Here is a 141,649-nt window from a genome sequence, read left to right as displayed (position 1 = left end):
AAGTGCTGAAACCACGGGGAAATCCACGTCATGTGTGTTAAATCCTGGTTCCAGTTAGCCCAGTTTGCTCAGCCCGGTTTAGGACATCCCACTGTCAAGACATGTGGAGCTCGGAGGATCTGCTGGGGGGATGCACATGCCTGTAGCCCACGACACCCGCCTTGCACTGCTTGCAAATGGTTGTTTTATTATTTTGGGGAGAAATGTCTCTGCTTCCTTTGCTGATAAGTAAGGGGAAAGGTAAGGGGGGGGAGAAAATGGGAGCAAAGGAACAGTGTGGGAAAGTTACACTTGCTCAGCATGCCGCTTCGTTCCCTTCAGGATGTCCTCGAGGAAGGTCCGTGTGGATGCAGCACAGACACTTTTCTCACCAGTGTTGTATCACTTTGGTTCAGTTTTCTTCATCAACACTCACGCCACTGAGAGGTTTGGCTTGGATCCCCTCCTGCCAGATAGGCTCTCAGAAATGCCACAGGGGCAATAAGTGTCTAACGCCGCTTTGCTCTTAACCCGTTTCTATTGCGTGTTTGCCCCACGTGCTTCCCCTTTGCCATTAAACCGCACCAAGGAGCCGCCTCAGCGTCACGCAGCTTCCCTCCGCGTACGACCCCGCCTGGCCAGGCAGCCCCTTGCCCGAGACCTGCTGTTCCCTGCGGCCTGGCAGAGCGGCGTTCTCGCCAGCTGCCTCTCACTCTGGCACGCAGCGTTTTGGGAGCTCGGAATTGCTGCCTGGCCCCGAAGCAGCCCCCAGCCGCGGCGCAGGCGTGCCAAGGCCGCTCTGGGACGGGGGGCGTTTGCTGTTCCCGAAGAGCGAGGGCAGCTCTCGCACCCCCTCGTCCCGCAGCCGCAGGACCCCTCTGGCTCTCGGGGAGCCCCGGGGAGGGGTGTGAGCGAGGGCACAGGTACCGCTCCCCGTGCTCCCTGGAGCAGCTCTGGGATCGTTCCCCCTGTCCCTGCTTTTCTCCCCCCCCCCCCGCAGCCTAGGGGTGACCCCCCGGTACCAGTCTCTTCCCGGGTCCGTGTGTGCCTCCACCCTTTTGGAGTCGCCGGCTCCTGTGCTAGATATAAAACAGGGCCCGTTTCCCCAGGCGATTTCGAATTTTGAGCAATTCTGGAAAGTCTTTGGATTTTCCATACACAATCTGCAGCATTCGCTAGGGGTTTTTCATGCTTTTGTTTTTTTGTTTTATTTCGAGAGAAACCTTTGCAGAAATATTAGTAGCCTCGGGGCTGCCCCAATTTTTTCCATTTGTGCAGGCAAAAGAATATTGATGGGGAGGGGCAGAGACACCCACAGCACCCTCAGGGCTAAAGATCTTTCATAGGAAATTGTTGTTTTCAGACAGATGAAAGCAGATCCCTTTTGGTTTTTGTGAGTGCACACAAGCGGAAAAAAAAAAAAAAAAGTGCTGTTCAGGTGTGCTAATATCATCCCCTTGGATTCAGGCTCTGTCTTGGTGGAGCTTGCTCTCAACTCGTCTAAAAATGAGATGTTCAAGAATAGCAGAAGCGTTTTGTTTTTAAAAAAGTACCCCCCAAAAATGGGTCTGAGCAGGTTGATGGCACGACGGGGCCTTCAGCTGCCCCAGCAGGGAGAGGCGAGGCCGCGGCGGGCCCCGACACCTCGGAGGGATCGTGGCCACGTGGCTCCGGGGCCACCGGGCCGAGCTCAGCCCAGCCAGGGCCGCGGCCCCTCGCCCACCCCCCCGCAGCCTGGGCCTGGGCTGCTTTGCCCCGGCACCGGGGGAACCTCACCTAATCCCCTGCCCACATCTGTGCATCTACTGTATGGTCTTTTTTCTCCCTCCTGCCAACAAGGAAGGCAGTGTGTTTTCTTAACATTTGAGGGCATGATTTATAAACAACCATTAATGCGCCTTTTAACCTCTTTTTTCATTGTTTAAATTTCAAATTTTTTGGATGCAAACTCCTTAAATCAGTTCAATATGCTCTGAAGGGCTTTGCTAGAATTTGAGTTGAATTGCTTCCAAATGGAAACACTTACAACACACACAAAAAAAAGCACGTCAGTGATTTTAATTGACTCTCCACTGTGCATGTACTCTTAAATAATTTAAGTGTTTCCAATACTTATAGATGCCTCGATTTGGCAGCGATTTGGGTATAGACATAAAAAAGGCGGAATATAGAAGTGTTATACCTAAGGCTTCACAAGGGATTCGCTCTGGATTTAATTGGGATTCCTGTAAAGCTATGCAGAACTTTGGCAATGGAACTGGAAACCAGGTGAGCTCATGGTGAACCTGTGTGAGTTTTGGTACGACCTGAGTGGCTTTGAGGGTTTGGCTGGAAACCAGGCAAAATGCACTGATTTCACCTGATCCTTCTTTTCAATTTGGGAGTTTATTTTTAGCTTGATGCACAAAACCAAATCTGAGGGCTCTGGATTTCCCTGTTTTGGGGCCTTTTTGAACGAGGCAGATTGGAAACCGGTCATTTGAGGTCTGGGCTGTTCCTCCCTGGAGGACCTGTGATGTTCTCTGCTGGCTCGAGCCGCCCTGGGGTGGCTTCTGCACGAAGTCACAACAGGCTGGGGACGTATTTCTTCACTGTCCTGCGCCAGCTTGGTTGTAAACAAGAAAAGTCATTAAGAGAACAGAAAATTCACACCTAAACACTGTAAAATGGCAAGATTTGTTCTCGTGAAGTTTTACTGAAGTGAATTATTCTTAATCCATCCAATACGAAATTCCACAGGCGTGATTTTTACGGTTTCAATACTACTGGAATGAGAGAGAGACGAGGCATCTCGTGCAAGAGCTGCTTTTCTCCCTGGGCTCGGCAATGCTGCCCCGCGCGGGTGCGAGCGCTGGACAAAGGGCGAGTTCCAGCTGCGGGCTCGTGCCCGGCGGAGCGGGCGGGGGCAGGGGGTGTCCGGCCTCACGTGGGGCAGCTGTGCAGCTACTGGAGCAGCTTAAGCATTTCAGTTGCATACCAGCAGGATGTGAAATGTGTCTCGCTTTTTTTTTTTTTTCTGCTTGTGTTTATTAGATATTCCTCTGACCTTTCTTATTTTCCCCAAAGAAGGAAGCTGTGGTTTAGTAGTACAAACACTGCGAGCACGCTAAAGAAATGCCAAAAACATTCAAAACACATGTATGATCCCGTGTTAGTTTAGGCTCAGTTTGAAACCTGTCAGGATGCTGCTCAGGGCAGTATCTGGGCCTAAGTGTAATCTTCTTGAGTTTTACTCCTGAGCGCTAAGTTTAATGAAAACCTCCTGACCCTCCGTGCCCGGCGCTCCGAGGGCGGGGGGATGCACCCCGTGGGTTTCTCCTCTCGAAGCCTGGCTCCTGGCGGGTGTTGGGCATGGGGCAGGTGTTGGTGTCGGGGCCTGCGGGTGAGGCCTGGCGGCACGTCCCAGCGCCGGGTCTGTCCGTGGGGACCGTCCTCTTCCCCCTCTGGCATCGGGCTGTCGTTTTCACTCCGGTTTTGCTCATTTGTCAGTGCTGGAGACAGGCACTGGCCGACCTCAGCTGCAGGTGCTGGAGTTTGCCCAAAGGATGTTGCCAGTTTTGTGATAATTGGCCACATCCATGATGGCTCGTTTACTGCTTTCATGAGAGCAGCTAGAGCTCCTCGGTCAGAGCGCGGGCATCTGGTGTGACTGGGTAAAACTGAGGCAAAAAAGGGGTTGAGGCTCCCGCACCCCAGGTCAGGCAGCAAAGAGGGAGCTTCCGAGGGCGCAGCTCTGGCTTTGGGGTTGGCAAGGCAGCGGCTGAGCTGCTGCTTCGGGAGTCCCTGGCTTCTGGGGGCTCCCAGCCCAGGGCAAGGTGCTCCCTGAGGGCGTGGGGCGGGCAGGACCAGCGCTGGTGGGTCACAGCCTGCCCTGCCCGCAGAGCATCCCTGGAGTGAATCTCTCCCTGTGCCGAGATCAGGTGTGCGAGACCTGGTGGGAAGGAATTAGCCCTTCTGGTTACACCTGACACTGTGAAACAGCCTCAAAACTACATGGGCGTGACTAAAAGTTTTCAGTACGCCCAGAGGCACTGAATTGCTGACGGTCTCTGAGGATCTAACATGTGCTTGTATATCTAGATGAGGAAGCAAAATCAGTCAGAAGTTATTCGCAGGATTTTTAAAATTTTAAGGTGGGAAAGTTATCCACAGAGTTAAGTCGTTAGGAAGGAAATGTTACTTTCAAGCTTCGTTGTGAGCAAATGGAGCTCTGGGCTAGGCTGCAGTTTGTTACTGACAACACTGACCATGTCAGGTTTTCCTGCAATAAGAGTGGAATCCAAATCGGTATTACGAGGAACCCAGTAGAAAACTTTTTTGTGTGTTACTCCTTCATTTAAAAAGTCCGGTTTTATTTTACTGTATCTGTTCCTTTGATTTTATAAACCTCAGATGTGAAATCCAGATTCCAGACCAAATTCTGCCTGTCTTGACTATTTAATATCACATTTTTTCAATAGGTTTCTAGTACAGATAAAATAAGCAAAGTTTGGCTTCTGAAGCGTGTTTACTACACAAAACCATACAATCCTCAACAGCACAGTAATTTCCCTCTCATCAGATCACAACGCATCTCACAGTCAGGGCTTAGCATCCCACAGCCAGACTGTATGTTCAGATTTCAAACAGATTCACCAGCGCCATCAGAACCCAAAGGACCAGGCAGCAGAGGGCTTTGGCCCACCACAGTGGACCAAAATGTTTGTTTCTTGGATACAAAATGTGTCTGTGATTTTGACAGCATGTAAGAGCTGTTTCTGAAGTATGTGTTGTCTGTGTAACGGGGTGCGAGCTGCACTGCGGGAACCTAAGGCTTCCTGTAGCTTCTTCCATCAGTTCTCACTAGGAGGGAGATGGCACTAGGCATGCTGTGCCGTGGCCAAACACACACGCACGGGTATTTTCCAGACCGAACTTCAAAACATCACCTTCTCCTGCAGCGACCGGCTCATTGGATTTCACGGCGCGTTGGCCCAAGTTGTTCAATCTTTTCATGTCCGCAAGGAGTCGGCAAACCAAACAATCAGAAAAGCATGTGGGCAGAGCAGCTCATCCCCTGGCATGCAAACTATGCACACGGGGGGAAGATGCAGAGGAAAGAGAGAAAAGCTGGAATTTCCAGTGCCTGGGATGGTGCCTCCCGGAGCGCGGCTCGCGGGATGAGCGCTCTAATGAAGCGCAGAGCACGCGGCCCCGCGCGCTGGGGCGCGGGCAGCAGCCCCGTCCTCTGGCCCCGGCGCTGGCTGCACAGATCATCGGAGCGACTTTGTCAGGGCATCCAAGGCAGAAAGGATTGGGGGCTTTGCTCCTTTTATTTCCTGTTGCTCCCTGTGACTTTGTGGGTTTCCTCTTGCCCCAGCCTCAAGGTCAGAGCCTAACGAGGCCGAGGGTGGCTAAAGGGCACGGTTCAGTCAGGTTGGGGCAGCACCAGCCAAACTCGTTAAAGATGCGAATCCCTGCAGTCTGCCGAGGGAAGCGGGACACAAGCAAAGACAAACTGTCTTTCGAGCCTCAGAAGGGGATCGCAGTTGAAGCCTGTGAGCGTCCCGCAAGCGCGTGGCGTGGCAGGACGCTGTTTTTTTGCAATCCCCCCCCCCTCCAGCGGGACCCCCGTGGGCCCAAGCAGTCCCGGGCAGGGTGGGAAGCGGCGGAGGGGCAGCTCCCCTGGACGCCAGGCGCGCCCTCGGTGATTTGCCTGTTCCCTGTTTGTTAGTGCCCGCTGTACTGAGCGGCTTTCCCCTACAGTTTAATTGCTTTCATCCTTCCTCCCGTGCCCTGAGCTCCAAGAGCAGAGGAACAGTCTGAATTTGGCCAGGAATTAATAGATACTCAAGTATCTCTGCTCTAGCTGTTGACATGTTTCCAACCTGGAATAATTAGGAGATATCAAGCATCTTGGAAAGCAGTTGACTCCCATTAGATTTCCAGTCTGATCTCTGAGCCAAAGGAATCAGATAAGACGTGGTGATGTTGGGGAATGCTTATACAAACCAGACTCGCCCTTCTTGCACGCTGTATACATGAATGCATTACAAGCACCGATCTTTCAGTAGACATCTCAATAAGTAGCCTCCAATGTACAAAATAATTAAATCCTCTTCAACTCCCTGTTAAATCCTTCCAATGTTTTTTCTCCTTTGTGCTAGTACCTCTTCCTGAGCTGTGGATTTCTGAGCGGTCACAGTCCCTTGTGCACACGTGGTCGGACGGGCTGTACGTGTGTGACCGTCTCCTCCATGTCCCCGTGTCATGGCCCTGCTCTGCCTTTGCCTCGGTGCTGGCTGACTCTGGGCGAGGGGCCAAGAGGCAGCGGTATGAGCCGTGACCCCCAGGGTCCCTGGGTGCTGGAAGACCCCAGCACCGTGCCCGGGGTGCCGTATCCGTGCCCTCCGTCAGCCCGTGAGGCGGTGGCGGGAGGCTGCTGAGCTGTCGCGGAAGTCATTTGCCAGGTTCTGGATGACGCGGGTGGCCAGCGCACACCTCGGATGCTCAGCTGCAAGAAGCCCCTTGCTTGGTTCTTGTTAGACAGTGGGACCCGTTACACGCTCTCGGTACGAGGCTGGGCGCTCCGAGCAGGGCGGAGGCGGGTGATGGGTTACGGCTGAAGCACCCCAAGCCCGGGCCAGTCTCCTCGTCCTTCCTCGTGTCTGCGCAGCCCAAGGCGCAGAAGCGCGGAGGCGGGTTCGCTCCCGCCCCTGCTCGGCTGCCGCGTACCTGCAGGCAGCCCGTCATGGCTCTCACACCTTTCGGGTTGTGACAAGAAATACAAGTGCTTTGAGGTTTCTCTCTGTGTCACACATACAGGACATTTGCGTCATGTAATTAATTGTCCCCACGGTGCAAATATCCAAGAGGAAATAAATAGTTGTAAAGGTGCATAACGTCTGGGAAGCGTGGGCTGCGCTCCGTTCTCGGGGGAGCAGCTTGATTTCCTGAATGCATTTTGAACCTACCACTTCTGACAGATCTCAGTGTTTCTCCAAGCTGTTTGCCCATCAGTTACAGAACCCACTTCAAGCCCGAAATAAGGTTACCAATGTTTTCTAGTATTTTTTTATTAACCACCTCCACCATCTTGTAATTTAAAGCACCTGTCCATTTAAATTTTCTTTCTGACCTACTAAATAACCCTGCATGATACATACAATGAAACTAATGGCTTTTGGATGATGTTGTTGAAAACTAGCTTATGAAAAGTGAGTTGAACGAACCGCACTGCAGGAAATCCTTTTCATACCCCCTGGAAAACTGAGCTGGAACACCTTTCTGGTTCAGCGTATGGGGCTGAATTCTTAAACAGTTATCACTCACTTTGCACTTGAAAAATGAGGACTGTCTTGTGATTTCTCAGCGTTGTTGGTGTCACTGCGCAGCCCTTCCTGTGGCACTTTGTGAGAAATGCCAGAGGCTTTGCACACCCAGGTGCGTGGCGAAACCGAGAGCACGCGCCTGCTACAGAGAGAGCGCTGCAAAGAGACTCTCCGCTGCTTTCTGCCTCACTTACTCTTGTTCCTACAAAAATAGAAGGGTTTGGGTTTTTCCAAGGAATAAGGAGTAGATTTTCTTCCAGCTAGAGCAAAAGCAGCTCCGGCCTTTTACTCCAATTACTGCTTCGGTACCTGTGAATCCTAAAGCACAAGTCTGGCAGGCTGACGAGAGAAGGGTGCAGGCGCGGGGCGCCGCGTGAAGCGGCACGTGGTCGTGGTGCTCTGGGTGTGTTCAGAGGAGGGTTCTGGGGGCTCCTGAAGCTGGGAATGGCAGCACGGGCCGTGGGGGAGGCGTAATTACAGACCCGTCCAGGATCCTCCGCGCGGGGCGCGCACTGAGCACGGGCAGGCCGTGGGGCAGGGGCGGCTCGGGCCCGGCTGCCTGCAGCAGGCGGGGGTGCCCGTGCTGGCAGGGGGGAGCCCTGCGGCTTCTCACGACACTCTGCCGCATGGGGCGGCCGCGTCGGCCCTGGCCGAGGGCTTGGCAGGCTCGTCCTTCTGCGGGCGTCGCAGCGCAGGGGACGGAAGCCCCGGGATCGTCCCTTCCCGGGAGCCGCGGGGTGTTGCCGGCAGTGACACGTGGCGATGGCTCCCCCGGGTGCAGCGTGGCCCAGAGCTGGCGACCGCCCCGCTGGTGACCGCCTGGCAGGGCCGCGGGGAGCCGCCGTGCTTTCGGAGGGCAACATGCAGATGGAACAGCCCGGAGCCAGGCGGGATTTTCGTGGCTCTCGGGCAGCCGCTCTCCTGCGGCTCCCCCGCAGCAGCAGATCCGGAGGGTGTGAACCCGCAGCCTGTCCCTCCCCGCGGGAGCTGCCGCGGGCGCGACGTGGATCCACGGGCGCGAGGACGAGCACGAGAAGGGGCTTGTTCACAGAACGCTTTCTCCTCCTTTTCTGTCATTGGACATCGTTTGTAACAGAACTGTTAGAAATAAGCAATGACAGAAGTGGGGATTTTGCAAAATATTTTAAAAACTAATTTCATTATGGAAAGTGTCAGTTCTGATTGGATTTTTACGATTTCATTTAGAAAAAAGTTCTAAAACTTGTGATGTTGTGGCATTTGGACTTAAATTGATATCTTAATTCGTAATTTTATGTGAGGAAAAAACAATGAGTTTATGCTGAAATTACCCTAGTGAGGATTTTCTTCTTTTTGAATTGAAAAAAAATATTTTGACTGAATTCTAGCTGATTCTAAGTGCTATCCAGGGTCTTTGCTATAAAACAGTCTAGAATAGATTAAGACTTCACAGGCAAGTCATATAGATCAGATGTAAACAGACTCTCTTAATTTATACATCTTTACAGAAACTTTCACGGGGGATTTTTCATTTATTCATGTTTTTCATAGAGAAAATTGGACACAGGGAGAAGCAGAGATTTGATTTCTTCCGATCCTGAGGAGTTTTGCTTGGACAAGGAACCACGCTGTGTGCATTTCAGTGAATCGGCCGCGCCACATTTCATTTAATTTTCTCATTTGGCTGCTTGACTTTGCCTCCAGCCCCCGGCAGCGCCGCCTGGAGACGGAGCACGGGACCCCCGGCACCGGGGCAATGCCTCCCTGCGCCTCAGCGCGGGAAGCGGGAATCCCGCGGGCACAGCGTGGGGCAAACCCAGCGCCTGGCTGGGCGCGGGCCACGGGAACCGCCGCTCGCGCCACGGGAGCCGCCGCTCTGTTCATGCCCAGTCGTGGTTTTGAGCCTTCGGCCGTGCTGAAAGGCGCAGGGTTTGTGCGTGCGGCCTCTCGCCCGTCCCGCCGCTGCCAGCTGCCCGCCGGCCAGCCTCAGGTCGCTCTGGGGTCAGGGGATGCCAGTCCCTGATCTTTCTGGTGAGTCGCATCCTGCGGACTTGCAGAGGCAGCGGCTGGGCAACACGTGTCCGCTGCGTGCAGCGGAGCCCCGTGATGACTTTGTCCGTGCATCCGTTCCCCCTGGGCCAGCCCTCCGCCAGCTCCGGGACGGTCCCTGGCAGAGCGCCGGAGCCTGATGCCACCAGAAGGGCTGTGGCAGCTGGGATGGGAAGGTTACCAGTCATTCGAGATGAGGGAGGCCCTGGAGTCTGGGGTTTGGTTATATATTTAGAAGCTATTCTTAGTAACGGTGTAGGATAACACTACCCGTAGTTAGTTACAGATTGAGGTTATGTGGTGCTCTGTGGTGTTGTCTGTGGATCATTAGTGACATCCACTTTTGAATTAAATGCAGCATGAAATACAAATAAATAAGCCCAGACGTTAAGGTGACCATACGCAGTGCACCGTGCAGGAAAACAGAAAGAGGAATGCCTGGAGGAAAAACAATAATCATGAAAGCACAGACTGGCCCAAATAGACACCTCACACGAGCTGTCACGAGCAAATTCACACCCTCAGTGAGAGCCCAAGGGCCGTGAGGAGCACCCTGATCGATGCTGGGTGACGTTTGATGGGTTTTTTCCCCGTTTAAGCAAGGTCTGTGAAGGCTCCAGCACCAGCATTCAGGCCCGTCGCAGCCCCCCATCGCGCCGTGCACGCTGCCTCGCGGGGCCACAACGCGGCCCCCGGCCCCCCCCTTCGGGAGCCGAGGACAGGGACGGGCGCAGCGTCCCCCAGGGCCGTGCCCCGGCCGGAGGAGCGCGGGTTTCCCTGCTGTGCTCCCCGGAGAAGTCTGCCGGGGTTTGGCAGAGCGACCTGTGCTCGGGCGGTGCCCAGTGCCGGGGGTGCCTGGCAGACGCCCGCACCCACGAGCGAGGTGAAAGCAGGAGGCCTCTGGTCTGTCAGGGAAAGGCACTTTGTGAGGGCCGGTCAGGCGTCGTTAGCTACATCCTGGCAAGGGCTTGCCACAGGCCTCTGAGATTTGTCATAGCGAGTAAGAAAAAGATAGTTCAAGAGTTAGGTAATGATGTGCGCTGAGAATTGGAGACTGCAGAGATAAAAGGCAACTAGTAGCAAAGCAAAAAGACTGACACCACTTAAAAGGGCAGGAGAAGTAAAATGGCTAGACACATCATAGCCTTAATAGGAAACACATGAGAGATGTTGATCAGAGAATGCTGGCAAACAGATGAGGTCTCTGAAAAAAGAAAAAAAAAAAGGAGGAAACAGAAAACAAGATGGAAAGATAAAATTTCAAAGCAAGCCCTAAATGGGTAGCAGTTCCAGCTAATAGGAAGACCTGTAGTGATTTTGCCAAGTAGGACACAGAGAAGCTGATGATCATTAACATCTTGATAAATTTATTATCAGACAATTCGGTCCTGTCAATGTCAATTCCTTCCAAGAGACTAGAGGTGGGTTTGTAACGTGAGTAAAAGTAAGCGAATCCCTAAAACAACCAATCCTCATTGTTTACATCTTCATATACTAAACATTTGGGAATTAACAGTAGGACAGGCACGAGAGCAGCCACCGCCAGAGCCGGGGCCCGCAGCCGTTCCACCTTCCTGCGTCTTCTCCAGCATCTCCTGTGTTCCTCCACGGGATCGGCCCCCGGCTCCCGGGGAGCAACAGAGCAAGTCCCCGCGCCGGGCCACAGCTTCCCACCTGCTGCAGTTTCTGGGAAAAGCTCTTTCTGCCATCCACCCTGGGCAAGGGGCGGAAGGCAGAGAGGCTCAGCGAGCGGGAGGCGCCGCTGCGGGGGGATGCTGCAGGGCCTGGGGGGCAGGTTCCGGCTGGGGGGATGCGGGGGGGTGCTCGCCACTGCTGGCAGCGCTAAACTTCGTCTCCGCAGGCGGGGAGCCTCTCTCCACGCACAGAGCCACCGAGCCCTACGGAGGGAAGAAACGCTGAATTTCAGCAGTCCTGTCTGCTCCTGCCACCACCTGGAGAGCGGCTCTTGCATTTCCCCCGTCGCCTTCCGAAGGATTCGCAGGCTCCAAAGCCATGCTGAAGTTGTTCACGGGGAGTCGCTAGCTTGCAACTCGCTGCCAGTAAGGCACAAAAAAAGCACAGAAATTCCAGCAAGAGCTGAAGAGTTGGCTGCTGCACAGGAGGCACGCCCGCTACGCTGAGCTCTGCACACAGGCTACGTCACAGCAAAGGCAGCGCTCCGGGGAGGATGCACGCGCTTGCTTTATGGAGCATGATATACCTTGATTTTTTTTTAAAGTTAATTATTCATGCCTCACACCATGTTTTGCAGTGAGGCTCTGCCACATTCTAAAACTAAAAATAATCTTCTTACATTTTTAATCAGGCTTCGTTATGAATGGCAGATGCTTGAAACCGAAGCGAAAATCATCATCAGTTGTATTTATTGGCTAAATTCCTGCTGCACTCAAAGCTTGAGAAAAATCAAACACACTTGACAGCTGGTAGAATGAAAGGAGAGGATAAATCTTACCCTGACAACATGCACCATATTTACCATGAGCTGTTAAACTCAAAGAAGCATCAGCCTTTGCCCAGAATACCCATACGGCTGTAGCGGGGCCCTTAAGTCGCCGTGCCGTTATCGGGGGGAGGAGGGGTTCGCTCCGGGGGTGCTGGGGTGCACCCACAGCGGGTGCTGGCGTGGTGCTGCCCTGTCCGGCCGCTGCAGTGCAGGAGCGCGGCTGCACCCGCCGGGACGGGCAAGGGCCCGAGTCTCGGCCTCTGGCCCCCCGGCAGAGCCGTGGCTGCCGCTGCCGGGCTCTCCCGCTGCTCCCCAGCCAGGCCGGCGCCCCGCGCTCTTGGCGTTGGAGCCCTGGAGAGCTCCTCAGCTTCTCGGCTCCTCATTTTGCAGCAAGCTGCTCTCTTCGTCTAGAGAAATGCCTGACAAACGTGAGCGCTTTGGTGGCTTCGAGGCCAGAGGCGTGTTGCCGTGCTGGCTCCAGCAGCTTCCCGGCCCGGGGCGGGAGGGGAGGGCAGCGGGGCCGTGCCCGGGACGGCTGCAGCCCAGCGGTGCCGCGGGGCCGGGGACGCTGCAGCCCTTCTGTAAACACGGGGTGATCGATATCTCTTCAATCAGGGCAGCAAGATGATTTCCCAGTAATTTAAGTACAGAAAGATAAAGTTTCAGCTAACTTGTTAACCTGATTGGTGAGCACTAACTCCAGTGTCACATTTCACCCCCAAATAATTGGGGAATTATGATTCGCATTCATTCCCTCTTCACCTGCGGGTCAGAGGTCCGCTGCATGTCCTACAGCATTTGAACAGCTGGTTTGAGGTAACGGTAACGCGTCGCGTCCGTGGGAGTCGCTGGGGGAGGTTACATCACAGCGAGGGAACCCCGCGGGCGACCCCTCCCATCCCGCCCAGAGCGCACCCCCTGGCCTCTGTGGTTGTTTCTTATCGCAACTGGTTGGGCGACTCTATAAAACATTTGCTAACTTTCTGTTGATGCATATTTTATGGGTTTGTGTTGCCTGAAGACTGTGAAAGACATTCCTAAAAAGAACACTGAATAAAAAAAATATGTCTGAAATAGAAATGCATGAGTTACAGAAAAATCCCGTTTTACTACCAGAGGTTTGCAGATTATTATTTGGGTCTGTTTTCACTTGATTTCACACGATGAAGATTTATTAAGTTACAATTAAATATTGGGGTAAAACAATTCTGCAAATCAGTGATGTACTGTGTTTATAACATGATGCTCTGTGTCTATAGCAATTAGCGTGTTACAAGTATTATATTTAGCTTTCTTCTGAACATAATCAAACCCAAATTCCAGCACCTTTCACAAAATAAAATTTGTCTACAAAGGGCAGCAGAAGTGGCTGACCTTACCTAATTCAAAAAGGAGCTACACGCTAAGACGAAACAACCCCAGCTTTTCAACGTAGAAAACATTTTATTTACCCAAGCATTAGCGCTTCTGAGCTTCAGGTGGGGTGAGAAGAGGCTTTACGGGGAAAGCACGTAACCAAAGGGCGTTATTTAGGGGGAGCTGGGTGTGCCCCGGGAGCCGCGGGGGCTGTGGGTGAGCCACGGACGGCGGGTGCTGGGCAGGGTCGGAGGACGCTGTGGCCCGTCCAGTGGCTCGGGCATTGACGTTCATGGGTTAGCAAAGGAAACTGGTCTTTGGGTCCCTATGGCGACCAGCAGCACCCTTCTGCCCAGGCTCGCTTTCCTCTGGCTCAGGTCCTTTGCGTCTTTGTCTTATGAATTGCCCCACCACGTTAATTTTGACCCCCCATTTCTTTCCCTCCGCGCTTGCACAGTGCAGAGGGAGCGACCCCCGTCCTGCGCCGACGTGCCGCCTGCTCTGTCGGTCCCAGGGCCGCGGGGAGGGCCAGAGCCGGGTGGGCTGTGGAGCCGTGGCAGGACGCGTTATCGGCTGCTCCCGGAAAACGACTGGCAGAAGTTATCCAAAAACTCTGGCAGCTTTCTGAAGCCAGCGGTTTTCCGACATCTTTGTCTTCCATAGTATTTCCCGTGTTAGTGACTTTCCTTCTCAATCATATCTGAGCCTCTGCAATGACCAATGTGCTTTGCCGGGGTTTTCTGCTCAGGTGACTCGCTTTCCTTTGTGAGGGGCAGCACAAGGGTTTGAAACCCTTCCAGAGCTACGTTTTAACCGAGCTTTTGCTTTTACTCCCTTCAGGATACAGGTGAAGAGTCCTATGAGTTAGATTGGCCTTAATTAAACACCAATATGGGCTAAGGTGGGCTTCCTCCTGATCCCGCAGCTTCTGCTCGGGGCAGTAACGTCGTGTCTGACCCACCCCTGTCCCTGCTCTTCCCTCCAGACCCTCCAGCTCGAGGCTGTGGCTGGAAGGGGCAGAGGAAGATCTCTCTGGCAGCGGGCAAAAGAGTCGCTGCCCTGGTTGCTACTAAACGCTCTGACTGGGGACTCCATCAGCACTTGGGGTGCAGAAATAAACACCCTGTGCTGGGAACGGGCTTTTCTTAGTGAAGAGAGATTAGATCAGCAGAGAGAAAAACTGTATTTTCAAACTTCAAGTGCATCTTGCCAGTTAGGAAGCCTTAAAAGCACCGGAGAGGGTTTGCAGCGTGTGCTCTGCCCGCGGGGCTGCCAGCCGTGCGCCACGCCGGGTCCACGTGGGCTGGGTGAGCCTGGAGGAGCCGCATCTCCCTGCCAGTCTCCTTTTGTTTGCAGAGTGGTGCTTTACACAGAGCCATAGTGTAGACAATGTGTAAACTGTTGGGAAAGAAGAAAATGATTTTGGGTTGAGCGCTTTGTCTGAACTTTGTCCTTTTCTCAAGCAAAAGAAAATATTATTTCACCCTTTAAAGAGCCACACATAATAAGAGGCAAAATGTCAAGACCAATGTTGATATAAACCCCCAAGGAAAACAAACATCTATGTGGCTTCTCCAAAAGGTCTCACTTCCTCACCCCTCTCCCCTAGTTTAAACAGATTTAGTAACTGAGGGGGAAGGGGGGAGGGAGGGCGTCTCCTCCCCGCGCTGCTCAGTGTCCCCTGCACGGGCCGGCTCTGCGGGTCGCTGGTGTCAGGGCTCAGCCCTGCCTGCAGCACCCGCCACGGTGCGTGTCTGGGGTGGCAAAGCCCCATCTCTCCTGAGAAGAGCTGGGTGCCGAGGCAGAGGGGCGCAGGGAGCGGGACAAAGCCACGGCCCCAGAGCAACGTGGGCTGCGCACCGATAGCGCCCGGTGCCGCGGGGCGTGCGGCTCGTGGGGCGCTGCCGGCCGTCCCGGGGGGGACGGGAGCCCTCGCCCGAGCAGGTGGGCACGCTGAAATCACCAGTCTGTCACCTCTTGGGATCTGTTGGCTCTCTCAGAGGGTTCCGTGGGGTTCGAGCTGCTGGCGATTGGCACCGAGGACTAAGAATCGCCTTGCATGTGGAGTCGTCCCGTTCTCGTAGGCTCTCTCGTACGAGGTGCAGTGAAGTCGGGGGCAGCTCGGAAGGTGCGCAGCGCTCTGACAGAGCAAACTGCCCTTCTGCTCCCACCACGTGTCTCCACGGGCCCCGCTGGTCTCGTCTCTCCCCTCGAGCTCTGCACTCCTCAGCATCACGGTGCTGCAAAGGGCCTAATTCTAAGTGACGTTTGTTCCATTCCTGAGGACAGGTTCAAGCTGTTCCAAAGCCACTCAGCACTTAGCCTGAACTATGAAATTCCCAGTGACAATGCTGTTACCAGAAAGCACAGACACAGTAATTCCCACCCACAGCAGCAATAACTGTCACACGGTGCCACACAAAGTACAGAAATTAATAATTAAAAGCCTTGAACGGGCTTTGGAAGAGCTGTGTTATGTGCATCAGAAACAGGATAAATCACAAGCAATTCAGAAGTATATTCCCAGGTTCACTCATAACCATCATGGTATTTGGAGTCCCTTTGGGAGCAATAAACGACAGAGAGTCCATATTATAAAAATAAACATGAACTTAAGTGGCAAGGATTCATTTAAACCAAAAGGGAAAAGACTTTACCACTTCCACTATCAGTTTAACATAAGTAGATCAAGTTTTACCTTGCCCAGTGCTAGGAGGAGGGGACCACCATGGAGGGAAGTGGTTGACAATGACGGCTTCTCCTTGAAGCTGTTTGCCCCAGTAGCAACTATGGCTTTTCTAACTAAATTATGCAAAATATGAGCCCTCGAAGTGCTGTTCTGAAGTGAAAATAAAAAGCAAAATATAGCTGTTTGTGATCCCACTGCATTTTATTCAGCCTTATCTTTAATGAGGGTCTATGACCCCCCTATATACAATGTTGGGGTTTTGATGTAGGTGCCAGGGGGTTCCATACTCCCTTTAGAGCCCCAGCTCCAGGAGCCCTCGGGCTGTACAGGGCTCCTCGTACTTGCTTTAAAACGTGAGATTCTGGTCCTTGTGCTCACAGCTAAGAGCTGACAGCGTGACTGGTGCTACTCTGAGAGCAGGACGCAAACTCAACCATTTTTTATTGATCTTAATGGCTTTAAGCCATCTGCGGGGATTTTAAGAGCCTGATTTTGAAGCTTTTTTCTGAATAAGGATTTCAGCATTTTGCCCCAAAATGCTTGTTCAGGTTTAAATGATGACAGGCTTTTCCAATCTGACTTTTTTTTTTTTTTTTTTTTCCTTTGGTAAAAACAAGCCTAGAACATCCCTCAGCACAGACCAACAAAATACCGAGAAGGGGACAGTCCCCCAAGACCCAGTGTGGAATGTTGTCACCCCTCTGAAGGCTCCGCGCTGAGAGGGACACGGCTGGGCTCGGTGCTTGGTTCTTAGTGTAACGGAGAGGGGACGGGGAAGGGCCACGAGGCAGAGCGAGCGCCAGCACTCCCGACAGCGGAGCCCGGGAAAGTTTCCCGGAGGCTTGAGCTAAGGAGCCTTTCCCTGGCAGAGCACCCCGTGACTTCACCCATCCCCGCCTTGGGTGGGAACTCTGCCTGGGTGAGGGCTACCAGGTTTGGCCTCGTACACGCTCGGCGCTATTTCTGCCCGCAAACTCCGCCTTTTCTCAGATCTTAACTGCATCTCGCCTCTGATGTCGGCTCCTCCTTACAGGCTCCGTTTCAATTAACTCCCTAAATAAATACAATTCTGATGTGTGGTCTCATGGTGGGTTGTTGAACTGGCTCCAAAATGCTTTTCACCAAGAAGCAGCTAACTTTCCACTGGGTTATCGTACCCTGTAATTCACTTCACACTTCTGATGTAAAAGCCCCGCGGGGTAAACATACGCAAGCACTTGTCTTTTGCTTGATAGCAGTTTTTTCCCTAATCTCTTGAAGAATTAACCTTAAAATTATTATTGATGGAAGACAGAGCATGTCTGGTATGTGCAGCACAGCTCTGCAACTATGTGCAATCTGCTGTAATATCAGTAGATGGAGCTAAGTGAGAAAAGAAAAATTTGAGTGTGTGAGAGTTTCTCCCACGGTGCAGGTTTAGCTCTTGATTAGACCTGATTAGGAAAAAATCTCTCGTTTAGTGCCTGATGCTTTGGAAGCGATATGGGACATAGTTATGTGTAGCTCTGCCAGCAAAATGCCCAGTGGAAAACAGTGACTTTTGGAAAAGTAAAGACTTGGAGGGATGAAGTCCAGCGGGGAAGGAAGAGGGGATAGTTGCATGATGGTGGGAAGGGAGAGGTGAGGAGAGTCACCTGGGAGGGTGGCAGTAGGGTTTGAGCACTGGAGCACCCCTTCCTCTTCAGTGAGCCCTGGAAGAAGTTACTCAGCTGGGCATTATTAGCCTCAGTGTCTCGGAGGACGCGCTCGGACGTGACGAGCCTGGGGAGCGGGTTCGGAGAGCAGGTGCAGCCCCGGCGCCGGCACCGGCACCTTCCCCGGAGCAGCTCTGTCGTCCCGCCGGCGAGAGCCAGAGGGGGTGGCAGGTGAAATCCATCCTCTGCAGCGGCCTCTCACGAGCTCCCTACGGGGACCTCCAGTCTGACCCACCCGGGGCTGGTGGACAGTGACACGCCATTGTCTGCCCTCACGGGGCTCAGCAAGCCCCGGGGCAACCAAAAGGCCACATCCGCACTGACAGTCAGCCCCCTTGGTTAAGAAAGATGTTGGACAGTAACATTTTGCCCAAGGCATATTCTAGAATATGTGCTATTTGGCTTACACCAAACCATCTCCGTGTTTGTGGAAGAAAAACTTCACTTACCAGGAGAAATGGAAAACTGGTAGAAAAAACCTCAAGCGCTCATAAAAGTCTCTGGTTTTGGCGCAGGGCAGTTACCAGAGGAACCGCTGGTTTCACAGAGCTCTGCCGCTCAGGCCCAGCTGCCCCTGGCTGGGGAGGCAGCGCTGGTCCCCCCCAGCCCAGGGCTGCGCTGCCTGCCCTGCCTGCAGCTCTGCCTGCCCTGCCTGCAGCTCTGCCTGCAGCTCTGCCTGCAGCTCTGCCTGCCCTGCCTGCGGCTCTGCCTGCAGCTCTGCCTGCCCTGCCTGCGGCTCTGCCTGCAGCTCTGCCTGCCCTGCCTGCGGCTCTGCCTGCGGCTCTGCCTGCGGCTCTGCTTGCCCTGCCTGCGGCTCTGCCTGCCCTGCCTGCAGCTCTGCCTGCAGCTCTGCCTGCCCGGTGCTGCCGGCTGAGCCGACCCCAGGCAGGTCACACAGGTCACGGTACCGTTGCTGGAGCTGAAATAGTAAAGGAAGAGGAGAGAGTAGTGAACCCTCCCTGCAGTTCAGAGAAACTGGGAGTGTTTCTTCGTGTGATCTCTTTAATTATTTTTAGCCCTTGCTGCGCGTTGCTCCATGCAGATGCTGTTTATTTTGGAAGCTGCTGCATTCTAGCGGTCAGCAAACACATCTCTGCGTGTCCCTGCGTTCTGACGCCCTGAGAGGCGACAGAGCAAGGCGCGGTGTGATTCTGTGCCCTTCTGTTGCCTTTGTTTCATTGTCGGCATCTGAAGTGTAAAACCTGACAGGGATACTTTGCATGGAAAGAATAGAGAAAGAAAACCAGCTGCACGTTATTCCAAGGCTCCTCTGGTGTGGGCCGTGTTCCTCCCTCCCCGAGAGGGCAGGGGCCGGCGGGCAGCGGGCGCGTCGTCGCCCTCCCACACCTTCAGTGCCCGGGCAGCGGCACCCACAGACCGGAGAGATGGACCCGAGGGTGTGAGGAGGCACAGAGCGCCGGAGCAGCCCTGGGGGGGTCGGGGGGCCCTTGGGTGCGGGGGGTGCCGGCACGCGCTCACCTCGCGGGGTCCCTGCCAAGGGCCGGGCTGGGCCTCGGCGCCTCCGCGACCCTGCTGGGAGCGTCCGGGGATGGAAGCGAACAACGAAGATCTTTCCATGCGAACAGGTGAAAATTCTGAAGGTGTTCTGTTTCTCTAAAAGTATTGAGCAGGCGAATAAAAAGAGTAGAGGGGTGGTTTTAAAAAGCCCTCAAAAACTCCAGCCTTTTTTACAGTCTGTTACTGCAAACAAATGATGCCTGTAGTGCTCAAATATACATCAGTCAGTGCAGCGGGCAAACAAACCGATGCTTTACAGTTGTAATTATCCAAATGTTCCACACTTAGCATATAAATATTAAATCCTCATAAATAATGTTGTCAGGTCTATTTGATTTCCAGTGTATTGTATTGTTGTTAAATGAAACAAACACTATATTTAAATTTATTCCACTTGCAGTTCCATTGTTCAGCTTTATTCTGATTTCTTTTAAAAGACAAAGAGAAAAGCACATCCATCCTATACAGCAGGCTACAGCCAAAACAAATGCACATCAAATAAGTTTATTTAAACAGACATGCTCATAAAATGTTAACAAGACACCAAATAATTACAGGAAAAGGCTAAAGTCCAACTCTGTATGGAGTCCAAAGGACTGACTCGTGTTTAAGACAGAGATCAAATAAAATATGCATTGACAGTGTAACACCAAGGCTTCTATCATCAGTGATGCATCCATTTTTTCAAGGCCAATAAACTTTAATGTGCTAGCGGAGCTGTATCCAAATCACATAAAATGCCCTGCCACAGAACACGCAGAATAGACGGAAATGGGGTTTACAGTTCAAAATATTATTCTATTATGGTTTTTCCTCTTCTCGCCTCCATTTTGACATGGGGGGAAGTTGCTCACTATGTTATGGTGCTTCAAACGTGAGTGTGTCTACTACAGTGAAAACCTCATCCTTATTATTTGCAAACTAATTACCTTCATTTAGCTCAGTCAGCCCCCGGGTTGTGCCGATGGCTCCAGGTCCCCCGCGGGTTTCTCAGCCATTTGTCCCTCGGTGCCGCGGTGAGGGTCCCCAGCACAGGCAGGAGAGGGCTGGGGGCTGAGGAGCGGGTTGCTGCGGGGTTTAGGCTGGTTGTGACGCCCCTCGCCCCTGAGCACTGGTGCTGCCGGGCGGTGCCGGATCCTTCCGCTGGTTTCTGGGGCGGGGGGTGCCTTGAGCTTGGCCTGGGGGAAGCATAAGGGCTGCAGAGCTTCTGTGCACTTACGGTCTCTGGGCTCTAAATAAATGGCTTCCTCTCTCTTTTATTTCCATCTCCTATTTGTGGAAGGGGTTAAACCTCTCTTCCCTTGGCAGAGTCTCCTCAGCTCTGCCCAAGGTGGGTGCGTCCGGAGCCCGGCAGAGCAGCCTGGGCCCTGAGCCGGCACGGGAGGGAGAGGGGAGAGGGCCCGGGGGCTCCTGGCCTGAGGGACACGGGGTGCCCGCGGCTGGACGGGGACAGGACACGGGGTGCCCGAGGCTGGACGGGGACAGGACACGGGTGCCCGAGGCTGGACGGGGACGGGGTCCCTGCTGAAGCCGGGAGTGCTCTGCCCCGCGCGGGCCCAGGCTGCCTGGGCAGCGCAGGTTGGCGCTGGCTCGGCACTCGCGGTGTCCGGCTCCTCTCTTGGTCCGTCCCGAAGCCGCAGGGGACGCTCAGGGGTAACAGTCTGGCTTCCCCCTGGGCAGGAGCACGTCCCAAGCAATGCTTTACCGCTCAGGATAAGAGAGGTCTTTCTTCTGGCTGCAAAGAAAAACTTAGAGTTGAGAGCAGAAGGTACCCTCTATTTTTATTCCTAGTGGCTAAAGAAAAGGACAGTTCAAGATCCTCTGCTTTTAAACTGCTCTGATTATATTTTTAAAGCTAAATGATGGATCTTGGACATCTTGGCTTAGTGATACTGAAATCACCTGCCCCTCATTGACTGTTTTATTATTATTATTTAAATAAAGGACGCCAGCGTTCTTGTCTCCACCTGCTGGAGACCCACAGGTCCCGGCTGCCTCATGCTAGGGAAATTCGATTACCATTTTAATTTTCATTCCAAATTACGGATCTGATAGATATTATTTGCATGTGGTAGTGTCTGTAAATTTTCTAGGTGTATTGGGGTTGTAGGATGGTGACCAGAATGTCTGTGTTGGCAGATGCTCCTTTTTAAGTATTTCACTGTAATGAAACCAAGGCTGAAATTTAGCCTTTTTTTTTTTTTTTTTTTTTTTTAAGATGCCTTTATGATTCTATATCATTTTAGAATATATAAATAAGCTTTAAATTGTTTTCCCTGGGCACTGACAGGATTAGAACAGCAGTTTCAGAGGTGAAAGGCCTGTAATTAATACAGCATGCCAATCAAATCCCATCAGAGAAACACATTTCATTAATATTTGTTTTTTTACTGTTAAGCCATGTTATAAACATTTTAGCAGTTCACATCTGTCTCTCATAGAATAATCGTAATTGAAATTAAAATGCTATTTTTTCCAAGGTAATTATAGAAGCATACATTCTTGCTGGTGGACATAGGGTGTTTTCAGCTGTGTCTCTCAGAGCGCTGAAAACTCTGTTTAGCCACTGATAACAACTGCTGTGTGCGTCCTTCACCTGCTGAAAAGAAACAAAACGCTACCCTGAAAATCCCTCTTGGTCTGTACCATGTTTTGCCCTTCGTACACCCTGTTACCCACCTCTTCCCAGGGTTTAAATTGAGGCAGTTTCAGCCCATCTTTGTCCTGCCCTCCCCTGCCTCTTCGCACAGCGCCCAGCCCTCGGCAGAGGAGCCGTGGGGTCCCGGGGCCACCACCTCTGTCCTGGGCCACCACGAGGGATCCGGGGATACCTGAACTAAGAGCAGCAGCCTGGGCGAGCAGTGGCCGCTCTGGCAACCGAGACGCTGTGGGATTTCACAGCAAAATGTTAACGTTGTGCAACGTTTCTGCATCTTCGGCAAACTGAGCTTGAATACTCATAATCTCGCAGGCTTCACAACTGTCTTTTCCCGTTTTAATATCAGTAACTTCATATATCTTATTAATATCTCGTTTTAATATATTTTACTAGTTAGCCACACTTTTGTTAGCATCTTTGATTGCGACTCCTCCTTCCCCCACAAAGGAAGGGAAGAGAATCTCTGGCATAAAAGGTATCAGAAACAAAATTTTAAAACCGCTGCCGGGTGCAGGGTGGGGGCTTGGATCAGCCAGGGAGGCTGCGCGCTGCTGCGGAATTCCTCCGCGGGGCAGAGGGAGCCCGGGTGGGCACGACCCCCGGTCCTGTCACTGCACCGACTTTCACAGCTCCGGAAAACAGGACGTGGGAGCCCTTTAACGTGCTGTATTGGCCTCCTGAGGAATCTATAACCTGTCATATAAAAACCGGTGTAACGACACATCAACATACTCGCTCTTCCCCCGCTTTTATGAGCGATGGGTTTATTCCTCGACACTAGTAAAAATTAAGACCCGGGCGCTCGTGCGCTGTTGGTGTTTGAGCATCTGAGCCGGGGTGTCCGGCCCGGCAGCTCCGGGGTCCCCATCGGGGGGGTCCCTCCCGCCTGGGTCTCCGCGCAGCGCTGAGCGGTGCGGGGGGGTCCGGCCCGTTCCCAGGGCGCTCTCGGGTGTGACCCCCTCGCGCTCCTGCACCCACCTCCAGACGCGCGATCATCGGCTCCTTTAGACGCGGGGCTTTCCGAGGCTGGGGGGGGGGGTGTGTGTGTGTTGTTTTTTAAATCGGGCTTAAGCAGTGCCGCGGCTCGGCAGGAGTTTGACTCGGGCTCAGTGCGGGCGCGAGTGAACAAATCGGAATTTCCCCCGTGGAACTCGCTGCCTCGGAAGTGGATCATCATCTGGGGTGCGGGGGGCGATGCTGCCCCCAAGCTTTCAGGTGACCGGGGCTGCAACCGAATGCGTCCACGTGTGCCGGGACCCCGCTGAAGATCCGACCCCGTTGTTCCGCGCCCGTTACCGGCCCGCCGGGAGCCGCGGGGACGGGGGGGACACCGCGCCCGCGCTCGGGAGCGCCTGTCCCCCTGCTCTGCGCAAATGCTGAGCTTCAGAAACACCCCGGGAATCTACGGGAAGAGCAAAGCCGAGGCTCGGGCTGGAAGCTCCAGCCCCGGCTCTTCTCCCCCGGTTTCCACACGCGGAGCTACGAGGCACCGAAACGTGCAACGGAGCAAAACCGGGCACCGCAACCCCCGTGGCAGCGGTGCGGGGCCGGGCCCGGGCCCAAACCAAACCCGCCAAAATAATTAGAGGAGCAAATCTGTCGTGCGGGGTGTGTGTGTGTGTGAGCTCGGCCCCTCCGTCACTGTCGCGCCGAGGCTGAGGGTGAAAGTGTTCGTTGTTCGTGACAACCTCTGAGCCCGGAATCGGGGGTTGTTCTGGGGAGACGCCTTCGGGGGGGCCCCTCAGTCCCGGCCCGCCGCTGCGCCTCCACAGACGCCGTAACCAGAGACAGCGGGACCCGCTGCCAGGCCTGGGCTTGAGCTGGCGAGCCGTGGCCAGGCGGCTCCGAGGCGGGGGGAGGCAGGAGGGCCCGGGGGGGCTCTCGGCGGGGCCGTTTTTCCGCTTTCGGGGCCGCAATGCGCGCTGCGGGGTTTCGCTTCGCTCTTGTCGCTCCGCGTGTGCTCAGCGTCCCGCAGCAAACGCTTAACGACGGCGCGATAATCACCGCTGCGAGCCAGAAAGGCTCCGCTCCGCTCTTCCTTCTCCTTTCCGCTGTTTCTTTCCGCGGGTTCCGCTATTTCCCCGCTCCGCGGGACCCTTTTCCACGCCAGAGGCGGTTGGGCGGCACAGCCCGACCAGACCGCGCGTCGCCGTTACCCGCCGGCCGCATTTCCCGCGACCCGTTGAAATCTTTGCGGAAAAACCGACGCCGCCTCGCAGCGAGCCCGCTCGCCTCCCTCTCCGAACTGTTTATAATTTCTCCCTTCGCGAAGCACCGGGCGGAGCAGCCGCGCCGGGGGCAGCGGGCCCGGTCCATCCCCGCACCCCCCCGGGGACGGGCCCCGGGGCTCGGGGGAGCCCTGCCCGAGGAGGGGGCCCCTCGCCGGCGGACCCCGCCCGCCGGGCCCCTCGGGGTGGGTGCTCGGCCCCGCCGCGGGAGGGGGTGCCCCGGGGGGGCGGCGGGGCAGGACGGGGGAGCCGGGGGTAGCGTCGAGCCGGAGGAGGCCGCTGCCCCGGTGGCGGCTCTCACGGGTGGCGCGGCGCTGCGCGGGCGCGCAAAGGGCTCCCGCACCCGCACCGGCTCCACGCGGGGCTGCGGGAGATCGGGGACGGCTGGGGGGGTCGGCGGAGAGCGGGGCGGGCTCAGCAGCGAGAGGCGCGGAAGGGCCGCGGGCACAGGCAGGGCTCCCTCCGCGCCGCGAACCCTGCGCCGCCGGGAGCGCGGGATGCGCGGGCTGCGCAGGCGGCCGGTGGACTCGGCTTCGATGGGGCCCGGTGCCGCGGGGGGGCGGAGCGGCTCGGGGCGGCCGCGGGCCGCGCTCCCGTCGGGGCGGCGGCGGGAGGCGTCCGTCGCAAGTGAAAGGCTGCGCAGCCCCGGGAGGAAACGATTTCTCGTTGTTGGAATTTTGTTTCTTTTTGTTGTTCCTGAAAATCGAGTTTTATTTAGATTCCCCGATTAAACGCATCGAAACGACCCCGCGGAGCGTCGGAAAAGCAGAGGAGCGGCAGCTCCCTCCCCTCCGAGGAGCGGACCCCCTCCGACCGGAGCCCGCCGGCCGCGGCAGCCCCACAGGCTCCCGCGGCCACCCCGTCGCCGCTCGGCACGGGCCGCTCGCCCGCACCGGAGGCCGGGGCTGCTGCTCTCGGGGGGCGGCGGGACCCGCGGTCCCCGGGATCCTGCCGCGCAGCCCGGCGCGGCCGCCCGCACCCGCGGAGCAGGCTGCCGGCGCGCTTCCCGCCGCTCCCCCTCCCACCCGACGGCGCTGCCGGCGCCGAGCGCTCGCCGTGCCCGTGGCTACCCCCTCGTGCCCGTGGCTAGCACCGCCTGCCCGGGCTGCGAGGGCCCGCTGCCCCCGCCCGGGCCGCCCCACGCACCTGCCAGTTCGCGGGAGAAAAAGCGGAAGGTTCGGGGTCGCCCCGTCCCGTCCCGACCCTCCGACGCGCCGCCCCGAGGTGGCTCTGGCGAGCGGGGCTCGGCGGGACGCGTCCCCTCGGCAGGGACAGCCCTCGGGGCCGGCGGCTCCCGGCCCGGCTGCGGCTGCCGGTGCCCCCGTCCCCCCGTCCCCCGCGCCCCCGGGGCACCTGCCGTGCGGGGGGAGGCCACCGACGGCTCCGCCAGCACCCCCGGGGGCGCCTCGGGGGCTGCGGAACCTCGGGGGCCCCGCGGGGCAGCACGGGGGGGGATCACCGCCCCCCCCCCCCCCCCGCTCCCCCCCTCCCCGGTGCGGCGGCCCCGCAGATGAAAGGCTGCGCTCGCAGGCGCGGCCGCGCCGGCAGGTCCCGGCCCCCCCCGCCCCCCTCGCCCCCCCCGCGGGTGCACATGTCAGAGTTCACAGACCTGGCTGCTGCCTTTACAACACTGAGCTGTAAAAGAGCGGATATTAAACCCGTATAATGGATCCAACTCCAAGGAGAGGTTAAATTTCCCAGTGAAACGAAGGTATTTGCCCTGAACTGGGAAAAGACCCCCTCCCCCCCCGCCCCCACCCCCCCAAGCCCCCCGGGCTGGGAAACCCGCGGAGCCGTCAGAGCCTGGCGGTAAACTCTGCCCCGAGCCCCGCACCTGGCACCGGCCGCCGCGGGGACACATCTGTGCCCCACGCCGCTGCCACCCGCCCCGTCGGGGCCCTGCCCGGCCCTGGCGCGCTGGGAGCCCCGGGGGGGGGGGACGGACGCGGCGCCCGGTGCGCGCCGGCAGCGCGGCCCGCTCCGCGGGCGCGGTCCATCCGCGTCGAGCCCGGCGCCGGGCGAGCCGCGGGCCCGCGGCGGAAGGGAGGGGGGCGCGGAGCCGCGCCGGTGGCCGCAGGAGGAGGGACCGGGCGGCGGAGCGGCCCCGACGGGGCCCCGGTGCCGAGGCCCGTCCCGCGGTCGGGGGAGCCCCTCGGGGAGGGGGCCCGGGGCCGCCGGTCCCCGAGGCCGCACGGTGAGCGCTCCCCCGGCGGAGGGGGCCGCGGAGCCCCAGCCTGTCTGCCGCGCTGCCCTCAAAAATCCACTTAAGAAAGATGAAGGCGCATGCAAATGCGCGGCGCCTCCTTGCTGGTGCCTTTAATCATGGAAAATTGTCTCTAGTTCCTCCAGGCCCCCCGAAAATGCACCCAGCGCGCCCCGCACCGCAGCGGAGCTGGAACTCCCAGCGCGCCGCGCACTCGCACGCACCCGCGGCCCCCCCGGGCCCGGCAGATGCAGCTTTCTCAGCAATTTTCCTACCCCAAACCTGCCGTGAAGGAACAGCGCGCGGAGATAGCATCAGGCTCCCGATATCAAAGAGATCCTGCTTAATTAAAACACCGGCTCCGTGTTCGCCGCCTTACACCGGCGCGGCCTCCGACCGCCGTCTCCCGGCCCGCTCCCCCCCCCAGCCCCCGGGGACGGCGCGGGGGTTCCCCGGCTCCCGGGGCGGGGGTCGGGCCCTTTGTAGGGCCACGGCGGCACCGGGCGCGGAGCGCAGACCCCGCCGGCTCCAGGCCACCCACCCCGGCCCGGTCACCGGCCGCAGGAGGCCGCCGGGCGAGCAGGGACCCCCCCCGGCCCCATCCCCGGGGCGCGGCCGGTCCCGGGGGGGCGGCTGCGAGGCGCGGGGAGGCTCCGCGTGGTTCCCGCCAGGCGTTTGTTTGCGCTACTGAGCGGCAGCGCGATAATTTATTGTTATTGTTATTAGTAACTACACTTCGCGGCTTCGCTTACATTTATCCTTCCGAGGGGGGGGCGCGGGCTGGGGCCGGCAGCGCCGAGCGCACCCCACGGCGGCTCTTCCCGGGCCGCTCCTCCGAGGCGCCCGGGCCGGCGGCGGGGAAGCGCGGCTGCGGACCCGTCCTGGGGAGCGCCCGGTACGCGGACGGGCGCGGAGCTCCGCGGGGCGCCCGCCGGTGTCTGTCCCGGGCGCTGCCCGCCGTGCAGCCGGGCCGGTGCCCCCCCGCCGCTCCCGGGCCGCGGGGCTTCGGCGTCGGCCGCCGTCGGGCGGGGAAGGCCGGGGCGAGGCGGGGCGGCGAGGCGCAGCGTCCAGCTGTGGGGGGGAGAAAAACGGGACAAAGTGAGCCGGTGCCCCCGCGGGGCCCCCCCGCCGCCGCAGACGGGGCCGGGGGCCGCGCACGGCCGGGCGGGGAGGCCGGGCCGCCCCGTCTAGGGACGGGGAGCGCCGCCGGCGCCCCGCGGGGCAGCGCCCGGCACGGACGGACGGGCCGCGCCCCCCCCGGCTCCGCGGCCGCTGCTCGGCCCGGCGGACCCCGGCCCCGCGCCCGCGGAGCCCCGGCGGTGCCGCCGCGCGCCGGCAGGGGGCAGGCTGCGCCCGAGGCCCCGCCGCACTGGGCCGGGCCGGGCCGGGCCTAGCTGAGCCGGGCCCAGCTGAGCCGGGCCGAGCCGCGCGCGCTGCGCCGTCACCGCCTCCCCGGGCCGGGGTTCACCCTCCCCCCCCCCCCCCCCCCCGGCACCCGCGGATCCGCCAGCGCACCCCGCGGCGGGACCGCACGCCCCGCACCAGCGCAGCAGCGGCGAACGCCGCATCGTGCGGGGCACCCACGGCTGCCCCCGCGGGGTGCGGGACCGGCCCCCCCGGGGCTGCACCCCCGGCCCCTCGCGGGGGCGCGGGCGGGGCCGGTCGGTACCGGGGGGATCCCGCGCCGCGGCCGGGCGGGGACACGCGTGAGCAGGCCGCGGGGTCACGCCTGGGCAGGGAGAGCGGGAACCCCCCCGCTGTCGCCGTTCCGGGCGGGGACACGCGCGGACGCCGAGCGAGGCGGCTCCGTCACGCACACGTCTGCAGGCCCGCGGGGCGGGGGGGTCGCCGCGCACCCTCCGCTGAGCCCCCCCGGCGCCGGGCACACGCGGGCCCGGCGGACGGAGGAGGAGGAGGAGGAGGAGGAGGAGGGACCGGCGCGCCCCGTCCCGAGCCCGCAGCGGGAGTTGGGGCGAGCGCGGCCCACGGCCCGCGGCCGCGGAGGCTCCTCGGGCGCGCTCCCCCCGCCGTTATTTATTGCGGCGCTTCGTTCTTCCCCGCCGCTCCCGGGAAGGGCCGGACGGCGACGGGCTGCGCCTCTCGCTCGGCTCTCGAAATTAAAACAAAACACCTCAAAACAAAACGATTTGCCTCGCAAATAAACAGAGAATTCGAACCAAGCCACGGGGAGGTGGGGCTGCCTTCGTCTTGGATGGGTTTTATTTCTGTGATGGTTTTGCGCGTGGGTGTTTTAATTGTATTTTGTTTTTCGTTAAAAGCGCTATATAAACCGAATCTAACACCTCATCGGATTGTTGTGGGGGTGAGGGCAGGGATCGCAGTCACCGCTCCCGCGCTCGCACACGCGCGGGGCGAGAAGCAACAAATCTTTGGTGCGATATTTGTGAGAAAAAGCCCACGAACAAAGGCTGAATTATTGCTGCGGGTGCGAGTTTGGGAGGGTTCCCGCTCCGCTCTCAACTGTCCCGCCGCACGGTGTTGCTTTTTGGTTTGGTTTTTTTCGATTTCCTCCCCCCCCCTCCCATTTTCTTTTCTTCTTTTTTTTTTAATGAGAAGTTACGAAAACTACCGCGGAAAGAGGGGCTCTAATTTTCCTCGCAATTGTTGAAGATAATTTGACGGCAGCCCCGTGTGATGGAGAACAGCGAATCCTTACGCAAAAATAGGAAGGGAACATAAAAAATTAATGTAAACGAGAAGCTTTTTCTCCGCTGATTGAACTCTGAAATCTAAGCAGCTTTTATCTTGATCTCAGAATTAAATAATCATATATTATTTTTTCAGCATTAGCTACAAAGGTTTTCAGATTTGTACTGTCCAGAACAAAACCCAAATAAGCTCCATTACTGAAAACCCTTTCCAAAATATTTAACTAAAACATAATCGCGAATTTCTCTCAGAGATGTTTCTGTACGAAAACGGCATAAAAAGAAGGCTTTATCTTAAGACCCAGAAAAAGAAGCATTAGGTAATTCAAGTTAACACTTGTCCTGCTTATTAAATATCAATATTTTGGGAGCATTACAAAATAAACTCCCTCCCTTCAGCAGGGTCACAGCATATCATGGGTCACGTTAAGAAACTCCGCGCGGAATCCTTTCCGGATTTTTATTTCCTCGGATTTAGATTTTTAACGGTATCGGCAAAAAAACAAAAACGAAAGGAAAGCGCGAGCCGCGGGATTTCGGGCGCTCTCCCCCGACCACCGGCAGCCCGGCGGGTATCGCTTTTCTCATTTGTTTTGTTTCATAAGACGGAGCAGAAGAGCGCAGCGCGCTCAAACGCGGCGGCTTCGGCCCGGGCACGTCGTGTGCGAACCCCCGCTCCGCGCACCCTGCGCGCCCCGACGCCCTGGCGATTCCGCCCGCGCTCCGGCGCCGCCCGCCCCGCGGCACTGCCGGTAAGCGCCGCTTTAGCAAGCGGGACCGGCCGCGGGGCCGCCGCCGATCGCTCCGGGGCCGCCGCGGGGGCGGCGGCGGTGTTGGGGGGGCGGGGGGTGTCCCCACCGAGCGGGGGAGGCGCTCGGGGCCGCCGGGCGCTCCCCCGGGGCCGGGCCCTCCCGCCGCGGTGCGGGCCCCGCGCCCCGTCCCGCGTCCCCCCGCCGGGGCCGGTCGCGCCGCCACCGCCCGCGGGGCCGGGACCCGCGTCCCCCGACGGCGTCGGCTGCCCCCGGGGGAGGGTCCCGCCGCCGCCGCCTGCCCGTGGCCCCGGGGGACACACACACACGCGCGCGCTGCTACCTACCCCGGGCAGGGCAGGGGCCGGGAGCCGCCGTCGGGCCGGGAGCGGAGCGGCCGCGGCCCCGCTCCGCCGCGATCCTCGGCGGCCGCGCTCGCTCCCCGCCCCCCCCCCCCCCGCCGCCGCCGCCGCCGCCCCCCCTCCCCCGGCCCGCGGGGGCGCGCCCCGGGCCCGCTTGAGCCGCTCGTCCGCCCCGGGGTGCGCCGAGCCCGCCCGCCCCGGGCGCCGCCGCGCTTCGGGGGCCGCGGGGGCCCGGCGGGGCCAGGGGCACTATTTGACGTCGAGGAGACGGATCACCGCGGCGCAGCGATACAGCGCGCACCAATGGAGTTCAAATGTCAGCAAGTTTGAGGAGGGGTGAGGCGCCGGGGGGTGTGTTCCTCCGCCGCGGCCCCTGCTCTAAACGGCGCGGCTCCTCGGGACGCCGCATGGCACATGGGCTGCGGAGCGCCGGGGAAGCCCCGCCGCCCCGCCCGGCCCCGCTCCGCCCGGCCCGGCCCCGGGAGGGCCCTCCGCGGAGGGCGTGGGGCTCCGGCGCTGCCGGCGAGCAGGTGACACCGCGGGCTGCCCCGCGCCGTCTGCGCGGCATGTGCGCGCCCGTGTAGCGGGGGCTTGCCCCCATGGGCGGCGGCGCCGGCGCTTTCCTCTGCCCCCCGTCTCTGGAAGTCCAGGCAGGAAACGCTCCTCATGTCTCCCAGATAAAAATAAACGCGACTCCCTCCTCCCGGCCGCGGGCTGCCCCCGAGCGCGGCCAGACGCGGGGCTGAGCCGGCCCCGCCGCGCCTCTCCCCCGCCGCCCGCCCCATGGATATCGCGACAGGTCCCGAGTCCTTGGAAAGGTGCTTTACGCGGGGCCAGTCGGACTGCTCCAAGATGCTGGACGGTATTAAAATGGAAGACCACCCTCTGCGCTCGGGTCCGGCCACGTTAGGAGTGCTGCTGGGTGAGTTTGCCGCTCGCTTCTCGGCTGCGCCAAGAGCCGCTCGGGGCCGGGGGGACGCGCTCGGCGTCCCGGGGCCGCGCTCCGGGCTGCGGCCGCCCGGCCCGGGGCTGCCGGCGGGCGCGGAACTTTTCTCCCCGACGGTGCCGGGGCGCGGGCTCGGCGGCGGCCGCTCAGGCTCGATGCCGCCGAGCTGCGGGGCCGGGACCGGGGCCGGGATTGGGGGGGGGGGGTGTTGGCGGGGGGGGAGCGGGGCCGGGGCAGGCGGCTCACGGCGCTGTGTGTGCCGCCCGCAGGGTCGGAGTGCCAGCACCAGGCCGTGTGCGAGGGCTGCCAGCGGCCCATCTCGGACCGGTTCCTGATGCGGGTGAACGAGTCCTCCTGGCACGAGGAGTGCCTGCAGTGCGCGGCGTGTCAGCAAGCCCTCACCACCAGCTGCTACTTCCGGGACCGAAAGCTCTACTGCAAGCAGGACTACCAACAGTAAGAGCGCGGCGGGGCCCGGCCCGGCCCGGCCCGGCGGCGCGAACCGGCCTCGGAGCGTTTCGCCGAGCGGGGCCGCCGCCCGGGGCTCAGCCGAGCGCGGAAACGGCGGCCCCGGCGAGCGGAGACCCCGGCGGGGCGGGACGGGACGGGACGGGGGAAACTTTGAGCTGCCCCCCCCCCCCCGCGCCACCCCCCCCCCCCCCCGGCCGCCGCGGCCCGGGACCCCGCGGCGCCGTCGGGGGAGGGGGCGGCGGGGCGGCCCGTTCCGGCCCCGCTCGGCCCGGGCAGCGCCGCGGCCGCCCCGTCCCGCAGCCCCCGCGGAGCGCGGCGCAGCGCGGGGCCCGGCGCGGCCGTCGGTGCGCGGCCGCGGGGCCGCCGCCGTCTCGCCCGGCCGCCGTCGGGCGCGGAGGGTGCGCGGGCGGCCGCGGCCGTGCCCGCGGGGCGCAGCCGCAGGGACTGGCGCCGGCCGTGCCTCCGCGGCCGGCCGCGGCGGGAGGAGCGCGGCGCTGGCCCCGGCCCGGGCGCTGCCCGCGCTTTATTTTATTTCGGCTTTATCCCCAAATGTCAGGCTTTGTCGGGAGGCCGCCCCCCGCCGCGCCGCGTCCCTGCGCGGAGACAGAGCCCCTGCCCCGCGCCGGGTTTGTCCTCCCCTGCAGAAGCCCACTTCATGCTTGTCACCGAAATTGAGGATCCTTTTTGTGCCGGGAGGGGGGCGAACATGGGCACTTCAATCACTAGGACATAATATGGCTCTGCTAGAAGTCTGGCAACAAACAAAGAACAACAACTATTGGTTTGCATCAACTTTTGTCAGGCATTCAGCAGGCTTCCAGAAAGGCCTGAAGTGGCTTAGTGGCAACAATGTGCATTTCATAGCTACAGCATGAAAATCCATCTCCATGGAAACTGGTAGTAAATGCTAACATGACATGCTGAGTATAAATATTGTTAGGGTTATAACTCTTGTATAAATGGCCCAGATAAATGTCCCCCTGTTTAGGAATTACAACAAAACGCGTGATTTCGTACTGCAGCCCTCACCACCACGCTACCAGAGTCTTCCGCGGGCCCCGGCGCTTCCCAGGAAAATAACGCGGAGCCGGCGGCCGCTGGGCCGCCGCGATCCTGCCGGGCAGGGCCGGCGCGGTCCCCTGCCCCCGCCGAGGCAGCACCTCCGCGGACTTTGTCTCCTGCACCGCGTAAAACCCCCCCTGCAGCTGTAGTTGCAGGTCAGGGAAACTTGTGCCGCTGCAGGTACTGCTACCTTAGATATTTTTGCTAATTAGGGAAAAATTTAGAACGCTCTTTAGGCTACCTAAAAGGGCACTATTTGGCAATGTAAATATTTACAGTAATTCCAGGCGAACGTACCCTCCGAGTCCCACCTTCAGTTTCTGTAAAATCAAGGATCACGCTTCGTGACTTAGAAAGCGGGAGCGCAGGGTATTGCTCTGTAAAAACAAAACTGCTTTTCTGACTGAAAATAGAAACGTCACCGCTTCAGAACTTTCCAAATTATCAAAGGTGTCCGATTGTACAGGGGGAAGTGGGGTAACCAGGCTGACGAGCAATAAAAAGATATCAACATGTTAGCCTTTGTTGGCTCCCAGCACCTAGTGTGACATTACATGGTGACCCGCTGTGCGTGCCCCCAAGGACTGACAGCGGCAGCAGCTCGTGGAAAGGGGAGGGGAGACACGCTAAATCAAAATTTGTTTTCTCTGAAATTTTATTAGCCCCGAAGAGCAAACATGTGAAACTGCGCTGACATCGTTCGTGTGCTTCCCCTGGCCGCTGCCCGAGACCCGCAGAAATTTCCGCGGCGGTGGCGGAGGGGGAGGGCGGCTTTGCCTCCGCGGGCAGGGCTGCGGCGCAGAGGGTCGGTGTTCGGGTGGGAGTGCGGAGGGGGGGCCCTGGCCGAGCTGGGGTGGTGGTCGCCAGCGTGCTGGTGTCCCCCCGTGCTGCAGCGTGCCGCGGTGGGGACGCCCCGGTGCTGGGCGAGCCGGACGGGACCGTGCCGGTGCAGAGCGGGACCCGCGTCGGCAGGGTCGGATGCTTTTGTTATCCTCGGCCCTATTTACACATCCCTGGGAAAAAAAAAAAAAAAACAAAAAAAACCCACACAAAAAAAACCAACCAGCAAGAGGGAGAACAAAGATTACTTAAATATCTTAGTTACTGAAATTTGCTTTAAATAGATTTTTCTGTACGTAGTAATGTAATTTAAAGGTCAGATTTCTCCAGAACTCCCAGGACTATAATCAAGTGCTGTGTGTATATCTTTGAAAAACTGGTGTCTCGTCTTTCTAATGAAAGCAAGCTCCTGATGGGTCAGATATCAGACCTTAAACCTTTCACTGGGTCAGGGATGATTACTGCCCATCCTTGGAGCAGGGCATTTCACATTAGGGGGAAGGGTGAAAACATTTTTCTATTCTTTTTTTTTTTTTTTTTTTTAATAAAAACGTTGGCTGTTTGAAGCCACCCCTATGCTTGGAATGTTAGAATAAATCCTGGGAGAGATGGATTAGTGGCCCAAGCACAGTTTGAAGTAGTCAGAGGTGCCTGATAAGTGTAATTTATCACAAAAATATCATCGCTACATCAGTGGGACCAGTGGGACAAGCTGTGAGTGTATTTTAGACCCTTTTTTGTACAAGAGATTCAACAAATTTTTGCACAAGTACATCCTCATCTTTTGATTTAATGCAAAGTACTTATTTTGCTAAAATTTAGGATTCTGAAGGTCGCAGGTACATTTGGCTGCAAGGTTTCTAAGGGGAGAAAAAAATAGAGTAGTACAATGGCACCAGAGAGGCTGAGTCTGGCAAGCCCAAGTCAGACAGAACCTCCTTGATTTTAGTGAGAGCTTTGCCAAATTGCAGGATTGTTGCACATTTGGAACCTTACGCTTTTTTTTTTTTTTTTTTAATTTAAAACAAGTTTTCTTTCTGACAAACTGAAACCTTAAGAATGGATGTTTATCAAAAATAGGGGGGTTGCGGTAGTTATATTCCGGTTCTCTGCTTAAGTGAATTTATTTGTTGTACCACTCATAACAGTGCTTCCTGCCATAAAACATTAATAATTATAAATATTACATTTCTCTCCCATTTGTATATTTTTAGTTTTTTGTGATTGTGCTTTTCTGGTTTGTTTTTATCTCGCTACTCAGTGTTACGTAACGATTTGCCCTGGTTATTGCTGATATTAAAAAAAGATATGGTCTGAAAAATAACTGTTTCAGGTTACGTATTTCATATGTGAGAAATGCACAGAATTTCTAGAAAGATCCACGTTCCTATTCTAGCTTTGGAAATAAAGGCTGTAAAAGGGGTCATTTATTCGAGGGGTAGGATAGCAAACAATCGCAGTTGCTATTTCATAATTTTGCACTAATGCATTCTAAGTTTTGCTTAGGGTGGGAAAGAGAAATATTTAGATTTTTTGCTAGATTCCTCAAGATATGCCAGGCATTGTTTTAGCATCGTTACTGGATGCTATTAAAAAAGACTTACCGTGTGTTTCTGGCATGTCTCTATACTGTTCTTCATCTTCGAGTCCTTTCTTGTCAGTGGCTGGGCTTATTTTTTTACGTACACTCGGCACGGAGCAGCGTGTACCTCGCAGGAAGGAAAGGAAATGCTGCGAAGCCTCGTTGCTGCAGGGAAACGTTACCCTCTCCAGATTTTGGAAATTCTTTCACATGAGTGTAATACTGAGGCTGATGTTTCCCAGCTCAGTTGCTTTTTATATTCGAAATAAGGCGAAAGCTTCCTATTAGTAAACGCCTCTTATTTTTGTGAATGTTATTTTTCTTCCAGAGAGAGCGAGCGTGTGTCTGTCGTGAGCGCAGGCTGAGGAATGCAGGCAGGGTCCCTGGTGCAAGAGGTGCCGTGAGCTCCCAGGTTCTGCCGCGTGCAGGACGGGGAATAACTGTTCGCTAACAGGAAGATTTTATTTGTTTTCAGTTTTACTGTTTTGTTTTTTTTTTTTTTTCTTTTTAAACCGGGGAGTGCCAGCCGTGTCGTTGTGCGCCGTGTGAACTCGGCAGGGCTGTGTGGAGCGGTGGTGTCCCCCTCCCCTTCGCCTGCCTCTCGTGTCACACTGGCACTAGTCCTCGTCCGTGTGTCTTTAGGAAACAGCGTAAAACTTAGAGATGAGGAGTAGCCGAAGCACATGCCCAGGATATGGAGTAATGATTAAAGTTATGTCATCCACTAAAAATGCTTTTAAAAGTCGCTGAAATACTCTGGCATTTTTGCTGAAAATCCAACCAGCCCTGTGCTATCAGACGCACCAGCCCCATTAAAAATTCTCGCTACGACCGGGCTTTCGTAGCACCTCGAAACGCTTCCAAAAGCGGGAGCGTTGGGGAGATGTAGCTGTTATTTCTGCCGGTGACGTCAGCGGAGTGGCCGCGGCCGGGCAGAGCCCCCGCGGGTCCCCCCGGTGCCAGCAGGAATTCATCCCCCATCTCTGCGGCGCGCACCCCGGCCCGGGCGAGGGGCCGGCGGCCCGGGGCCGGCCTCGAGCCGAGGCCCGGCTGGGGCTTGGGCTGAGCGGATGCTCACGGGGATCTGGGATGGAACACGGTGTAAGAATTTGGGGAGACATTTTGGTTTTCTGCTACAATCGTGGTAACCGTATCGGACAAAATAATTGCAACGGTAATACGTAATTTGCACTAATCCGTGGTAGAAAATGATAGGGAGGATCTTTCTGCGATGTAGGCAACATGCAATTAGATTAATAAGAGGATAATTCATAATGCTTAGCTGCTAACCTGAGAAAAAATAACCAATAAATATGAAACATGCTGCAAATGTTTCTTCACTGAAACGTGTAACAAACGGGAACGTTTTGCATCCTGCTTAGAAATAGGTCTGTTGTTTTGTGGCCTAAACTTTTTGAGCTAGTTCAAAGGCATACATCACACCTTTTCAGCTATCAATAATATATCATGATAAAATAGCTGCATTACCACGTCTCTTCGCAGACTGATTATGTTCTTGGCGTATTTCAGCCGCACACACATACCCCTCTTGCTCGCCTCCGCCGCGGAGCGACCTGTAAAGCCTGGTACGTCTTAAAAAGCTCCTCTGGTGAACCTGAAAGGTGGGCACGTAGGGAGTAACAAGCAGAGGCTGCTTAATTCAGTCTGATAGCTGGGGAGAAGCATTCAGGAGAAAAAGGCTTTTCATCGTGCAGCTGTGATTTTTATTTTTCATTCCAGACAAAATTCAGATTTATACAAAATCTGCTACCTCTGCTCGTAACAGGAATTGATTTAATTTTGCCTAGTGTCTCCTTCTGCCGGACCGAGGAGTGCAGCAGATCTGGTGAATCATTAGAGGGGAGCCCGAGCTCCCCGCAGACTCGGTGTGCAAGTCAGCGGGAGGTTTCAGTGCACAAGAAAGCGGCCGGGGCCCTCCCCGGGGGGAACGAAACGCCGAAAGCCACCGCGCGGCCCCTGCGGGGGGGACGCAGGGCTGCAGGCACACGCACACGGACACGGGGGGCCCACGGGCCTCTGCTGACGTGCTCAGGGGGGTGATTTGGGGGGAAAGAGAGGGATTAGGAGCATGCTTCATTTTTCTTATCATTGCTGGGCTGAGAGCAGGCAGGCACGTTTCTGTCTGGTTTGCACAATCCTCCTCGCGCCGTTCGGTTCCTGTGGCAGTTTTGGAAGAATGTGGTGTGTAAATACAACAGCAATATTTCCTGATAATATCAGAAAGGGATTTTCTACTGCTTGGGCTGGCTTGGACCATGTCACGAGTTGCATAAAATGCAGATTCACAGAAATGTTGTGAATTTTAAACCCCGGCGAGATGGAGAAAGACCGTCACAGTATCCTCTATAAAGGGTGTGCTAGGTCAAGCGACATACTTGCAGAAAAAACAGGGGTAAATGCTTCTTTCTGCCTGCATTTTTTTGCCCACATGATATGTGATGTTATTGCTCCGGTGAGGTAAGAAAGCAAGCAAGTAAATAAATAAAACTGTGAAGTGAATTGTACAGTAATCTCCAGTAAAGGTAAACAAACCGGGTATTGCTCTTGGATGGTTTAGTGTGGTAGAAAGGTTTTTTTGGCATGATTTGGGGATGATTGCATTACTCACGAGGCAAAGGTTGACTCATAATGAAATGACAGTTTCTTGTTCATTACAAAATATAAAAACTCCACATTGGTTCTGAAACAAGAATGAGGTTAGCTATAAGTAACAATGTGACGTGAACCTTGACAGCTGAGTCTCTAACAGCTAAATAATGAAATTAGAGGAGTTACTTTGGGTTTAGATGGGCGCAATTAAGAACAGAAACTGCCTTTTTTAAAGTGAATTGGAATAAATATATCAAGCGGGCAGGGAATGATTATCGAATATACACCTTGCAACTGTGTAATTGCGGTGTGCTGTGTCTAAAGCTATGAATTAAAACTGATTTTTGTTTGATAAAAAAGCATTAGGTTTTTTTTTTTAGAAAGCAGAGGCGTTTTCTGAATTAAGATACTTAAAAAAATGTAACGGGGGGATCAGGTTATTTTGCAGCAGTGGGAGCTTTAACAGCGCTGGTAACGTTTTAGGGAAGGAGACACCACTTTCCTCCGTTAGTAACTAAGTAAAAAAAACACATGAACAACTTCATATCTAATTTCAAGTAAATGTTGAGAGTAAAGCTAGACTTCTGAGTTCAAGAGTAGAGACCATAAGAAAGAAAAAAAAATGACAATACTTGTAAGGTAAAATGAGCTGACTTTTGGTTTTAAGTGTAACGCTCTTTGGTGTTTATAACATGCATGCTAATATAGATCTAAATCTTCCATACTTTGTTCAGGCAAATTATTTACTGTTTCTAGACGCCTCTTTAAATTCAACATAAAATTGAGGCAGATCTTTGACCTTTTTTTTTTTTTTTGGTTACATACTAACCTTGAAATTACTTGAAGTTCCTGGACTTGCTTTGGCTAGACTGACATTCCTCAAATGAAGCATTGTCTTACTTTTGTGTTAGTTTTTGGTGTGCCTGCAGTTGCTTTGAACACGTCCTGACAAACTGGTCCCGTGGCTGTGGCTGAGCAGCCCCCAGAGCAGAGGCAGCCCCGGCGCCAGCGGGCGCTCTGAGGACGGGGGGAGTTTCGGCGCTGGGAGGGGTGGGAGGAGCGGACGGGGACTTCTGTGCCCTGGGCCTGAACAGGCTCTTCTCCCAACAGGCGATTTGCACAGTAGGCTCCGGTTGTTCCCAAACAAATTGCTGATGACAAATATTTTCTCCCTTTATCTGACCAGCACACACACAGAATCTGTGCGTTGCCGTTGCCCTTTACTGGATGCTGAAGCTAAATACACCTTGTAGGTAGAAAGCACCGTGTGGGGCAATGTTATGCAATTTTAATGCAAGTTATGTGGAAGCAAAACCCTTAAAATGAAGTATCTTGTAGGCAACATTAAGTATCCACTCTCTTGAGGAGATAAAACGCTCAGATCAGTATTACCAGAGGAACCGGGGATCTGCTACACCAACTTTTCGGGACCGGGGCGGAAATCCTGCGGCCCAGCGGAACCCCCCGCGTGCTCCTCGGCGCGATGCTCGGGCAGAGCCGGGGGATTTTACTCACCTTTGAAAAACTATTTGCCCCGGGGCAACTGAGCAAGTAGACATTTGCGAGATTGTATTACAGTAAAGGAATCATTAATATGATTAATACCAGTTTGTTATTTTGTTTTTGAAATTTGCAGTGATCGTTATAGCTACAGCAGAGCTGCTACGGCACAAGCTGGTTAAACGCCCTTAACGTCAGTGTCAACAAGGAATAACGTATTTCTTGGGAACTTGGTGAGGATTTATACTCTGATGCTCCCGTAACCAGCCAATACATTTACAGAGAACACTTGTCCTGGAGGTCATTTGCTTTGCTTCCAAAACAATATTTTTTTTAATATGCACAAAATTTCCCTTTGCAAATGCTGACATGAACTTGGGAACATGCAATTCCTATTGACTTCAGTGAGAGCCATCCTCGCTCATCAAAGGATAGAATTTGGCTCTTGATTTTACTGCAATCAGTGTATTATTTATAATGTACAAGAGTGCACGTGCACTCTCCCAGTAAGAGCTAATGGAATTTATGTGCACATGCTGAGGACCAAATCCTCCTGGTAGCTGTTAGGAAGTTTACTTTCATGTGTTTGTTCCTTCGTGTAACCTGAATCACTGTTCAGTGATTACAAAAAAACCCCAAAACCTGAAGAAGAATAATAGTCAGCATCAATAATATTTTTTTTCAGTTGTTACTTTTGTTATAGGTCATGATAGGAAGCAAGCAAATCTGAATTTGCAGAGAGGTTATTAATGTTGTTTTAAAGCATTTCTAATCACAGCCAGTGCTTACTCGTCGTTCTCTCGGACTGATAGAACACCATTGCTTCTTCGAGTAGTTTCTCCCCCGAGCGGCGCGCGGGCGCGTTCCTCGCGTGGCGGTGGGAAGCCTCGTCTCTGCGGAACGCGCTCGGTGTGGCCGGGGACGGCGTTTGCTCTCCGGAGGTGGGGCTGGGCACCGCTGCCCGCTGGAGCTGGGGTCACTGGGAGCTCCGCGGGCCCGGGCCCTCGGGCTGCAGCGTGATACCTGCCAAAGCTCGTTAGTGAGAGAGGTTACAGCTCTCATTAACATCCACTCCACAGAGCAGTTGTTTTCAACCTGTGGGATCCTCTCCTTTGACATAATCAGCTCGCCTACAGCTCCCATTTTTCTGTTACCTGATAGAGCTGTTCCTGCAGCTTCCCAGTGGAATCAGCTTCTCTGGTTTCGGATTTTTTCTCTTATGTCACAACTTTAATCCACTTTCATGGGGGGGTGATGGGGGTGTGCTTGCTGAAGTTTCTTTCGATAACGTGTGTGAAATGAGACGAGTATTTGATTTTGTATCACACAAGAAGGTTTATTAGCAAGTCACAATAAAGCACTGTAGGAAAGTGTGAAACTAAGACAAAAAATGCAAAACCAAACACTGAAATGGTGAGCTGCCTTCGGCTGGGGGGCATCTTCGGTACAGTGAGGTCCAGCTGTAGTGACAGCCTGGTAGCCCCAGCTCTGCTCACAAATGCTCAGTATCTCCCGCAGCCGTTGCTCTGTAGTTGATGATCTGGGCTAAGCCGTCTCCAGCGCAGCAGAGCCGCAGCTGTTTGCTGTAGCGGAGCTGTGGTAGATCCTGCCCAGGAGCCCACCAGCTCGTCGGCCTCGTGGTGAGCGTTTCAGGTGGGCGGGAGCCACAGGAGAGGTACCAGGTGCTGCGGGGAGCTGTGGGAGGGCGGCGGGCAGGGGGGAGCGAGAGTTGACCCCTCCCAGGGTCCCGGGGCGGCCACGCAGGCTGGAGCCGGCCGGGCACGCAGCCCCGCTTCTTCCCGCGGCCGGGGACCGGGGTGACCTGGCGCGTCCTCCCTGCCCGCAGAGTGACGTGTCCAGGATCTCGGGGCGCGCTGGCACCGCTCCTGAGCTCACACGCCTCAGAAGCCACGGCCTGGCTCTTCCTGGGTGGGGGGTGAGCAGGAGCTGGGGTCGGGAGCATGAGCTGGGGCTCCCTGCATGTGTGGGACGGGGGCCAAGGGGTCACCCCGTCCGGCGGCTCTGCCTGGGCATCGGGGGTTGGCGGCTCTGACTTCGGAGGAGAGAAGGAGCTGATCCTCCCTCCTCCCCCCCGGCCCCGCTGTTAATAACTGCGGTTTGCAGACTCAGTACCTGCTCCGTGAAGGTCTGTAGGTACACGCAGGCTTGAGTCAGTACCGACCTGTTACAATTTTAGACCATCTTCAGGCTCCCGGCGCGGGCCGCGAGGGCTCAGGGAGGTCGGCAGCACATTCCCCCGGCAGCCGTCACAGCGCCGGGAACACGCCCTGCGTAGAGGGGCCGGCGCTGCCAGTTCACCGGCAAATCCCGGCTCCCAGGAGTAACGCCGTGGAGGCCAGCTGCCCTGGCGTGCGGTGGCTTGCGGCGTCATGCAAGGTCAGTCCACGTACCTGACAGCGAGCGTCTAGAGAGAGCCCGGTGGAGCCGCTCGCTGGAGTGTTGGGGACGGGGCTCTCCACAGGTGCAACCCGCCCTAAGTAGAAGTCGCCGTCCAACGTTGTGGCTTGTCTCCACGGCCGGGTCTTGGCATGGGCTTCGTCTGATGGCAAGGAAAGTTCCACATGTGGAGCGTGACCCTGTGGGTCAGCTCCTGCTCCCACTGGAGTTGATGAGGAAAGTGTGGTGGGGCCTATGCGAACGTTAGCACCAGCAGCGAGGCTTTAGAGATCCTTTCCTTGGTTAAGCGCTCGGACAAAGCCAAGCCTGCGCTCCTCCCTGCGCCGGTGGCTCCGGGGCCCTCTGCAAGCCACTTGGCTTCTCCGTGCTTGTGACTGCGCCGGGGAAATGCGAACATCATATTTCCAGTGCTTCCCAGTCACCTTCTGGTCGTTAATAATTAGAGTCCAGAGGGAGAAGGAAAGGAACAGCGAGCAAGAGCTCCCTCTCTGCAGTGGTCAACACAAGCCAGTCTGCCCTAAGTCCCAGTCGAGTTTTGCCTGTTGTGTGCCACTCTCTTGAAATCAATCTTAAGAGAAAACGTTTTTCTGAAGTGACTCTGTTGATACTAACTTTATTATATGTCAGTCTGGTTTTTATTACATGGAAACAATCACACAGACTCAGCATCTCGACTCTGTAGCAGTGGCAGAGATGGCTGAGGAAGGCTCAGTGAAATTTAGGGGTCTGAAGCTGTGCAGAGAAAGCCCCCGAACTGTCCTGCCAGTGGAGTTTGCATTTGCAGCTGGGAAGGAAGAAGCGCGGAGGCTCCGGGAGGGCTGTCAGCCCGCGGGCGAGGGGCAGCCCCGGTGGGCAGCAGCGGGCCCAGCGCCATCCTGCACCGCTGGGGCTCGACGGCGGCTGTTGGCCGCTCCCCCCCAGCACACGCTGCCACGGGAGCACCGGCGTGACCCTGCATGCGCCTGCGGGGCTCGGGCTCGACGTCCTGCGCCCGATGCTGCCGTCGGGGCCCTCCCCAGCTCTGCCCGCGCGGGAAGGGGGGCGCGGGGGCCGCTCGGCCGGGCCAGGGCCTGCGGGCAGCGCGTGGCCGACGGGCGCGGGCTCGCTGCTGGCACCCACCGGTGCCGAGAGCTGCCCGGGCCTCGCTGCCGCCCGCGGCTGAGGGCTGGGGGAGGCCGCACCCGCAGCCACAGCCGCCCAGATTTCCACAGCCTGTTTCTCCCTGGGGTCTGGGGACAAAGAGCTCCGGCGTTCTGGGCATCGCTCTGCCCAGGGGACGATGCAGCTCTTTGGAGGGTTCCCTGTCTTGTCAGCCAAGCGCGCTGAAGCTTTGCAGTATCTGGACACTTTCTCGCTTTTGTTTATTTACGCACACATATGAGAAATTTTTTACTTCTTTGACCGATGTTCTCCCAAGCTGCAGGAAAGCTGCAGGAAAGCTGCAGGAAAGCTGCAGGAAAGCTGCAGGAAAGCTGCAGGAAAGCTGCAGGAAAGCTGCAGGAAAGCTGCCGCACATCCACACATCTTCCCGTGAGAGCCCTGAGCGGGGGACAGTGACAGTGTTGTACCCGCTCGCTGTTTGCGCTTCTTGCAGCATTTGCGTGAGCGCTGATGGCCACAGTCCCCTGTGTGCCTGTTGGTTTGTGTCTGTGTAAAAAGAAAAGCCACAAAGAAAAGCCACACTTTTTTTTTTTAATTTTTTATTTTACAGATGAGACACACTGATGGGAGTACAAGACAGGTTATTGTTAAGAGCAATTTATGAAATGTTGCAAAAGTACAAATGGAGTAAAACTATCTGAGGGAAGAAATGGCATGTGAAATGCTGCAGCGATACTATCTCTGCTTGGTATGGGTGGTTGGAACCTGCCAGGCTTGGTGGTTAGACCTGCAACAAACAAGTGATTCAGCTGAGGGGGGCAGAGAGCGTTACAACCGGCAGCGACTGTGTTAGTGGAGGAAGAGGCGGAATCCCACTGCTGGGGGGATCCCCCGCTGCGGCCACTGCACCCAGGTTGCTCCTGGCAGTCGCTGCCCTGGCAGGAGCTTCCGCGCAGGAGGCAGAGTTTGTATTTCAGCGGCAGCTTTCCTGCACCGGGGGCTGCGGGGGCACGCGTGGCCTCTGCGGGGTCCCTAAACCCCGGGGTGGGTGTCCCGAGCCGGGGGGAGCTGGCGGTGCTCTGGGGACACGCGGCTCCTTGCTCATCCTTGGAGCCGTGCTGCCTTGGCCTCGCTACCCTTGCCCGGGCCAGTTCCCCAGCATGGTTTTGTGGGTGTGGAATAAATTAGCCTTGATGGCGCCTGCATTAATTTTATGTGGGAGAATCCCCAGAGATTCCAGGGCAATTACAGGCAGAGCAGCCTTGCCCGGCGCGGCGTCTTCCCCGTCCGGCCGCTGCTGCCCGCAGAGGGGACGGGAGGACTCGGGGCAGCAGCCACTCACTCTGTGGGTGCCCACTCCCCGCTCCCCACCTGCGGCCCAGGGCGTCGGGACCGAGCACGGGGCGACAGCGGAGCTCGCTGTGCCAATGAGCATCGTACGGGAAGGTTGGAAAAGACGCCCACGGCAAGCGAGCTGTCTTCATGTCATACATGTCCTGTGAATATTGGTTGTCTAGCATAATTGAAGCCTGTTCCATTTGTGGCTTTTTTCTTACTTAAAAATTCAGTTCATATTTTGGCAGGGGTTTGTCTGAGCGCGTAGCGGATACATTCAATGACAAGAGCTATAACATTCAATTTGTTGGATGCCACAATTAAACCTCAGATTTTTCACCCAGCCATCTGAAAGCCAATTGCGAGTTGTCACTCAAGCAAGAATACATACAAACAAGGGCAGTACATAGCCCCGGATCCTAACAATGTGATTTTCATCGCCTTACCAGTCTTTGGGGAGTCTTCAGCTTCCATCTGGAAGTACCTTCAACCCTTTCCAGCTACGGATCTTGAAATAGCTAGAACAGAGAGAAAACCAAAATTACATGGAGTTTATTGCCATTTCAGAAGGAAAAAAGTGTTTGAAAAAGTTTATTCAGGAAGCCAGGGGAAGTTAAGTGGGAGACATTTGCCATTTCATCAGTCTGTTGGTGATAGCCATTCATGTCATAAATGGCTTGTGTCATTTGATGCCAAAAATAACACAATTTTCCTCCCCAAAGGCCTATAGGGTTTTTTTGCAATAAATGTTTATTTGTTAATAATATACTTTAAACAACCCAGTCTTGACCTCAAGTCTCCAAAAGAATCCATCTTCTCTCTGAAAAATCCTACAAAGTTTGTGTAATTTTTTCTGGGAAGGTGTAATTGATGGCGCAGTGAAGGGTAGTGTGTTTGCTTTAACTACTGCAGCTGCGTGGATTAACTGTTTATAAGGGCCTACTGTGCTTTGAATGGCTACTTTCTTAGATTTCAAGCTTTAGTTGACAGCACTTCCTAATGGTTCCTCGGATTTGCTTAAGTTCGATCAGTAAAAATAAATTTCTGCGCTTAACTCACCCATTGTTCTTTCCCCGTTGCTGCTTTGAAAGCTTTTAAGCATTCATTTGGCGGAGTTCGGTTTCGCTGGTTAGCCGGCGCGGCGCAAAGATGGGGACGACCAGGACAAACTACCTTACAGAGCTGAGCCGGGGCTGATCTTGTTCCACATCTCCTGTTGATTTCAGAAAAAATGTCAGAGGAATTTGGGTGCATAGCAAATAACCTGTATGCAAATGTCTTTGACAGGCTTTCTCAATTTAGTAATTGGAGTCTCTAGAGCCCGACACAGAACTGGCAGGTATGAAACATGTGTGATTAAATATTTGAAAACGTAATAAAGGATTTTGTAAATATGCACGATGTAGAAACTGTTGTTTTGAGAGAAAATAGTAGGCCAGGTAATTAATTTATAATATGTCGCGCTGTTTTGAAATTGCCTTCCCAAAAGCTGGAGTTAAATTTCCACTGGCAAAGCGTTTGTGGAATGCCAGTGACATGTGATCAGCAGCCCAGTAATGTAACAATTGTCTTTTCACTAAATCACCAACTACCACTGATTTAACCGATGTTAAATCACATTTTTCCGCTGCTTTTGTTCGACCATCAACCTCTCCGATCCTTCTCTCATGATTTTTCATGCATACATTTACTCCAAAATCAAAGTATTAAGACATTTGTCAGATTTTATTTGTTAGTCCTTAAATGAAAACGTGGTTTTCTTGAAGAACTCTGGAGAACTTATTTTCCTCAAGATCACCTGAGTTGTGGGAGAGAATTACACGTTTAATTTCTCAAAGCATTTCAGCTTAAAGTGCTAGTTTGTGCTCAGTCAGACAGGCACTTGGATAAAATAAGGAGCAGTATGTGTAAAATGAATGGAATTCATTTTTTCTTTAAACATTTCACACTTGTGGAGCTAAATTATTTGGATAATATGCACACTCAGGTGTTTTGGTGGGACTCTGGCACTAAATGGCACCAGCTGTGTACTGAGAATACGTTTGTAGTTTATTAATTGTGACAATTATATGATGCTTTGGAAATACATGTTTGGAGAAGCATAGCTTCTAGCTTGGGCTGTGATCCTGCGTTAATAAGGTGGTTAATCTTACTCAGTGTCTTCAGTAGCTGTTTACAAGGTAAAGTTACATGCAGAACTAGTTGAAGAACTGGGGGCCTTACGGTGACTAAACGGTGTGGCAAATGCTCCTTCACTTCCCAGAGGCATTTTCTGGGGCAGCCTGGGACTCAGTAACCCGAGCAACTCTCCTCGTCCGTACCGCCGAGGGCTCGGATAATCTTCGTGTCCATTTTGATTTTTGCAGGACAGACTTCTTGACCTTCAATTTAGCCTTTGTTGGATTAGTCCCATTAAAGCAAAATCACATCCAAGCTCTCTTTCCCAAGCTGAAAATATTTGGAAAATAGCTTTAAGCCTTTGCGTGGCTTCCTGCTATTCTGCTGCTTCTGGCACTGCTGGGTAGCTCGAGCCAGACCAGATAGTCCCGGTGCCCTCGGCGGCGGCTGATCCTCCCGGGCCCCCGGCTGCGGGCAGAGCTGCCTGCGGGTGCTGCCCGTGGTAACGGCAGCGGGGGCAGCTCATCCTCCCGCCGCGGCCTCGGCTTTCCTGAGTGCCAGACCGCAGGCGCGCGCAGCGAGGGAGCGCCCGCGCCGTGCGGCGAGCACGCGGGAGGCGGCAGCGGGCGATGCGGTGCCGCCTGCCCGGGTGACGGCTGGACCTTCCTACTCTGTCCCAGCTGGCAGCTCGACGGCCTCCGCGGGCTCGGCGGGCAGCGGGGGTGTCTGAGGAAGGCTGGCGACCAGGGATGAGGATGCGAGTCTTGTGTTGGCCCGGGGCCGTGCTCGGTGTGTCGGGGCGGGTGTGTGCGTGTGGCTGCTCACACCACAGCCACGCAGGTGGCCAGTGGCAAGGTGGCCAGGGACAGCGGTGTCGGAGCCTCCTCAGTACCAGTGTTCGGGGCTTTCTGATCAGGCAGAGCATTCCATCCTCCGCCTCTCTGCCCAGAAGAGAGCCCTGTGCTGACCTCGCACGTGCCCTCTCAAGCCTTCCCCTCGGGCACGGAGAGCCTTCGCGCTCCAGGGCTCCTCTGGTCACCCTGGGGCAGGGCTGGCGTGACCCTGGCCTGTGTGGCACAGGCTGGACCCTGACCTGCTCCTGGCCGAGCCCGCGGTGTCACGCGGCGGGTCCCGGGGACGCGGGCACGCAGGGGATGAGACGCTGCCGCTGCCCGACTTGCCCCTCAGGGCTCTGGGGGTTTCTCCCGATGCGGCACCAGTGCTGTGCAGTGGTTCACGCCGGCGGCGTCGGCTGCCGGTTTGTGAAACCGGAAAGAAACAACCTGAAACGGACTGCAACTGAAAGAGCCACGTTACTGAGGCTAATGCTCCTGTAAGAGGATATGAAAAGTCTCCCTTTGTGGCACAGAGGCTGCGCTTTACTGTTTTTTAGTCTTTTTGTCAGCTCACTTTGGTATCAGAGCAACTGACATAACATTTAACTTTGTCCTTGTGCATGAGCACTCCTGCTAATCAATTCCGTAACTCTTTTGACCTTCTGTTTAAAAGATTCCAACGGGTGCTGTTTCTGCACAGACACTGCCGACCGTCCCTCAGGGTCCTTCGCTGTCCGTTTATGATGAGCATGGCTGCAGCGTGGATGGCTGCATCGGTGTGCCGGTATGTTCTCGTAATAGCTAACATTAACAAAGTTAAATGGTCAAATGAACAAGAGAAAGAGAAGAAAAGCAAAGGAGCAATTAAATGTAACTTTTCATCATGAAAAGGATTTCACTGGTTTATCTTCTAATAAGATTATGTCACCGACACAAGTACCTAGGACCGCTTGATTGACAGCCTCCTGTACTTTTATCAGGCAGTGTGACACTAAACCTCGGGGCCTTTTGTCCGATAGAGTGAGCTCACGGAAACTTGCCATCCTAATCCCCTTATTCATGTCAAGCACAGAAAAGAAGTCCTGATCAGATGGCACCTTACAACAGTGTCACCTCCACCCCCTCGTCGCTGGATGGACACGGGACATCCCCGGCTTTGTTTGGGGTCTGCGCGGCGCTGTCGGAGCGGAGCTGCCGCCCGCTGCATCCCGGGGCCCGTCCTGCCCCCACTGCCCGGCCCGAGGGGCGCTCGCTGCCCCGCTCCCGCCCGCGAGAAGCTGCCTGGGTGGGGCAGAAAAATCCCGGGGAGATGGTAGGAGGATTCACAGGCCAACTGCTTTTTTGTCTGCATTTTCTTTTTATTTCTTTAAAGGAAGTAAGGCCTTTAAAGGAAATATTTTCTTTTGCGCCGTGTGTGTAAGACAGTGTAGTGAAACGTGTCACGGAGGTTTGTCAAACCTCCCATCCAGAAAAAGGAGTAAGTGGAACTAGAAAAACAATCTTTTTCAGAAGTGTCGGAGCAACATGAAGTGCAAAATATTGTTGTTGCTCAGTGGTAGCTGTTGTTGGGTGTAATACTTCCTGCAGCTCAGCACAGAGTTTTATGTCCTCCTCAAAGCGTGGGTACCTATAGAATTCTCTCCTAAGTGTTGTAGAAGTCAGCAATTCATCCCAATCGCTGGTATTATAAGTTTCATAGCTCCGGCCCTTTCTTAGTTGTAGGAATTCTTTTGTGCGTATCCCTGCGGTAACCTATTTCAACTAGCGGTTCCCTGTGGTGCTTTATTTACTTGTCCAACTGTTTGGAAGTCTGTTAGTCTAAAGATCAGATGCTCTGAAACAAATCTTATTACTTTAACCAGCTCTGCAAATTCTTCCTTCTCCATTTTTATTGACTTCTCTTCAGCTAGAACTAATACACATGCAGCAGGTGGGCAAGTATGTCTCTCAAAGTTTAGCCTCTCAGATTTAACATGAGAAACTATAAATCTTTTTGTTTTCCTTGGAAAATGTGGGAAACCACAGGTATTTGAAGAGTTGCCTCCTTGGTGGATTTGTGAAGTTTATACTGGTTGCTGTAATTTTTGAAACAGAAGTCTGGGAAATTTTAAAGGAATGCTGCATTCTGGGGGATAGACTAATTATTTGTTTCTGTGTTAAGTATTTTTTTCAAGCTGTAATCAGAAGCAAGAGAATGGGAAAGTTAGGTTTTTTTTTTTCCTTTCATCCAGCCTGGCACTACTGGTAGAGATACTGCCTCAGACTTCCTTCAACTCCTCTGCTACAAGCTGGTTCAGTCGGCACTACTCACCAGTCCTAGTTTTAGAAGGCGTGTCCAGTTCCTCTGTATTTTTCATCTCTGTGCACATTTAAAAAGTAATTTTAGATGTTAAAAGTCAGTGCTAATTAAACGTTTCAAGAAATTATCTTTCAGGAATTCCCCTTTCTCCTCCCGGTCCCCCCGCCCAGTCTCCTGGCGACCTCGTGCTCCCCGCTGTGATCACACATCTCATCTTCGGGAGATGCTCGCGTCTCTCGTCTCTCGTGGCCCTTTCCTCCAGCAGATATCAAAGTCCTCTGCCAAGCGACCTGCCCAGGGCTCCTGCAGGCCAGGGCCTGTCCCGGGCGCGCTCATCCCTGGGACACACCGTTTCTTCCCATGTCTCCTGAGGACCGGGGCTGCACCAGGAGTCAGGAGGGGAGAGTTCTCATGTCTGGGCTGTGCAGAGCAGTTCGCTGCCGCTTCGCCTGGATTTGTTTTTCCACCTTAAGCACCAGCGGCTGCCGTCACACCGTGCAAACAGGGGCACGTACACACTGCCTGATTTTGTAAAAAACAGCAAGGGAAGGAACCGACAAGGTAGCAGCTTTCCTTTCGCGGGGCACGTTTGCTTTAAGTACACGGCTCTGCCCCGGTCTTGGAGCCGGTGATCGGGTGCAGTCGGGCAGCAGGCTCTGCAGCAGGGGCCGGGCTGGAGGCACGGAGCTGGAAACAGCCTTAAATGCCCGGCTAACCTGTGAGGCTGGTGAGGGAGACCATAAACGTCTGTAAACTTTTTAGGCCAGTTAACTAATAGGTGAATTGCAGCAGACAGTGTGATGTCAGGGTGTGCTGGGGGATGAGGTTCAGTAAAACTGTAAACAGCCATCAGAACGTCAGACTTTCAAAGAAATCCTCACTGAAAGGCAAGAACGGGAGTATTTTAACACATCGGAAATGTTAAATGCAAACCAAGCAATGCGGTTCGAGGCCGGGTGTTTTTCAAAAAACGGGACTTCTGTGGGCGAGCTGGGATCTCATTAACCCCACGGGTTGAAACCTGGGGGCTCTTCACCGCTGCGGTTGGTGCGTGGAGGCAGCGGCTCTGTCAGCCCCGGTGCCCGCGGCGCCTTTCCCGCGCAGCGCCCAGAGGCCTCTTCCAGAAGGACGGCGGCGACACAGCGGGTTCTGCACCTTCCAGAGGGAACCAAGCCCTGTCCTGCCAGCATGCCCCGAAGCTTCACACAACAGCTCCTCAGCTCCCCCCGACACGGCCTGCCCTTCTCAGAGCCAGAGGGCCAGCGAGCGGGGAAAGAGCCATCCACCACAGCGAGTCCGGGGTGGTGGTTCTGTGCTAGCAGCACTTGATACTGAAGCGTTTTCATTGAAAGAAAAATAACTTTTGTTTGGACCAAAAAAAAAAAAAAAGAAAAAACCTTTGGGGATTGAATTTCAGAGCCTCCCTGCCTTCCTCTCAGCCCCCTCCGAAGGCTGAAATGATTTGTGTGCGAGGGCCTGTGACCCAGGGAGGCATCGAGCAGCCGAGAAGGGAAACATTTGGAGTTCAGAGGGACAGTGGGTCTTGATGGCCAGCGTAAGACAATGCAGATGTTTCAGATCATCAGGTCTCTGATGATGATGAGAAAATGCCCCCAACAGCCTACGGGCTGGATTCTTCTCTACAGCCCTTTTTTCTTGCTGCAGTGATACCGTGTCTCACAGGATTAAGTTTTTAGGATTTCTCGTGGAAGAATCTCTGTGCTTGCTGTGTTAGGTAGCTCTGACAAGTAGGGTGGGATTTGAATTTCTCCCTGGGGCGTCTCTTGCAGGCTCTGCCCGTGGGTGTCGGCAGTGGCGGGGCTGGGCTGTGCGAGCCCTGGCAGTGGCCTGTGGAGGAGGGTTGTCTGCAGAGGAGCAGAGCCAGAGGAGCAACAGCTTTTGGACAAGAGTCCAACAATAACTGCATGTCCCATTGCCTTGTCTGATATAAACAGAGATTTCCTGGAAGGAGGACAGTTTCTGGGACAAGGAAAGAAAAACACTGGCAGAGGGGAGAAAGAGGAGAAATCGTTCAGGGTCCTAACTCAGCAGTCGGTTTGCCAAGGGCCTGTGACACAGATGGCTCGCCGCACCAGCTCTCTGCCCGGTGCCTGCCCGTCAATCTCGGCATCTCTGCGCTCGGGGGGGTCTCAAGAGAAACCACGGGGCAGCACCGAACCCTGGGGATGGGAGCTGAGACCCAGCCCTGGCACGTGGATTTGAACCCGCGCTGCGCCGGGGCAGAGCATCGCTCAGCGTCATGGCTGCCGGGCCGCGGGGTGGGATGAGCTTCACGCCTTGGCTCTGCCGTGAACGAGCGGACCAGCGTTACACACCCCGTGTCTACGAGCAACAGGAGAGCGGCACCGGCTGCAGAGCCCAAGCTGGGAAGGAGCCCAGTCGTATCTGGTTTAAAGCTCAACACGTGGGAAGCAGCAGATCGCCGTCCCGCTGTGCTCGGGCACGTGCTGGAGTCTCTGCTGGAGACACCCCAGCCCCAGCGCAGGGTGCTGGTCCCCGGGGCGCTGTGGGGCCCCCGCCACCGTCCCACGGGCCCATGGCTCAGCCCCAGGCAGGGAGCGTGGCGAGACAGTGCCTGGGAGACCCCCCTGCGGCACCGAGGCAGGCACGGGCTGCAAGCACCTCACCCCCTCGCCGGACGGTCCCAGTGGAAGCGGCATCGGGCACCTCCCCTTGGGGGACACCCCAAGATCGGGGGGGAAAGCCCAGTCCTGTGCCGCCGCGGGAGCAGGGCGAGCAGCGGGGCTGGGCGTGGGCTGGTTTCACCCACAGCTGCACCAGCAAATCCCGAGTTACCTGTGTCAGGGAGGAGAGGAGAGACAGATTTTAAAATATAGTTTGCTTACAAAAAAGTACAGACTGTTGGCTCAAGAGAGCGCAGGGGCCGTGCGGGGCCCTCCTGGCATCTCGCCGGGAGGATGGTGGCTCCCCACGGCCGCGGGACGGGGGACGTGGAGCTGCAGCCCCAGCACCCGGCCCGCGGGCCCGATCCTGCGCAGCCCCTCGCCGCGGGCCGGCAGCGCCAGGAGAGGCGGCCGCGTCGTCGTCTTGGCACCTCTGCGAGGGGACTGTGGCTGGAGCCGTTCCCGTGGACGCTGCCAAGCTGGAGCCTGGCAGAAGAGTGAGAATTTCCTAACTGTGACAAATGCCTGCCTGAAAAAATGTGTCTTTATTTACCAGTGGTGCGTTCAATTCGCCTGTGTTTTGGAAAAGCTGTCTCGGCCCTCTGACAGCCTCCCCTGCGATTTGAACCACCTCTTCTCAGAAAAAGGCTAGGAAGTGTTTTGCTTTCAAAAGATTGAGGAACCCTGTATTTCTGGTGCCTCGTTCGCAGCCCAGCTTTGACTCCTGAAGCTAACCGACAGGGAGCTTCCCCTCCTCGCTGTACTTGCTACCGAGAGCCCCAGCAGCGAAGCTTTTCATTGCCTCTTATATCTGATGGTAAGTTACCGTTTTCTCATCGGGTATAGCAAAAAAAGTGAAAACCAGAGCAGTCCCCAGAGAACCTCTCTCAGGAGAGGTTATAATTAAGCAGCCGCTTCCCCGATCTGTTGTGATTTTGCAGAAAGTGACTTTCTGGTTTTGGAAAACGCGACTACCCCCACCTCAGCGTGATTTCTCACCAGTGAGACGGACGCAGCTTTGCCTTTTGATTTTGGCCTTCGGAGTTGGGTGCATAATGGAAACTGAGCATGGCCTTTATTGTCATTATGGTTGAAAGAGCATTACTAAGGGCACAGCTGAAGTTCTGTAAGCGTATGCTGGAACATACACTTAAAATATTAAAGAAAAGTTTTCAATAACAATTGTGTTTAGAAACAAACGATCTTGGTTTTCCATTTCTGGGCTGTTCTGTGTGAAGCCAAAGGATCGCCGTTCCAGGGACGCTGTCTTTCTGCAGCAGTGAGTTTGGGGTTTCAGACACCAGAGAGGCAAGCTGCCGGCTTTAAAATGGTGCTGAGCTAGCAACAATGCTTCTGAGTCCAAAACAGCTTCACAAAGTACCATCTCTGGTAATCAGCTGATTTTTTTAGGTCATATGTAAATTAAGAACACATCTGCTTTCCATATGTCCCACATACACAGCTTACATATGTTTTTGGATGTATTATCTTAATCATATTTATTGGCCAAAGCAAAAAAATTGAAGTTTAAAATATTTTTGGATTCATAATATTATAAAACCAACAACTATAAAGCAAATGAGTCGTGTACTACACTCCAGTTATAGTGTACAATTACAACGTGTATTTAAGGGCTATGTTTCTTAGCTGGAGCGAAATCTATAGGCAACAATGCTATCTCTCCTGTATTTTTGTCTAACAGAGATCTAAAGAAAAATTAATTACACTTCTTTGACTGATTGTTATTCTGCTGAAGTATGGTTCTAATCCTTATTAACATTCTCTAAAGTCATGCATGAAATATGACTTTTGCACCACACTCTGTGGCATATGTTTTCTCTTTCCAGCGTATTTTTCAAACTATCTTCAACCCTCACTGCTGTTCATTATTTTAAGATAGGTTTAAAGTTTGCCACAGTCTCAAAACTGATCCAGTACAGAGCGTTGCAAGGGAAAAAAATGACACATCATTCTGCTCATGAACACAAATTGCTTCTGATTATTTAGCTTTGAATGTTCTCCTCATACTGTTTTTATTAAAAGCCCCAGTATATTTACTCTTGATAGTGTCTTCAATTAAGTTAAAAAGAGTCCCTTTTCTATAGCAGTATGTAAAGAAAATAGTTGTTACAACCGCAAAATTACCGAAAAAACCTGGTTCTAGTAAAGTACTACTTCAGTTCAACAACCACAGCACGAAGTTTGCTGTTTTCTTGTAAACTTTCCAACCATTAGATAAACAGTGTCTGTATCTTCACACAGAAAGAAGCACCCTCTCTTTGTTTAAGGACAGTCGTTTTCCTGCAGCTCTCTGCAAAATACGTACTCCATGGACCCATTTATCCCCGTGGAGAACTTGCCCGCTCAGATTTAGTGACTCTTTTTGACCAGTGGTGAGTCGGTCTTTGCTCCGGGAACAGTTCTGGTAACAAATTGCTGAACGCTCAGGCAGAAGCGCGCTGGCTCTGTTCTTTTGCCTCGTGAACAGTTAATTTAAGCTGTGACAAGGGGAAGGAAAGTTGTTACAAGTGGGATCCTGTGACTTCAGCACACATTGCACACAGCCAGGAATGTTTTCCTTTTCCTTTTATAAAATAGTGATTTAGGAAAATGGTCTAAGTTTAGCAGTTTCTGGAGCTTTTACTCTGTTGGCTTCACAATAACTGATTTTTCTTTTGAAAACATTGTCTTTTAGTGCTGTGATGTCACAGCCTAATATTGTACAAAGGCGTAACTGGACTAAACATGTCAGGAACATGTCAGTAACTTTCCATAAATTATTCAGTCTCTTTGGGAAAACCCCTAATTATGTGTTAACTCATTTTCTACTTCAGAGAAGTTTTGTCTTGAACTTCGGAGTCCAATTGCTGGGGAGCTTTTATTTTTTTACTTTTTTTGGGTTACTGTATTTCTGCTTAAAATTCTTTGTGTGTGAGCTCTGACAGAGAACTGCAAGGATCTGGCAGGAATGGGATGGCAGAAATCAAAGAATGGAATCAGTTTTAAACCGCTTTAGAAAAAGCCCTGGAAGCGCGCAGGATGCGAACGTCTCTGCAGAGCCGCGCTCCTTCCTCCGCTAAGAGCAACTGCCGTGCATCCCTGAACGAATCCTTTCCATGCTCCAGGCTATAAAGCTGCTTGTGCTTTGAAGGCGATGGGGTACGGAGGAAAGGACTGTTTGAAACATGTCACTTTGAACTGTGCTGGAGGGTCCCAGGGAGCTGGCCACCTCCGTCCGCCCCTGTTCCCTCGGAGGTCTGGTTCCAGTCTGGGAGCCCTGGAGCCAGCCCCACCGTCTGGTCAGGTGGCCCCACTGTGAGATGTCAGGCTGATAAGTGAAAGTAGAGACTCTCAGTGAAGATCAAGAGTTTACTGCTTGAACTGCATCTCTTGCTATGTCTAACAGTTCAATATGGTAACAAAAGGGTTTTCCTGCCTGCAGAGACAGATGCTGCCTTTCCAAAATGTTGCTTTGCATTGGAGGCCTCAGCATGTGCTGTAATAAAGGCCATCCTGAAACTTCAATGGATTGCATCATGAGGAAGTTCAGAGAGGAAGGAGCTTTAGGTGGATCTGCAGAATCTTTTATGAACTAATACCCCATGAAAAAATGGGACTATCAAGTAGGGGTCAGTCACGGCTCAGGATCAGCGCTGCCCTGTTTCAGCTATGCTAGCCTTCCCCCGAGACGAGCAGGTAGGGGAGTGGGGGCTGGACGCTGCTAAAACCTCCAAATGGTGGTGGTGTGGAGGAAAAAAACCCAAAGTCTCGATCCTACATTTCCTGCCTAAAGGGTGCGTCATTCCTATTAGCTGATACGCAGAAGTTGTGTGGGTGCAGGACAGGGGCATTCAGCCAGCTGCTGTACCAACAAATGGGAAATAATTGATTCTTCCTCTCAGAGCGAATCCGGGCATGTTCTGTGCCAGCGAGGGGACGTACTGCTCCGGCCGTTCCGCATCACCTCTGCTGCAGCCTTAAACAAGCGACCAGGGCAGCGCCGTCACCCTGGCTCCTCCCCGGGTAGGACAGCGCTCGCCGTGTCTCGTAGGGAAGGGTGAGAAACATCTCCCTGGGCTTTTTATTTTAAATCTGTTTTTTGCAATACGCTTTTTGCATATCCTCTCTGAAACGGCCTGGCAGTTCAGCTTTACTTGTACACGTGTTTGTGAAAAACAAAACAAATGCATTCTTGTTTAGTCTCAAAATGAATCTCACAAGGTGCATTTAGTCATGCCATGGTGCTCGGCAACAGAAGTTGTCCAGTGCGTGGCTGCAGCGTGGTGTGACTTATGGTGGATAACGGGAGTACAAACGCTGGGGTTAGAGTACCGAAAATGTGCAAAAAAAGATACAGGATCATTCTAATAAGGCAGAGAGGTTACAAGGAGGGATGCTTACTCTGCTTACCCACTATGAATAAACAGAGAACCTGTGACCTGCAGAAGGGGTGTCACCAACAGGTATGCACTTGGTTTTAGTAATTTGCTCTGTGACGATTCTGAATGGAGGAAAGGCTGTAAATTTCTGTTTGTTTTAGTACTGACAGTAGGGAGCAGTACTAAGCTGGCTGCCAGCTAGAGTCACATGGGCTGGAATGAATTTGTGCTTAAAAACGCAAGAATTTTTAAAAGAAAATATTTTGCGCCTGGTATTTGAATTCAGTTTGTGTTATGCTGGGATTTTGTAGAGGTTAGATGTGTGATTTCACATTTTTACAGCCGAATTTTTGTCTCACAGCAGTGTAAAACTACAATACTTTCACTGAAGCAGGGCAAAGCCAGTGTGAATTTATGCAACTTCACCCAGCTCAGACCTTCCAGAAAAGGGCTGTCAGATGAGTGTGAACTCTCAAGCCCCCAATAAAGATGCTGTTATTAAGTATAAATACAGTGTAGCTTTTAATAGCCATAATTAACGTGTGTGGTTGTTTTAAATGAATAGAAACTGGGTTTATGTTTCCATTTTGAAGGCAGGGGATTTACTGGATTCACTTGAAGAACATGAAAAGTGTGAGTGGCGGTGAGGGTCGGAGCAGGGCAGGTGCTTGGGGGGGGGCGAGACGGTGCGTGGGGGGCGCTGCCCCACCGCCTCTCCCAGCCTTAGGGGGTTGTGACGCACAGACTGCCAGGCGGGGACCGAGTCTGTCGAAGCTTTGGACCGTACGGTTTCAATATTTAAATATTTATTCTGAAGGCTGCATTCAATTCTTTTTCCATCTCACTCTTACAGAGGCAGGCAGTAGTGCGGGTGCGTCTGTGGCAGGAGTTACTGAGCCCGGGGCCGTGGGGCCGTGCCAGCTGTGCTGTGTGACCCTGCGCCTGCAGACACCCGGGACACGCGTGGGACACGCTGGGGGAGGCCGGGGCAGTGGCCGGGGCAGTGGTCGGGGCAATGGCCGGGGCAGTGGCCGCCCAGTGGGGCAGCGGCTGCGGAGCCTCAGGTGGGGCTGGACCGTTCGGCCCAACTCGGCGCCAAGCCCAGGGTGTGAAGTCGGTCTGGGGACCCGCTGCCCGCCGGGGCGACGCTGCACTGGGGCTCCCGGTGCTCCGCAGCGGCCCTGGCCAGCGCCCAGCTGCCCGCGCTCCTGGGCCGGGCCCCGCGGGGCTCGCCGTGGTGGGCACGCCGAGAGCACACCGCAAGCCGACAAGATCAGGTTTCGCACAAAATGCAGTGGCAGCCAAAACCACCTTCTCCTAAAGCGCTGCCAGAGGAGGAGCTGATGGTGCTTCTCCCTCTCCCCCCTTCCCGCGGGACCCTGTGCCTGCTCTCGGCAGCCCCTGTGTGGACAGGCACCAGCCGGCCTTGGCCGGGCGAGCGCCCTCGCCAGTGGCCACCGCGGGTCACACCAGCCCCCCGGGCACTCACCTCCTCTGCGGGAGGCGGAGGTGGGACCTGCTCCCACACCTTGTAGCCCACAGCTGAGGGTGTTCTCAGGGTGGCAAAGGGGGTGAACCCCCTCAAGGGGAGGGGAGGGTTGAACTGACATCTCCCGTTTCCTCAGCCCATGGACTCGTAGCCCGCCAGCTCATTTTGGCAGCCCACAGGTGAAGGCCTCGCCATAGCGCCGTGCAGTTGAGTCCTAGTTACTTTCTGTGTTGTTGTGGGATAACGTGTTAATGTGTGTCCTGCAAAGGAAGCAGCGATGTCTGCCACAGCCTCAGCACCTCCAAGGGCACCTCGATGCTCCACCAGCAAAGCTGCTCCGCGTGCTTTGTTCTGGGCATCTCGGCTGTCTGTGGCAACTGAGAGCACAGAGAGAGCACGAGCACGTTTGTGCTGTTCTCTTCTCAGGTGTGTGGTGGAACTGTCAGCCCTTGGTGCAAAGACAACATCATCCTGGCAGAGGAAGCGTTAATTTGCTGCGTGTTGTGGGATGGGATACGCACACCCCCGCTGGGGCACGGTGCCGCTGTGGAGAAGGACAGCGACATGGTGCAAAGCTCTTCCCTTCGCCAGGGCTGAGGACATGGGGCTGTGAGGAGGTGATCGGCCAGGCTGGCCCTGCGCGAGCCGGGGTGACTCCCCACTTGCCTCGACACTTGCGCACGCGGGGTGACGGGATGTTGGTGCTGCTGCGTCAGTCCCGGGGAAACAACCGGTGTGCACGTGTGAGCCTGCCAGGCTGATCCCTGCGCGATACCGAGCAGGAAGGCATTCCTGAGGCTTCCTCGGGACAGGTTGAGTGTCAACCAGCCTCTGTCAGCATTTCCCAAGCTGTTTTACCCCCTGTCCCACTTCCAGGTGAACTTGACTCTTACGCCCCCACTTTTCTCAGCCTGGGCACAGTGCCGTGCTGACACGGCTGTTCCCGTGCCAGGAGCTAATCCAAAGCCCCCAAGCAGTCCTAAATCCTGTCAAGAGGGAGTACCCACAGTTTGAAAGTATTGGCATATGTGGAAAATCCTGGTGCTGTGGCCTGCAGAGCTCCTGGAGGTTGTTCCTCCTGCTGATGCGTGGCAGCATCGCCGGCCGCCAGCCAGGAGAGGGCTGGTGGGTGAGCAGGGCACAGCCCCCGTCACTGGAAGGCGGGTGCCGGTGTCTGTGAGAGCTGTGAGCTGGGGCAGGCGCAGGGATGCGCCAGCTCAGCCGTGTCCAGGCGCTCCAGCCACGCGCCCCTTTGCCCCGGAGCCCCGTTACATCCCTGGGCAGTTTCCTCTCTCCAGCTCCCACTCCAGCGCTCACTGCCGCCGTGGCTGAGGCTCAGGGCACATGGAGCTCGAAGGCACATAGTCCTCTCACCCTCCCGATTTTCATAGTTAAACGTCTCCGTGTAGCGAGGCTCCAGACCCAAACATGGCCCAGCTCTGTCAGCACTGTGAGTCGTGTCCGTCACGGCTGTTTGCTCTCCGTGTCCTGCCCGCAGGGAGAGGTATGGCTGCTCTGCGTCCTCTTTTGATGAGGTTCTTGGACTACTGGCTGCACATCCGAAAGAGGCAAGGTTGGGAAAAGGTGCATGAGAAAACGAGGGTTGGAATTGCCTTTTTTCTACAGGAGATTATGACGTAGGTTCACTGGGAAAGTTCATTCTTCTTCCCTCTCTCTTGTTCGCTGACGTCAGCACCATCTTATTCACGTACAGCCTGACCTGGCTACTGACCACCTGTGAACTGACAACATCTGAGCCCTGGGTTCCTCTGGACACAACACACACCAAGTTTTTAATTTTACTGGCCTCTTTTTTTCAAGCAATCAATTTTATTCCATGTACAGAGGCAACTGATAGCTAGCTGCAGGCCCCACATACAGAAGATGCCAGAGAAGGCGCTGATCTCTGCGAGAACTTTAAGCAGGGGATCCAGCAGTGTATCATCACTGCATCTTGGAATCCTCCTGGAGACAAGCTCTAAACCGTTTTATTCTCTTCCCTGGGCCTCTGCTCCTTGTGTCCCACGAGGCGCAGCTGAGGCCTGCTGCTCCCCGTTACCAGGTTCACATGTGGCCGAGCTCTCCAGAAGTTTGAACGCGTTGACTCACCCCCAGTGTTTCCTGGTTGGGGCGTGGGGCTGCAGGGCTGGGGGGCTGCAGGCACAGGAGTGGGGCTGCTCTTCAGCTGCCCCGAGCTCCTGCGCAGGTGAATGCGCTCGGCCCTTAGAGCACAGGGAAGTTATTTTTGTGGTCAGGGTGGAAGCGTTTCTCAGGGCCCGTGGGGCTGCCGTTGTTTGGCTGCTGTGGGCAGGAGGTGGGTCCGCAGGGGACACGGCGCGTCCCCCCTACAGCTGCACGGGCAGAGGTCGGTTCCGCAGCGCGACGGAGGACGCGGGCGGGACCAGGGAAAGAGAAGAGCCCTGGGAAGGAGCTGAGCTTCGGGCCCGTGTGTGCTGAAACCTCCCGGGAGAACGAGCCTGTGGCATTTTGCTACCATCAAGAGAAGGTACCTGTGAATTTCTTGGTGAATCCTTTAGTCTCTGGTGGTCTGTAAATAAGCATAAAATGCATGTTAGTTTTGGCTCAGGTTTCTATTCTCAGATGAATGAATTTGAATGAACTTGTCTTATCTGTGGAATCTCTCCTGGAACTGATGTTTGCAGAGAAGATAAATGTGCTGCTGCCTGCCTGCTTGTCCTGACTTAATCTGTGATGCACTGAGCAGTGTCCTGGGGGGATTAGGAGAGCTGGAAGAGAGTTTGGGATGTCAGGCTGCCAGGACCGGGTGCTGTGACCTGGATCGGTTTCTCCATCGATGATAAGGCTGTGGATTGCATCTTGGCAGCACAGCGTCATGGTTGCGAAGTTTTCCAACGCGGTTTTTTGTAGGGAGGCTATGTGCACTGCTCTCCTGTTACCACAGCGTCCAAATGAAGACACGTACTGCAAAAAAACCATTCCTGGTTGGTGTGTAGGGCAGGCCAGCATGCCTGCCTGGTACGGCACACACCGCTTTGCCATTTTCAGGTTTGTTTTAGCAAATGTTAAATCAGCTTCAGGTTCACTGGCCTCTCTTTCCGATTCTTTGCACAAACTTCTGCTTCCAAGAGTTTGTGAAAATCCTGAGAGCTGTACACTGCAAACGTCAGTAAGTTACATTTGTAAAATGTAAACCACAAAGATAGTGTAGAAGCTGTCTTATAGTGGGAGTCCTAAATATACAGATTCAAACTTCCTCAGTATCAGTGTCCTTAGAAAGATGCAGCACGGTCTCAAAATTTTGTTGTCCTATAAATGAAGTGTTTTACCAGAGAATCGCTTAAGCATCTTTTAGACTAAAGATTCATTCAAGGTGGAAATAAAATGAACTGAAAATGACTGAGGGGTGAGCAATGAGCAGTCCCCATAGGCCAAATCTCAGTAGGAGAAAACACTTAAAGTTTCTTTAGTGCTGGCAGGTTCAAAAGTCAGGGCTGGTTTCAATTAGCCTGGGAGAGTCTCAGTGATAAACAATTCCTGTGGTCTTGAAGCAAAGGGGCTAGCTGCATGCAGCCATTCTAACTACTTGAGCTGGCCCTATTCCCTCTGCTCTGGGAGTAACTGTCTCTTTGAATGAAGTATTTGTCATCGTTTGTATATGAATTCTTCTGAGTTTTTGAGAGCAAGGAAAATACAAAGTTTTCTGGTTAAGGCATTTTTGGTCTGAAAATCCCCCAGGGTATCAGCTTAAAATATGCATGACGTTCATGCAATTTATTTTCTTTAAGGGGCTGGAAAATGTGAGTGTGTGCAGATGTGTTTGTGTGCACATGTGTGTAGGGCTGTGTGATCCCGGCCCTGCCTGAGGGCTAAGCCCCGGGGAACGCCCGCGCGGCCGCTGGGCAGCGCAGACCCGCAGGTGGAGGAGGGCTGCTGCTCCCGGGGACCCGCCGACGGGCTGGCCCCTGGCTCCCACCCCGCTCTGGAAACCTTGTTCGCTCCTGCCCGTATTGTTTCAAGAGAGGGGACAGGAATTTCAGGTCATTCCAGCTGTGTGTGTGGCATAGGAGCCTATTCAACGCTCCTGGAGCATCTCCGCGTGTTGTGGTTGCGGCACGGACAAAGCCCATTGTTACAGTTCTGCTGGCAGCCGTGCTCGAGCCTTGCAGCGCCGAGATGTGTCGTTTCACTGGGGCTGGCAGTCCATAAACTGCCGAAAATGCTTTTACATCCTGTACGTGATATATCGGGGTAAAGTGAGAAGCTGGGATTAGAAATGCTACACCTCTTATCCAAAAAGATCATATCCTCGGTGCGCGGCGCTACCTAGGCGGGTAGCGAGGTGATAGTTCATCTGATTGTTGCCTCGAGCCTCACTCAGAACTCGTGCCAGTCACTTTTTTCCAGGCCTGCCAAGCCTGTGGTGACTGGGTGTGCCTTTGCACTTGCATTTTATTTTCAGGTGACCAGAACCAGCCTGCTTAAAAAACAAAACTAAAATCAGTCAACAATATTTCTGCATTCAAATAATCTTAAAATTTAAGTCCCTGATACCCAGCTCTGTGCCTACCCAACTCTCAGAATACAAGGGGCTGAATATACTATTCTAGAACCATTATTACGGCATTTCAATTTTGAGTATTAAATAGTCAAATCCGTCAAGGAACACAAATAATAGTCAGTAGTCTCTTGTTGGATTCTTCTAGCATGTGTTGGAGATACTGTTTTGCTTGTAGACTTGAAAAGCCTCAAGTCGCACAAAATACTACTGCTTCATGCTCCTTGATACCTCTCTTCAGACTTACTGTTAAAGATTTATGGTAACATGCTTAGGGATAGGTTGGAGGATTATGTATAATAATTATAGACCACCATATGCTCTTACTCTGTAAAACTTTTATTTCTAGCCAAAACACTAAGAAGCATAAGCTTGCCTTTTCCACTGGAGAAGGAGATGCTAGCATTTTCCCGTAGTACAGCAGAACCTATTCCAATGAAACTTGGTGAAAGAAAGAAATTTTTGACAAATACAATTTCTGTGCAACAAAACAAACTGCACAGGATAGTTCAGTAAGCGCCCTTAAATCATGCACGGTACAAATCCTTTAGAGCAGGAGGATCTATTTTTATCGTGCGAGTTTCCATAGCAAAAGCTGATTTAACTCCTTAGGGTGAAGTTCACGCCAGTGCATGTCTCTGTGAAAGATCAAACTCCCTTTAACACATGGATGAGGGACCTGCAGAAATCTTGCGTTTGGAGTGGGGAGCAGATGTCCATGCACAAACATCCAAACGTGCACTGGGAAAGTTCTTTACAACTATGATCCAGTTCCTTCACCAGCAGGGACGAGATTTCAGAAAACTGTGCTGAGCAAACGCTATGGTAGTTCAGCTGCGAGCAAAAAATTCTTCCACTGTGCTTTTTGGAGCAGGAGCCTTGACTGAGACAGCTTAGAAACTTTATTCGGGGGGGAGGGGGAGTGCCACGAGTGTCAGTTCGGCGCAGTCCGGGCGGTGTGAGGAAGCCGTTGCCGCAGAAGGGGAAGGTTTAACGGGGCAGAGCCCTTCGGGCTGTGCAGACCTGCCGATCGGTGGGGCGGCCTCTCGGGGTGTCTCCGAGGGTGTGCAGTGAGTGTCTGGCACGTCCAAGGTGCCCCGGTACTGGCCTCTCGCCTGTGCCATGGTCTGGTGGCCCGTGGCAGGTTGGACTGGCTCAACTTTCTCTAAAATGGCTTTTTCTTGTTGAGAACACGTCCAGGGCCCCGGGCCTAGCTCTGTTCCCTGTCAGACGTGTCCCACCTCGGTCGGATCGGTACTTTCTGCTTGACAGACACGTGCGTTTCGAGGAGGCCCTCTGTGAGGCCGAGGACGTGGTCCGTCTCCATGGCAATGGAGGTGATGTCACAGGTGCAGCATCACGTTTGCATGGCTGCAGCAGATGGGCTGGGGGGAAAAGCTCGTCAGCGTTAACTGAAAAGAGTTCTTGCAGCAAGCAGCTGTAAAAAATGGTTTAGCGTAGGACTCCCGTGCCATCCCTGATAAATGATGGATGTGTTGACCTGGGACTTGTGATACCCGAGTCTCATTGCCAAACCCGTCGCAGACTCGGGCTGCGCGCAAGGGAGTAGCAGGATTATTTCCTGGCAGGTGTGATTTACAGGGTGCAAACTGCAGCAGTTGCGCTCACATGGATGGAAATCAGTCAGGATTTGGCCTCCTCTGCTCCGTGGGGACGGCTGGTGGCGAGTGAGCTGGTGCTGGGGGCTCTGTGGGACGTGCAGAGACGTGGCCGGTGGCTGCAGGCCACAGGGACCCCCCCAGACCCCCCGGGACCCCCCAGCCTGGAGCGCCGGGAGCCGCTGGGCCGGGCGGGCTGGGCAGCCCCACTCCCTGGTGGTGACGGAGTTGCCAGAGGGGACAAGCCAGCTTTTTGAGGAATTCTAGAGCAAATTCCTTCCCAGCAGAACTGGAAGAAACCTCAGTGGTTATTCCAGGCCGGGATTTTGCACACTGCAATTTTTCCTACAAGCTGTAGCAGCCAAATAGATTCTTTGAATCACAACACTATTCCTTTTTTTTTTTTTTTTTTTTTTGAGTAAGCTTCTTGGTGAAGGCTTCCTATAGCAGTAAAATTGCATACGAAGGTGAACTGTTGGTAACTCAGATGTTGTGGCAGTGCCAAAGATGATTGGTAAAAAAGTCTGACCCAGAAAGACTTGTTTCAGGTGTTGTATTCTCTCCTTGAGTTTTAACACACATGCTGCCAATTTGCACTAAAAATGTAAGTATAGTATGTATATACTTGTATTTAAAATATTTGCTTGAACTTATAAACTTGAAAACTAACAAAAAAGCTGGGTAGCTTTGTAAACAAATTCAGATCAAAGTTTGTTATTGGAGAAATACTGTAGCAATATAGAAATTAAAAGACAACACCTCCAGACTGATTCTTGCATCTCTCACTAACATAGGGTTTGGTTCTAAACTTTTCCCATGTTGAACTTCTACTGAAGATTGCCTTTAGTCAGAAGAAATTCTTTGGGGAGTTCTGCTTAAAAACCCTAGAATACGAACTGTTTTTAAGAAGGACTCGAGTTCCATGATCTGTAATCAAGCAGGATTTCCGCTGAATTCAGTGCAGGCTATGTTCATTTTAAAACTCACAGAACTAATTCCAACTTCAAAAATTTGACTCGTCATGTGTAGATAAGAATTCAAAGCAATATGCACGCTCTGCTGTTAAAATGGCTCGGGGTGTCAGTGTTGAGTTGTTGAGAGTGTATAAATCATATGTATGTGTGATTCTCGGGCTAGTACCTGGGGATTTGCTTGATATGATTATACACACTGCTCTGCTCACTTAGTTCATTTCACGTCTGCCTCAGGAGCGACCTCAGGAGGCGTTTACATTGATTATTTCCCTCACAACAGCCAACACAGTTCAAATAAAGCAGACTATGCATAATTAAAGGCATCATTGCTTTCTCACTCAAAATAGTAATGGGGCAGTGGATCTAATTTCCTACTTAACACGGAGAGGCTGTGCTTATTAACTATTCCTATGATTATTGTTTACTAAACTCATTTTAATAATGGCCCGATTTTTTTTTTTCCCTTCTGGAAGACCCAAGCTGTTCTGCATGTACCGTAAGAGCACGACAGGGTAGACAGCTGGTCCAGAGCTGCTCGAAGGTGGGACATGGCGCAGGGCTGGCGGAGGATTCCCGCCGCAGGCTGGCGCGGGGCCGCAGGGGAGCCCCAGCACAAGCGGCCGCGCGTGGAGGAGTCAAAGCGGGGTGTGGAGGTTCCTACGCTAGAAACACCGGGGAGGCCCTGCTGCACCTCACCTTCCGGAGGCTGAGGAGGAGAGCTGGCTCTGGCCCAGCTGGGCCCGGGGCCCGGTGCGTGCCGGCCCGGAGCAGCGCGGGGCCGGGGGAGCTGCCCCGCGTGGCCGCGCTCTGGGCACCGTCCTGTCAGCACGCCCCAGCGCAGCTCCAGTGGAGCTTGCTCATGTGGTGGACAGCTGTGGTTTCTGACAATGCCGTGGTTAGTGTAGAAGACGCCCACTTTCAAAGCCAGCCTTGTATCTGTTTTTCCTGTGGGAGAAGTTTTTAGCACTGCCCCTGGACTCTGGCTTGCATGCTTCAGAGGGCTGTTGTGTTCTTATTTCATTAGCATAATAAAATCTGCACCTCCCACTTCATTCCCCTGAGAACTGAAGCAAAAGAAAAGAAAAAGCAGCTCGTACACTGACAACACTTGTGCCACTGAAAGAGAAAGTTGGCTGACGAGGAATGGTTGAAGGATCGTGCTGATGGCACGACGCAGCTGATCCAGCCTGATGTCAGGCAGAAGCGTGTCGGCTGCGCGCCTTGATCCAGACACCGTGCCCTCGCAGCAGGAAACGATTACACCACGCAGGGTTCCTGCTCAGGCAAGACTTGCACGTGGTGTCAGGCCCTAAATTATCAGCTCTCCAGAAAAAAATTTAGAAAGTTAAGACATTTTGTAAACTGGTCTTCTCATCATCTGGTGGAATTGCTCAGCCCAGGGGTCCTTGGTTAAGCTAAAAATACAGATAAGTTTCGAGCTAAATTCTAGGTGAATTTAGTCAGAGGTGGCAGGCAGAACTTAGAGGCTTGTAGTGAGAACGTGTCCATCTGGGCATTGTCTTGTCTTCAGGTCTTACTGACCCTTTCCAGTGCTGCATCTTGCAAGTGGGTGCTCGAGGCTGGGCTGGTTTGCGTTTGCAGTGCTCGCCCCCGTGGGGACACAAATAACAGAAACTTTATGGTGACTTGTACATGCTCTCACATGTTTGGATTGTTCATTTTGTGGGAAAGACAGACATCCACCCAGACAACGTCTTGCTTCTGATGAGTAGGGGAGCCTATATCCCGTAATCCTTGAGAAAAATCTGTCAAACCTCATTACTCTCAGTGAATGAGCACCAGCAGCTTTCCCAGTTCATCCATCTCTACCAAAGTTAATAAAATTTCCCATAAAACGAGGACACTGCTGGGGGCTCATTCCCCTTCTGTCTTTTGGCCAGTCCTACCACCCTTCTCCCCCTAAATCCACGCCAGAGCTGGGGTGCTGTGGGAGGCTGGGCAGTGCCTCGGGCAGCCACCCTGGCGCCTTCGCTGCGGAGAACGGGCCCGCAGACCTCCCTCTGCCTCTGAACGGCTGCCCTGGGACTCTCCCAACGCGCGCCCAGAGCGCCGCCTCTTACCGCTTCGGCCTCACGCACCGAGGCCGATGTTCTGCGGGGTGGGACGCGTGGCCAGGCCGCAGCCTGTCCCTGTGCGGGGCCGGTGGCCCTGCCGCGGGAACCCGGTGCCCAGGTGAGTGTCAGCAGCCTCCGCCCTTAGGGCGCGGGGTTCGTTTTGTCCAGAGCCCCCGAGGCCCGCGCCCGGCTCTGCCCTGCTCGGGGGGGGTTGCCAGCCCGCGCCAGGGCCTCCAGTCCCCGGGTCTCTGCGAGGGCAGAACAGGGATCGGGTCTGAGCTGCTCCAAATGCAAATGAAATGGAACGCTTTGTATAAATGGACCAAAAATAAAAAGCCCCATACTGGTTAGCCTCATCTTTTTCTTAACTTGAGCAAACTGAGTTAAAACAAAAGTTAGCGATAGTAAGAAATAACTGAACAAACCTCTGCGAAAGAAGTCACAAGCTCAGTTCACTCCATGGGCTGTTAAATATCTGACAAACTTCTGGTTAACTTTAGCAAAGACTAATGACAAGGGGGTTATTGCCATTGTAAATTGTATATAACAGTTTAATAGTTGTAATACCTGGTATGTTCTTCTTAATCATATGTGTCTGGAGTGTTGCAGAACAGAGAAAGCATCTGGATCTATAGCAGCTGAAGTAGAAAGTTGTTTTTCTGTTTACAATATGCTCATAATAATGTTCTTTATGTGCATGCCCTGTGTGTGCATAGACTGTGTACTTAGTGTGTGGAAAAGGTATATTTTAGTGTATGAAAATTAAGATTCCAGTGGCTTTTTTTAAGATCGAAAATGAGAAAGCAAAGCCCAGTGAGTAAACCCGTGTTGTTTCCGCTGGAAAAGGTCTGTCAGCTGGCAAGGGGCTGTTACGCTGCAGACGGGGTGAGGGCTGTCGGGCAGGGCCGGGTCACGGCCACGCAGACCCGACGTGCTGAATCCCAGCTGCGGCTGCCTCCGGGGTTTCCACTCCACAAATGCCCTACGGAGAGGGCTCCAGTAACTTTAACTTTCCCGGCTGCAAGTATATGCCTGTTTAGACGCTTAATGGAGTAGCTTGTGTGTGAGGCTGAGTGGAAAGGAGCTGTAGATATGGCCGTAATAATTCCTGAATTTATTTTAGAGACTTGCCCTAACAGCTTCTTTTACAGGCAGAAAACATTAGCTTTAACTGGCGGGTAACTGGGAGGTAGTAAATGAGACTTAGAGCTCCGTGTCGTGGTTCTGCTGTTTCTCTGTGCGAGATCAGTTTTGGAATAGGTGGAAAGGATTCTGCTTGTCTTGCTCTGATGGAAAGCAAAAGCCACAGGGTTTAAAGGGAGGGATGGTGCTTTTCAACACAGCCAGAGCAAGCTGGGGTGGACCTGCAGGGCATGTCAGAAAGGCACTGAGATCAGAAAGGATCAGCTAAAAATGAGCTATCAGTGACCTAAACCAAGACTTATTTCAGAACTGCAGTACACCTGCCCTAGGAGTGGTTTTAGTTCCTCAGTCCAGCCCCAGCCTGCGGCAGACGCTGCGCTGGCAGTCAGCAGCGCCCGCTGATGTCCAAGTGTCCCTGCGTGCCCCTCACCCCGGGGCAGCCCGCGGGGCACGGCGCTCTGCTTTCCGCTTCCCGCTCCGAGCTGGGGAGGAAAACTTGCTGCAGACCCTCCCCTTGTGAATCCCTTGGCTTACTGGGAATCCCCCCCCATACGTGATGCAGATCTGAGAGCAAAAGCATCAAGACAGGACTGTCTGAGACAGAAAAAAGTAAAATAATTTCTGTGTTGGGGTTGCTTTGCCTCCCTCCCTCCTTCATGTGCAGGTTTTCAAAGTATCCTGTTTCCAGCATGCAGATCTGTTGGGATCAGGAGGACCAAACCAGTTCCCTCTCTCCCGTTGCTCATGGAGCAGCTGGTTTCGGGGCAGTTCCCGGCGCTGGGGCTGGCGGAGCCGCACGGGCCGGGTACGCGCCGCTGGCGCAGGCGAGCGCAGTCCCCAGGCAAACCTCGCTCCCAGGCAGCCTGCGCAGGGGAGACCGGTACAGGCCTAACAAGAAAAAGAGCTGGGACATCATCTTAATCCCTGTGAAACTATCCGAGGCTTCCAGTCCTTGTCCTGTAAATGAGCTGCTTGGGGAGTAGACGTGGCAATGGACGTTCCAGTGAAAACTGCGAACATTGGAGGATTTATCAAAGCAAGTTGCCTCTGGTAGCCCAACTTTACCCCAGCCAGCTGCCAGGGTTCAATCTTGCCAGATTTCCTCCTCTTGCTTCAAAGGGGAACAGGCCATAGTATGTCTGAGAAATGGTGGAGGAGAAGAGCCCCTGGTCATCTGCTTCTGGGGGCCGAGGAGGGGGTCAGGAGTCCCAGTTAGACTCCAGGAAAGAGCCTGGGTGGGTGGTTACATAAATGCTGACACCTCCACTTAGGACATCATGCAATTAATTTAAGCTAAAACTATTGTGATTGGGAGGTAGAAGAGATCCGTGTCTCTGGGGCTGTCAGCCCCTTGTCCCTCGCAGGGATGGAGCTGTGACTGCGGGGGGTCGTGCGTTGCCCACGGCCGTTCTCCTGCGTCCCCTCACCAGGAAGGGTTCGTGTACCTGCACCTCTGGAGTGGAGGGCGGCAGCGCCGCGCGCCTGCTCCGCTGCGGCTGCTGTCTCCCCGCTGGTAGGCTGATTGTGGCACGCTTCTCTTTGGATACGGAGCGTTTCCTCCAGCCCGGGGGAAGCAGGACCTTGTTTTGCTGATCATCAGATGCAGCTTGGGATCCCCTCACAGTGGTCACGCAGATGAGGTGCAGAGATGCCTCGGCTGGCTTTTTAAAAGCACATTTATTGCTCCGAGTTTAGGATGTGTTCTGTCTCTTAATCCTTGCGCTGCCTTTCACTATCCAGAATGGACCAGAGTATGTCATTTGTCTAAAATTTTTGGACAAACAGTATCAGCAGTATCTAACCTCAGGGAACTGCTCATATAGAGTAAGATGTAGTTATTGAGTCTGTGATCTGCTCAGTCCTGAAATTATTCCTGGGATCAAACAAGTGGAATTGACTCATAATAATAAGGGTCCCAGTAGGCCTAAATAGAAATTGGTTTTCTCAGATTCTTGATTTGTGTTGGTGTTAAATACAATCACTGACACATCATTTGTGTCTGCAGATGTTGACACAGTACTTGTGAGGACCTGGAACGTGGGCAGCCCGCTGCTCTGTTTGCAGCCACGCTGCTTTGTGCTATCCTAGTTCTCCAGCTCACAAAAGAAAAAATAACTGAGATTTGTCTTGTCTTGGGCTGACAGTATAGCCAAGTGATTGCCAGTCCAATTTGGCAGTTTTTAATCATTTTATCTCTGTTCTCTTCTCTCTGGGGAGACAGTCAGTGTTTAGCAGTCTGCTCAGAAAGACCTTGGGGCTAGTTTCAGCGGCAGTGGCTCAGAGCTCCGATTATTAGCTCTGCTCTTAGGAGCACACTGCGATCTTTCCCAAGGGAGTGGTGTGAAAAATTAACACAGGCTTAGAGCAGCAGTGCAGCAGCAAGCTATGTAACTGTAATTACTCCATTGATATTCCTCACACAATAACACTGTCATCAGTCATTTACATAAACTTTTTCTCCATGAAGAGGGAATGGCTGCTTATAACCCTATTGGGTGCTTCCAGAGCATGCATTATACATTTTATTTGTTCTAATTTCAGTCTCAAGGCCTGTAGGAACAGAGAGAGGAAACGTGCAGTCTTTTTGGTGTTGTCGTTTTTCCTATTGCAGCTGAAAGCGTGCCACTCCGGATGCACAGTCGTGCAAGCAGGCTAAAATGTGTCTTAACAGGATATTGGGAACCATTGCCAGGATTTGAAATGTTCAATGCAATTTTAAGAAATATGCCACTATCTTAAATATTTTAATCAGTCTGGTACCCAGACTCTGTCCCGAGTCTCAGTCTCTCGCCCTTACACTCAGGCCAGGTCCACGAGCAGCAAGTATTGTTCTGCTTGCATAACTCCTCAGGACATACAGACTTTTCTTAAATTTCTTTTTCCTCCACAAGGACGTGGCTCTGCGCCCTCTGTATCTGGCTCTCCTGTAGCTCCATTCTCCTCACCGTGACCAGACAGAACGGCTGCGCTCTTCCTGGCAGCAGGTGATCCAAGAGAGTAACGAGGAATAAGTGGTTAATAAAATTCAAAATTAGCACCATCCCGTCTTCAGCCAGGGACGCCCATTCCCTTTGTGTCCCTTCTACTGTGTAAAAGCCAGAGCGACCTAAGGACGGAGCCTTCCCTCAGGCCGGGCTGTGCAGAGGGAGCGCCCCAGCGCCGGGCCGGCAGGTCTGGGCCCGCTGGAGAGCTGGTGGAGGGAGCAGGATGCTCTGCGGCCCCTGGAGGAGGAGTGGGCGCCGGGGCACGGGCCGGCCTGCGCCAGCCCGGCTGCTCCCTCCGCAGGGTCACACGGCGGGAGGAGGGAGCCTAGTGCCAGCGCCTTGTTAGGGACAACGTCCCCGTCCGTACGGGAGAAGTGTTAAACTTTAATTAGAGGAAGTGTAATATCTACAAAAGTCTTTGGAGCCAGATATTCCTGGGGCCAAGGCTAATAACGTATTCAGAAGAATAATAACCCTGTCTGAGCTGCAGCGAGCTTATTGATGGCGCCGGTACCTGCCGGTGCTGCCCGTGTCCTGCCGGCGCTCGGTGCTGCGCAGGCCTGCAGGGCACAGCGTCCCATATTGCTGTCACAGGAAAAATCCCGAGCGCTGCAGCAGGACACATCTAGTGGGAAAAAAGGCGCATGATAGTCAAATTTCAGTTGCTGAATATTTAATGAAGCCTGCAGTGTTTATTTGGTTAGCCTGTCGATTTTTATCGTTCTGTCAATAGCTTCTCATATGTGGCACGGTGATGATCTTTAGCAGCCTGTCCCCTGGGAGCCAAAGCGCTAAATGCAATTATGGATTTTATACCGCAATGTGTTTGATATTTCCACTGATCTAATTTGCAGTCTGGTAGTTTATTGTTTGGCATTTTAATGGCGTTCAAATGCTATGGAAAATTTGATTTCTCTTTATAATTCACCCTAACATCATTAATGCTGGTAGCCGAATGGCATGGATTTTAGAGGGCTAAATATATAGGAAAATAATTTTTTTTTAAAAAATGGACCAAAACAATCAGAGTTTTAACTAAAAGGAAAACCATGTTCTATTTTTTTCACACTTCCTCTTTGTCACTTTTCATTAAACATTAAGATTACTTTGAGGAAATGGTGAAACAAATGCTAGACCTTGCCAAACGAAATACAAATGCAATGTGTCTTCTGATGGGGGCTTCACTGTAGAGCTCAGAGATCCTCAGGAGTCTTTTGAGAGAGCAACAGAATGAGAACCATCTATTAAAAAGTCTTATCGGGCTGTTTCTCTCTTCTGTTCCAGACCACTTTTGCCTGATAATTAATCCTCCATATATTTTTTTCCCTCTGATGTAGCTGGCAGAAGCCCTGAGCCAACCACTTCATCAGATGCATCCATTTCACTAAAAAACAAAACAAAACAAAACCCCAACCCCAAAACCACCAACAAAACCCCAACCCCAAGCCACAGTTTGGTAGAAGTTCTTGAATTTTGGACTGGGGCCGTTGGCACAAAGAAGGGGCACACAGAACTGCACGGGGCTGGGTGGCTTGGGGGAGTTAATCGTGGTGTTATTTTACACATCTACAACACTTTTATTGTGCAGTAACTCATGAGTTATGGGTCCTCTGCAATTGCAAAATAAATCCTTTAATTAACCACCTAGTCAGAAACAATTTAACCTCCTCAGTGTATCTCATAAACTACATTAGCCCCAGATTTATTTAGAATAGTGTTGTGCAAGTGTGATCTATTTACATTAAGTAGTACATGCCCTTTGTTATGTTGAGTATTCCTGGGACAAGGAAGCACAAATCTATTTTATATGGTTTCATCCGTGGCTTTTAATGATTTCACCGAGTGTTTCCCAAATAGAAACAAATGCGTTTTTCCACTGTTACATGAAAACAGGCAAGATGATAATTATTGCAAGTATACAGGTAGCTTCAGGTTTCTGTATTCGTTGCTTCTTGTTAAGGACTATTTCACAGACAACAGTGTTAGAGAGAAACCCTCCTCTCCTCGTACATCCCGCAAAGTCAGACTATGCAGTGGCATGTTGACAAGCAACGATTCTTTCTTGAATGCTGAAGAGTTTGTTTCTGTCTTTCAACAGAGGTGTGAACACAAGGCCAGTCAGTGTAATAAATCTCACAGGCTGCCAGAAATAGAACATGTTTTGTGGTTTATGAGTTTAAGAACATTAAAGAGGTTCAAGAGAGTTCCTCTTTTAATGTAACTAAGCAGAAAAGCCGACAAAAAATAAGAAGTCATAAAGGAGGCTGAATGAGGTGCCAAAAGCACTAATGAATGGGTACGGAACAATCAGCCTTGTGTTTCACAAAACCTCTCAGCTGTGTTGGATTGATGGACCAGTTTGCTGTTTGGATGAGACTTGTACTGACCCTCAGATTCTCGGTGCCTCTCCGCAGCGTGGTGGTGTGGCTCTTCCTGCTGCTGCCCTGGACCTGGCAACAGCAACAGACCCTGATTTATGCTTGGAACTCATCTCAATTCTGTAATTCTGTCCCCTGACATGATTTTTTTCTTAATAAAAAAAAAAAAGAGTTTTCTCTGAACTGATTAGATGGCAAGAGCAATAGTCATCATGTAGAGGAGGAGCTGGTAACTGCCACGCTTCCTTCCGTGGGGCAGAAGTCCTTCCTCGGGCCGTCGTTTGGTCCCGCCCGGCTGCGCAGCGCTGGCGGGGGCAGCACGGTCGGGCCCTTGGTTTGCCGGTTCTGGCAGAGGGGGTGTGGAGGTCACCTGGAGTCAGGGACATCCTCTGCCAGACCCTTCTGGAAAACCGTTGCAGGAGGACCCGTCAGGGATTGGGCAGGGTCGGAAGCAATTATTGCTTGTACATCTCTGCCTGTGGCCAGGGCGCAGCACAGGCGGGAGCGGCCGCCGGCCCCGGCGGGGTGTTGCAGGGCAGGGGGGCTGCCGGGCACTCGCTCTGCCACAGCGCCCGCGGTGCCGGGGGCTCGCAGCGCCTTTGGGTCCTGGTTAGTTATTCCCCTGCCTGAGCTGTGCCCGTTGTCCGTTTGGACCCCAAAGTGACGCTTCTCACTTGAAGATCTGTGGGTCTGACCCTCCAACAGCAGCCTCGCGGGCTCGGCTGGGCGCTCGTCGTCTTCCACTGGAGGGGCCGAGCAGGCTGGGACGGGGGCGCCGGAGATGGGGCGAGGGGCAGTCGCAGGCCGGCTGCTCTGAAAAAAATAAACAAAGCACTTGAATAATACTTGGTAACACACAGACTGCGCAGGGGCAATGCTTGCTGGAAATGGGGCAAAGCGTCACACAACTGTGTAATCTCCAGCAAGCATCTCAAAAAGCCGACCGTGTTATTCAAGCTCTGGCCTATGATGTTTTCAGTTGCTGTTTTTGTTTGTAGGACGAAAGCTAACAGGCTGTCACAAAATTGTTGAGAAACCTAGTTAGCAGGAATTAAAAAAAAAAAAAAAGCCACCAAGTTGTGGAGTGCGGCAGGCTAATGACATAAGGCCTGGCCCTCCAAGTGCTCTGTTAGCAGATGATGGATGAACGTGCACCTCACTGGCAGCGCCACCAGCCTTGCTCCATTCTTGAATATCTGTCAAGATGTTAAGTGGACGACTGCAATCAGCAGTGAAATAAGACCTGTGTAATCTGATGTTCCACTTAGAAAAGAAAACAAAATTCCTACCACCTAATATGAGACTACACCAGTCAACACACAAAGGCCTTTCAAGCAGGCTAGGTATCTGATAAAATCTTTACACCTCATTATCATTTGTAATTTAGAGATATGGGTACAGCTGTATCTACAAACAGTGCATGATGACATTTCCAGGGATTTTTATCTGTGGCTGTTTCCAGCGAACAGATCTTCATTCATATGTGTGCTTTTCTATTCCTTTTAATGTGTTCTTTTATTCAAACTTTATCTCGGTGAGGAGGGTAGGCTGCCTGTTAAAAATGTCCCTTCACCAAGAATTGACATAAACTAGCAAAAAGGCAGCCTCCTAGTTCTCTACAGCAGAAGTCTGGGTTTGGTTAATTCCATTTAGTTAAGTTGTTTTCTAGAAGGTGACAAGAAATGGAGAATTTGCTGCCTTTAGGTGCAGAAAAGTTCTACCTCTTAGGGAGAGAAACAACACTATGGATGTTAAGTGCAGTTTTGAGTAAATATCTCGGACAGGACAGCCCAGAAACAATGTCAAGCTTTGTTGCTGTTTAATCTGAGCCTTCCTGATTGCTTTCACCCACATAGTTTGGATTACAGAGGATATTAGCAGATGCAATTGAATGCACAGCAGTTTGCTGTGAGAAGGCAATCAGCTGTGTAAGCACCTTGACTTCCTCAGCGTTAGAGTGGAGGTTTGCCGGGTGAGTGTTGAGGCTGGAGAAAGTGCACCCAGAGGATTAACTCCACGCTTCAGCAGAGAACACTCTGAAGGAGAAGTGTTCATAGAGCTCAGCGCTGGCCAGAGCAGGCCCTGGAGGCCTGGATGGGGCTGGGAGCTCCCCGTTGCGCCGCGCTCTCCCTCGAGCCCTCGCGCGGGGCTGGGCGCCGGGGCTGGCGTTTGGCGCGGAGCAGCAGCTCGCTGACGCTGTGGCGTGGTTCCTCCCTCTCCTCCACGGCACCGGAGCGTGGGTGTTACTCTGGTTCTCCGGGATGCACAGTCTCATTATTCAGGAGGATAATTCATTTTTTTTTAGAGCAGGTGCCTGGGCAAAGCAGCCCACAGTCACAGAAGCCCTGCTCTGCCCTGCTCTGCCCTGCTCCCAGCCTCCCCTCTGTCTGTTCCGCGCTGTCAGACCCGAGCTTTGACCTTCTCCCACCAGTTTTGCTCCACGTGAGCGCCGGGAGCCTCTGGCAGGAGGTGGTGAGCGGCTGGCACGAGGTCAGTGGGGAGTCTTGGAAGCGGACACAGATGTCCTGGTTGTTCCTGCTTCCCCGGCTCCCCGTCGGTGCTGGGGCAGCATCAGAAATCGCGTTACCCGTAAAGCCCCAGACGTGCTTTTGTGCTAAGGAGCATCTTGGTGTGGCTGTCGGGCCAGGCGGGTCCTGGGGGCTCCACTGGCATCTGCGTGTTTGTGAGGTTCATGCAGTGACTGCCCGGCAGCCGCTGCATTGCTGTGGCCGTTGCCTGCTCAGCAGAGGCCCTTCTCTTGCTGTAAGCCCAGAGGGACGCATCCTGCAGCTCCTGGGCAGGTCCCTCCGTAGCCACAGTCGGTCTGAGTTCAGCTGCCAGGGACGGCACAGGACTGGTCCCTCAGCAGCACGTGGAAGGGTGCTGATTTGTTTTGAAAAACGGCATGTAGTTTGATCTATGAAGTTTAATATAGTGATTGAGAAATGTCCCAGTGACAAATACATAACCATAATTTCTAATTATATTAATGAAATTTTAAGTGGGACAGAACTCCCTGTAGTAGATGAGAGCTCTCCTTTTTTCAAGCTGTCTTTGCAAGTGTTTTGCTCCTTTACTCTCCCAATGTGAGCTGACTGTTATAGTCATAAATAAAAAGGAGAAATTGCAGAACGTTGTATGGAATTCTTCCTTGCCAAAGACATTGATTCCAACTTGATTCAAGTACTGGAAATCAAGCAGCAATACAAATTATTACAGTTGTTACTATTAGAAATAATATATGATTCTAGAATGCAAGATCTTAAAGCACAGAGACCCAAGAGCCACGTGGTATTCCTCACCTCCCTTCAAGCTGCAGATGCTCCCAAACCCTCCTTGGCCCGACCAGGAGGCTCAGCCTGGGGCTGGTGCAGTTCTCGGCGCTGGCCTGACCCTTCCCAAGGGCCTTGTGCACCCTCTGTCCTCTCACCCGCTGCTCGGGGCTGGTTTTCAGGTGCCGTGACTGACGTGCTCTGCTTTGTTTCTCGAAAGCCAGGAGTGCTGCCTGTGGCGTACAGGTGACACATCATCTCGGCCTTTTGCAATGTTTTGTTTTTCCCTGTGTCCTAACTTTTTTCTGAAGATTAGTGTGACCATCCTAAGACACCTGTTGTATAGCCCCTCCCACCGTGGACGTGCCAGTAACGTGCTGGTTTCCTTGTGTAACTGGGAGGGACAAGCTGAGATCTAAATTTAGCTGAAAATAGTGATTGAAATACGTATATAAAAAGAGAGTTCTTGACCCCATGGTTATTTAAGTTGTTCTATTTATTATTGTAATCTCTGGACAATTTCACTGAGAAAAAGAGTAGGAAGGAAGACTCTTTAAAGAGAAAAGACAGGAAATGCTGGAGGGTTGGATCAGGAGAGTACAGGTTAGATAGGCGTAGGCAGCAATTAATAAAGACAGATTAATAAAGATAGAGCCGGACTCCTGATGGGGCTGCAGTCCTGGGAAGGAGGATCAGTTTTGTTGCACTAGAAAGCTTAATGCGGGTCGCTGCTGTTCTGTTACCAGTCTCCCTGCCTAGTGCGATGTCTAAAGTCTCAAATCCTTCAGCTTTCTGGGCTGAAAATAGCCTGTGCACCATTTCAGGCAACACAGTACAATGTACCATGAAACTGCTTAATGCTGTAGAAAATTGCTAATGCAACAAAATAGAGCCCCTTGAAAAATCAGCTAAGGCCTCGTTATGCCTTCCCAGGTCCCTCTTGACCCCGTTCACAGGAGCATCACGTCCCGCAGAACCGTTGCAGCTCGGAGGTGCTGCTGGGGTGTCTGCGCTGGCGTCGCACGCTCTTGCAGCAGCAGGAACGCCAAAACCCGTCTTACAGTCGCACAACAAAACGCTGTGTTGGGGATTGCAGCTCTCCAGCAAAGCTCAGTCTAGTGTCCTGCTCAGGGAGGGTCCAGAGGAAAAAGACCGAGGGATCTTCCCTGTTCCTTTTGTTCCCTTGCCCGCTCTCGTGCAGGGGCGGCCGCCACCGAAGGCGCAGCCCCTCGGGGTGGAGGGAGGGTCACGGGCAGAGGCTGGCACCAGCGCCTTGGTCTGTGCTAAGGAGTCACCTGAGCTACAGCAGTAGGAGGAGAATCTGTAGCTGAAGCAGTAACGCGCTTCGTCTTGGGGTGGATCCCATAGTTTTATGCTGGGTCGGCAAAAGCCGTGTCCTTTGGGTTGGGCACTGACCTGCAGTGTCACAGGAGCCAGGCCTCCAGCCCTGCACGGGGAAGTACGTGTCAGGTAGCAGAAGGGAAGCCAGTTTCCATCACTCTCCTATTATTTGTATTATGGCAGTTTCTGAGGGCCCTGTCTAGCTCACGGTTAGGTGCTGTCCTGATGATAAAAGCTTCAGCATGGACCCTTAAACACCTGATGGCTCTGAGTCTATGCTTTTAGTAAAATACAGGCAAAAAAAAACCCACATAGAAGATCTCTCTGGTTTAGCAGCGAGAAAGAATATGATAGCATGCACGTCACATAGCTCATTGGGCCATAAAAATTAGATTAACGAAGATTACCGAGTAAAGGAACTATGTATGTAAATAAGAAAAAAAAAAGCATAGTCAGTCTGTGCATAGATATATTTCAGGCAAAAAATGTAGAGACTCCTATAGGAAAAGACAATTACAGAATTTCATACTTTTGGGGAGAATAAAAGTTCATTGAGACGTGTCAGCCTGTCTCAGGGGGACAGGAAAGTTGCAGCAGCAGCTGCTAGGGTGATTCCATGTATATTTTTATCTGCCTAATAAACTACCTAAGCAGGAATACCTGGGTGATCACGGATAAGCTAGAGAAACAGAGGTGAGAGAGAGGAGATAAGATGCATGCTTGCAGTTCCTGCTGCTGCTTTAACTACAGAAGGAGCATAAAAATACTCAAGTTTGAAAGGAGCATAAAAATACTCGAAGCCAGCATGACATTGGATGCGTTTCTAGAGAAGTGCAAAGGGGCTCCACATCATTGAAAGTCAGGCAACATAAAAGGTGCTTGGGCCTTTCTGAAAGGAGGGGGGGAGCCTGTGGTTGTGTTGATAGACTTAAGCCCCTTCCAGCCTCTCTGCAGCTGGGTAAATCTCCCTAGGATTGGGCTGGCTAACAGAAATATTGGCATTCCTCAGTGCTGGGTGAGTGAGTACAACTGATTCATTTCTTTGCTCTGCAGAGTAATTCTAAGCAGCTTCTTTTTAACTGAAAGGATCAAAGTCCCCAAATGAGAATGTGGTGAACTTGATACTTCTCCACAAGCCCAATAGGCATGGACAATATACATTCTGTAACCGAAACCTTTTGGGGTTTGTGTAATACAATACCCTTTCTGTAACCCCCACCCTTTTCTCCATCCTCGTGACCCTGCTGCAGCTAAGGGACCGGACAGTAGAAAAACATGTCAAGCATGAAAAGCAGCAACTTGAGGGCAAACATGACCCCTCCACTGCTAGTTACTGAACTTCTGAAAGTACGTCAAGCAAGCAGAATCAGCTAAAAAGGGAGGCCAGGGACACCTCATGTTGTGCGAGATGGGAGGTTAGGTCTTTGCTCTTTAGAACTAAAGTGTTTTGTTTTAATCATGGGGAGAGCTGCTGGCTTGGCACTGTGTGAAATAGATTTAGAAATCCTGAGGAAGGAGGAATTTCTCAAAACAGTAAGGAAAACAAAAGTCAGCAACAGGGGAGAATTGGCCAGCATTTTTACAACAGGAAATGTGGAGGATACTGAAAAGAGAAAATTAATGGCACTGGGAGTATGATCCTGTTAGCTGTTATTGTTGACACCTCATCATTTCCAGACCAAAATGCCAGCGAAGGCCATGTTTCACTTGACACTAACTTAGGTCATCTTTGCATTGCCCAGAGAAAAAGAAACATCAAGCCAGAGATTGAAACTGTAATGAAAACGGAGCGCATCGCAAGGAACTCCTTTGCATTTGGAATCGGATCAGCAGCCACAACATGGCTGCTGCAGGGACTCTCGGCGTTGATTGCACCAAATATTTTGCTGCATTTTATTTTCTGAGGTAGAATAAGTGTTCCATTTTGAGCAGGGGAAAATGCTAGCTATACCTATTTTAAACACAAGTGTAATGTTTTATAGCCCATAGAGGGATAATTACAAAGTACAAAATCACAGATTTTATAGCAGATTTTCCCAGGAGTGCAGTTAGGAAAACAGTATGTGTCATGTAGCCAATTTAGATAATGATTCTGATAAAGATAAACTGAATTGTTTATAATAAGTAATTGGGTCTACAAAGGCCCAAATGACACGGACGAGGAGTACACAAGCTTGGAGGCAGAGGAGCTGCAGCCCCAGACCATGGGCGTTAGCTCCTGCTTCCCAGCCGCCGAGCTCCTGCCCGCCTCGGGTTCGGCTGGGATCTGGCGCCGGCGCTCGTCCTTGCCACGCGGTTAACTTACCCAGGAACAGTAAAGATTAAGAACAGTTCAGAAGTGTTCTGTTGCCGAGATCCCGAGGCGGTGGCTCTTGCGAGGGTCTGTGCTGGGTGGAACGGTGCTTGGAGAGGCGAGGCAGCCGATTCCCATTTGGCGGTTGCACTGGGAGAGACACCCAAGAGCCTGAGAATGGGGAAGAAAAGCCCCAGTGTCCTTGCTGCTGAGGAGGTCCCAGGGCTCGTTGAGGGCTGAGCCATGAAGAAAACTGGCCTGGTAAATGTACAGTGGCACTTTACCACAGGCAGGAGATTACTTGTTGAGTAGATTATCTCTCTTGAGATAAGACAAAATCCTTCAGACTCAGTGGAGTATCTTGCCTAGCCTATTAGTAGATGACAAGATGCAGTTTGGGCCCAGTAAGCCTCTATCAATCACAAGATGAAGTAAAGCCCTAATTATCATTTAATTGCTGCCTTCAGCTTGAGCTGCCCTTCTTCACAGCTTTCTGCATCCATTTGAGATTAGGTTGCACTAAAATGAGAACCGAAAAGGGCCTGGCAAAGGTGTGAAATTCCCTGGGTAACTGAATTAATGGCAGCGTGTTCCTGCTGCTGGGGGGTTTCTGTTCTCTATGAAGACAGAATGAGTGAGGGCAAAGGGACATAATGGGGAATTGGCAGCGATAGCTCTCAGCCATTTGTTCACTAAAAGAATGACATAGAACATGCTGGCTTGGCCGAACTCGGGGGGAACAAAGGAAATACCACTCACAGATATTTGATTTTATGCTAATTTTGTCCAGTTACGCTGTGAACTATTTTGTTGAATAAGTAGTAATATGTCCACGTAAGGCCTGTGCAGTTGAGTACAAGCTGCAGAATATGAGAATTGGTAACTAGTTTTTCTTTTCTACGTTATTCTTTTAGGGCATTTTGTAATTGATTGCTGTACAGTTTTGGGGTATTTGGGATCCGGTTTGGTTTAGTTTTTAAGTAAGGCTTGTTGTTGATCTCTTTTCATACCCTCTGCATCTCAGGTGTGTTTTCTGAGTAAATTGCAGAAGCAGAGCAGTGTTTCTCATGATGAAACTAACAGCAGCCCTGACATTGACATTCATCATTAAGACACTTGTCTACACTATGTAACTTTGCAACATCAAATCCAGTTTCAAAGATAATTACAGGCCATTAGTACCTGACACATGGAATTTAATAACAGAGTAAATATTGTGGTGATCTTTGGAAATGCATAAATAAATAGATAAATACACAAAATAGAGTTGTCTGGCTTTAAAAATGAGCTCTTAAAACTGGTATTGCCTGAGAAACAGGCATAGTTGGAACTGGTCACTTAACCTCTTTAGATGAAAGACATAGTTCTGTGAATCCACGGTTTTGCTGGTCTGCCTGGCAAGCGAATGCTGCTCTTCCTACACAGGTGTTGCTGTAACAGGGCGAGCTGTGCAAACTCAGTACCTGGGAGCACGGGGCCAGCCCTTCCACAGTGGTTGGGTTCCAGGAGCTACATACTGGGGAGTCTTAGGACTGTTTCCAGAAAATAAGCGTTAATAGCTTGACAGATTTTTAAAACATACTTTTCATTTAAAATAAAAAAAAAATCTGAGCGTTCCCAACAATGTAGCTGGGATTCCTTTGTCCTGACGCTTCTTCATTTTAATTCTTTTAACACCTCTCACAGTGACAGTGCTCGATGCCTTTTGCACACATTCATTTATCCACTTGATGTCAAGGAGTTCGGAGTTGTCCTTGGCCCTGCCGAAAGGCTCCGCGTGGCTGTCAAGCCTGTCCTTGGCAAGCGCAAGACGGTGGTAGGCAGAGCAGATTTTTCACTTCGAGTGGACGTGCCCAGGGAGGAGCAGGTTCCTTTGGAGTGTGTGGGGTGGAGGCCAGGAGCGGGGCTGGGCGGCGGCCCGGGGAAGTGCGGAGCCTTTGCCGACGGTGCGGCAGCCCTGTGGGCTCTGGACGGCCCGTGGTGGGCAGAGCCGGCGCTGCATCCCCCAGGATGGTCCTTCGCTTAGGCTCTTGCTTCTGCGGATCAAATACTTCTTACGACTGACTTCAGGCCAGAAATCTAAGGATTAGGAGACTTGTGTCGGGGTAGATGAGCGTGCGCATCACAGCCTGTGCAGGACACCTCTGGGCGCTGGGAGCACAGGGGGATGACATCGCCTACCCGCAGGAGCCTTGAGACAAAAACTGCTGCTCTTGCACAGGACCGTTAAGTATGGTTTAACACGTTAAGACAGGAGAAGGAAGCAGACTTGCCTAGAAATAAATTTTTCTTTAGAAACAAAGTGAAATTGGTGTTAGAAACAGGGCTGGAAGGATGAATCCTCTTTTTTTTTTTTTTAATATTCATTTTATCTGTCCACTGTCAAAGTAACTAAAAGGCAAAGGATGAGGCTGATCATTGTATGTCAGAGACTTCACTACAGCTTAACCTAAGAGAGTTTGTTACAGTTATCTTGTCATATTTCTCAGATACTTGAGAAAGTTTGCATGCTGAGACTTTGTACAGACGAATTTAAGCCAAAAACAGTTTTTGCAGCCTAGTTATAAATCGTGTCAAATTAAGATCCATAACAGAGCTGCCGTTGCCTTAATGGTAACACTGCAATGGTCTGTTACCTATTCCTTTAGTTAAGGAATTATAGTAAACAACACCTTAGCTGCTACTGCTGTACAATATGTGCTTATAAATTATAACCACGTTCCTTCCTCACATTTTCTACTGTAGGATCTAAAGTGCTTTACAGCAGGATCAGGAAGAGCGTAAGAGCAGGGCAGGCATGTAATGAAGTGAGTACAACATGGAGTAATGTCTCCCTTTCAGGCAATATGTGGCCCAGGGACATCCTGGTCCAGATGTCTTACCAATATATTGTAAAAGAGCATGTTCTTCTCTCTTTTTACACTTGGCAAATCCAAGCAAAGTACCAAGAGCTTTCAGGGCGCTCCAATGCCAAAAAAATAAAGTACGGTTCCTTTCAGTGCCATACTAATCGAGGGGCAGCGTCATGTTAGCAATGTTAAGCATAAGCAGGGCACTGGATGACTCCAGTTTATTCGGTCCAGCGTTCCCTCTGCAGTCATGAGGGTTTTTAAGTGTCTCGTTGAGTTGAGTTTGACTGCACGGAGCTGGTTTGTGGCTTGAAGAGAACATCCTTGGGAAGGGCAGTGATCTGAGTGCTCTGTGCCAAGCACTGGGGAGACTTTCAAATTATGATCAAAACAAGAAATAAGGGTTACGTGGTGACTCTGGCAGGTAAAAATACCAGAGGACTGATGATTATTTCACTTTTAATAGATCACATAAAATTCTGCTTGCTTCTGGGAAAGCGAAGGTCGGTCAGCAGTTCTCAGACTGGTACGTGCGGACTGCGCGGGTCACTCGGGGAGTTTGTGTCCTCTGAGCTGCTGCGTGCCCGCGGAGTCACCACAGGACAAAGCAGGAGTGTAGATCACCCCGGCATGCTTTAAGGCCTCCAAGTACATCTCTGTTTTGCTGTGGCAAAGTCCTCCTGTAACGAATCAGAAGTATATTGCCTCAGCTCTCTAGTCTTGCATCCTCTGATCCCTGCAAGCTTTGGCAGCTGATGGCTTATTACCCCAAAGCATTCGCTGCAGGTTCGGCTCAGCCCCTGCCTCTGTTTGAGCTGCAGTTTGCCTTTAGCCCTTTATCTCTCCCACCTTGCCTCAGGCTTGGGGAAGCGTGGCTGTTGCGCTCAAAATCCTTCTCCGGGGAATCATTTTATCCGCACGGCAAAAGGCCTGTGGAGAAGCGAGAGCCTCGATGGAGCAGAGCCGATGGTTCTCCAGGGTGATAGCGGGAGGAACCTGCACGCCCAGAGCTTCTGCTCCCTGCCCCGCGCCGGGGCCGGTGCTGCTCTGCCCTCCCAGGCACTGAGCACCCCCTGCCCCCCGGAACGGGGCACCTGCACGGCCCGCGGGCACTGGCGAAAGCATGGGGCTGGGCTGCACCCTCGGTGGGGTCTTCTGATGCCAGGGAACGTTCTGGGATTCCCCTTCCCCTGGCAGACTTGGCTGCCAGACCTGCCTTCGCCGGCGTGTCCGCTGGGCTGGAGCTCTCGTCCGCAGGGCTCGGTGCTCCGTTGTTACCTTCAGCAAGAGCCTTCTGTGGATGGAGCCACAAATGCTCAATAAGGGATTAGGATTTTGTCCTCCTTAGACTAAGCTATTTCGCTAGATTTAGGAGGTGTGTAAGTTTTAGGTAGACTGGATCAATATTTTAGGAATATTTAGGAAAACCTAATGTCTGTTTAGTTAGAAAAGGGGTTCATGTTGGCTTTAGCTACAGCATCTCGAGAACTTGTAGAGTATGTTGTCTTTTTTATGAACATAAACCTTGTGGCATGGGTCCTCATTACTAATTCAAAAGATACTTGTCTTTTAAATGCCTGGTTTATTTTAGTAACTAATCCTCCTTAAAAGATCTTAATATAGATTTTAAAAATAGTTGTAAAGGGAAAGTAAGAGAGAGGTTGCAGAAGGCGGCCATTCTGGGTGCGGGCACGCTCTTCAGGGCTTGCTGTGCTCCTCGGCGGAGGTACCGGCTGCCCCACGTGTGTTAACCCCGCGGAGATGCGCTCGAATCTTTTTGGTGTAAACAGCAGGTTTGGATCTGGTGTGAAAGTCGAAGAACAGCAAACATGACTAGCTAACGGACTGACTTCTGGGGTAGATTTTGTAGTCATATATTCTCTTTGTTGGTTTTGGTGGGGGAAGTTGCACTTGTAAGAGCAAGATGTGATTAGAAATGTCGCTGCTTTTTGTTTGCTTTGCAGCTGCTATCATGTAAAACTGAAAAACATCTTTACGTCTGTCTATCCATCCGTCACTTATGCTATTTTTTCCACTCCTGCTCCTTGTTTTTTTTTTTTTTTTTAATAATTGTTTATTTCTCAAGAATTCTGATGGAAATTTTTCTTAACTCGCAGAATTTTTTGATTTCATCAAAAGTAATTTCTTTCATTCAGAGCCTGATTTGCTTACAACAACAACAAGAATTTTTCATACTTTTCCTAAATAATAAAATAAATAGACCATAATGGTGAATAAGGAGTTTACATTCCCAATGGAAAGAATACATCTGTGGAGATGAGTTTCATTAAACTGTTAACTGAAACAGTGACTTTTAAAATTGATTCCATCTTTAGCCAGTGTAGTCAGTGCTCTCCTGAAGACTGTATTTATGAAGCATTTTTTAAGATAAGCAAAAAACATAAAAGGAGGCCTCCTCACCCTCTTTTGCTGTCTCTGGGTCAACATCTCAACCTCCTGAATTAGATTTGGAACCTACTAATTAGATATAATTCATTACCTGCAAAAATGAGATCAGAAATCAAGAGCTGCTTTTCAGAATAAGGCGATCTTTCCCCTCATCCATCATGGCTATAAGTAACCAATTTAAAGTCAGACAAATGCATAACCAGCATTATTACCTTGTCATAACTAGTTAGGGAGAAAGACCTGGAATAAGCTGGCATTTTAAATGGTTTTTATCACATTATTTTGCAGTTATTTGTCAGCCACTTTGCTTAAGATAAATGCAGAACATTAATCAGTTTCTAAAACTGAACCGTGGACAAGATTTTGTTAATTGCAAACCCAGTTCTGCAGGCAGAGCTCTGCAGTGGGGCACAGGGTATGAATTTCCTTACGGAGAAGTTGTGCTGAGCACGTCTCCGCGTTTGGACCTGCAGGCCTAAGGCCTGGGAACAGGGCAGGGCGTCCCCCCTCGGAAGCCGCCGGTGGCACGGCTCCTGGCCCAGCCAGCCCACCCGGGCGAGTTCCTCAGCCCCTGGTTGTTCCTGATCTTAACACAGCGTGTGTGGAACTCGGGGAAAGGAGATTGGAGCAGGATGGAGGAGCTGCGCCCGCCGCAGGAGGCTCAGACAGGGTCCTAAGGTTGGATTTTTGGTAATCACAACCGTCAGTGCTGTGCTTTCTCTGGTGGAAAGCGGCACGTGATTAAGTCTGAGTTGCAGCGAGATTTTATGGCGACAACAGCCTCAGAGAGTGACTGATGTCCACAGCTCTCGCCGCGGGACGTTTCTGGAGGACCACGGTCCCATCCTGCCGGAGTGGAGGGTGCGAGCCCGGGGAGCACACCAGGAGCTGCGGTGCCACCCTCTCCTGAAGAGCTGTGATTTTTCCTGTGACTTCAGTAAACCAGGATTTAAATTCAGGCTGACTGAAGGGAATATAAGGGTGAGGTTCTCGCAATATAAATCCCAAACATCTCTCCCAGCTCTACTTATATTTAGACAAGGAATGACTTCAAATTTAAAATCCTGCTATGGAGAACAGGATCAGGCCATGAGTTATGCAAATGATTTCATGACCATTGGAAACCACTCTTAACATTTGTAGACTTCAGACGTGGAGGAAGGTTTCTTCAAGCTCTCTAAGCGAGGCCAGAACACCCGAAGCAGTGGGCTGTCTTCCCACGGGGTGAGAGCGGGAGCTCGAGAGAGGGGAGCTTGCATTAAGGACTAGTGTTCCCCCTTGTTAGGGGAAAAAAGTCTTCACACGCTTTTGTTCTGACAATAAAAATATTTTGTATTCAACTGAGGCGTAAAAGGGTGCAGTTTTAAAAGCAACAGAATTACTGCAGTGTGGTTGTGGTGAAGGAGAACACCCCTCGCCCTTGGGTATCGAAGGGCGCAGGGTCACACAGCTATGGTGCGGTGCTAAAACACACACAGAAGTCACTAAGTTGATAGATCTGATTAACTGTAGATCCAGGTTTCTATTACCCTCCTTTCCCCCGCCCCCCATAGGTAGGACAATGGCCTGATTTTTATCTCAGCTGCAGCACAAGTAAGATTTCAGCCCAAAACATTTACTAAATTATTTATCCTATACAGCACTTTCACCAAAAAACAATTCTGTGTTTTATTACAGAGTACCATGGAGGTGCTGCTTACTACAGAAAAAAAACCGTAAGGAATATTTACTGTCTGGGGTTCGTTTTGGTTTTTATAAAGCCACGTCTAATTGAAGGTTAATATAATTGCAACTTAAAGGAAAATGTAGCAGGAATAGGGACACTTGGAAATGACAGACTTTAGAACATGAATTATTCTTCCACCATCTCAAAGCTTGAGCCGTCACTAGGCAAGGTAGAGATTTTCCTTTTTTTTTTTTTTTAACTTCAGTGAAAATTCTGTGCCTTCTGTCAGCCCGTATCAGCACAGCACTTATGTTCATTGAATCTGCTGCAGAGGTGACTCTCCGTGCCCAGCCTTCAGGAGCACAACAAAAGCAGTGGGGATTCTGACCCCATCCTGCTCTGGGCAGTGCTGGGTTCGTGCTTCTGCCTGTGGTGCTGCTCAGCGTGCATTTGAGTTTCCAAATAAATACATTCAGAAAGGCAAAGAAATGATTCCACCTGATTTTTGCATTCCAGGTTCACTTTAAAGGGCTGATCAAATGGCAGGCTTTAGACAAGTTTTTCCTTTTTTTTTTTTTTTTTTTTTTTTTGGTTAATGCAGTTTAGGTGGCTGTAGCATGAAAAGACTTGACAAACTGTTAGCATTAATGTACTGAGCATAATGAACACCAACCATACAGCACATGGTGCTTGTCTGCTTATTGGTGAATTTAACTCACTTTAATTGCAGCGTTACTTAACGTGATGGAGATGTAGCCCTCAGAGGGATCATTTGAGGCACGAATAATGTATTTGTGTAAAATTAAAAAAAAAAAAAAAAAAGGCCAAACAACTAGCTGTACTACTAGCTGTAGTAAATTATAGTTTAATAATTATTATCTAGATAGTACTTGGCTTAAGGTTAAAAAAGAGTCACTTCTGGAAAATAGGATAAAAGCTCGCCTGGAGCGCAGCCATGGGGACTGTCTTTTGCGAGCTACACTGGTGGTGAGACATTGGCTGGAGCACCTGGGAATAAATTGAGTCTGCTGGGAGGAGAAAGTATCTACCCTCGGGGCATGTCAATGGAAATAGAAGGTGACAATGAGCCCAGGGCCCGCTTGGCCCTCTCACATGGGGCTCCTGATTCTATTGAAGGTATTGCGCCGCAACCTGCCCTCTGAGCAAATCTGACACCTGGGAGGTTTCTGTGCGGGTGGGAGGTGTAGGACCTTTCCCCTCTAGCACAGAGCTGGTGCCGTAGGCGGTGGGACGCTGGTGGTGTTAGAACCTCCTTATGTCTGTCATTTGTACCCTGAACATTGAATATCTTCCTCATTATTCATCCTACCACACTAGAAACAGCTGGTCTTCAAGGGAAATTACCTAATGAATCAACAATAAGGCTATTGTGTAGGCGTGACATTTCTGATAATAAATTATTGCTTTCAGGAGGTTGACCACACTTGTCAGGGTTTTGTGAGTTACAAATTCAGCTGCCTTGTCTTATGCTGTTTTACATAACTGACAGTGTAAAACCTTGGCATTTGACTGTAAGTTATTCCCTCAACTTCTAGATCTATATCGTAAAATTTATTTCTGTTTCTTCGTTTGTTCAGAATAAACTTTGGGCATTTCCAACCCGTAGTCTGAAATTATGTTCATTTGGTTTGAATTGATGATTGTGTCATATCTATCTTAGAATTAAATATGAACTTAAATATTTTTTGCTAGAAGTGTAAACAGGCTATAAATGTAAGGACTACGTTTTTTTATTTCACTTCAATAAATGGTGTGTTTGCATATTTCTTGTATGCTTACACTCGGAGGAGTAGTTTTTCAGAAACCCATGGCATGGAGAAAGATTTAAACATTCCCTTCCTAGCTTTCCAAAAATGTCTGGATGTAACTAATTAATTTAAAAGTGCTTGGCCCATATGAAATACGCTTCAAGGATTATTATTTTAAAGCACGCTTTTTTCACATGCAAGTGTTGTTTGCCTTTTACTTTGTGTATACGGGCATGTGACTAGTTAGTGATTAAAAACAAAAGTCTTTGCTCCCTCTTAGCTGAATGCAAATGATACTGAAATTCAGTCAGTATCTGCAACAAATTGTATGCTTTATCTCTGTGGAATTCTGTGGAACCAGTTCTTTAGCTTTTAATACTGTAAGTCTTTTCATAAGTAGCCAACAAGTAGAAAAGGACAGCACTTTCGTTTTCTGCCAGATTTCTCGGGGGCAAAATGCATACTTGCAAATATGAATGAAGTAGGGTAAGGTAAGTCAAGCTGGGAAGGAAGTCAGTATTCTTATGCAAGTAGTTGTGGAAGTTAAAAATGAGATCTAAGGCAGGGGATACATGTTCTAGCAAGTATACTGGGTTTCAAGCACTCCCAGTGACTATTGTTACACTCATTTCTTTTCACAGGTAGTTGATATCTAATGTCTGGACAGTGCTGCTGCTTCTGCCACGCTCCGAGTATGTTCTTCATTTGCTGCAGCAGGGCGGTGCGAGGTGTTGTACAAGGCTCACTCTCACTCAAGCACTGGTGGATTATTTTTTTTTAAATAACAATTCAGATTTTCAACAGGAAGAAACCAACCCAAAGCCCGTGTGTCTGAGAAGTATCTTCTGACACTCCTATCTGAGAACTCGGAAACCAGCTTCTCTCTGCGAGCAGGGCGCTCGGAACTGGCCTCGTGTCTGACGTGTGCCAGGATCCCTCGGTCCAGGGTTTTCTAGGAAGGCCAATTGTAAGTGGAGCAAAAGTAATCGTTGCCCTCACACGTAACCCCCCTCCAAGCCCCCTAAAACCAGAAAGTCCCCAGGGAACCTGTGAAGTAAAATGTCTGTTGGGAGGATTGCACAAAATCTTGAACGCACTTCAGAGAGGTGCCTGGAGGCAGGATCCTCTCCGCTGGAAACACAAGCACAGCAGACAGAGCCTTGGTCCCCCGCTGACCCCCAGCCCTGGAGGGGTTTCTGAATCTGCCTTTTCAAGTCTTCCATCGTTTTTGTTTCCTTTCGCTGTCACAGCCCATGTGAGGCACTCGCGGGCACCCTGGGCACTCTCTGCTCACCAGCCCTAAGGGCAGTGGTGGGCAGCAGTGCCCGCAGCTGTGCCCTGCCCTCCCCGCCAGGAGCCCAAACCAGTGGAAAATCAACAGCCTCTGCCTCCGTGTTTTCCAGCGTGTGTGCAGTGACCCCTCTGTGGTAGCTGCCTGCCCTCTGGGGAAGGAGGCCGCTGTGGCCTTGGCGCTGGTGCCCCTGCTGCCACCCACTGCAGACCTCAGCCACACTGAGGGAGATATATTTTCACAGGGAAAATAGTCTCATTTATTTAATAATCTGTACAGCAGAGCACTGGCTTCTTTGGCACAGTGCCCCTTGCCAGGGCTGGGGGTGGCTGGCAGGAGACGCAGCACCTTTCTCCAGGGCGCTGGCCTGATGCCAGGCGCCAGCCCCTGCCCGCATCTCCCTCCCGCTGCCAGCCCCTGCCTGCATCTCCCTCCCGCTGCCTGCACGGCCCGTGTGTGGCGGCCCCGGCTGCCCCCAGCCCTCGCCAGGGCCGTGCCCCGCCGGTCGCTGCCTACCCGGCCTCGGCTGGGGCGAGCAGGAGGCCTTGCCCGGCCGTGGCCTTGGTCTGGGCTGTCTCTGCGTGTGGAGGATTGTGGCGGTGCAGGTCTTGCCCCCACCAGGCTCCCCAGGGGTAAACCCTGCGATCAGGGCTGCTGGGCCTTGGAACGCTGTGCAGGAAGCTGTGAGATAGCGTGAACTTTACACGTAATATCTTGGCATCAGTTAATTAATTGTGTGTTTTAAGTGTGCTGACGGTGATGAGTTAGTGGTGGACTAACTGGTTAGCTGTGGACACGTTCTGTTTATAAAGCAACCCCCGTAAGCGGGGCTGGGCAGCCGAGGGCAGACGCAGGGGGGCAGGAGCAGCTCTGGGGCCTGAGCCCGCTCTCCTGCCCTTGCTGCCCCTCGGCAGGGTCTGGCTCGCTGCCTCTTGCCTTCCCCGTGCTGCCCTTTCTCTGCTGCTGCCCTCCCGTCCCTCCTGGGAGGTTTCAGCCACTGGTGGGGCGGGTGTGTGGGGATGCCCTGGGAGGCTGCGGTGGCTGGTGCCAGCACTGGGGCCAGGCACCGCCTGGGGGGCCCGAGGGTGTGAATTTGCTTGAGGGTGGTCACCCAGGGTGTGGGGAGCAGCAGTAGCTGCTCTCCAGAGCTCCGCTTTGGTTCAGCTGAGGATCCCTGTTAACTAATCAGGGCGCAGTGATTCACGTGAGCACCCTCAGTTACGATGCAGTGAGGAGATGACTGAAAAAAGAAGGGGAAAACGAATTTGAAAACGTAGCCAAAGACCGACCCTACACAATTTTTGGGTGGGACCATACTGGCCTAGAAAATATAGCTAGATATTAATGATGATCAAGGTCCTCTGAAACCTTTAAATTTCTCTCCAAATGAATGCAGTTTCTGGGGGTCCATGGTTGAACACGAGTGCCTGCTGTGCTCTTTCCTTTTCCAGATAATGGAAATACAGCTGAAACAAACAAAGGTGTCGTGATGGTGTCACATTGTCATTTAACTTTCCCCACTAGTCTTCTGATAAAGACACGTTGTATTCAGCAGCATACAGACATAACAGCAGTTCTGTCTCCAAAATCTGGCTTTACAGCGTAAGGCCTGTTGAGTTTCCATGGCAATGGCCACAAATTCCTCCCCAGCTCTTCAAAGTGAAAGACATATTTGTTTTGCTCGCGCAACTTTGTAGCACAAAAGCTCTCTCTCTTTTTTCACGTAACACCTGCTAATCTGCACTTGGTCCCTTTGAAGCCTCCTGCTGATCAGAAATTCAAATACATTTTTGCATGCTAATCTAAGTGGTAATCTAGAGCTTGTGTCTTTCATGTTCTGTCTGTGAAAACAGTTTTCTTTATAAATCACCAGAAATGTTGGCCCTGGTCGCTCTCCACGGGAGGATGAGCCGATAGGGAAATCACGCTGTCGACAGCTTGGATGTCGATTCTCTCAAGGTGCAACACAGCTTGGACGCAGCTATCAGATCAGGGCTTTTGAACCATCCATTCGCTCTTTGTGTAGAGGAGGAGAAAGGCGAGAGGGAGAGGAAAAAAGAGGGGGAAGGGCTTTCATTAGCTCCCGGTGAACACCGCCCGCCGTGTGTGGCTGCCCGGCTGTGCGGGGCGATGGGGCTCGCGAGGGGCAGAGCCCGGCGCTTGCAGCCCGGGCGCCTTCAGCTGTCCTTTTACACCCCAATCCTGTGCCTGTCGGCTCAACAAAGGAGCAAGCGTGGCTGCAAAGCCAAACAAATGAGCCAAACAAATGCTGCAGTGCTTCTCTGGTCATCTGATGAATAACCAACCACGCAGCCACGGCGCTGAATTCGCAGCTTTCCCCCGCAGCCGAGGCTGCAGCGTCCACGCTCCTGGGTTCACGCTGTGCCAAACGTGGCTGTTGGTACCGTGCGGGTCCCCCCGGCCCAGCGGTGCCGGCGTGTGAGATGTGGCTGCCCCCCCCCCCCCAGAGCCCCTTCCCTCGGCGCTGGACCGTGTCCATGGGACCTGCCCGGCCAGGGCAGGGGGTCCCAAAGCTGCCCCGAGAGCCCTGGTGCTGCCCGTGCCGTGGGGTGATTTGCCTGTCGGGGAGGCTGTAACGGTCTGGTGTCCTGTTGGCCAGTACCTGGAGATGTAGCTGTAGTGCTTCACGGATACTCGGTGGTATCTTTGTTTATGTCAGTAGTAAAGGATTCAAATGGTTTGCCGTTGCGGTACAGCTGCGTGTCCGCGATCTATCTGCGTCCGCCAGCGCACGCTGACACCCCCTGTCCCACGGGCATTCCAGCCCCAAACCCGCTCTCAGTTCATTTTCCAGGGGTCCCGTGTCCGGGGAGTGTGCTGGCAGCCCAGCCTCGGCTGCGGACGTGCTCGCGGTCTGTGCTGTGTCACTGCCGCTCTCCTTTGTGCCTCGAGTTTTAGAACAGGAGGGTTTGAGTTTCACTGCAGCTTGGACATAGGCAAACCTCTGTGGCACGGCTGTTTTAAATGGGCCAGTCCTCACAGAGCTTTCCCTCGTCTAAATATATCAGGGTTTTTTCCACTACTTTAAGAAAAAAGAAACCTTCATGGTTAATTTCTTACTAATAATTGAGTGAATATAGAGGACTTTCCTCTCAGGGGAGGTAAGCAGTTTGCCCCCTTTCGCCAGCCGTGACGCGGGTGCAGGACGCCGCTCGCTCGAGCCGTCTCTGTCTCTCTCCGGACCCCTGAGCTGCAGCCCGAGCCCCTCCGGCCGCGGAGCTGATCCGGCCCCCGGAGCACTGGGCGCACGGCACACGGGATTTCTGTCTGAGCTGAGCTGTGCAGATCTTCCTCCATGCTCTGAATTTTATAAAATCTTAACTTTCAGAAAAATCTTTATTTATGGAAGCTCATAGTGCGTTTCAGGGGGAAGGGATACTTGCCATTTCATACAGGATCATGAGCAAAATATTTGAAAGAGGTTTTTCTGTTCATTGTCTGCTGCATCTCGCTGCTATTCAGACTCTATTCTATTGAAATTCTCTTCCCTTCTTCAGGGACAAGAGTCTGAGTGCACAAGGGGACTATGGTTTCTGCAAGCAGATAATATAACCATGGAATATAAACATGGCAATAATTTCCTTAGGCCCTGTGATCCGTCAGGCATGTTGAGAACAGTTGGCAGAGGTCTGGGGAAGTTCCCAGTGCTACACAGCAGCCACAGATAAGATCCTTTCTGCCTTGCTCAGCTGCAGGATCCTCACCCCGGCGCTGGAGAGGTCCAGCCTGTCCTCTTTCCTGGCAGGGTAAACCTCTGCCTTTGAAGTCGTATGCCCGCAGCTTGCAGAGCTGACTAATACATCAACATCAGTAATTTTACCAAAAGAGCGGGGCGGGTGGCAAAAGAAAGCTGCAGCATAAATCTCAGCCTGGCTTTATTCTTTTACTTTAGGTTATGTGTCTTTAAAGAAAAATGCTGACAACATGCTTGCTCACAAAAAGCCTTTTGAGCCAATGCCAAGAGTTTGCTCAAAACTGGTAAAAAATCAGAGTGGGGATCGGAGATCAGCACTGAATTCTCCTCTACTTTCTTGCTTTATTTTAATTTTCCAGTAGTGGAGGAGATGTTCAGCATGCCTGCTGCCTTCTGCTGTGAGGCGTGGGTCAGAGCGTGCTTTTGTCTTCTGAAATGGGCGGTCACTGGTGTCTGACTTGGTGAGGATCCGCTGGAGTTTGTGTGTTTGCTTTCTCTGTATCTGTTACTCTTCAGTCTGGCGAGTGTGACTTTAAAACAATATTATTTGGACTGAAATAGTGCAGCCAGGCAACAAGGGGCCTTGTGCCTCCAGGAAGGGCTTTTCCCCTCCGCAGAGAGCAGCTTCATGAATGGTAACATCTGCAGACCAACGTGCCTGCAGAGCTCCCCGTCCCCTCACAGGCAGGGCAGGTTCATGCCATAGTAACCAGCGCAACCAAAGCAACGGCCGCCTCACCTTAAACATCCCCCTGCGTGGCAGAAATCCTTTGGTTTCTGTGCACTCTCATCTAATGATGGGATGTTGCTGCAGTAATGCTGTTGGGTTTGTTTGGTGTTCGAGACATGAGGTCCTGGCAGCTAGCTCTGGGTCATCATCAGGATTTCAAGCCTAATAAATCACAGGGAGTGATTTTTTTGATGAGGTTTGTGCCTGGCTGAGGGGAGCTGGCCCCACACGTTTTTCTCCTCTCTAGCAACCCTAGTGCCTCCTCTAATACACCAGACAATGACCACTCCTGTCTGCAAGCACCTATCCACGATTCGGGTAGAGGTTCTCCTACAAGGAGATGCGGTCCCATAACGGCGCGCATTGCAGCAGCTCTCCACCCCGGTGCTGGCGCAGAGGAGCGCCGTTAGGAGGGTGGCTGGAGGGGCCGATTCTGCTCCCTCCAGAGCCCCAGAAGGTGCGTGGGCATCTCTGCGTTTGCACGTGGTGACTGAAGCACCTGTGTTACTGTACAGAGTAGGAACAGCAGCTTATTCACCTTTACGAAACATTCCTAACAGTGACTACCCTCCTCTTGAAGTGAGGAGAGCTCAGAACCTTGAATTATTGAGGAGTTTAAGCTGTGAATCCCAGGGAATCTCCTGCCAGAATCTCCTCCCTCCCCGGCCCAGGTGAGGCCTGACAGTGAACCCGCTGCGCTCCGAGATGCTCGTGTCCTGCGGCAGCTCTGTGTTCCTTGCTTGCTCCCATACTGATCGCCCCTCCAGCTTCTGCTTCCAGCTCCCTTACGTCTAGAAGACACAGTGTGTCCTTTTCCACTAAAGCTGATGGGTCCAGAGTCTCATGTCCAAATCTCGATGCTCTAATTTAAAAAACAAATATGTAAAAAAGATCATATTCCTAACCTTTTTATTATAAATAGTTGATGTGTATGGAATGACTGGATCCCCACAGCTGCAGTAGTGATGATAACGTGCCTTTTATTGCTTCTTGTGCTGGATCATGCACCAGGGTTATAGCCATGCTCCCAAGAGAACGCAGTGAAAGTTCTTCTTAAACCTCAGGGGCTTTTGTGATCTTCTCACTTGCTATTTATAGCTGATTAAAGCTCAATCATGTGATATAATGATGGCTCCCCCCACACTATATTGATCCCAGTGGGAGCGAAGGGCATTCAGCACCTCACATGATCAGACCCTTCGCATCCGTGTCTCGCTGCTCGTTACAGAATATGAGCAGTAAGACCGAGCACTCCTAGATTTTCTTATTCAGACTCATTTCGAGCTCTGGCTCAGACTGGAGATTTGCTGAGTAAATAGTCTCAACAATAATCTCAGCCTGATTCCAACTAATTAAATCCTGTACAAACATCCCTCTCTGGGCCAATATAGCGAAAGACAACGAAAACACAGAAAACCAGACATAGCTTTCCTCCAGATTTTGCTCGGCCCTTTAATCCTGTATCTTTTGAAAGATAGTAACGTCCATAAGATGAGGGGTCAGCCTTCCTGCCCTCAGCATCAAGCAGTGGAATTTTTCAATAATGAACAGCTGGGTCACCAGCGACACAAAAGCTGCTGTAATATCCTGTAGGCTTACGGGGCACAACAGAAATCCCAAAGCAAATCATGATGTACACAGAAAGGGACCGTCCTTTTCTATTAAGGAGGCCACTTCAAACCAGTCTCGACACCACCTTTTCTCCAGCTTTTCGGAGGCGAGATTATCCCCTGCGTATATTTAATCACACATTGGGGGGTGGCTTTGATTGCCTTTTTAGAGTCAGAGAAGTTAAAGAACCCCGTTTGAAGGCTCTTATTATCAGCGCTCCGCCCGCGTGCTCTCAGCCGAGATGTGTTTACAAACAACCGCTGGGATGGGGGGAACGGTAACGCTGCCCCGGGCCCAAGGCTGGGCTTTGCGCCGCTCTGACAGAATCGATTGTACTAACCCAGACTCCAAGTAAGTGTGGTGAGAGCCTGTGGGAGGGGGAGGTGGGGGGTGTTGCATTTGTGTTTTAATTTTTATGAAACCCCATGGAATTCATGGCCTTTCCAGAGAAAGAAAAAGTTACCTTGTAGGGTTTTTTTCCTAAGTACCCAGTAAAGCAAAAAGTGAACCAGGGTAACATGACCAAAAAATAAATACTATAAAAACTTTTTAATATATCACAAAAGTCAGTCTGAGATGTATGCGAGATATGTTGGAGATTCCTGATTAAAAGCAGTTTGTGTCAAGGAAGTTACCACTTGCAACATGTAGAACATCTGACAGTGATTAAATGGGGCTAGCTATTAGATTTTCCTAAAGAAACAATAGTTAAACATATCTCCACAAGTATGAAACACTTTATGTACTGTATCTGGTACACCTCATTTAAATTGACTTAGATGGAACAGACACACTAAGTCTAACTAGTAGGTTATTAAGAATATAAACCTGGTGCCCAAGAATTTACAATCAGTTATATGGGAGGTATCCTGACTTTCCTCCTTTTCCCAGGGCTTTCATTTACTAAGCATATGCTGTAAAGATGTCACATTTACAGCAAGGGACATGTTTAGGATGTTTCTTACAAACAGTTTTAAGTTACATACCTGTAGCAAATGCATCTTGCTGCACTGTAACGTGCTGTATAGAAAGTCTGCCACAGGCTCAAGAAAATGTGCGTTAAAGGGAGAGTGTGTGTGCCGGGAAGAACACATTCAGAATTTACTTTTTCAGTTTGCTTATTAGAGCTTGTGAATTTTTGATAGAAAAAAGACATAAAATTGTTTTCTACAGGGTGACAAGCTTTTCAGCTCTGTTAAACCACTTAGACATTTGAGAAATATGGTTTACATTAAGCATATCATACTTCTAATTCTGGAGGGTAACAGAAAGAAGAGCTTGGAGATGCATCCAGGCTGTAGTGTTTGGTAGTTGCAGATAAACTCTGTGCTGTAAGTAATAACCATTTTAAGAGTTCCCTAAGAAAGACTTTTTTGTTTCTTTCCCCTCTGGTTCAGTATTGAGATGGCTACTGCAGGGCTGTGCTTGCACTTAGGTGCTCTAATTCGTCTTCCTACATTGCAGGGGAGGAACCAGCAAGTCCGAAGACTCTGAGTTCAGCATTTCAATCTGCCTTTAATTATGGATTTCCCTATTATTTTGTGGGATGAGCGGGCAGAATTGCTGAAGTAAACCACTACAGTGCTAGAAGCCCAGTGCGAATCCCTGTTTCAGAGTGTGGAAACCATAAATAGTGCTCGTACCTCTCCTGTATGTCACTTACATTGAAAGGTTTTTAAGAATAATTACGCTTCCCTCGGCAGCCGAAGGACGTCTGCTTTGCAGGCTGGCTTTTAAAGCCCGAACATCTCTCACTCTCTCTATCCCTACAGGGTCAAGTCAGGGATTGCATTCAGCTCCTCCAGAGCAGAAGAATGCTGAGGGTCAGTGTTTAGTAGGTGGGAAATCATGCGAGCAGTCCTCTGGGGGGCTGAGAGCTAATTTATGGTTAAGTCCAAACTTCTCTAATTTGTATAATGCCAAGTCTAATAAAATATTCATGGTAGTTCATCCCACTTACAGATAATTTAAGATAGACAAAAACTAAATTGGAAAATACTGCTTCAAAAATATGAGAGAAAAATTGAAGATGATGTCTTGAGCACAGGAGCTGTATTTTGCTACTTTCCATGTAATTACCTGTTTCAGATTTACAAAATTGTTTGCTGAGTGACTGCCAGGTAAAAGTCTGCCTTATGCACAAAACTGTCCAGAGTTTGGTCTTTTTAATGGGAATCACAAAACTGCTGGAATTCTGAGGGCTGATGTGGGTCAGCTAGAGGATGGACGTGGAGGATGTGGCATGTATGCTTCATGGGGTGGCAGGAAGGGTCACGCTACAAGAAGTGACAGCTTTAAAGGTACTTGTTTTCTTGCAGTTGTATTCAGTTGAAATGATTAGGGCTTGAAGCTTTGCCAAGAGTTTGCTCTTAACCAAGAGATTGTTACTGCAATTAGGTGATCGTTTCGACCGATGCATTCTGTGAAATGTCAAATACTGGAGTGTGTGTGGCAGCAAAGGGAACGTCGGGGCTCAAGGACACTTCTGGGCTTGGTGTTCAGCTCCATGCACATTTATCCTATTCTCTTTCTGCCACTTGGCAGCTGAAGACCAAAGTCAGTTCATATAATAAGCAAGAACCGCCGAGGATCCGTAAGCCCGCAGCCTGGGTAACGACCGGCAGGAGTGCGGAGCTGGCCCCTGCGTGCCGGGGGGCTCCCCCAGCGCTGCCCCCCGGCCCTTGCCCAGCTCTGGGTGCTGCTCCGAGCACTCCTGCTTCCTCCGCCGTGCCCCGCGCTCCTTCTGGGTTAGATCCGGACTGTTGGCCACGGGCACTACAAGGGTGGTCCTTGCTCGCTGTGCTCGGCATCGCGGTGCGGGCGGGCAGAGCCGCTGTCCTGGGGACTCGGCGTGCCCGCGGGAGAGCCAGGCCAAAGCCAGCGACCGCTAGGGCAACGCCACGCTGGAGTCCCGGCGCCTCACAGCCGGGCGTGGTGGGATGAGAAATATGATGTGGTGATAAGGGTTAAAGATTTCTTCTGCATAAACAGCAGAAATTTGGAGTCAGACCTTCACCCTTGTGCCTGCCTGGGCTGCGGCGGATGATCCTTACATGAAGGGCAGTAAAGAAACGTCTTCTCGGAGGTGCGGGACTGGGCCGATCCCTGCTGGCTGCCAGACCTGCAGAGCAGCCCGGTGAGCCCACAGGCACTGGTGAGCCCACGGGCACTGGTGAGCCCATGGGTGCCGCTGCAGCCCGGCCTGAGGCTTGCAGGGTGCCGCAGGCCTGGGGGCCCGGTACAGCCACCAGCACGGTGTCACCACCACAGGACCCGGGAAGGAGCGCGCTGAGTTTCGGTGTGCATACACACATAAATACCTCAGAGTTTATAGAGCTGTGCACAACTAAACACACCATGGACGTGTGTCCCTGCATAGGTAACACAATATTTGATATAATACAAAGGTCTGCCTTTCTCCTCCTGAACTGACCAAAATTTCACTTCCCTATTTATTCCCTCTTGATATTTCTGGGATGAGTCTCTGCCCCTTGCTAACGTGGGAGGCTCAGTCACTGCTGTCTAGGTGCTCTCTCTCTCTCGCCGTGCAGTTTGACTTGAACATCAGCTGTCATCACCCTTGGCAGGGCACTCGAGAGGGTTCTCCTGCAGTATCTCAGCTCTGTTGGTGTTCTCTGACACAGACGACCAGCACCGATCCCCCTCCTCCTCCTTTCTACCTCCCTTCAGGAAATACTGACAGTGAGGGCGTGATTTCTTTACGAGCAGAACAGCAGCACATCAAGTCTCTGCTGTCTCCCAAAGGTGCAAAACAGAAGTAAAACACCCCCCCCCCAACAAACACAGAAGAACCCCCAAAACCAACCCACAATTTTTCCCTCTGCTTTATGATCTCCCCATAGCCCCGCGTGTACGTAGAGGCTGCGCCGCTCAGCCGGGGCCATCTTCCTGCTCAGCACACGCAGCTAATGCCGGGAAGCAGAACGCTGTCACCCTTGTGAGGTTCACCCCCGCACCCCGTGTTACTGCAGAAACCACTCCAATTGCTTTGCATCTGTTTGCCTTTGGAGGTTAATCCTAGTCTTTACTGTAAGACGATTTAACAAAACCAGGAGCGGGGCCTTATCAAGAAGGGCTGGGGCTTTTGCTGGGAGTTACTGATGAGCATTTACTGACCCTTCGTGAACTGACAAGTGACAGAAACTCAAGGCCAGTTGTTACCTGGTGTGCACCCGCCTGAGAGCGCAAATGCACAGACCTCGCTGAGCTGCTCGTGTCTTCATGACTTCTGAATCGGCTGCTCCCCTTTTTGTCTTATGCTTTCTGCCAGCGTCATCCCAAGGCTCTTCTGACTGCTGACGGGGTTCCGTGAGGGCTCGTTTGGAAAGGCGCCCTGTTCATCGCTTCATCCTGTGCTTATTCACAAAGGGACATGAGCTTTTCTTGACCAATCCAGGAGTTCCTTACAGTGACTGTTGCACACAATCTTGGTATTTCAACTTCTTTCATGAGCCTTGTGTTTGGAAAGTGCTGCTTTCCGCTGTGCCGTTAACTACCAAACCAGCAGTCTTTCTCCCCGTTTTGACAGAATTTGGAATTGAGATTGCAACTCCAGGGGTTCAACAGGTCTGTCATCTCACTTAGATAGTCTCCAAGAGTGGCTGATTGGTTTGTTCTTAGCATTTTCATGCCAAATTATTTTGATTGTATCAATTTGCTCATATGAAAGCTGTGTATTTCATTAAAGCTCATAAATTGAGTCAATGGTAAAATATAGTTGTTTGTGTTAGCAAACACAGGTTTTCCTAGTGCACAACCATGAGACAATGCCTTCCTGGCCGGAAGAATTTGCACCTCTTCAGGAAATGGAAATGTTCCTTGGAAATGCCTGTGTTTTCCTGCTAAATGTGCTCAAGATGAGGAACTGGAAGGAGGTTCCCTCACATGGTCAGACGTTCAAAGCGGGAAGCAATGCCATCAGCAGCTGCTCTGTCTTCAAGCACAGTAAATGCTCAGGGATCATCAGCTGCAAATTGTCCTCAGCAGATCCTCTCCAAGTTGCCCGTGTCTGGGTTTTTGTGTCTTCTGCACTGCTTTTTGTGGTGGGTGAAGCACTTTTGTTGCTGGCAGCCCACATCAGAGCCATTGGTGGAGCAGGGGAACAGAGCAGCTGTGTGAGGACTTCTGGGGTCCTGCAGGGCTCCACGGGTGCTGTCTGGCAGTGATTTAAAAAGTGTGCTGTGGAGAAATAAATTCTGTGCCCATTTTTGAATACGTGGATTAGTGTGAACGGGGCTGTGTGATCTGTAAGTGAACCAAATGGGTGCAGGAAGGAGGATGTGGTGAAAGATTGGAGTCTGTGGCACTGCTGTTGGATTTCTGACCTTGGTCTTTTGCAGATACGTCTTTCCCAATACCTGAGCTCTTAAGAGACCATTAGGATTCAAACACTGTTCTTTTCCTGTTGTTGCTGCTGTTGTCTGAGTTTGGAAACGTTGGAATATGCTTCCAAGTTACAAGAGAGCCCCTTGCCTGGGTCAGGAGAGTTGGTTCTGGACTGACATTTTGATCTGTCAAGAGCCTAATTTTCAAACAAAAAAATCCATGTGTAGTCCTTTTTTTTTTTTTTTCTCTATTGAGCAGCCAATAAGTCCAGCTTCATTATGAGACAAAGGATGGTGTGAGCTTTCAACACGCAGTGGTTGGATAGTCTTTATCCAAGGGAAACAGTATTACACTTTGCCAGTATAAAACCCATTCCCGCCAAGGAGATGTTAAACAAAAGCACTCGGTTCGGGGGGCAGGGGGAAGGTTGAAGCTGCCAGCTGTGATCAGATGACAGATATTTTTGTTAGGAAATAATACCTTTCTCTGATTTCCTGAGAGGTTGAATGTGAAGCATAAAACAAGGGACAGTGATGAAATCCAGAAGAATTACCTCTGTGTATTCTGCTGGAAGAGAGTAAACAAGTACCTATGTGGCGGGCAGGTACACCAGGCGCTGTTTGGACAGCTGCTCTGCCCACGGAACGGGGCCGCTTGGTAGCGCCTTGGTGGTGATAATGCTCGTTTCGTATTAAGGGCCATATAAAACTGTACATCTCTATAGAGAGAGCTGCGTTAATAAACCCTACAACGCAGAGAAGTTGGATTTTTCTGATGCATACCACCTACTAATGTAAAACATGCTCCAGTGAGAATTCCTTGAAAAACTGCATTTACTGCTGCAATAATAGTAAAAGGTCACCTTGGATCACATTTGCAAAAGGTCAGACGCTGGTGGAGATAACAGCCTGTGCACACAGAGCAGAAGTTGGTGGGTTCACTGTAGTTCCATCTGCAGCTGAAAACCAATCAGGGTCAGGCATGGACAAAAGTGTTTTCCATTTCGACTGATTCTGTGGTGGCAGAGGGATTATTCACATGGTGAGGAATGCCTCTGGGCCTGGTGAACACTGTCAGAAGAGGCAGGAGTATTTTTAAATGCACCACTCTGCTGAGCTCCTCTTGCATTTATTTGTTCTTGAGATGCGCTGGGTGAATGCACGTCTGCAAAGTGCTTAGGCCAGCACGGTTTCACCGAATGGCTTGTTTAACGTCGCATGGCACAAGGTATATAGTGCAAAACGTATGCATGCACGCTTTCCAGCCTGACGCCCCTACTATAAATCTCGTAGGCGTAGGGAATTGTTATCCTGTTTGCTGGGAGGCTTTCAGTACGAAGTGGTTGGGGTTCAGCATTTTCTGCAGTGGATTCTGCATTCTCTGAAGTCAGTTCTGCAGGAATTTGAGAAACACCCCACTCACAAGTTGCTGCTCTCTCCTCCAGCCACCCTGGAGCCCCACCAAGAGCTGACAAACCTCAAGCACAAGGACAAAGAAGCTTACTGAATATTGCCTCTCCAGCTGTCCTCAACCAGATGTGCTGACAATGTTGCAAGCTTATTCTCAATATTGCCGCTTTTTGCTTTAAAGAAAATATATTCCTGGAGAGGTCCCCACAATTGCAGTGGTCCCGGGAGGAATTAGTGTTTCTGCACACATAAGCCACCTCTCCGTCAGGCCCAGCAGAGGCAGTGAGGAGAGGGGTCACGGGACCGAGGATCCCATCTCAGAAACTCTGAGTCATCTTCATCTTCACCATCTTGCAGTCCAGCCTCTCTGGTTCTTATATAAATTATATGTGATCTGCTCCAGGGTAGTTCAGGGGAAGTTAATTCGGTTGTGATGGATTTAGGTTGTTTAGAATGATTCTGCTGGTGATATTTATTTGTGACAGGGCACGGTCCAGAGATGCCCATTGAAGTTTGTAATGCTTGTCCCTGTGCAGAGAGTAAACGAAGGTCTTCGCCTAATGAATTTATATCCCGTTATAAGCAAAGTGCATCCTTCTTTCTCCAAATTATCTGGTATCAGCTAAGAGACAGAAGAAATGTCATTTATCTTTGAAAATGAAATGTTAGGGCACATATCAGAGGCTCCCAAATGCTTCAGTGAAAGAAGGCAGCGTATATTCATGGCTGGAGCACGCCCTTAAATCTGATCACATTCTCTGTCAGCCCCTAATTCCATCACGGCAACCCTCGCGGTATAAGGTGTGACAGAAGGCAGCAAGTGACGGTAGTTACTGCGGCTGCCGAAGACCTGGCAGGGTTTTACTGAGTACACGAGGGCGTTCGGTACCACTTATTGCGAGTCTCGGAAGGCTGCAGCCTGATCAGCGTTCGTGGCAATGAATGGGCTTTTCATGCTGGGGATTTCATTTCTGGGGGTGGCCGCGGCGCTCCCCGAAGCCGGGGATTAACGGTCCTGGCTGGGCGCGAGCAGAGCGCGGCCGGCGCTTCCCACTCCGCTGCTTGAATCAGACACTGGAAATAGCGTGGGACTCGGGAAGAGGCTTCCAAATATTTGTCGGAGAACTACCAGTGACACTTGGTGCGATTCCTGTTTGTAGGCCACCGGCAGTATCTAGTAAATTTTCCCAGAGAACTGGGGCTGTCCACGGCGTGGCTTCGACATTGCTCGTTCTTAGCCCCCCCGTTCAGCCCAAGATTTACCTTCGCCGCTGGGCCGGGTCGGTGTTGCTAAGCAGAGGAGGGTAGTCGTGTCTCCGGCATGTTTGGGGCACTGGCGCTGCTAGGCAGACACTTCAAACAAGCCTCGGGGGCTGAACCGCCGGCCAGGCCGCTGCCTCTGGCATCCCGTTAATTTTTTTGTACAAAATGCAGCAGCGGCGTCGCCAAACAGTGAGCGCGGGCGTTGGGAGGTGGGAGAGGGGCTCTTTGTCGGGGCACCGGGACGAGCTGTGCGGGGCCCGGGGAGCAGCGGGGGCAGCTTCCCGCCCCGTGACACCTCGGTGTCGCCCTGCGGGCGCCGCCCTGGCACCCCCGGCCGGCAGGTGCGGCCACGGTGGGGCCTCGGCTTCACTCGACGGCGCTCGGATGGACTGGGGCTCGGGGTGGCTCATTAGCATGAGGATCCCTCAGAAGGGTTAACACGGGATCTTTTTAATTGTCAAAAGAGTTTCAGGCTATTAGTGTTGGCATATTCTTCAATAATCTGTTTTATTTTTACCTGCTGGGAGCTTAATTAAAAAACAAAGAGGCTCAATTTAAAGCCCATTACTATGCTAATTTTGTAAGAACTGGGCGGTGATTAAGAAGCTTTAAAAAGAGGAGTTTAGTTTGCTCTAGGGAATGGGTTGGAGGCAGGTTTTATTTCGTTTCATTAGCTAGCTACAATTATTTATAAACTAAATGGAAATGATATTAAAGAGTAATGAAAAAAACAGCATCTATGTATTATTGAACAGCAGAACTTTTTTTAATTTAGCATCGAAGTGTGCAGAGCCTTTATTACTGCAACTTGCAGTTAACGCAGCTAAATGCAGTTGTTAAATATAAGAGGCTTTTTAAATATGCCCATAAATACAGAGCTGTCTGGTTTGCTTTTCCTATAGATCACTGGAGCAAGTTTATAAAGATATCAACGTGACAATAAAGATGAACTACTGTCTCTTTTAAAAAAGATTTTATGAGGCTTTATGCAGGAAAATTTCTTAACAGAATAAATTGCAAAGTCTTGTTTTTTTTATACTATATATGTACCGTTGTACAAATCTAACAGCACCACAAACTTTCTACTGCCTTCTGCCTGTCACGCAAGCCCAAAATAATACGTGCAATTCCGGCAGCGTGCGGTGCGCCCGGGAGGCGCATTCCCATTCGAGGATGAGGATGGACGCTCAGAAGCTGAGCACCGGGCCGGTGCCTGCGCAGCAGGGGCTGGAGACGTTTCTCTGGGTGCGGTTGGTGAAAGAGCCGGGGCTGGCACCAGCAGGACAGGCTGGCTCCCAGTTTGGCCCAGTGAGTGGGCAGTGGGAGGATGGTGCTCTGGGGACAGGGCCCCAAGCCTGGGCAGGGATTTTGAAGTGAATCCCCAAACCAAGGGATCTGTTTTGTGGTGTCTGGGAGGATGTGGGCAGGAAGATGTGCCCTGTGTCTGCCAGAGCAACTGGTAAAACTGGTGCCTATCTTCCCAGCCATGGGAGGAGGAGGAGGTGCTGGGCCTGTGCCTGGAGGAGCCGAACCTCTGGTGGCACCAGGGCCTTCTGCAGAGATAACACTTTCCGATGAAGTATGTAGCTATTCCGTTTGATGTGGCACGAATGGTTAGCCTGGCCCACCCTGTAGCTTCGTTAGCTTAGCGTTTGAGTTCGCACGAAGCCGCCGCTCTGGTCTCCTGAGGGAGCGTAAACTGCCCGACGCTCTGGCCAGGGCTCCGTGCAGCACCTGCTTCGGGAAGGGCCCTGCTGGGCCGGGGGGGCTGGGAGGGAGCCTGGGCCAACTGCCAGACGCTGGCGTCCGCCAGGCAGAGGGTCCGGTGTGGAGGAAAGGTGGCCAGAGCCCACCCCCCGGGCTGCCTGGAGGGGCCGCACCAGTCCGGCTGCGGCATGGAGCTGGGGGCAGGGGTGGCCAAGGGTGGCCGAGCTTCCCCAGAGCTTCTTCGCTCCTGACGAGGGAACATCCACGTCCCCGCGCAGGGGTCTTCAGAAAGCCCGTGTTCTCTCCAGCGCGCCCAGGCTCCGCTTGCCTTCCCCCTGCCGCAGACGGCGGTGGAGCTCAGGGCTGGCTTGGGGCCTCTTGTTTCTTGGCTACGGGAGCCAGGTCTCGGCGGTGAGGCTGGCGTGTGGGCCAGGGGCTGGTGTCGTACAGCCGCGCAGGCTGCAGGAGTTCACGTGCCTCTGCAGGGAGGAGTTGTGTGAGTGCTGCCAGGCTGAGGCAGCCACGCAGGACAGGCAGGGCTGCGCCAAGGAGCTGCGCCGGGGGATCTGGGAGAGCTGCAGGGACACAGAACTGAGGTACCAACTGCCTGAGCACGGTCTGTCCCAGCTTTGCCCCGCAGAGCGGAGCCGCAGCCCTGTGCCAGGTGAGCAGGATCCATCCGTGCTCCAGAGCTCCCCCAGGTCTGGAGTCCACAGGAGATCAACCCCGGGGCTGTTGGTGCCTGCTGACCCCTCCCCAGGTGGCACCACGGTCAGTGATGCCATCTCATGCCCCTCCTTAGCCACACCTGCACTTTTCTTCGGGCCTTTATTCACTGCTGGGATGGGATGTGCTTCTCCTGTGTGTCACCTTGCTGGGGAGGTTGAGCCCAGAATGGGACAAGGGTTTCCAGGTGGTTTCAGCCTTGGACTGGGAATGGCATGGCAGAGAACTGCCTCTTTCTGCTTAACTGTGGTAACGGGGTCCTTTGGGAGCATAAGGGAGTTTGCCATGAAGGAGGCCTCAGGTTCGGGCTCAGTGCTGGGTCCCACGTGCAGTGTGCGGTTCAGCCGGTGGAGGTTCACCCAGGACAGGGGGCGTGGGGCTCACCCGGCCTGCCCTGGGGCTGCGGGCGCCGCGTCCCCTCTCCGGCGCAGGCTGCCACCGTGGGCTCTGCCCCTTCCCCGAGCGCTGGGCGGCAGCGAAGGCGTTTCCGCTCTACGTGGCTGCATGTTTCAGACGTGGTTTGGGTGAACGCCAGCGCTGTGAGGCGGGGGCTGAGCGGCGGACAGGCCTTGGGGATGGTGCCACGGCCGGGAGGGCACCGGGAGGCTGCAGCCGCTGTGGCTGGGAGGTGGGTCCCGCAGAGCCCCGTCCACAACTCGCTCCGTGCGTGGGGACGGGGGGGGCACACAGCACCCCCGGTACCTCTTTACGGCCCTCTCAAACAGCCTTTTAAAATTGTGTCAGGGAGGGGTGTGAATGGAGACAGTGCGAGCTGCGTTATAGGGAATGTGTAAGATGCGGAGGCTTTTCCCCCACTTGTGCTGAACTTTGCAGCTGAGAAATCAGGGGCTGAGCAGCAACCGACCCATTTCACCTCTCAAACCGTGACCATTTCTCTCTTAAATTTACATTTCCAGGGCCATCATTTGCATATTTTCTTTGTGTTTAGAAAGTGTTTAGTAGGTACTACTGTCCAGATAAAGACATTAAAGTGTAATGTGAGCAATCAGGGGTAGGTGGGAACCCCACACCATTTGTGTGTTTGTTTGCATGAGACCTGATCTAACTGGTGACAGCAGTGACCGGGCTCGACTGCTCCAGGAAGCAGAAGCGCTGGCCCTGTCGGAGCGAACCGTTGGGACCATTCTGCTTTCTTCTGCTGACTGTGAACCCCTTCCATGTCCACATGCCAGAGCAACTATTTTCCAGACAGAATCTGTGAGTTCCCTGAGGCTCTTGTCCTGAGGTTTGGGCTTTTTGCTGGTGTGTATCTGACTACAAGAGGATTTCTAACTGTGGAGACACATTTTGTGACAGAGCTATTGCTGTTGGTTCTCAAACTAGCTTTTAATTATATTTTTGATCTTCCTGCCATTTCATCTTTAATTCTATAACAACTTTATACTTCTCACACCAAAATGGTTGGTGGGGCATCTCTAACTTAAATATTTGTTGCAGCCAGTGACTCTTAATGAAAGGAATAAGGGTCAGTACGAGAATTAAAACCCCTTAGAGGGCCCTGCACATCTGTGACTCAAACATCCATAGAAACCAGCAGGACGTCTGCTGTCAGTCTTCTGTGTGGAGGCTGAGTTTGCCATCAGGTACAGCACTCTGGAGCAGTTCAGGGTCTGTCAAACCACGGTTCACCGTGTTGCACCCACAGCCACACTGGGGAGAAAAACCAAACCCTGCAAGTCCTGTGGGTAAACGCGGAGCTCAGCCTGGCCACAGAGCTGCCTCTTGAGATAAAAGTCATACAGCAGAGTAGCTTAAAATCCTCTTTCGGTTCTAAAGGCAAACCGGGCTATCCCCCTGAGGTCTTAAAAGTCCCTTGGCCTTCTTTTGACCCTGTATACACCTTACATTCTTCCTTTAATGATTGACACTCAGTGGGTATGTGCCTTCGGGCATACTGGAGTTGTAGCTGCTGCTTCATCAAAGCAACTGTTTACAGCTGGTTTGAGTTGGATGCCAATAAACAGTATTCTTTTTGTTTCAAAATAAAAAGCAGCTTAAGTCCTTAATGATAAGGATTTTGTGCTTTGTAGAGGAAAAATTCAGCTAGGTTGGGACAGCCAGCCACTCAGCTTAGCAAGTCAGAGTACTTTATACTTCCAGCTAAACCGCTTTTATCTCCTCAAGTGAGTGGGCTATAGATTCTTATCATTGTGGCAGAAGTGATGAGGGTAACATCTTTAGTTGGAAATCATTGGCAACATGTGGAGAAAGCTTAAGATGTTGTCACACTTTAACTTGGTCCTAATCTGTTCAAAGGCAGTTCATACTTTCTAACTGCGCCAGCAGGTAGTGAGAGGGAGTCAAAGACCATCAGGGTAAAATAGCTCATGCTTTTCTTTGGAGAGTTTATGACTTTCATAAAGCGGGGACAAAGAAACTGCAGCAGTAACTGTTATTGTCTAAATGAAGAGCTTATGTTCACCCAACCATATTTCATTAACTTGTACACCCAAGCTTCTACATTTCCTGCCTGCTTGGTGCAGTGCTAGAAGCAAATCTTAAATATTTTAATGCCTATTGTCAGTGAAATGAGAACAAGAGAAATGTGCAGCTCAGGCGTGGCCCTCACGTGCCCATCTGATGGGCCCATGGCCACGGCAGGTGGCCCGGACCAGCGCGCGCCGCGGCGTCACCTGCGGTGGCCATGAATTTCCAGTGCGGGGTCTTCTGTGAATTGTGACACGTGCTGAAGTGAGATCCAAAAAAGGAATCATTTTCCTTGCAACAGCAAATTGAGACGCTGCTAACAACGCTCTCACGTCCAAGCTGGCAGTTCCGTGAGCGAGTAGTAGAAAACAGATTTAGGACCGAACTCTCAGGGCATTGAGCGGTTTTAAATTCTTCTTACCTGTGACTGGGGACCCAGTCCTGTCCCCGATGGTGTCAAAGGAGTTCTTCATTTCACTCACTTGAAGCAAAAACTGACACCGCTTCTACTTAATTTATCTTTAGCAGATGATCTTAAGATCCTCAGAATTACTGGTGAGCAAACTTAATTCTATTTCAGCAAATATTGTGGAAAAAAAAAAAAAGTGCTTTGTCAACTTTGTAGAAAGGACAGCACAGTCAGAGCGGGAGTTTTTTTCAGCCAGATATTCAAGAAAGCATCTAATTTTTGGAAATTTATGGAACCCTCAGGAATACCGTAGGATATTTCTGTGCTTTTACAGAACAACTCCAAGCTGTACAAATTTTCTCGCCAAAAGAAAGCAGTGCGGTGCGGATATGATGGGGGGGATTTTGTACACTTTCTAACAAGCATCTCTGGTTTTTCTCTGTATGCGTGTGTGCATGTATGTGTATAACATATATACATACACATAACTGAAAGTTAAGTAGTATTTTCCAGCTTTGATCTACTTACAAGTTTTCATTTAATTAAAAAAAATCTCTGAAAAAGTTAATAAAATGTTTAGAGAAACCTTTCAGTCTTGTGAGCTTAAGGGAATAATCCTCTTTGCATGCCTAATAATGTTGTTGGTGTCTAATGGGATTTCATTTTCACACATGTGGAAGTGTCCTGTGTGATATATGTTTAACTGCTGGAATAACTTAAAACCTGTGCTAATGTTCCAGGCAAAAGGAGGCTCTGGACATGCTACAGGGCCTTGCTTACTGATAAATGTTTTTGAATGGGTTTAGAGAGTCTGGTTTAGCAAAGCCTGAATACAAACACAGATGCTGATAGCTGAGTCTTTAGGACTCTATCAACCATATTTGGCCTTACAGAAGCTGGGAGGTTTTGGTACTTCCATGTTAATCTAAAATTAAGTTTGTAGGGCAACTGTAGTAATCATCCATACTAGAATAACAAGGCTAGTCTGTTCATTAACTTAGAAAAGATTAATCAGATGTCTGTTCATTAAAGTAAAAAAGATGAATCAGATGTTTGGAGTCTTCAAAAAAGCCTGTATTAAGAGAGCTTTTTATTTGCCATCATATTATTAATTGACATGATGTTAATAGGAGTGACTCCACATTACAAGAATAAATTATCATTCCTAGACGTTGCAGGACACACCTTTAGTTGCCTGAGTTTTGGGGGTTTGGTTTGGTTTTTTTACTGTTCCTTCTCCTTTTTTGGTGGTCCTTTTTACAGTTTCCCCCAAAGCTCTGTGCTTCTGTTAAGGCTCTTCTATCTTACCAGAAGAACAAAGTTTGTGGAAGAAGGACAGTGAAGACAAACTATGTGAGATGATTGGGGAAAAAAATTTCATCCATCAAAGGTCAGGCTAATAGTGCATGATTTAGAGCAGAATATAGCGGGGACTTTTGTAAGACAAGCAGCAACTTTTCATGCTCAGATGGGGATTCTTGGGTTAAATTGCTATCTTTGAGTTCTGAACTTGGAAAGGTATTAAAGTGGAATTAAACCTTTACACAATCCGGCTCTTGTGTCATTCAGGATTTTTTTGGGTTCTGTTTAATTGTACATCACAGCAGGGTTCTGAGTGACTGGTGCTCTAAAGAAATGAGGGGTAGGGTTAAGTCTGCAGCCCACTGCTCTCTGCTAATCCTTCTTGTTCCTTGAAGAAGGATTTACTTTTGCTGCCAGCTTGTGAAAGACTTTCCTCCTCCCGAAGAGATTGTTGTGGCTTTCCTGGGGAGGTGTGGTTGCTATAGCAGGGAGTCACGCCTGGGTATTCTCTCAAACCCTACTGAGAATGGGCCAAAAAAGAGCCGAAGAAGAGTAAAACTGGGGATTAAAAAATGGAACAATGGGAGACAGGAAGATAGGAGTGGGAACAAATGGGAATTACAGCACCAAAAATAATGCAAAGTGACAAAAAGAGGAAATAGAAAAATAATAGCTGACAGTCGGACTGAAAAGACAAACACTACAAAAGAACAATTTATTTTCAACGGGCAAAGAAAATAAAAGGGCATCTGGGAAATAAGACACAGGCCTGTGTTGAGGGCTTTTTTGGTTCTTACTGTATTGCAAGTATATATGCACCAAGTATACAAAACTTTCTCTGCACCCCCTTTCAGTTCCACCTTTGCCACAATCTGTTTATTCAGAACAAAATTTCCTTGGGTTTTAAACTGTGTGTTTACTTATTTGCTGTTAAAGGATATTTCTAATTGTGTCTGTTCCTAGGGACTAACTGTAGGGTAATTCTGGGCTTTTCATGTAAAATATTGACATGTAGATCAATAAGAGAAGAAAAGATCTGACCCTGCTCAAATTCAGTTCTTGAACGCTTTCCAAAGAAATAACTGCCTCCAGGAAAATGCCAGTGGGCGCTTGGTTTTGCTGCTGCTGCTCACTGGAGACAAATTCTTCAGCTCTTGCCATGGCAATGCCCCGCCAGGAGCACCTGGTCCTGCCCCTCCTGGGTGCTCAGCCCCTGCGGGAGCCCAGCCTGCGCCCCAGCTGCCTACATCCCCGCGCTCTGGTCCAGCTCCTCGCTGGATCACAGACCTTACTGGGGGATTTTTACACGCTGTTTTGCTCCTAAACCCCTTTGCTCTACAAATCGAATGCAGCCTTAATTTTGCAAAGATGCAAACACCGTCATCACGGTGAAAGAAGCAGGAATTTTCATTCAGTTTAAATTTTGTCACATTACAAATAAAATTTAAAAAGAAACCAGTCCCACATCTAACAGCAAATCTCTCTGAATGCCTTTCCTGCACCCTACTGCTTTATATATAGGAGAGGCAGAGAGATGTAACAGATGAAACATTTTGTTTATGAAGTGTCTATGTTTTGTTTTATTTCACATGTTTTTGCAATATAGATAACAGATTACACCACAGAGCTTTCATTGCCTTGTGCTATAAAGATACTATAAAGCCTTTCTGGGTATTAATAATAGATTGTGTTGATGAGTTTGGAGAAGCTGGCAATAGACCCCCCACTGTAAAGACATTAACACCACAGGACGAAGGTATCTTTCCCTTGCAAATCAGTCGCTAAATTGGCTGTGCTGATGGGTTCGGGCACAAGCTCTCGTACAGCATCAGTGCAGCAGGCACAGGAAGTTATTTTGTTTTATACTGGCAAATAACGTTTCTTCCTCTTAATGTTCTTAGCTGAGAGGGAAGGCCCTGTGTAAATTCTTTCCCTAAGTCATTCTTGCCAGCTAAGAAATAACTTAGAAATTACATTTGAATTGCTTTGACACACGATTTTTTTTTTTTTTTTCTGTAAAAGTGAAGGCCAGGGCAGTGAATCACCAACATTACAATTTCCCTGCTTATAGGGCCTTTAGGGTGAATTTTCATATAAAAATTATATTAGAAGAATTTCCCTGTGTTGTTGGTGATGTAAATTCAAAGGCAACTGTAAATCCAGCGTGCCACTTAGTGAACAAGAAGGATGAGGCTCTGGTCAGGCTGCCGGAGACAGGCCGAGCTGGGCGCTGAGACGAGGCCCCGCTCCCGCAGAGGACGAGCCGCTTCCCCCACCAGTGAGCGGGGGCTTGTACAGGGAGGAAATAAAGGTGGGTTTAGTTTAATGTGTATAAAAATCCAAAGGGGAAAAAAAAAAAAAAAAAAGGTTGGTTTCCAGTAATGCCCTAGCTCAGCAGAGTTGCAGCAGAAGTACGAACTCCCCAACACATACTCTGCTTTTATAGCACTTCGGTATCATCTGAAGCAATACAAAAAGCACACGAGCAGAAGCCCATTTAGCCTTTTTTTAAACTCATAGACAAAAATAACATTATTTCCCAAATGTTTGCACTGCCTAAAAATATAATTCTAACAAAATCATCATATTTTGTTAATCCATTAGGCTTCTTAATTGCAGCCCTGGCTTTACCAATTCAATTGGCGCCCTTAACTTTTATAACAGTTTCTATTCTACAGAACAGATTAGGAGAAAATTGCAGCCATAATCTGTACAGTGCAATTGCTGTGCTATAAAGAGGAATGGGAGTAGCTGAGAAGAGCAATTGGATTCCCAAAGGTGGAGCACAGTAGAGCAATATCAGTGACTTTGTAAATGAAAAATTGTTTTAATTCCCTTCTAACAGCAATAATTCGATTCTTCATAAATTTTTCCATCAAAGTGTTGTAAGGAAAAATGCTATAAAATAGAACTGCATGGCAGTGATGGAAGACAGTTGAACAAAGTGGTCAATTAGGGGATGAAAATTAAGCAAAGAGAAGAATCCATTCTGTCACATTCTGCTTGGAGCGAGAAACTCCTCTGCACTTTTACATTTTATGTTTTACTTTATAGTTAAGGAAGATGTAACTTTTGAGGTCATTCTGGCCCCACTTGAGCAAGTTGCATTAGGATGGCACCTTCGAATTCTGCCTCTTTGTGCGTTTCAGCGAGCCCGTTTGTTGGGTCTCTCCCGTTTCTCCCGGTTCCAGCGGGCAGGGCTTGGCCGGCAGCGGGTGCTGAGCCTGCCCGGGGGGGTTGAGGTGCCTCAGCTGCAGGAGGGACGGTAGGGGCGGCCGGGGACTCTGTGCCAGGTGGCCTGAGGCCGGCTCGGGGAGGTGACGAGCAGCCCCTGCTGAGCGGCTGTCCCAGCCCGTTCCCCTGCCCAGTGCCCCCGTAGCGGGCGGCAGGCGGCACCTCTCCTGGGGTGCTGGGAGGGGACGGGCAGCGGCTGTCCCTCGGGCCGGCCCTGGCTGGCGGAGCGGCTGCGGGGATCCTGCGGGGCCTGGGCTCAGCTCAGGAGGGGTTTCAGCTCGCTGTCACAGGTGACTTTTCTGTCTTGAAAATATGTGAAGAGAGAAAATTAACACTGGGCTGGGGACTTTCTGGCAGTTGTCGTTTCTGTGTGGCAGAGGCCAGCGGTGTGGGACCACCACGTGGCACAGAGGTGTGGGCAGAGTCGCCCTCCCTGCCCCTGGTGGGAAGGCAGAGCCTCAAAATGAGCCAAATCCTGCCCCTGTTGAGGTGAAGGAGACTTTTCCCCCTTATTCCGGTGGGAAGGAAATCAAAGGAAGGCTATTTTTTTTGTGGAGATGGTGGTGGCACAAGCCCTGGTCCGTGCGGGGCCACCCTGCGGTGCTGCCTGGGTCTGTTGGTGGAGGGGGCGGTTACGGGGCTCTGGCAGGGTCCATGGTTAAATCCCCCCAGCTCCAGAGCTTGGCGTGGGATAACACGTGGTCCCTATCATCATTCTCTCCATTAGGCTTTGTGTGGCAGTGCAATTTTCATTCTTATGAAAATACAAGTAGAATGTTCATGGGAGGAAAAAGTAACTCGGTACCGAGCTGTGCTGCGTTTTAATCTCCAAATGCAAATGGACGTTGTTGAAGCGCAGTTTTAAACACGAGCTCTCACCAGTAGTTGGTGTTCTCACTACAGCACCTGTGGATAGAGGGTTAACAAATATTTTCTTCGGTTCTTCCTGAAGAAGAAAGAGGTTTCTTTGTTTTAGTTTCTCTCTAAATAGTTTTTTTTTCTAGAAACCTTTAATTTGTGTGCGTGTCTTATTACTACTCGGTGAAACGGAATTAGCTTTCTTTTACTGAAGTTTCAGCTATAAAATTGGCTTTAATAAACTATGTAATTTTTTTCTGCAGGGAAAATATTTAAAATGGATTGTTTCTTTTTTAGGGTTTCTTTTTTTTTTTCAGATCATAAAATTATAATAATTCTGTTTTGCTTTAGTGCATTTGAGATGTTTTGAATGTTCAGAATTCAGTGTAACCAAGCAACAGTTTTTTCTTTTTTATAAGCACCCATGAGCTGTAAGACTCTACAAAAATGTTCAAGTCCTATGCTGGAAAAAGCCCCCATGCATAAGTTTTCCCCATTCTATGTCATCTAAAGAAGACGGAAGTATCAAAATTTCTCCCAGAGAACAAGTAACAGATGTCATTCATTAGTAATTTAATTTCTTCTCTTAATAAAACTCAGTTGTGTGAAAAGCATAATATATTTTTCTTCAGCTCTAACATATTTCATACTATACGAGTGCCAAGCGAACTCCCAGCTGGCTGTGTAGGCACGACGGGGATGTCACATACAGGCTGTTACCAGAAGGAAAAGCATCAGAGCTAGAGACTATACCTGCAATATTTCCAAAAGCTTGTGACCACCCTCTTTGCATGTTTATTAAATAAAGAAAAGCCAGGTATCTGCTGTGGTTTCTTGCAACACGTAATGTCAGAATAACGCAGAAAGGAAAACGATTTAATGTCTGTGATAGGTAGACAGCAGCATCTGTCCTCTTGCATATATCAAATAGGGCTTAATAACTTCCTATTTACTGCTCCACGGCAGAGGTCCAGTAAATAAACAACCTGACTGAATTAGTCTATTTTTATACCTCTGTCCTGTGTAACAAACCTCTTGAACCACACTTAATGTGAACAGCAAATTTTGCACTGCACATGGAGATCTCTCAGCACAGATTAAATTAGTTATAATAAAACAATTAAAATCTATTTGCCCACAGACAGGAGGAAATGAAGGACCTGGGTGAGCAATAGGAAGGTAAAGGGTGGGTTGTCAGGACATCAGAAGGGTAAACAGCAGAACCGTGATCCTCAGGAGCATACAGGGTCAAACTTGCTGCAAGATAACTACGCGCGAGATAATAAATCAGTAGTACGTATTAAACACCAGATGGTTGTGCCCATGCAGGAAGGCACAATGGATCATGTAACTGTGGTTGTTTCTAAGGATTACTGATGCAGCCCGACTTCACAGGGATATCCTAACAAATAAAATCTTTATGGCCTCTTCCGCTGGGGAACATTTTCATCTACTGTTTAAAGACAGGACCACATGTCCTAGTGTTTTCATTGCCCCTAATATATATGCAAAATTAATTTGTTAGGTTCACCCAGTTTTAGCTGGTGAAGATTTTTTGACTGTCTAGTACTGTAAAGTTGCTTCGCAGCGATTATTACAAATACTCAGATGGACAGACAGGCCATTGTTCCAAGCTTTAGCTCAGCTGAATCCCCCAAGTGTTTCAGGCATAGAGGCAAACACACTTAAAAACTCCTAAACCTATTGAGTTGTCTTTCAAAATTGTCCAGGCAACAGAATTTATTTATAAAACTCTTGCTATCGTTGATTCAAAACAAGGTTTTCTTGTTCTGCTTTTCTCCTTTGTCCTCTTTGAACAATTTTCTTTGGAATGTTTTCGTTGTGCTTAGGAGTCGGAGATTTCCTGGGGCTTCTAATAAAGGCATTTGATTTCCACTCTCCACATACTTTAACAAGTCCAAGGATTTTGAGGTTTGACATTAACTTAAGAGAGCTGGAGATAATCAGCCATGGGGGTAGAAAGTCAGAGTTATGCAAATTATTTGTAAAATTTATAGAAAGCAAAAGGAGTATTTCTTGAAATGTGGTTGGTGTGGGACAGAGTCTTTGTCTCAGCACAGAATATCTGCATGCTCCCCTTCAAATTTATGGCTTTGATTGGAACCTGTAAAGGGGTGATCTGTAAAGTATTCCTGCTATCCTACACTTCTCAACAGGTTTATTACCATTCGTTTATAAAATGAACAGTCTAATGAGCAGTGGTTTAGATCACAGATATCAAAGTCTGGTCATTTGTCAAGATTAGTTTCCTGTTGTGAGATTGCCTTGTGCAAAAAAAAAAAAAAAAAAAAGTGTATAACCTTGGGTTACTCTCTGGAAGCTGAAAAAATACCTATAAACACTCTATAAGATAGATTTAATGAAGATTTTATAATCTCAGAATTAAATCCAACACGGTGCATTACGTGTGTGTTTCTGTGAGCGCATGTTACAATGCCGGGGGTACTAGCGTACAGAGTACGGAATTTTCCTGTGTTGACAAGAGGCAAATTAAAAATGTGAAGTCTGTGCAGTATTGTCAAGCCAATTTAATGTTAATTTGAATGAGTTAATACTACACCGATGACAGTGTAATTCATTATAACTGAAAGGCTGCCTTTGGAAACGTTGCTGCGGAAGCGCCTCCTTTCTGGCAACAGGCAACTGCCAGCGAACAGCACGAAGCATTTTCTGTTTGTATGTCAGACATCTTTTCTCTTGAGGAAGAAGAGAAAGTCCCCAAAGGGTGGCGCGGGTGGCACGAAGGTGCTCCCCGGGTAGAGCGCCGCCCCCGGCGCAGAGCCCGAGCGGGGCCGGTTCTTCCCGGCCCGGTCCCGGGGACGTGGCGGCGGTGCTGCCCGGAGCCCGCCCGTGCTCGCTGGGCCCCGCCGCCGGGGGGAAACCAGCGGCGGCCGCCCGCGGGGACACGGCCCCGGCCTCTCCCGCGGGCCGGGGCGGCGGGAGCCTGCGCGGGGCTGCGCGCGGGTTCGGCGTCTCGGTGCAGCCGGCGGCGCCGCGCGGCCCGTGGGCCCCGGCCCGCACCGGCCCGGAGCGCCGTGACCGCGGCCGCGTCGCCGGGGCCCGCGGGCGGTGGCGGGGCCGGGAGCGGCAGGGCCGTGCTCCCCCCCGGACCGTCTCTGCGATCCCTCGCACCGGCAGCCCGGGCCGAAGCGCAGCCGGAGCCTGGCGCCTGCCGCAGTCCGCGGCTCCTCCCGGCCGGGCTGTTCCCGCGGCGGCCCGCGGAGCGGGAGCCACGCGTGGGGCCCGGCCCGGCCCTCCCCTCCCGTCCGTCCTGTCCCGTCCGTCCTTCCCTCCCGTCCGTCCGTCCGTCCGTCCGTCCCCCTGGTGCCGATGGGCTGGTGCCGCCCAGGGAGCCGGCGGCTTCACACCAGAGCCGCTGATCGTCGGAGTCCTTGGGCGTGCTCCATCCTAACGGCAGCCGTCAGACAAAAGAGACAAGCTTAATTAAACTGAGGCAAATAGGTTTAAGCAGTTAAATAGAAACAACTTTTTAAAGTGCTTAAAATCTGTTTGCTCTTTTTTTTTTTTTTCCCCCTTTGTGTTTTAATCCTTTCGGATATGTTATGGTGCATAGATAAAAATATTTCCTGCTTAGGAATTTGCTAGCTGTAAGAAAACCCCCGCGGACAAACCCAACAGCCTGTACAGAGTAAGACTCTTTACTAGCGGTGCCCGTGGGTCCTGCGTGGCATCAGTTCCCCTTCAGGAGATTTAATTCATTATGTGCCCAAAAAAGAGCCACCGAGTCCACCTGGCGTGGCTGTTACCTTGTGGCTGTGGCCGTGCAAAGGTGCCACCGAGCCAGCGAGGTTACTACTGTAGATCTCTCCTATTAGATCAGAAGATAAGATGAGGAAAACCCACAGGTTCTTGGGCGCTCAGCCTTTCTTTGGTTGCTGTATGCAAATGTATTTACATTTTCTTTTCCCTCCTCCCCGTCCTGTGGCTCCATCGTTCTGCCGAGGAGGTGGTGACTGCCATTTTGCTGTACTCAGCTCAGACAAAATGGAGGCTTTGGGGGAATCTGTAACTGCCACAGCCTGTGCCTTCTAAAATTGAAGATCATCGCCTTTTATAAAAAAAAGGTGATAATTCTGAGGATAAAAAAAAAATAAAATAATCTGCATACCCCATCCTAAAAGGTGGAATCTCCTTTGTTTTCCTGTGAACGCATGGGTGCAGTTGTGTTAATGTCATTGCCGAAATGTAAATGCTAATGCACCTTGCACTGTGATGTATTGCCAGAAAAGACACTGAATTTCAAATCACCGAGCCCACTGTGTGATACAGGGACGTAACTTAGCCATTCATCTTTATTTGAAGCAGCCTCTTCCTAAAAGCTCACTTAGAGAGATTCCCAGTTGCCATTAGAAAAGCAAAATAAAATTAATCTAAATCATTCTAACTTTATCTTAGAAAATTAATGATGGATGAAAGAGGGGGGTTATAAAGGTTTAATAAGAACTAGTCTGGAATACAGTGTATATTCTAGAGCCTGTGATTATAGTGGTAATTTAGCAGATTGTATCACTTCCTATCTCTGCCAAAGGATGTTTCACACCATTTAAAATGCACAGTACTCCCTTCAGAGACAGGTTGTTCTGGAATAACTCAACAGCCAAAGAAAAGCCGTGTTATTTCACTCCTCTCTTTATCGATTGCATGTGTGCGATTGCGTGTGTGCGCGTCGTCTTCTCCGCGATAGCACCAAGTTTCGTGCTCGTTTCTGTGTTCATGTGTCAGCCTCCTCAGAGACAGACAATACCAAAAATGGAAAGTCATGAAATCTATTCAGAATAGGGTTTAAGTGCTGAAACCAGAGAGCCTGTATAAAACAAAGCATGAACTGGCCCTTCCTCTGAAAGGTGAATTAAAATAAATTTGGTTTTGAACAAGTTATCCAAACTCTGAGAGCTCCTTTTTGTTTCTCATTTTCAAGAGGAACAAAACAGTGAGATAAGGACAAATCTTAGTATTTTTTTATCCAGCAAAGGTGATTTGGGAATCTCTAGACCAAAGGGATTGACATTTGAATAAATTGCATGCCTGTGATGTTTCCAAGACTGAGGATGCAAGCCTGGTAGTGTGCAAAAGCATGAGCCAAGCTGATCTGTAGTTAAGGAATTTGCTGTATTTAAATTCGTGCAGGGTACGAGCTGACATTCCCTTTGACATTACTGCCTCTCTTTCTTACAGGCTCTTTGCTGCTAAGTGCAGTGGCTGCATGGAAAAGATCGCCCCAACAGAATTCGTGATGAGAGCCCTGGAGTGTGTTTACCACTTAAGCTGCTTCTGCTGCTGCGTTTGCGAGCGACAGCTGAGGAAAGGGGATGAATTTGTTCTTAAGGAAGGGCAGTTGCTCTGCAAAAGTGACTATGAAAAAGAGAAAGACTTGTTGAGCTCGGTCAGCCCAGACGACTCAGACTCAGGTGAGCTTTCCCACACCTGCTCTGACTGGAAAAGCCACAAGTGTTTGTGAGGTTTCTTACAGAAAAGCAAGTCCATTTTCACATCCACTTTACCTAGGTGCACATGCCGCCCATGCAAAATAGCAGGCACAGCTAAAATATCCCTACTTGCAGTCAGTTCTCCCTGGCTTGACTCCCTTCCTTAACCTGCTGCTTAGTAAAGGACAAAATCTCTTTTGTTTTCATCAAAGTATTTTTCTGCAAGATGGCAAAATGTGAATCAGACTGACCTCAGCCACCTGAGGCCTCGTTCAGCCTGTGCTGTTTTCCACAGGCGTTCATTCACCCACTTCACATGTTTTTCAGGGGATCTTCTGCACGTGCACTTTCAGCACCGCACTAGGAAAACGGGCAGAGCAGTAATATGGTTTTTAAGAGTATTCTCTCTGCCAATCACAAGAAGTAACTTTAAGAAAAACTGCGAGTACAACACAGAAGAACTGAGGAGGCTCTGACGGGAAGCCAGGTCAGCGTCCGTTTGTCCTGCCGGCCTCTCCGCTCCCGTCAGGGCAGGCAGGGGGCTCACACAAAAATTAAAATAAGAAGCAATAACTCGAATGGGGAGTTTAGTGGAGTCTGTCTCTGGATGCGTTCAAGCCAGCTGCAGTGCTTGGCTCTCCGGGCTGCCATCCCGGCCCCCCCGCAGCCGGGCTCTCCCGGCTCTGGTTCCTGGTCACCGCTGTCCCCAGCCGGCTCTGCTGTCAGCCCAGGAGGCACCGGCCTGGGGACCCCGGGTACCTGCACTCTGGTTTCGATGCTCCGTGTAGTAGAGGAGTGAGGCGCTCAGGGTTTGCCTGGTACGGATCTCCAGGAGTGCCCCGGAGGCCCTGCGCTGCTCCTGACGACTGCAGACTGTTCAGGACCAAGGGACAACAGGCAGCGTGACCCCCCTCTGCAGAGGCACATGGCTTTGAACACTGCGACTGCCAGACTCTGCACTGCTCGGCCCAGGAGTTAAGGCCCGTTGCACGCCGAGGTTTTGCCTCCTCCTAAGTAAGACAGGGGAGCCCTCGCACCTGATAGCAGCTGATGGGTGTCTTCCCCGAGTTCTTCACAGTGGTGGAGAGAGATGCTTCCTTTCCTCCACCCATTTCCTAGGGAAGGGTTTAAAAGAGAGTGAGCAAAACCCGCTTGCGGTCTGCCCAGGCCGGGAACACAGTCCTGCGCAGCACAAAGAGTTCACACACGCGCAGGAGCCCAGGGGGTCTCCTGGTGGTTCCAGTGAGAACTGGTGTTCAGACTCACAAGCAGTTCCAGGAGAGGCGAGATGCCCCTTCCCCAGCCTCAAAGAGGCTGGAAACCTCCCGCTGCCAGCGTGCCCTGGCTGATCCCAGGGCGAGAGACAGTGTGTGCATCAATTGCTGCCAGACATCATAAGTGCGCGATTGTTTCCCAAGAAAATGTCTAAGAAAGTCAACAACTACCGTTCCATTAAGCGTACAAATGACATGAATGTTTGCCTCTGGTTTAGGGGAAAATGCATTATTCCAGAGCAGTAATTAGCCTTAATCTCTAATCTGAGCGCCATGTTCTGCACATTGCTGAAGTTTATATTTTCCTGTCGGGAGTGCTGCAGGCAGAGGTCACTGCTGATGCGGCCGACGTGTGGGACTGGGCCCTTTCCTGGAGCAGTGTCGGTTACTGCCAGGCTGCACGTGCAGGACCTGGAGTGCCCGGCGCTGTAAATCTCCTTGTCGCAGGGTTTGGGCTCTGTGGGTTAGCCCGAGGCACGCGAGCTTCCTGCTTGCCCTTCAGTGTGTCATCCTCATCGGCAGCCTCGGCGTCCCGCCACCCGCCTGCCCGCCTGCGCCCCGGTAAAGCCCCCGTGCGAAGGGGCTGCGGGCCGCCCCGGTGCTGGGCGCTGGGCGCTGGGCTCCTCCCTCCCCGCTGGCCAGCGGGTGCCTCTGAGACCCACTCTGCCGCGGGTGGGCTCCCCTCAGCGCCAGAGACCCCCCAGATTTTCTGTTCTGGGACCAGCACTAAGCTACCGCCATGGCACAAACCAACCATGGCTTCTTCCATTTCTTTTCCCCTTGGCACAAGTTTCTTACTCCTGGAGATGCTTTTTTTTCCTCATTATTCTCTGTTAGCCAAACCCAAACCTGAAAAACGAGTTGACAAATGAAATGGGATGTTTTGTCTCCCGTTGTCTAACACATGGAAAATGCCCATCTCCCAGGTGCCTGCATGAGAGCAAATGATTTCACGTATCCCTGGCTGAGAGTGTGTCCTTCTCCAATCAAATATTTATCCACTGGACACAAAAGTAACTCTCCAATGAGCAATATTAATCTTCACAAACCTTTCCTTAGAAATGGCATGCTGGAAAGTTAATAATGTCATGGTTATTAAAATGAGTGAACTTCTCTTTAATCATTAGGCAAAAGATGCTTATTAAAGTAAAAGGTGATTAGATTGCTAGGTGCATAATAATCAGGCCCTAAAATGAATTAAAGTCTAATTTGTTAATTCCCCAAACGTAATCTTTGAGCATATAAAAATTGCAGTGTGTTTCTTCATCTTGAAGTCCCTATAATAGTGTATTAATGTTTTCTGGAAAAAAAAAATTCCGTAGTCTGATGAAATAAAATATGCTGAGTTGAAAAGTTGTCTTTCACAACAAAAATTGTACTTACTCTCCAACCTTTGCCACTGAGACTTCCCAGTAGAATACACTAACAGGGAATATCACCAGATTGTGCGAATATTCAGAATTTAACTATAGAAATACAAACAATCTAGCCGGTCTGCACAGGCACGTTTATACTCGTATGTGCTTACCAAGAAAGAGAAATTTGTGTGTGCACATAGACATTTGGTGATACACAGAGAAAATATCGATGTTTTCTGTGGGATACAGAAATGAGATGGCACAGATTATATTTAATACTGTCTCTAGAGCTTCAGAATATTCAGAGCAGTGACTGGAATCTGCACTGTATTCAGCTGAACAGACTTGGAGGCATTTTTGCGTTTGCACTGTTTTGCTGCCATAGCGGCGCGGGCAGCGGCACCTGCCTGCAGCTGGTGCCTCGGGGGCACAAGGGGCTCTGCTGCGGAGGGAGTGGTGGGAGTCTGTCCGTCCGGCTGCAGCCGGTGAGCACAGAGGGGCCATGTGGTGCCGCAAGGGCACAAAGTCTCTCTGTGCCCGATTCCTGGAAATACTGAAGCATGTTCTGAATTTCCATCCCCTGATCAGTCCTGTGGCCTCACTGAAGGATTAAACACATTTTTATGCCGTTGTGGCGTTTGATTCAGGGCGTGCACACAAATCCGACATAGTGTCTTCCTGCCCGCTTTAGGTATTGCAGTAAACACGGGATGAGAGTTGAACCTGTTGACTCGTTTGGCAGCTGAAGAGCAGTTCTCAAACACCCTGTGATCTTGGTGGAGCAAGTAATATTTTATATCCTGTTTATTTTTCACCAGTTAAAAGTGATGATGAAGATGGAGATGTTAAGCCCACCAAAGGACAAGTAACCCAAGGAAAAGGAAGCGATGATGGGAAGGACCCAAGAAGACCTAAACGACCGAGGACAATCCTTACTACGCAGCAGAGACGAGCGTTCAAAGCGTCCTTTGAAGTGTCCTCCAAGCCCTGTAGGAAGGTAGGTGCTTCGCCAGGGACATGAAGTCAGCTCTGACACCAGGCCACGGGGGAGGCAGGCTCAGGCCACAGCTCCAGGGAGCCTCCGCCCCTGGCCGGGACGCAGCAGGTGCCTGGGGGTGAAGGCAGCGGCCGGGCCGGGCACGGCAGCGCTCACCCAGGCGCCGCCGGCAGCTTAGGACCGACCAGCTCGTGTTCTGTCTGGATGTTCACCCCCAGCGTGCAGAGCAGCTCCGTGACTCCTGCTGAACAACGCTGTTTGGTTCTTATAAAACACAAAATAGGCCTTGACTATCAGGGCCCAGGTGAACAAGTGGCTTTTGCCCTTCTTCTTCCCACTGCAGAGGGAGTCACCATCCGGTGAGGCGGGTGCTCAGCTTTGGTCCCACTACTTGTCCTTCCAGTCTTGCTTTTTTGTGAAGCTTAACCCTGCTGTCGGTTTTGTAGCAGCTAGGGAAAGGTATGATGTACTCCTTCACTGGTGAAAGCCAAATCTTCGCGAAAAGCAGCCCAGGTAACTGCTTCCTTCTAAGTCTGATTGGGAAGGAATGGAGTTGCATCCTGGAAGCTGTCACTTTGCAAAAAATGACATTGTCCTGCTGACGTACAAAGTCTATCTTTAGGGACAGTGCAATATGCCTTTTTGCCATTTTAAAGTATGAAATAGTACCTCAACAATGTGAAAATTGTTTACAGACAATTTTGTATCATTTTGCACAGAACTGTTTTATTGGTAAAATAAAAATCATGAAACAACTTAGTGCCATTTTACACAGCTCAGACTATTTGTATTTATGAAACCGGTCGTGACATGAAGGACAGAACTTGAATATACAATGCAAAAATATGAGGAATTTTTAAAGTAATTCTGTACGTGCAATTTTTATTGTAAGAACAGGCCTATTCCTCCTAACATAACTGATTAGGGGTTTTTTTTAAAGATAAAAAATGACATCATTCAACATTTCCTCCTGTAGGTCAGAGAAACGCTAGCAGCTGAAACGGGACTGAGTGTGCGAGTTGTCCAGGTCTGGTTTCAAAACCAAAGAGCAAAGGTAAGTTATTCTTCAGGATCTCAGAAGAAAAATGCAAATTGTCTTCCAACACAGATGTCCCCTCCCCTAAATGCAGCATATACCACAGGGATCCCAGGGCCTGAACTGTGCATATTTTGCATGCGCTGCTGTCTCCATCCCTACAAGAAAGGCAATGTCCAAACAGACGTGACATTTGTGTGCTCAAAGCAACGTGAGCTTAGGAGTAAATTTTGCATGCAGATATGAACTGAAAACTGAAATGTTTAAGCTTAGAAATGAAACTGAACCCACAGTGGTGTGTGCATCGATATAAATGGTCTGTATTAATTGATTCAATGTTGGCAGAGAGTTTTCTAAGGAAACAAAATCGTCACGTTCGGCGCCATGAGATTGTTCTGTTCTTCCTCTTTTATTCAGATGAAAAAACTAGCACGAAGGCATCAGCAGCAGCAGGAGCAGCAAAACTCGCAGCGACTAGGGCAAGGTAGGGGATTTATGATGAAGGCAAAGCAAGGGGAAAAGAATCTGCGAGGTTTCTTGCAGTGCCGTTCCCCCCGATGGCTGACGTGCGGGCATCAGGGAGCGCGCGCGCCGTCAGGGGAAACAGAGGTGCTGTGTGGGAGCGACCCCCCGGGGCACCCCAGAACTGACCCTGGGCCAGACCCACACAGAAGCTGTCACCTTCTTTCTAGAAGAAATGTGCCATGCAGAGGCGCTTTCCCTGGAGGGAATCTCCGGGAGGCTCCCCCTGGGGAGATCCTCCCGTGGTTTGTCCCTGAAGAGAGGAGCCGTGCTCAGCCGGGCGCCCGCGGGCTCCGTGCCAGGGCACTGGAGTCGCTGCCACCACCGAGGCACGAGCACCCGCTGCTCCCGGGCCCTGGGGCTGGAGCTGCACAGGGGCACCAGGGCTGGCCCTGCTGCTCCCCGGGTGCTCCTGGGGTTCTCCAGCTCCCAAGGCCTTGCGGCCGCAAATCCTCCTCTTTACGCAGAGCCAGAAAGGCTGGTACCAGCAGAAGTGCGAGGGTAGTAGGGCCACGTCTCACACAGGACAGACTGTGGGACGATACAGCCCAGCACCCGGGAGCTGCAGAGGTGGTATAGTCAGAAATTACAAGTCTTTCAACTTAGGCAAAGCGTGGAAGGCTCCCTGAGTGACAGGGCACCCCGATACGGCACTCGCTCTGCGCCAGGGCTCGGGATCGCCACCGGTGCTGCTCTCTTCTCCTCTCTGCTCCTCCACAGTGACTGTGCCCTCCTGTTTGCTTTGCAGAAGTGATGTCCAACCGAATGGAAGGGATGATGACGTCTTACACACCACTGGCACCACCGCAGCAGCAGATTGTAGCAATGGATCAAAGCAGTTATGGCACAGACCCATTTCAGCAGGGTCTTACCCCTCCACAAATGCCAGGCGACCACATGAACCCTTATGGTAAGGCACGCGTCATTCTGCCGCATCAGGAACAGCAGGGTTCTCACGCTGTTCACACACCCCAGGTTCAGTAGACTTACTTGTTTTTATAATATTTTTTCTGGGATTTGTACCAGGGAACTTGTACCGGTCAGTTTTGTGTGTATGTTTTCTTGTACACATAAGGGGGTAGAAGAGAGCCCACCCCAGGCTCTGGACACCCTTCAGAACTCTTTCACAGTATAACTCTGATAAATGATAAACCAAGCAATATCACCTCTCCAGCTCCTCTTTTTTAAACCACTATCCAAGACACTGAAAAATAAACAGTACCAAATTCTAGCTCCCTCACAAGTTCTTCCTTTGTCTTAGAAGATTTGGGGGAAAAGTGCCTTCAGTAAAGAGAAGTAATCTATTCATTCCAAAATGAATGAGCACTCCTGTAAGATCCCTCAGATTGGATGCATGGATTTGTTAAAGAACAGTTCTTGAGCTATTAAGAGATGTGTCACCACACGACATTTCTCCTGCATAATTTTATTCTCTGCCCAAAATCAGGATGATGGTTTGCTTTCACCATTTCCTGACCACACACCATCAGGTCAATAGGTACACCAAACGCATCACAAGCATTAAATGCTTAATAATTGATTCTGGATAATTGCGGTGTGGCATTTAAATAAAATTTAAGAGGATTTCTCAGACTGTGAGTATTGGCCTTGCTGTAGCCCACAAGGGCCTGTCATGTCAGACCCGTTTCTGCTGACCAGGCACACTTCACCGTAGAGCTCCTCGTGCACATCACCTCCATCCGCACGGCGGCGCAGGCCAGCGAGAAATCTGCTTTGGGTCTGGTTATTGCTTTTCCCACTGAGACAAGCTCACGGTGCACACCAGGCAATTTGGTAAATCCCGTAAGGATCTGAGGGCGTCTGAAGTGCCGGTGAGCATTAGATGGCTTGTGATTTTGTTACTAACAATTTGCTTGGCTTTCTAAGCAAAACTCCTTCAGAGGCAGGTTCTGTGCTCCAAAACGGGTGCAGGAGATGGCACAAAGCCCTTTCAAATGAGTGCGTGAGGAAAAAGAGCCGGACTAACACTTTCTTAGTGCTCACAGGACCTAAGATAGAGCTTTTTCTGGTTTCTGGAGTCAAAGTAAGCTGAAATCTTAGTTGCCAAGGGAAATAAAAGGTGCTGTTCCAAACCAGCCCCAAAAGGTGAATTTTCTGAAATGAAAGCATGTTTCCAACTGTAGCTCACTTAAGGCGGGGGAAGCTGGGTCTCCTCCTGGGTCCCATCACGTATGTAGATCTGTCTTTTACCCTGTGTGTAAGTGAAGACCGTTACTGGTCACGGCTTTCAGACCGCCTTTCCCTGTCGCGGGCACTCGGTGTCTGGTCCCACCTTCCTCGGCGGCCCCGGTGCCCCTGCGAGTGCCGGATCCCAGCTCACGGGGGGCTGGGACCTGCTCCTCCCCGGCACCGTTTGCTCCTGTCATCAGCCAGGACTCTCTTGTGCTGCTGACCGAAGCACAAATTAAACCCTGGCCGGTGTGAGCGGCACTGCTGCCAGCTGCACTCGGCAGTTGGTTGCTAGCCTTCCTCTTTGTAGGTCAGACCCTTAGAACGAAACTACCTTAACGTGTAACGAGCAACCCAGGAGCATTCCCTTTGCTGCAGCACGTGAGCATCCGTGTGTACTGTGTCCTCCTCTGGCCGCCCAGAATCCAGCTTAACGTGTACGTTTCATTTGCAGGAAACGACTCCATTTTTCATGATATCGACAGTGATACCTCTTTAACTAGCTTGAGCGACTGTTTTCTTGCCTCTTCCGAAGTTAACTCCATGCAGGCTAGAGTAGGAAACCCCATTGACAGGCTGTACTCTATGCAGAGCTCGTATTTCGCCTCATGAAAATAAAAGAAAACAAACAGCCGGCGTATATTTAGCCAGTGACTTTTTCCAGTGCAGACTCTACAGCCATATGTTGCCCAGCTCTTCCTTCACAGTGACTCCTGCTGCCTCTGGACTGCAAAGAGTATTTTTAGGAAGACTGTATCTGTGTGCATATATGTGTATGTATGTGTATATATATTAATACCGACCTACATACATACATATATATAGAAACAAAACGCATCCACCAGTCCCGTCCCCTTGATTCCCAGCTTGCACCAGACCACGAGACAAGCACGGAAGGAACAGAAGACCCTGCTCGTCAGCAGCCTTTGGTTTGGTTTGAGCTCATCGTTGTAAAGGAAATGGATTTTGTGGAAAGCTAGACCTTTTCCTCCTTTCTCTCTTCCTTTCTTTTGGATGTTTAAACTTTTTTTTTTTTTTTTAAAGCCACTGATACTGACATCAGTCGACCATATGACAAATAAATCAAAGAAACTGGAGATTCCTCCCTTTTCTTACTGCATGATTCATACTATGTTGTGGATAAATTGCCATTTGAACTGTGAGAAGTTAATGTAAATGTGACGTTCAACATTTTCCTTTCTACACTTTTTCTACATAACCTAGATCTGCTCATTAGTTTATAGCCCTTATGCATATGATACTGAGGAAACTGGTTCGCAGTAATATTTGTGGAGAAAGCCAGTGATTTCATAATAAGAAAGGTCTGTGACCCTGGAGAGGAGATGCATGTTAGGGACAGAGGCATTTAGGTTAGTATTGATCTTAAATAATTAAAACTAAAGGTGCTTACGAGACAGAGTTTTATTTAATTATTTTTTTTGAAGTGTGAGAATAAAACATTTACATTTGTTTGTAAGTATTGCAGTGCCAAATTTCAAGTCTAGACCATGATTGGCAAACATGTGTTGTTCATTCTGTTCTGTTTATGTTTTGCATGAGGCATAAATGTGCTATGCTCCATTGTCCATCTGGAATAATTAAGCACTCCTTTAGTTAATTATCTCGCCTCAGCAAGAATCTATGATATACAGTTCTAGCCTGAACCATCAGAAGTCCTGAAATGTGCACCAACGGGGGGGAAAAGAAGTATGAGAGAGATCACAATGGGAGGTTTAGATATGTTGAGCTGGAGTCTAACCCACGTCCCGCAGGTTTCACGCTGACGGGACTCCTGTATTTGCGATAAATACTCCAACTAACCTGTTAGTGCAAATGTAAGAAGAGCAAGTAGACAAACCGAAGGGAACGTCCCAGCTGAAGTCTGAATGTCTCAGATGCTGAAGTTTGAGCATATGTCGTATAGGTTTTCGTAGGGCATAAAATATCATAAATAATAATAGTATAGTTATAAATATTGCCTGGTGATAATTATAATGTGGAGAGACAGACAAGTACGGTCATGGCTCTTAGTGGAGAAAACTTCATGGGGAAAATTTGCCAGGGTAATATCAGTAATTATAGGGTGTGTTCAAAATAGAGCTCATGGGGAAAGATTGGCAGGATAGGCACTTTCTTAAATAAATACCTTTAATATATTGACCATAATAGCTGAAAACAAGTCCAAAGCATTGGTTAATCCGACTCCCCCAGGCTGAGGAATGGTCCCAGGCCAGCGCTGCCAAGACTCCCGTGGGGCTCGGCACCCTCTGCGGGACCGGGGACTCCTGTCAGGGGGGTGGCCAGAGCGGGGCCCCCAGCGCCGCGGCAGAGGGGTGCGGTGGGGGGGCCCCGCCGGCAGCTGCCACCCTCCGCCAGCAGCGGGTGCTCCCGGTGTCCCCAAGGGGCGGGTGGCAGGAGCGGTGGGTCCAGGGGAAGAAAGGGGATCACGTTCCCCCAGCCTGGGAGTGCGGACCGAGCGTGGTGGAGGTTCCTTGAGCAAAGTCTGATCTGCAGGATGAGCGGGTGCATCTTCACTGGCGGCGAGGAAAGGGGAGAGGGGAGGACCCTGCGTGTGCGGGGCAGGAGGGCGAAGCGCAGGCCCAAGGCAGCCCCTGGGTGCTGCTGGTGGTGGCAGAGCCGAGGGACCAACGGGGGTGCCGGGCGCCGCTGCCCTCCCTGCGGGTCCCGTCCCCTCTGCGGCAGTGGCCGTGCCTGGGACGTGGGTCTGTGGCACCCGTGTGCTTTTGCTAGTGACCCGGCTCTCGCTGACAGGGATGGGATTTCCGTTGAAGGTTGTGAGCCTCTGGATATGTTTTGAAATTGGAAGAATTTTCTTTTCTTACCCATCCCCTTCAATTATTTTTCCCTTTCCTTGTGTATCAAAATAAATAACAATTTCCTTTCTCTCTGCACGATAGCAAACGTCTATAAAGAACTCAGGTGATCCTCACTGCTTGCGGGGCAGAAGGCAAGCAGATCTCATATGGCACATTAGAAACATTTCTCCCTACCGATCTCAATGGATCCATCAAGGTTTCCTCCCCACCCTTCTGTTGTGCTACTTTAGAGTCACAGAAAAGCATTTTCACCGTCTCAAATGTACCGGGTTTATAGACTCTACACATAGGCACAACCTTGCTTCATCCCTCATTTATAAAACAGCATTTTTAGTGTTTACAGGGACTTACATGAGAACTATAATGTGACCTACAGTTTGGAGAACTGCCTTGTCCCAACTCTACCTCTGCTTCTGGGCTGAATGTTGAAAGAACAATCCATTTCCAAGGAAATCACTTCCAAGGAAAGAATCAGATATCCCATTTTGTAGCTGAAGTAAGCATAATCTTTTGCTGATTTTTCGTATGACTGTTTGCCACCTTTGTTTTGTTTTCATTGCTTGTACATACCATCTCCTCTTCCCTTGGTGTGTTGTATGATGATGCCTTAGCTGTTTGTTCCGCCGTGTTCCGCCATCGCTGGTGCCACGTGCGTGACACAGGCCCTCTGGCATGCGGAATGTTTCCCAAGCCACGGTGGGTTGCTGCTGGTCAAGGGAAGGAATGCACAGCCAATGGTTTCCAGTGGACCCGTTATATCTGGCAAAGGCCAAAGTTCATTAAAGCAAAATAAATGTCACTTTTTTTTTGTGGAATGAATTACCCTACTGGAGTGTGATCATTGTGGTTTTAACCTGGGACCTGCAGTAAAAGATTATATAGCAACCTCTGACCTTTTTGATTTCTGCTTTACTCTTCTATTGTCAAGGGAATGTCACCGATCAGGTGAAAGTAAAATGTTTAATGGGCCATATCACAGTAATATCTTACACTGAGTCAAATTGATAAACTCTTGCCAAAAATTCTTAGCATCTGGCACTTCCACGGAAACCACAAACAATGATTGCACATATGGGAGTTTGAAGGCTAGAGGTCATGACAGCAGTTTATTACATGCACCTTACAGTGATCATTTTCCCCAGGAAATTAACCCCTCTCTAATATAAATGCATCAAGTGAGCTCTTCACAGTGTTTCAATCATGTTTTGGCTAAGCAAGGAGTACACGTTAAGCTGAAGTGGTGACAAGATGCAATTAAGTAAAAGATGATTGATTAGGCTTCAGTGTTTGCTCAATAATGTTTAAAAAAGATGGTTGTGAGATCAGAAGGAATATGGTAGGTGCTGGCTTCCTCAGAGGTGTGTGCTGAGCCGTGGCCGGGTCTGTCCCAGGCTGCTCGGCGCCCCGAGGGACCCCCGGCCCCGCTGCCGGGCCCCCGGTGGGGCAGCGTTTGCGTTGCGGGGTGACTGTCGGGGGGACGATTCCTGCGACTTGCTGCGGCCCTCAGCCCCCTGTTTCCCACCGCACTCTGCACCAGACCCTTGTCGTAAGCAGTCAGGGGCTGGTGTAAACGTGTTTCACAGTCAGGACATGGAAGGCAATTTTGTTGCTGTAAGTAAAGTGCGGTGGTTGCAATCACTGAGATTGAAAGACCATTCCAGGTGTGCTGATCTCCTTTTCTTCTTTAAACTCTGTCACCAAACACATCCAGATCGCTTGGCTCAGTTGCTGCTAACCGTGCCCGAGATGTGACTCACGTTACTCTCACGATGGCTGCTGAGTGGAATTTTCAGAGCCACCCTGCTCCGGCCGGGCGAGCAGCACCAGCTCCTTTGGAGGGGCCACTGCCACTGTCAGCAGCAACTCGGCCGCCTCGCTGCGCCCTCATTGCATGGGGAAGGTCCTTCGTGCTGGTGAACCTTCCAGGGATGATGTGAACCCACTTACCTCTTCCTACTCTGCTCAGGATTCCCTTTCAGTTTCCTTAAGGATCACAAGTATATCCCAAGCCGCCGCTCCGGTGCCCCAGGGACCCTGGCTCTGGGATGCTGCAGGCTGGGGTTGGTGAGAGCACCTCTTTGAGCCGTGTCATAATAATTCTGGTTGTCCCCCAAAGTCACTAGAAATTAACGGCAGACTCCAGGAGGAAGGGAAGGGTTCCAGCAAGCCTGGAGCTTGGTCACGACAGTGAAAGGACAGAGAGGCACACAACAAAGTCATGGGAGCTGGAGCCACAATACTAAAGTCCCAAGGGCTCGGGATGGTGCTTTACGCAGCCCGTGCCCAAGCCACGGCCCGTTCCTGAGCAGCAGAGGCTCCCTCGCGCCCGCCCAGGGCCCCTCCCAGCCCACCCTGGGCGTGGGGCCGGGGCTCCAGGTCCCCTGCAAGGCGCTGGGGCACTTGTTCACTCTTGGCAGGTACCCAAAGTCCTTTGGCTTTGGTGGCATTTAAGCACGGTCTTGCTCGCTTGAGGCCGGTCTGAATAAACTGGCAAGTGCCCTCGGCTCTGCACACCCCGCTTCTGCCCAGCAGTGACTGTGAAGGGACTGCCAGATCCTTTGCATTGGGAACTCTGTTTTTAAGTGAACACCCTATTTTTTAGCTGTGTATGGCTGTATTACTTGTATATTTATATATTCTGTATTTATGTTATCGAAATGTAGTATTTTGTAGCTGTCTGTTACAATTTGTTTAACTTGTAAAAAATATGACTATGCTCTCTCATACTTAACCAGCTGCCTTTCACCGTAGATTCTCTGCTCCTTTCCCTCTGTCTTGGTAACAAACCACCATAATGTATGTAGATCGGAATTTTTTTTTTTTATTTAATTACTTGTCATTGTTAAATTATTTATTAGTGTTTTTAAATTTCATTTCACTGCATTTTTTTTTTTCCTGCCACCATTGCCTGGCAGCTAAGATACATGAGTTTCTCATACATTATGCTCCTTCCCATGTGCACGTGCACACACACACACACACACTCTAAACAAAAAGAGAAAAACAAAAAAAAGAGAGAGATTACACTTCAGTATATTTGTAAATAAAAGCAACCTGTAAACAAAGCAGGATTTTCCTTCAGTGTGCAGTTCTTTCTTCGCTGTTGCAGGCTGGAGGGTGCGTGCCGTGTGGGGGGTGGCACTGCTGCTCTCCCGGGCAGGGAAGCCGGCGCTGCGGCGGCTGAGCGCAGCGTTCGCGGGTTTGGTGGTTGGGACGGGAGCCCAGGCTGCTCGCTGGGTGCCCTTCTCCACGGGCAGCAGCAGGGGCTCCTTCCACTCTGTCCTTCGGCCTCTGTGGGGAGAGGGACAGACTTTTACACACCGTCACGGCGCTCAGCCATTTTTGCATGGAGTAATTTAGGACAGGAAAAGTCTGCAGAAATTAAAGATGGTGCAACTAGACCAGTGACAGACAGAGCTCTGTCAGGACCGAGATGTGTGTGTGCCAGGAGGGCTCATGCTGGAGCACATGGATGTGACTCGTCCCCTGCAATAAACCCGGTGTCATTCTGGGCTACCCGGGGTCATGACAAGCCTGGGGGCACCACTCTGGGCCCCTGGCCACAGGCACAGCTGGAGGAGCAGCCAAGGAAACACCCGTTACAGCAAACGGCTCTCACCACGAGCACAACTCGCTGGCCCTCAGCTTCATCCAGGGCCGAGCCGAGGCCGGGAGCATGCGCAGGGTTTCGGCTGGTGCATGAACTGCTTCAGGGGGGACTCTGGTGCCCATTTCCCCCCAACGCTCTGAGATGTCCAAGAGCCTGGTAAGTTTGTGGAGGTGAAGGGCTCTTGGCTGCAGCCTCCAGCGTTGCTGCCGTTCGCCGGGGCCCAGCGGTCATGCGCTGACTCAGCACCCCCGCTGCGGCCCTGCCCTGAGCACCCCGGCTGGGGACCCTCACCGGGGACACGCGGTCCCACCGCGTCGCTGCAGGACAAGTTGGACACTGTCAGTAGCCTCCCTTGAAAGTTTGCCACTAAAACGCTTTTTAAGATGAGAATTATGATTTCCAGCTAAAAGCTGTTTTTCACTTGCAGAAAGCGTATGCTTAGTTTTCCAGAGAAAATTTTTATTTTTTTTTAATAGAAATAAAATGTCTCAAAAGGTAAATTTCTGACAAAAACCTGCTAGTTTTTGCTGGACTCTGTGAGAAAAGAACATTTTCTGTAAAAGACGTTCTTTAAAGGGAAGCAAATGCAGGTGTGGAAAGTGAACCAGCTCCAGAACTAGGCAGCCAGATGGGCTGGGCCAAGGTTTTTAACCACTTTTTCTCTGCTTAAGTGACAGAGAAGTGGCCATGTGGTTATAATTTCATTATCTCAACCAATGCCATTGATCCTTAGGCGAAAAGCCAGCAGTTTTGCTGACTTGGAGAAGCAGCACAAGAAGAGAGGCACTGAGCTGCGGGGGGATGAGGAGGCCTGAGCGTCCATCTCGCAGCCGGGCCCCTCCCGCGCAGGGCCCGCTCCTCGGGCTGGCTGTGCCCGGGCCCCCGGCGCCAACTCAAACAGCCGCCTTGGCAGAGGAGCCCACGGCTCTGCCGCTCCCTGCACGGCGGGTTCGCGCGCGAGAACAGAGCCCCAGTATCCTCCGTGCCTGGGCTACAGTCCTCTGCTGCCAGTTGTTGCTGGTACGCACAGGCAGCACCCAGGGACCGAGCCAGCCTTACAGCCCCGTCCAAGGGCCCTGCGGGTCCCCGAGCACCCAAGGGCCATGTCCCTGCGGGTCCCCGAGTGTCCCCTCACAGTCAGCAGCTCTGTGCGGCCGGGGCTCTGCAGGACGGACGGCGGCGCGCGGCCCCAGCAGCCCCGAGGTGGTTCACGGTGTCTCTGTGTGCTCTCCCCAGGCGGTGCTGCCCGGTGCTGCCCAGGCTGGTTCCAGCGACGGAGGCGCCGCAGACCCATGGGCGAGGCCTGCGGGCAGCGGGCACGTGCTGGGGGCAGGCAGGCCAGCGCGGGTGCTTGCTGGGCACCGACGGCTGCCGGCCCCGTCGCCGGCCCGAGGCGTCTGCTCTGCCCCAGCGAGGCCCTGGCACGGGCTGGCGGGGCAGAGCCCTGGCAAAGTGGCCTGTGGTGACTGCAGAGAGACCTGGCAGGGTCTTTCCTGAGGCAAAACGCATGGAAGGGGAGTCGCATGCTAGAGTAGACAGATGTGTATAAGTACCACCAATGGATTATAAAGTATTCATCTAGTAATGGCAAATTTGAGACCAATATAAAATGATAGATACATGCTGGCGTCTCCTGGGCCATGTAAACATGAACATGAACTTCAGCTGAGGTTTGATCCGGTCACATCTGATTACTCATTGCCATTCCCCAGGTCCAGAGACGCTACATTTCTTTTCTATGCCTCAGGCATAAAGTCACAATTTCTATTTTTTATTAAAAATCAAAGCATACAGTTTCACAGCTAACCTGATATCACCAAAAGGGGCAGGCCCGGTTCCACCCCCGACGGCTGGCTGCACCATTTCAGCCCGTGCTCTGCAGCTCCTGTGCAGCAGGGTGAGTTCATCTGGCCTGAAAAACAGCCCATTAAGGACCAAAACGACAGCGTTTCCCCCTGGAACTGCTGCTTAATCTGACTTGTGCTATAAGCACGGGGCTGCAAGAGTCAATGAGCAAAGGGAATGCACCGGGGAGCTGGGGCTGGGCTGGAGGAACCCCAGCTGCCCTTTCCCACGGCAAGTCACAGGTTTACTAGTGGGGACGTGGTGCCCCCCAGGTGGGGGATGTCAGAGAACCGCCCGCTCCCTCCCACTGCACATCACGGGTGCAGCATCACACAGGGCACGGTAACATCAGGCAGCAGTAGCTCAGTGGTGTAATAAAAATCAGTCACAAGCGTTTCAAACTTTTTTCCAGTATTTTGATCCAAAGGATACACACGCAGCTGCTGAGCACGGCTCCCTGCTATAGCTGTCTCCGAGGTAAGGGTGGATACGGAGCCCTGAGGTCGACCTGAAGGCCTGATCAATAAAGCATCTTTGTTCCCACTTGGCACCTTCTGTCCTTCTTGCTGCCCAGCTCCAAATTGCATCATCCTGTCCCCCTCATGCTTGTTATTGGTGGAATGTCACTAAGGAAAAATGAATTGCCATTAGCAATTGGTTTCACCTAAGTCAGAGTTAGCTGCTCAAATATTCATGCTCTGCGTGCATCTAATATTTATGAAGGAAGAATTACTGAGTTGCCCGTAGCCATTTCTGAATCTCCCCAAAAAGATAGGTGAAAGGGATCAGCAAAAAAGAGAAAAAAAAAAAAAGGAAAAGATGATTAATACATTTGGGGCTTGGTGTTCTGCATTGTTTGTGCTGTGTTTCTCTTTGGTGTCAGTGAGACAGAATGAAGACTGATTTATATGCCACAGCTGTAGCAAACAAAAGAAGAAGCGACCAGGGAAATGGCTAGAGGTAAAAATGCCGGTGCAAAGGGCTAAAGGCCTGCACCTGGGTACTGCTTCCCATGCAGCCTACCCCCCTTGGAGCACCTTGTAAAATCAGATTATCTGCTGGACACAGGAGTTCAAACAGCCCTTCAAAAGATTTGTCTTAATAATTGCTGCCTTATCTTAACTTCTGTTTTTTTATCAGCCAAACTGCTGCTGGGAGGCAGATCCTGAGGATAAGGTGCTGTCACTCTTAATTATTATTACCTCTTATAATGAAAACACATTTGTTCATCCTTCTGTGCACTTGGAAATGGTGTAACTAATGAATGTCTAGTGTTTTATCAATATTTTTAATAACATAAAAGAAATATGAGTATGGCCCCACTGTATAAAATGATTGTACATTAAATGCTAGTAAATAAATAGCATGCTTGCTTCTCATTTATTTATATTCAAATATAAACCAATTACTCAGTAGGAATGAAACACATTTTTACATTCTCAGAAAACCGTTCTCTCCCGAAAACCAAATTTTGCAGTTAGGATGCTGTGGGGCTATTTTCCATCACAGAAGGAACATGGTAATTAGCACTAGAACCAGCAGGTACATTCTGAAATGAGAGATGATAGAGAATGCTATTTCTTTGTTTACTTACGATGGGAAAACAAAACAATTCTCTTTGAAAGCCCACTAATGAATTTGGCTTGTAGTATTTATCAAAGCAATAGCCACCATTTGCATTCTCAAACTGTTTTTTCTCACACTTTGAGCACTAAATAGGAATTACCCGAATGAGGTGAAAGTTGTAGGTGTGGAAGACCCTGAGTTCAGAGATGATCTGCACTCACCCATCTCCCTGGCCCGCGGCGCCTGCGTTGGACTCGCGCGCCTTTGCCAGCTGGTCCGTGCGCGGAGCCCGGCCCCGGGTTCTGGCTCTGCTGCTGAGCTCAGGCTCTCGGAGCGTCACACCGCGACATGACCAGAGCTGCACCCCGAACTGCAGAGGGGAGAGAACATTATTGAGCAGAGAACTATGTAAAACACAACATGAGTTAGAGCAGTGCACATTTGATAGAGTATTTGATCTTCCCTACCCCCTGGATTTACCCTTTTGCTCTTTTCCACCTTCTGGATTTACATTAACTGATAATCTTTTGACCTTTAGTTACTAAGAGGGCATCACATTCTCTCTTCTTTAGCCAAAAAGAGCAAGTGGAGTGATATTTTTGTACACCTTTGGGTAGAACTCCTCCTGCCACCGCTGGTGCCAGCCGGGCACTGACAGACCGGGAGGGAATGCGAGGGCCAGTCCTACCAGTGTCAGGTAACGACGGTTTGATCAGACCCTGGCAGTCAGATGATGTCTGAAGGAAAAAGGATTTAGAAGACAGGCAGATAAAAGCAATGCTTTTATGACAATAGCTGACACCAAGAGTGACAGGCTGGACCTGTGAGCAGAGTCCAGAAGCCTGGCTCCAGTGCTCAAACCACTCATGTCGTCTGTCAGCGACACACAGATTTTTCTCATTGTCTTGTGCTTGTGTGTCCCTCCCCTTCCAAAAAAGTCTTTCCATATGCTGCAATATTTTGCTTCTAAAAAGGCTTATTCAGAATTCAAGCAGTTTTGTCAGAGTTCAGCCATCTGTCCATACAAATTACTGTGGAAAAAGGTAAGGTGCTTTCTACCTGAAATATTATTTCCTGCATAACGAGACAACCTCCTTTCGGAGCACCAGTTCTATGACAGCCTCAACATAGTTCTTCCCAAGAAGTCTTTTAGCTTTTCTGCTGCTTCAGCTCAGTGTTCAAGTGTTTTGGGAACTGTGAAGAGACAGAGGTGACCAGACGAAGTTGAGAACCTGGGTAACGGTAGCGGCTGAGAGACACGGAGTCACGAGGACGATGACGGTCACCAGGACGATGGAGGTCTCAGGTCATTTTCCTCACACGGTGGGGGTGCTGCCCTGTCCTCTGAGACAGGACTGGAGAGAGGGGCTGCAGGGCCTTGTGTTGCCTCTCCCCGCAGTAAGGAACACGCATCAGCTTTGGGCAGGTGCAGGGTCTCCTCAGCCCTTGCTCCATCCCACGAGGGCCCGGCGGAGCGGCCGCGGTGGCTCTGCACCAGGGCGGCGGTGGAGGAGGGTCAGGCAGCTGCCCGCGGAAGGCAGGACCAGGGCAGGGGGAGGACTGAGCTCACAGCTCTGGCAGCCTCCTCCCCGCAGGCCGTGGGGCCCGGGGGGCATGTGCAGGATGCCCGTGGGAGCTGGGGTGAGGATGAGGAGGGTGGTGGAGATGGGCCCTGCAGAGCGCAGCATTGACAGTGCAGGGATGGCTGCCTCTGTTCGAGGCCTTTCGGGGAGTGCCTGCGAAGAGCCCCGCTGCTTCCTCACCCTGGCTGCACTCTGAGCCACCAACTTCGCTAATCCAGCCCCGGGGCCAAGCCCCGCTCGCCAGGTGGGACACGGGGACCTTTCCCCAGGTACCGCGGTGACGGGGCACGCTGCCGCGCCGGCTGGGTGAGGACGAGGGTCACGGCATCCAATGCTTTCCTAAGGAAGGTGTTTCACAACGCAGCAGGCTGTATTATTAAAATGAGGAACATGGGATACGAAATGCCTTTTCCTTCTGAACACCCATTCTATAATTACCATCCCTCTCCCCCCCAGGGAGCGTGTCTGTGGGTGTTGTGTAATGGTTATTAGCTGCACACCCACAGACAGCCGAGACATGCAGCTCTCTCCACCACACCTCCCTCCTTACCAGCAGGACTTAATCAGGCTTGCTTAATTTGTTCCTTTGTTCAACTGGTAACAAGTAAACTGGTGTCCAGCAGAACACAATGAGTTCCTCCTGATCAGATTACCAGTGATCTCTCCCAGCTGGGGCATTCCCTCACACCTGTGTTGTCAGATTAACACCGATAAGGAACTGCTGATAAGCCTTGCGCAGGAGTGCTCCCAGTGAACCCCTTGCATTCCCTTGTTCTTTCCTCACACCTCAGTGCTATGCGAAAACCTTTTGCTTTAGGACTGAGAGGAGGAACCAGGTAATTACACTCCCGGTGGCAATAGTCTTTCATGCAGGACACAGCAATGGAAACCTGCTGCTTGCTGAAGCAGGCAAAACATATGTGGCTAAAAAAGATTAATCACAAAGACCTGGATAACCTAATCTTTTTTTTTTTCATTGCTATAAAGAGGGAGAAGGCCTGAGATCTGTGAGCTAGGCAGAAAGAAACAGGAGCGTGTTTGAAGGCAGGTTGCTCCCAGGCTGGGTGCTCCAGGCAGGCACCGGAGACGGGGCTTCAGGCAGCGACGCAGCGTGTCCCCGAAACGCGCCCGACCGCGGCCGTCTCTGCCTGGCTGCTGACCCTCTGCACCAGCTGATTGGCACAGAAAGCTGGATCCAATCGCCCAGTTGCAGTTCGTCTGACCGTCTAACTTCCAACGGCAAGTCCAAGAATGAGTCTCAACAGCTGTACTGCATGAACGCTTCCTCCTTCGTTCTGCAGCTATTCCGAGAGCAGCAGCAAACGCAGCCAGGTCACTGCAAACGTTTGGTATGTGTTGAGCTGTTGTGATCACGCGTCCCAGTCTTAAAAATACTCCTTTTCTCACCAATGCATCATTAGTTAGTTTGCAAAACGCTTAGCAAATGAAAACGCTAGGCAAGCGTGAAGTCTGGCCGTTTTTGGGGGGAAGGGCAGCGCCCCTGCCCAACCGCAGGAGCTCCGCCGGCAACGGCGTGGCCGCACGCGGGGTTCCCCTTGCTGCAGCTCGGCACAGGGACCCGCTGCCTCAAGCTCCTGATAAATCTGCATTTGAGCTGCATTTCTGTGGGACTAACGCATTGGTGTAATATTTGTAGCAGAAATTGCCTATTTCTGCAGTTAACTCTGAAGGTTTTGGGAGGCCTTTCAAGCACGGAAGATTCCTCTAAGATAACTAGAACATGTATGAAAAAGAACAGGCTTTTGAAATCTAATCTTCTCCAGCTTAAAATAGAGGTAGTGCTAGGCTGTTGACAGTAGGTCTCTGAAGACTTTCAATATACTTTTTATTCCATGGCTCTGGCACCACATAGGAAATTAATTCAGCGACAATATTTTCATTAGATTATAACCCAAATTCTCAATCTTAGGCACATTTGTATGCTTGTAATACATTCTAATTACTTGTAAAGAATAAGTCTGTGTGCTGGTTGGTTTATTGAATATATTAAATTAATGAATAAATAAATTTGTCTCCATGCTGGGAATGCCACTCGACGTCAAAGCTTGCCGCAGAAGGAACCAGAAATGCACTCATTTGTGCTTTTGATAAACGATACGATTTGTATTGTAGGTGGATTTTTCTGTCTCTCGCAACAGCAACGATTGAGAAAAGCACTATTTTTTTCCCTCAATAACAGAGATCAACTGTGTGCCTAAATAACAGAAATCAACTGTATGAAGAGCCTTTTTGTTTTTTCTTTCTTTTTTTTTTTTTCAATGATTGCTCGTTATGAATTCACCAGGAGAACTGCTCTTGCTGTCCGAGATCAGCACGTCACGTGGTTTCTCTAGGATGGAGCTCTCAGGACCTTCACCTACTCTTCTATTTTCATGTATTTCTAAGTCATGCAGAGTAGGAAGGAGATAGCAGATACATGAATTAAAATGGTGATACTGGTGGAAA

General features: G+C 51.3%; 1 protein-coding gene across 2 annotated transcripts; it reads left to right on the top strand.

Moving 5' to 3' along the window:
* Positions 1-30,248: 30,248 nt before the first annotated feature.
* LMX1B (LIM homeobox transcription factor 1 beta) lies at positions 30,249-133,820 on the top strand. Of its 2 annotated transcripts, none has more exons than XM_074923822.1 (8): positions 30,249-30,830; positions 31,124-31,310; positions 120,115-120,347; positions 123,816-123,994; positions 124,971-125,048; positions 125,448-125,514; positions 126,301-126,441; positions 128,197-133,820. In XM_074923822.1, the coding sequence occupies exons 1-8, from the start codon at positions 30,692-30,694 to the stop codon at positions 128,352-128,354; spliced, it is 1,182 nt and encodes a 393-aa protein (XP_074779923.1). In that variant the 5' UTR covers positions 30,249-30,691; the 3' UTR covers positions 128,355-133,820. The 2 variants fall into 2 exon arrangements, with proteins under 2 accessions (XP_074779923.1, XP_074779922.1); XM_074923821.1 differs by having other exon boundaries at positions 126,301-126,462.
* Positions 133,821-141,649: the final 7,829 nt, after the last annotated feature.

Source organism: Athene noctua, chromosome 20 (assembly GCF_965140245.1).
Source record: "Athene noctua chromosome 20, bAthNoc1.hap1.1, whole genome shotgun sequence".
Taxonomy (NCBI): Eukaryota; Metazoa; Chordata; class Aves; order Strigiformes; family Strigidae; genus Athene; species Athene noctua.
Note: the sequence above shows the minus strand (reverse complement) of the source record. Positions and strands in the feature narration are given on the sequence as shown.

Coding starts and splice junctions, on each gene's coding strand:
- LMX1B (XM_074923821.1), top strand. CDS start 30,692: ATGGATATCGCGACAGGTCCCGAGTCCTTGGAAAGGTGCTTTACGCGG. Junction 123,995..124,970: donor CCTCCAAGCCCTGTAGGAAG/GTAGGTGCTTCG, acceptor TTCCTCCTGTAG/GTCAGAGAAACGCTAGCAGC. Junction 126,463..128,196: donor CGACCACATGAACCCTTATG/GTAAGGCACGCG, acceptor TTTCATTTGCAG/GAAACGACTCCATTTTTCAT.